The sequence below is a fragment of the Coenobita brevimanus genome, chromosome 6 (assembly GCF_032717465.1).
Source record: "Coenobita brevimanus isolate Jiangsu-jjx chromosome 6, ASM3271746v2, whole genome shotgun sequence".
Taxonomy (NCBI): Eukaryota; Metazoa; Arthropoda; class Malacostraca; order Decapoda; family Coenobitidae; genus Coenobita; species Coenobita brevimanus.
The window spans coordinates 63,086,679-63,230,857 of NC_136959.1; the positions used below are offsets into that span (position 1 = coordinate 63,086,679).

The 144,179-nt window shown below is 41.2% G+C and overlaps 3 protein-coding genes across 5 annotated transcripts in view; 2 read left to right on the forward strand and 1 right to left on the reverse strand.

Moving 5' to 3' along the window:
• Positions 1 to 33,748: 33,748 nt before the first annotated feature.
• Positions 33,749 to 97,310, reverse strand: TfIIEbeta (transcription factor IIEbeta). 3 transcript variants are annotated; one of them, XM_080274305.1, is made up of 8 exons: positions 97,136 to 97,246; positions 94,807 to 94,940; positions 92,994 to 93,083; positions 90,322 to 90,484; positions 80,743 to 80,940; positions 79,523 to 79,696; positions 70,769 to 70,931; positions 33,749 to 34,253 (listed from the first exon to the last, which is right to left on the reverse strand). In XM_080274305.1, the coding sequence occupies exons 2-7, from the start codon at positions 94,863 to 94,865 to the stop codon at positions 70,794 to 70,796; spliced, it is 822 nt and encodes a 273-aa protein (XP_080130431.1). In that variant the 5' UTR covers positions 94,866 to 94,940; positions 97,136 to 97,246; the 3' UTR covers positions 33,749 to 34,253; positions 70,769 to 70,793. The 3 variants fall into 3 exon arrangements, with proteins under 3 accessions (XP_080130431.1, XP_080130439.1, XP_080130424.1); XM_080274313.1 differs by lacking the exons at positions 33,749 to 34,253; positions 97,136 to 97,246 and adding an exon at positions 97,288 to 97,310 and having other exon boundaries at positions 70,486 to 70,931; XM_080274298.1 differs by lacking the exon at positions 33,749 to 34,253 and having other exon boundaries at positions 70,486 to 70,931.
• A 6,434-nt stretch (positions 97,311 to 103,744) lies between these two features.
• LOC145401605 (ATP-binding cassette sub-family C member 4-like) lies at positions 103,745 to 140,515 on the forward strand. The gene is made up of 32 exons (XM_080273800.1): positions 103,745 to 103,818; positions 111,284 to 111,394; positions 112,025 to 112,159; positions 112,803 to 113,010; positions 114,066 to 114,197; positions 116,559 to 116,649; positions 117,068 to 117,224; positions 118,118 to 118,256; positions 118,427 to 118,537; positions 119,705 to 119,776; positions 120,346 to 120,492; positions 121,336 to 121,510; positions 121,904 to 122,015; positions 122,323 to 122,506; positions 122,642 to 122,795; positions 123,728 to 123,894; positions 124,821 to 124,999; positions 125,402 to 125,550; positions 125,981 to 126,127; positions 126,400 to 126,479; positions 127,746 to 127,896; positions 128,306 to 128,412; positions 129,081 to 129,201; positions 129,824 to 129,994; positions 130,795 to 130,922; positions 131,242 to 131,397; positions 131,503 to 131,592; positions 132,652 to 132,824; positions 133,421 to 133,550; positions 134,108 to 134,218; positions 138,152 to 138,342; positions 140,386 to 140,515. Exons 1-32 carry the CDS (start codon positions 103,745 to 103,747, stop codon positions 140,513 to 140,515), a joined length of 4,383 nt encoding a protein of 1,460 aa, XP_080129926.1.
• A 232-nt stretch (positions 140,516 to 140,747) lies between these two features.
• The window catches only part of LOC145401614 (uncharacterized), a 100,576-nt gene continuing 97,144 nt past the window's right edge, over positions 140,748 to 144,179 (forward strand). The window contains exon 1 of the mRNA XM_080273810.1: positions 140,748 to 140,805. Coding sequence (XP_080129936.1) covers positions 140,748 to 140,805 — 58 coding nt within the window. The remainder of the gene's footprint in view (positions 140,806 to 144,179) is intronic.

Genomic DNA, 144,179 nt, shown 5'->3' on the forward strand with positions numbered 1-144,179 from the left:
CATGAAGAGTTACGTAAATAATTTAGAGCCGTAGGATTGTCTTGTTCTGCTGCAGTCCACCATCTTCCTTCCTGGGAATAAGGAAGTACATGAGGGACTCTAACTAGAGAAATAAGCCAGGCAGATGATGTAAAATGGATTTGTTCATCTTAGGTCATGTGTACTAGTAGTTATAGTAGTTGCAACCCCAGGCACATCAGAACATTAACTCAGTGGACTGCAGACTGAGTTACCCTTCTGTAGTCCACCATTCTCTTCTTGGGGGATAGGTGTGGGATTGAGAAAGGTAAATGTAATCAGGCAGCCCCCCTGCCATCCTATTAGTGCCACTCCATCACCAGTACACAAGGTGTTAATTAAGATCTGTATTGAACTCCTCCACAGACAAAGGATTAGATTATCAACAGACCTGAGATTATCTACTAAAAACTGTGGTAAACTGTGCCACTTGTACAGCTGTGGTTGATGCTGTTACTGCTGCTGCTGTTCCTGTCCCTGTTCCTGTTCCTGCAGCTGCTCTGTTGGTACTGCCACTGCCTGTGAGGTTGGTGGTGCTGGTTCAGTGTTTCGGTGTTATCTTATACAGTGGCATATAACCTCTGGGGCATACCTCAGACCATTGTGAAGGGGATTCCCAAGGCCATCAGTCCTCAGCTCTTCCTACGATGACTGCTACTGTAACTACAGCTACAGCAATTACCACCCTTCTGAAATGTGAGTTCAGAAATTTTTTGGTTCATCCACCTTGACTTGGCAGATAGTTTTGTCCTTTGGCAGCCTAACTCCCAAAGCGGAGTAAGACAAGGATAGCAATACTGTGGCTCTGCATCCTTTCCAGATCACTTTTAAGCCAAGTTGAGGTGGACAGAGTATAACAGTTGCTCCCCTACGTACAAAATTTTAATAGAGAATTCCTTACCCCATCGTTGGGTGGGAAAAGGAATTAGGACTGATGATGGTAATGCCTAATGATGATGATAAGTATGTTCAGTGGCAGTGCTAAGCTCCATAACTAGATTATTCCACCACTAAGTTATACAAGGACAGTTAACTTAATCTAGGTACTGTACTGATTTTACTTGCCAATGAATGATGACGAAGACAACGACGGTGATGATAGGATAGGATGAAGCAGTGCCAGGAGTCAATTCCTGGCATTATCAGGCTAGCAGCCACAAAGCCTAATGAAATCTCAGGCTGGTAAGTCTTCTCAATAACAAAAGTTTTTAGCTCAGATGTTCGTAAGTGGGAGAGCAACTGTCTTAACTCCAACTAACACCAGGGTTTTATTCAACTGAGAATGATGCATTGGGGTCTAAGGATAATACTGATCTTTATCTTTAACTTATTTATTTATTTCTATCAGTCTGTGCTCAATTATCATAGTTTTTACACCTTAACTTGGCCCAGGACTTGTCCATTCACCAGCTTTTTTCATATATCTCAGTGGTAGAATAACACAGTACTACTGGTGTACATCCATCCCATTGCACTTCTTCATGAGTAGCATTCTCCTTGATAAACTATTGCTGAGATGCTTATTTTATGCCAGGTTAGAGAAACAAGAGTACAATACGGTAAGTAAATTCCCCAGGTATACCAGTACCAGATAGTTTTGAAACTTTTCCATTGCACTTCTTCATGATTAGCATGTGTCCTTGCTAAGCTATTGCCTTAGCTCAGCATTATTTCAAGCTAATAGATAGGCAAGTACACAGATAGTTAAACATTACACAGAAACACATAGTAGATGGATTGCAGTAAGTGTTAGCTAGATAGATATACTACAAGAATTTTGTGATTAGAAAGGTTCCTCATGTTATTTTTTATGCCTTTGACTGCTAGTAGAGAGTTTCTCAGTTGAACAATGTCTGGTGTTAGTTCAGTGAAAGCGGCTTGTCTTCTTTGTGGCCGTGGTGATTTCCTAACATGATATCTTAGCAAGCCTCCTGAGCCACGTAAAAGACACCCCAGTGAATTATGCATATGATTATTGACTGATTTATTATTATGATGTTTGTATTATAGTTGATGCACAGTGGACATATTTTTATAGCCTGTGGTTTCCGTTTCAATCACCCACACCAATCGACCCTGCAATGTCGACATTACTCATTGTTTACGAACCTTGGTCCTATCGATTCCCCCATGTGGAAGTTAGAACGTTAAGTACTGGTACACTTGTAAAAAATATGCGCCAAATCAGACTGAGGAGATTAAAGTTTTGCGCCGGCAGTAAATGAATGAAAAGTCAACATCATAAAAATAAACTTTAAAAATCTGATTCTGAATTAGTTGCTATTTTACAGTTGTGTATCATGGCCCCAAGTCCCTTTGCTACTAGTGGGGTTTTGGGTGATTGGGGATTGACTGGGTGGTTGGGTAACTCACTTTTACAGCACACACAACCCACCATTGGGTGTCATGATATATATCGGTTCTGACATCGGTAATGGGGGCTGTCGGACATTGAGAAGGAGTCCATCATTGCATATGTTGGAAGGATAAGTGGCACACAGGTGGATGATTATATAGGTAAACATGCATTCAGCCCTTGCTTGCAATAACCACGTTTTGGCCGTACAGTAAGGGGGCGGAATGCTCTATGAGGGGGTTGTGTTCATGGCCAGTTTTTTTGTTTATTTTTTACGGCCTAGGCAGTGCTTCAAGGATTGGGCATACGTTCTTAAGTGGATATTGCAAGCCAGACGTTGCACACTTTGTTCACATCTATCAGATGCTGAATCACACATTCACAGCCACCCATTCATTCACCAATTTTTTGTTTCCCCTGTTTTGCAAGAGACCTGGGACTAGCTACTGACTGATGTAATACCATATAGTGCCACATCCAGCTGGAGTGCCGTAACTCTTGACACCACCACATGACTGTCTAGTTGTATGTTACCACCAAGTGTAGTAACTTATATCCTGGGTAGCAAGAAGCCACTTGGCTTGTCACTCATGGTAGTCACGAGATGTCCACTTTGATTAGTAACCGTATCAAACAACCAGTTTCTTTACCTGCTGCTGTCAGCTCTGAAAGAAGACGTCTTTGCCAGATTCGAGTAAAGCGACTAAGGTTATAGACAACTGGCCAGCTGTACACAGCCACAGGCTATGAAATGTTTTGCATAAATCCTGTCCTGAGCATGAGCAAAAGTATGTAGACACTTCTCTGCCGGCTGTAGGAATGGAAGGTGTTGTTTAAAATATTTTATGTGGGAAGGACTGCACATCAATGTTACTATTCTTTCTCAGTCCACCATTCTCTTTTAAGGGGATAGTAAAGGAACTGAAGTTTGTTAGTTTAACCTGACAGTTTCAATACCTGATCATTGTCATATGAATATGTCTGTTCCAGGCATCAGGAAAACAAGCAAGAGAAGGAATGTTACTCTTTAGTCATTTGGGGAAGAGTGGTAAATATGAAATACAAGTTAGTGCTGGCAGAGTATTGTTGGCATACATTTGCACATGCCTGTACATCACAAACAGATGCAGTAAGTCCTGGTTATATGCCACAGATGCTAAAAAGTACAGGGTGGTTCATATAATATATTATAACATGTCTGATCCCATGTGTTTTGTTGTTGCATTTAGAACCATACCTTACCCCATCCTTAGGTGGGAAGAAGAGGCTAGGATGGTGATGATGATGATTGCAGTGATGATTTTAATAATGAATGATGATTATTATACTGTATTGATTTTGATGATTATTTGATGATTGATATAGTGGAGGCTCAGTCAGCTTTACCATCTGTACCCTGCATCGTTTTCTGTTTCCTATAACCCTTTCTTACTTGACAGTGATTGCTTGTTTGCATCCATTGTTTGCATTTTTTTATCAGGTAATTTAATATCTCCTCTTGCATTTGCTTCAGTAATTGAATAAAGTTCACTCATTTTAGTAAGAAGAAATTTTTATCCTCCTCTGATTATCAATCTATTGCCAGACATCTCAATCCCATAAGGGGGGGCCACAAACACATTAACTCCATGTCATTCTGTTATCTGTTATTTGACTTCCCTCTTTCCAACTCACACCCCCCTCCCTCGTATCTCTCCACTGCATTCTTCCATCTCTGCCATTGTCTCCCCTCCTTCCCGTCCCCTCCACATCATACACATACCTTCTAGTCATTCTTTCATTCCCCATCCTCTACATGGCCAAACTGTCTCAAAGTATTTCTTCTAATAGCACCACAGCACTTTTTTACTTCCTCATTTGTATATCTGTCTGTCTATAAAACTCCATACACTTCTCAATTCATTTCCACTGCTCTCACTCTTGTGTCCTTCCAACAGGATCTAAGCCTCACTTCCCAACTTCTTATCACAGCTTTCAGTGATCCAGCAACCTTTCTACCCTGCTGTACCCATTCAAGCACATCCTTCCATCCTCACTCATCACTCTAAAGTACTTGGATACACCCTCATTATCTATTGCCTCACCATCCAGTCTCACTGTGTATGCTGTGATTTCCCTCAGGACCATAACTTTACCCATACTTATATTCTCTTTTGGATTCTTTTTCTTACATCCTCAGACTCATTCACCAAGCCTTGCAGTTCACATTCCTCACAATACAGTATCATCAGCAAGCAACAGCTCAGGAAGTTTCCACATCTTACCCTCCTTCACTAGACACCAATATATTCGTATTCCTTCCTATTACCTCTCTTATAGCTCCATCCATATACACGACACACACAGACATGACACACAAAAGCATGGGACAAGGTATGACATAAACATGACACAATTAGACGAGATTTTTGCCCTCATGCAGATTCATTTCCCTCACCTCACTGGCAGAATAAGATAGCACTGTGGCCCAACATTCTTTCCATAGCACTTCTTCATGACTAGCACCATATTAGTCATGTTTCAACTAGCATTTACAAAGGAAAGATGGTAATTTAATACCCAGTTAAACAGAGCATAATTAAGTTGTCAAAATACGTGCTTCCCCCATACCCACGACTGAGCCGACAACACCAGATATATATGGGCAAGCCTGTATTTTGGTTTAGTAAATTGTGGGCAGCTGTTGCTGTGGTCCTGTATTCCTGGCTAAGTAGGACAGTGGGAGGTGTTTGGGTATGCCTCTGTAGTAGTGCTGTAATCAAACCACTTCTCTGAACCAACATAGCATCAATTTCAGCATTTTTGCCAGTACAGTATTTGCTGCCAAAGTAAAACAATGTCAGTTGGTTGTAGCTTATCTGTGTGTGCTGATCATCTACCTTCTTGACTGAGATGTGGCTAAATGAGCTATGAAACTTTGCTAAGGATATATGCATGTCATTTTCCAGAGTAGACTCCTGAAAGATGCACACACGCGTCTGAAAAATATTAGAGGATAATCTTGGTTGTAAGAATTTTGGAGCTCCTATTGCCTCTTTTCTTTGATTAAATTCCAGTATTTAGTTTCTCCAGCATTGACTGATTGTTTGTAGTTAAAATGAGCCAGGGACCACCACAACAGCAGGTATTATCAGCCCAAAAGATCATAAATAACTGTGGCAAATAAAAGGACGCTGCAAAAAAGCCATAGTGCTTTTTTGCCCAACATTAAAAATAAGTCTTTTGTATATATTATCCCTCCTGAACTGTTGATGTTGGCTATTGTATTTGTACGCCAATTGTTATACCCATTTTCGTGTTATATTTGCATTATTATTATTACCATGTCATTGTGATGTACTGCACAGTTAGCCACAGGAAAAAATATGCTGAAAAAAATATGTACTCTTGTCCTTCTTTGGTTGATTGTAATTGCCAACAGGTCAACTTGAATTTATTTCCCTCAATCTCTATTTCCCTCTTCCTGTGACCTCCAGTCTTATAAGTGCAGTGTGTGCAGGAATTTCAGATATAAGAGATCTTGCATTTGGCTCTCTTTTGTGTATTATTTCTTGCACCCTTAAGTTTCTGCTTCTCTGCATTAAAAAGAAAAATGTATTGTCCTAAATAGCACTGAGATTTTAAAACTAACAAGCATCCTTAGTTAACGACCGTTTATGTCAAAGGTTGATGAACATCTTGAGTCGTTTCCCTTCATTTATATCCAGGAATAACAATCCTTCTGAGTTTATTCCCCTCATTAAACATAGCAGTTGATTTCCTTCATTTAGGTCAGATATTAATGAGATTTTTCCCTGCATATATACGAACATTTATCGTTAATACGGTTTATGTTTTTTATATTTTTTTGCCTGTGGCTGACTGTATGTTTTATATATTGATGTGTGTGTGTTTTTTTGGTGTCTGTTTATTTCTGTTGATTTATTCTGTAGTCAGTTTGCTTCACCTGACAGAGATTCATAACCGTTAGCTTTATGGCCAAGTGTAGTCAGACTGGCGAGTTAATTTGACTAGTAACCAAGGAGACTTATCCGTACCCCATCACTAAGGCCTACTGAATTTCATACACCAATGTTTTAGTACTGAAGTGATAAAAGTTCCCTTGTTTTGTCAGATGGAAATAAACTGACTATAGTTATATGTTGAATTGGAATATGTTATGTCTACTCTTATTTATATGTGGGAAAATGTGCCATACCAATGTCATCTTCAGATGTTTGAAATTTTATAACTATATGGATTAGGGCATCAGGCTATAGATGGGTTGATAGATAGATAGGGAGATATCCTAGGGTGCCCATAGACTAAACTATTTTGATGTATCTCTTCCTGTCACACAGTCATTTGCCATATTTTCATAAGCATAAGCAAAAACCAGTTTGCCTGTCCGGTCTCCATCGTCTTTCAACCCAGGGCATCTCAGAAATCAGCAGTATTATGTGTTGAGCAGATTATTTTGTGCAGTATGCCTAGCCCTGGCTTCCTACACTCATGGGGTAACATAGGATTGGATGATGGCAGACAATGTTGTACGAAGTTGCAAGGTCTCCAACATCACAGCCAATTGTTGATACGTTTTTAGAATTACTATCGTTATGCTGATTCTTAGGCTATGCTGTTGATATTTCTCCTTTATTGTTGCGTTTTCTTGGTCTATGTATTGTTTGGGTGTTTGTGATGGTGTTGATATCTGTTGGGTTGGGTTGTGGTGGTTTATGATTAGAGAGAGCAAGGATGTGTGATCTCCCCATGGTTTTTTGTGTGTGTGTGTAAGATACTAGGATTTGAATGGTAAGTGAATGAGTGTATGAGCCATTTCATTGGGCTTGCAGTTAGTTGCACTCTCTCTTGGGTTTCCTCTTTGCTTTATGGGCCCTATCCATTTTATCCATGTGTAAAAAAAATAAATAAACAGGATAGGAATGACTGCTTGAAAAAGAAAAAAAAATGGTCATGATGATTGAAAAATAATTGGTTACGAAGATGATGATGATTAGTCCACTTCACTAGGCATGGTACTGATAGTTCGCCCCCTTAATGTTTGTTTATTCTTTGTTCTTTGCTCCCACCTCAAACATTTCTGTCACGAGAGATAGAGAGACCCTGTTGTTGTAGTGCTAAAAATCATTACAGCCCTGTGACCCTCCCATCACCTGTATTGGCTGTCTACCCCCCCACCTTCCCTTCCAGCAAATTAATTCTCCTGATAAATTGAATTCCATTGTCAATAGATGATAAACCTGTTATATCAGAATTATGCTGTTTTGAAGAATATTTGCTGCGTATTAGTAAATCTTTCACTCTCATCTTAAATGTCGGGACCAACTGCCTTGCCCCGGGCTCCTACGCTCCTCATGGGGCAGTGTAGGATTGGATGATGGATGGATGGATAGTAAATCTTGGCTTGTAATCCCACTTGACTGACTACAGAAACCCTGGCAGCCCCAAAGATATATGTTGAAGGATTGTCTGTTGTGGTAGTGTGGTGTGGTGTGTGGGAGGAGGCCTTACACTGTGGTACATGTGGTGAGTGTTTGTGGTAGTGTTGTGGTGAGGAGGGGAGGCCTTACACTGTGGTAAATGTGAATGTGGTGTGGTATGGCAGGCGGCATTACACTGTGGGCTTAGTGCATTGTGTGTGAGTTGTATATTGTGTTGGCACTGAAGTAGAGAAAGATGATGATTGTGTTGAAGTCTGGGTATACTCATTTCACTCTAACTTGGCACAAATTTTCATGTTTTGGTATTTTTTTTTTAACGTGTCCCACTGGCAGAAACAAAATATTAGACCTGCATTCACTCCATAGCTTTTCATTGTGACAGGCATCATATTTTAATGCTTGTTTACCATATTCTTACAACTCAGCATTCATGAGAGAGCACAAGCCATTTTTAGACCAAGTTAGAGTTGTGTTTATGGGTATGGTTGTGCCTGAAGGGTGGGTGTCTTGTGATGGTTTTTGAAGGCTTGTGTTGTATATCTAGGTAGTAACTATGTACTGTCTGAAATAGTAGAAATAAAGTTCAAAAAGAAAGAAAGAAAGAAAAAAAAAAGTGGATGACGGCCACAGCCACTTGACGGACTGCACTTGGGCTACTGGACTGCACCTAGGCCATGGGTATTGCAGATGGTCGGAGCCAGTGACCAGTACTGTGATATTCCATATGCTTTTCACAGCACAGTTCCTTTGGACTGGGAGCCGTTTTAAGGGGGTAGGAAAAAATATGTATCTTTCTGAAATTTAGTGTTGGGTATAGGATGAGAATAGGTTTTAAGTACTCTTTGTAATGTAAGTTCTTATGCTTTCCATAGCTGTTCTTTATAACCAGCATCATATATTAGTGCTTATATACTGTATTCTTACAATTCAGCATCCATGAGAGAGAGCACAAGGCATTTTTAGACCAAGTTAGAGTAAAAAGAGAGAGAGAGAGTATAGGTTGTGTTTCTCTGGGTGTGTTTGTGTCTGAAGGGTGGGTGTCTCATGATGGTTTTTGAAGGCTTCTGTGTGGCTGTAGTGGCCATGTATATCTAGGTAGTAGCTGGTACTGTCTGAAGTAGTAGAAATAAAGTTAGAAAAGAAAAAAACAAAGTGGATGACGGCCACAGGCACTGGCGGATCTGCACTTGGGCTACAGGTATTGCAGATGGTTAGAGCCGGTGACCTGTACCGTGAAATTCCGTGTGTTTTTCACAGCACGGTTCTGTTGGAATTGGGGCCGTTTTAAGGGGGTAGGAAAAAAATATGTATCCTTGTGAATTTTAGTGTTGGGTATAGGATGAGAATATTTATCTATCTGTCTGTCTACTGCCAGATGCCATAATCCCGTAAGGGGTGGCCATTTGACTTTTATTTATGGGGAGGGGCACTAACCCTTCACCAACCCACTTGTTGACATATAGGGAGCACATATGGTTTGATTATATGGTTACCACCCAGCATTGTAAATGGTTTCTTGGCTTGTAGATTTTTTCTAAAGTACTTTTTGTAATGCAAGTTTTTATTACATGCCCTCCATAGCTCTTCTTCATAACCAGCATCGTATTTTAGTGTTTATATACTATGCTTACAACCCAGCATCCATGAGAGAGGCGATACGTTTGTGGCAATCCCGTACAGGATTAAGGCTTCTGGCAATAGATAGATAGATAGATCCATGAGAGAGAGCACAAGGCATTTTTAGACAAAGTTAGAGTAAGGAGAGGGTGAGAGAGAGTAGGTGTATTCATGTTTCTCTGGATAGGGTTGTTTGTGAAGGGTGGGTGTCTGGTGATGGTTTTTGAAGGGTCCTGTTTGGCTGCAGATTTGTGGATGTCTGTAGTGGCCTTGTGTGTATAGGTAGCTAGGTACAGCGTGAAATAATAAAAATAGAGTACTATATATATATATATATATATATATATATATATATATATATATATATATATTTTTTTATTTAAAAAAAATAGCTGTGTACACTCTGAAATAATAAAGTACTGGAAAAAAAAAAAAAAAAAAAAAAAAAAAAAAAAAAAAAAAAGAGAGAGATTGACGGCCACAGCCATCGGCAGACTGCGACAAGTGCAGGTGGTCGGAGCCGATGACCTGTACTGTGAAATTCCATGTATTTTCACAGCACAGTTCCCTCTGAATGGGGGCTGTTTTAGGGGCGAGAAAAAAAATATTGACTACATGTTGTGAAATTTAGTGCTGGCATGCAGTGTTATAGGCTTTGAATGACTGTAGTGGCTAGGTAGGCAGTATGAACAGGATAAATTATTAACAGGAAAAAAAGGAAATAAGAAAAAAAGGAGGAAAAATAAAAATGGTTGCACATTTTATTTGGATTTAGGTAACTTTCTAATTTGGGGCAGTGGTCAAGTACAACTTCTTTGGTGGTTTGAATGGCCGTAATGTTTTTATGTTCCTCTGACAAAGTGGGGCCAGACTGGAGGGTCAGTTGAACTAGTAATCAAGGAGACTCATTCCTGTCTCAGTACTAAAAATTTCACTGTTTCATGGGATTAGTTATTGTGAAGAGGTACATAGTGAGGCTGGGGGGAGGAGGCAGCCCTATAACTCTGTGTGGAGGTCTTGTTGGGTTGTGGTGGTGGTTTATGTGTTCGTGTTTTTCTGCATTGAGAGTCCCCTTGTTGTCCTGTGTCTGTGTGTTTAGCCACGAGTGATTTTTGGCACTGAGAACACCAGCTGGTATTGTAGTGGTGTCGGTCTGGAATAAGAAAGTCCTGGAGTTGATAATTTTGAAGCACTTATGTAGGGAGAAATATGTGAGGTAGTCAGGATTCCAGGGGCTTAAATGGTCAGTGAGTGAGCATCTGGCCCTTTTCACTGGACATGGCCTGGTTATGTCAGTGCCACCACCTGAAGGTGTCTGCCCTGCACCGCAATTTTATAACAATTGGGTGCGTAAGGTGAGAAGTGTGAATTTCAGAGGTAGGGTTGTGAGGCAGACTGGAAAAAAAATACAAGACAAGGTCATAGGGTGGCTGCCAGAGATTGAGCAGCATAGACAGCCACCATTAGGTGACTATGGCCATTGAATGCATGTTGGAGCCTTCAAGAATGGTACTGTACAAATGATATAAAAATACTGAACTGTTTCTACAGGCCCATCATGTACACCTCAGTATATATATTCATAGCTTTGAAATACTGTATATATAAACACATCATCTGAGATCTAGTGGCACATTTTCCACACAGTTTAAAACAGAATATGTGTAAATTGTGAGTTTTGTTTGTGTATGATGCCAGCAGTAAGTAATTCCTCATTTAATAATTGATATATATTCCCGTAAATTGCTGATTGCTTGAAGTTAGGGTCGGGTCCCAGCAAGAGGGACTTTTTCTCCAGCATTTAAGGATCATATGCAAGACAGAACTAACTAGCAAGATTTATTTGTGTTAAATTTTAAAAAATTATATTTTCAGATGAATTAACATTGATCTTTCACAGCACACCTTTGAGATTAATTAAGAAGTTTGTGAAAAGTGTATTTTTGAGTGACATTAAAAGAGAGACTGTGCTTAGTGAAAGTATCTAGAATGAGGAATTACTGATAGGGGTTTGCCAATAAATTATTATTATTATTATTTGACCCACAAGCAGTTTTTGAAGCATAAACTAATGATACCCCTTGCTGGCATTAATATTACAAAGGAAAACAAAGTTGAGTGTTTATTCTCTGTGTGTTTTAGTACTTCTTATAGTTAAGTTTTGTATTAGGCTTCCTCTTCTCCTCCTCGTTGTTCTTCTCTTCCTTCCTCTTCCTCCTCGTATTGTATTAGGCTTCCTCTTCTCCTCCTCCTTGTTCTTTTCCTCTTCTTCCTTCCTCTTCCCCTCCTCATTCTTCTCCTTTCTCTTCTTCCTTCCTCCTCCTCCTCATTCTTTTCTTCCTTCCTCCTCCTCCTCCTCATTCTTTTCTTCCTTCCTCCTCCTCCTCCTCATTCTTTTCTTCCTTCCTCCTCCTCCTCCTCATTCTTTTCTTCCTTCCTCCTCCTCCTCCTCATTCTTTTCTTCCTTCCTCCTCCTCCTCCTCATTCTTTTCTTCCTTCCTCCTCCTCCTCCTCATTCTTTTCTTCCTTCCTCCTCCTCCTCTTCATTCTTTTCTTCCTTCCTCCTCCTCCTCCTCATTCTTTTCTTCCTTCCTCCTCCTCCTCCTCATTCTTTTCTTCCTTCCTCCTCCTCCTCCTCCTCATTCTTTTCTTCCTTCCTCCTCCTCCTCCTCCTCATTCTTTTCTTCCTTCCTCCTCCTCCTCCTCCTCCTCCTCATTCTTTTCTTCCTTCCTCCTCCTCCTCCTCCTCATTCTTTTCTTCCTTCCTCCTCCTCCTCCTCATTCTTTTCTTCCTTCCTCCTCCTCCTCCTCATTCTTTTCTTCCTTCCTCCTCCTCCTCCTCATTCTTTTCTTCCTTCCTCCTCCTCCTCCTCATTCTTTTCTTCCTTCCTCCTCCTCCTCCTCATTCTTTTCTTCCTTCCTCCTCCTCCTCCTCATTCTTTTCTTCCTTCTTCCTCCTCCTCCTCATTCTTTTCTTCCTTCCTCCTCCTCCTCCTCATTCTTTTCTTCCTTCCTCCTCCTCCTCCTCATTCTTTTCTTCCTTCCTCCTCCTCCTCCTCATTCTTTTCTTCCTTCCTCCTCCTCCTCCTCATTCTTTTCTTCCTTCCTCCTCCTCCTCCTCATTCTTTTCTTCCTTCCTCCCTCCTCCTCCTCATTCTTTTCTTCCTTCCTCCTCCTCCTCCTCATTCTTTTCTTCCTTCCTCCTCCTCCTCCTCATTCTTTTCTTCCTTCCTCCTCCTCCTCCTCATTCTTTTCTTCCTTCCTCCTCCTCCTCCTCATTCTTTTCTTCCTTCCTCCTCCTCCTCCTCATTCTTTTCTTCCTTCCTCCTCCTCCTCCTCATTCTTTTCTTCCTTCCTCCTCCTCCTCCTCATTCTTTTCTTCCTTCCTCCTCCTCCTCCTCCTCATTCTTTTCTTCCTTCCTCCTCCTCCTCCTCCTCCTCATTCTTTTCTTCCTTCCTCCTCCTCCTCCTCATTCTTTTCTTCCTTCCTCCTCCTCCTCCTCCTCATTCTTTTCTTCCTTCCTCCTCCTCATCATCATTCTTTTCTTCCTTCCTCCTCCTCCTCATCATTCTTTTCTTCCTTCCTCCCCCTCCTCCTCATTCTTTTCTTCCTTCCTCCTCCTTCTCCTCATTCTTTTCTTCCTTCCTCCTCATTCTTTTCTTCCTTCCTCCTCCTCCTTTTCCTCATTCTTTTCTTCCTTCCTCCTCCTCCTCATTCTTTTCTTCCTTCCTCCTCCTCCTCATTCTTTTCTTCCTTCCTCCTCCTCCTCATTCTTTTCTTCCTTCCCCCTCCTCCTCCTCCTCCTCCTCATTCTTTTCTTCCTTCCTTCCTCCTCCACCTCATTCCTTTCTTCCTTCCTTCCTCCTCCCCCTCATTCTTTTCTTCCTTCCTCCTCCCCCTCATTCTTTTCTTCCTTCCTCCTCCTCCTCCTCATTCTTTTCTTCCTCCTCCTCATTCTTTTCTTCCTTCCTCCTCCTCATTCTTTTCTTCCTCCTCCTCCCCTTTTTGTATTAGGCTTCCAGTCCTCCTCGTATTGTATTAGGTCTCCTCTCCTCCTCGTATTGTATTAGGCCTCCTCTTCTCTCCCTTTTCTTCTTTCCTCTTCCTCCCCTCTTTCTTCCTCTTCCTAACCTTACCACCCTGCAACCCACCCTACCACCCCCACCCTTGCTTTTCCCTACCAGGTGTCCCTTGCTATTCCTGTCATCCTTGTCCTGTCGTTCCATCCCTGTTCTGTCAACCATGTCCTGTCCTTCCACCCCTGTCCTGCCATCACTTACCTGCCCTGCACCCTTGCACTTTCCTTCCCTCCCCTACACCCATGCAATACACTGTACAGCCATGCCCTCCCCTACACCCATGCACTGTCATCTGCACTCTTGGTGTGCCCTGCCATCCTTGGCCTGTCCTCCCCTCCTTGCTATTCTTACCCTGTGTCCTGCTGTTCTTGCCTAGGGTGTCCTGCCCTTCCATATCTGCTATTTTTTCCTTTGTGTGTCCTGCCCTTCCATGTCTTGCTATGACCTGCCCTGTTGTGCCCTTCCATCATCTGTGCTATGTCCTGCTTTGTGCCCTGCCACCCCTGTCCTGGCCTACACCCATGCACTGTCATCTGCGCTCTTGCTGTGCCCTGCCATCTTTGGCCTGTCCTCCCCTCCTTGCTATTCTTACCTTGTGTCCTGCCCTTCCATCTCTTGCTTTATCCTTCCATCATCTGTTTCATGTCCTGCTGTTCTTGCCCTGTCATCTGTGTTGTGTCCTTCCCTGTCATGTTCTATGTCCTGCTGTCCTTTCTCTGTCCTGCTCCATGTGTCTTGTTTTGTTTGTTTTTAATATATGTTTCTTTTATTCTGTAATGTCTTTGTATATTGTTCTTTTAAGTTCATAATATATGTTTCTTTTATGTCCTTTTATATTGTCCTTTTAAGTTCATAATTTTTTCTAAGTTACTTATATATGTATAGTACTTACATATGTATAGTACTTACATATGTATAGTACTTATATATGTATAGTACTTTGAAAAATATCAGAAAAAGAATACCAATAGACATGAATAGTACGAAGTGATGTCTCCTTCATACTATTCATGTCTGTTGGTATTCTCTTTCTGATATTTTTCAAAGTACTATACATATAGAAGTACTATACATATATAAGTATTGTACATATATAAGTACTATACAAAAAAGGTATACTGTATGTATATAATAAAGACATGGTAATAATACATTGGTTTTATTTCCACTAAGATACATTGAAGTGAAGAAGTTGAAAAAAAAAAAAAACAATCTCGATAAATCGGCCAGAGAAATAAGGACTGGCAACCCCAAAGGAGGGTTGCCAGTCCGTATTTTCGTGGCTGATTTATCGAGATAGGTTCTGCGCCCTACCCCAAGATGCTTCCAAGAGCGTGCCCTTCAAATCACTGTGTAGATGCCATGTCTTGTATTGCTCTGCCCAGCTAATGCCAGGCAGAGCTATATAAGAACACATGGCATACAACAGAGTGATCAAAAGGGCTACTTAACATGCATTGCTAAACACTGTGTGCACCACGCAACGTGTGTTTGCTAAGGCATGTTAAACAGGAAGCAATGCACCATTAGTCAACATGGCATACAGTATACCAAAGACATGAGCCAATTAACCCCTTCAGTATGAGGACATATTATTCCTGCTGATGCCACACGATTTTATTCAGCTTGGAGTGCGATCTCATACTGGAGGGGACATAGCCTCCCTTCAGTATGAGACCCCCTTCCTAAGCTGAGTAAAATCGTCTGGCAGCAGCAAGAATAAAATAATCTGGGACACAGCAACAATATACTGAGAAAAGATGTAACAGTACTGAAGAGATTCAAAAATACCAACATGGACTGGTTGTCATGCATGTTAAATATCAACAAAATCACATTCCACTGAACAATATTTACTCTTCACTAACTTGGCCCAATTTTTCAGTCTTTTCCAGCTGTGTAAAGCAGCTGAGTAACTCGAGGCACAGAAAGGCAATGCTATTACTCATAATCCTTTTCACACTGTGCCTACTATCCTGTTTTAAGAAAGTTACAACTCATAATTCAGGCTGGAAAGATTTAAAATTTTAGGCCAAGCTAAAGTTCAGAGTATAATCTCAAGCAAACAAATAAAACTAAAAATATAATGGCCATATTACTATAACAATGTGAAAGTGTGGACATGATATATCTACCTATAGCCAGACACCTTGATCCTGTGAGGGTACATATCTCCTCCCTGTCCACTGCCATCTACCTGCCCTCCCCCCAGATTACACCCCCTGCCCCTTCCCCCACCTCACTCACATACACCCTCCTGATTATGTTTCCTACTCTCCATTCCCCCAACTTACACCCCCCTCTCATATATCTCTCCACTCCATCCCTCAATCTCATCCTCAGTCTCCACCTCACTCACATACACTCTCAGAATTAATCTTCCTACACCCTCCTCTCTCATGCACCTCTCCACTCCATCCCTCCATCTCATCCTCAGTCTCCCCTTGCCACTTTCCCCACCTCCACCTCACACAAACCCCTACTTAGTCTCACTCCCCATCCTCCCCCACGTACACCTTCCTCTCATACCTCTACTCCATCCCTCCACCTCACTCTCATACTACACCCCCAACTTACACCCTCCACTCCTATATACCTCCACTCATCCCTCCATCTCATCCTCAGTCTCCCACATCCACCTTACTCACATACACTCCTAGTTAGTTTCCCTCTCCATCCCATTTCAATTTACAACATCCTCTACTCAATCCCTCAGTTTCCCTGCCCCCCCCCCTCCTCCACCTCACACATTAGGGCCGATTCACACTACATGGTTCGTCTCCGTACGGCTTTCGTACGTTAATTATTTTATCGAAATCAATGGGGCTGTTTACACTATATTTTCCGTTTATTGTTCATCTTTCGTGCGGCTTTCACTCGTACGGATCGCCTACGTTTGGAAGAAATCTCTAACGAACGGAACGTATACGTATGGAAATGCTCCGTACCTCCACCGATCAGTGTGAACATCGATGCGTATCAGTCACGGTGTGTTTACAGACGACAGAGGACAACTTTAGCCTGTCACTGCTTTTGGCCATGAACAGTACTATAAGCAATCATGAGTGACGAGAAGTTATCAGAACTGGTCAGAGGCTACGAGGAACTATATGACATGGGCAACAGAAAATACAACGATAACCATGTGAAAGAAAAAATATGGACATTAATAGGAGAGGGATTGGAAAAATTGGTTAAGATATTTAAATATTTCACTATTTTATTATAACAGTGTGACAAATAGCATTTTATCCTTCATCCTATTCATTACCATTCATTGGGTATCTCTTAACACCCTATCCATTACCATTCACAGGTTCCCCCAACATCCTGTTCATAACCATTGGTAGGTTCTCCCTCAACCCTCTTTACGCCCATGGAAGAAAACCAGTGGGACTTCAAGAATCTTTTAAATTTCTTTTACAAGGAATGCACCTTGTGGAGCATTTCCTCCCTGTCTAGTTATGTCTACTAAAGAGCTTGCATTGTTCGTGACATTCATGGTTGTAACATCAGTGGCATTGTCACCTCAGTAGTTGTGCAAAAATGAATGTTGCAGCAAGCTGCTTTACACTAATTTCTGAGGCTTCTTGTCGGAGCCACAGCTGCACGCAGACTGACGAGATCATGGACATACAGTGTGAACAGTGACATAGCAAATGAACCGTAACCCTACGAAGACGAACCGTATAGTGTGAATTGGTCGTTAGTCTCTCACTCCAGCCCTCCATCTCATCCTTGGCCTTCCCTCCTACCTCACTCACATACACTCCTAGTTAATTCTCTCCCACTCCACTCCATCCCTCAGTCTCCCAATTCTAATTTATGGAGCATAGACAACCAAATGACATATGATTTCATACTAAACTCGTGGAATGTTGCCATAACCTACCTACCAATAACAGATCTTTGAAAAAAAAAAAAAAAAAAGTGATATGGCCACCTTATTTTTAAGAGTATTTAAGTAATATTTCTCGCCTTTTAAGACTTCGTTCCCTTAAAAAAAACTTGGAATAGCACTTCTAAAAAATTACAAGGTTACTTATGAACTGGCTGTTACAGTTTTTTTTACCCCTTTTTAATTTCTTGGTCATAAACCAGACACACATCTTAACCAAGACTGGCTGAAGTTTAAATCTATTGCTCATAGTCTGGTGCAAGTAGGCAACTAATAAAGTACTGTATGTATAAAATCAGTAATGCTGTTCCTGGCCTACCAAGCCATACATACCCAGGCAACAGGTCTTCTAGTCCAACATGACAGATTAACACTGCAGCAGGTAATTTTTAGGCAATGTTGTTCCCACAACAATTTAAATCATTGTTTTATGCAAGGAAGAAGGAACCAAATGCTAGAAAACCTGAACGACTGTTCCCTCCAACAAAAAACTAAGTTAACGGCCAAATTCAAGATCGTTCAGCTTGAGATGCCTGGACACAGCATTAAAAAGACTGGAGGGTCATACGGAGTAGGAAGAGTGAAAAGCAGTTCCAGAGTTGACCTATTGCGTACATGAAGGTTAACTCTTGCATTTGATAGCTGGACAGAAAAGGGATGGGAGTTTGCTGCTAGACAGGTGCTACGCACCCGCCAGGGTGGTGGAGGGATGCAAGCAGACGTTTCGGAGGGGCAGTGACCATTGACACAGCAGTACAAATGAGATAAACATGCAACAGTTGTAGTCAGATGGAATAAAAATTGGCAAGCTGCATCACTATGTGCCACTGATGCAATATGTCGAGATGTTTCAAATAATTTTTGGCCTGCACCAGGAGCATGCATTTATTTTTTTTTTAGCTGCAGTTCTTTGGTTGTGTGTTTAGTATTTTTATTAAAAGTTGCAGCAATATTTCACTCATTGGCAAAGCAACTGACGTTAGATTTAAAAAGCACAATTAATTTTACTACCTCTCAAATATCGGAAATTATAAGACTGCCTTGTCAAAATCAAGCTGTTTTTCATTAGTCTTAAAAGGCGATAAACTCTACTCCACTAGATAAAATATTGAAACATTTATATTAAAGAAGCATTTACATTAAAGATGCATTTATTGGAATAAAGAAAATATGGTCAGCACATATAAATATATATGTAATGGATGTGGGATCATGAAGGGCCGCAATATATTAAAATCTACACGAGTGAAGTTCTGCTGAAAAGTCATATGGTCTGACTGACTGGCCAAGAGATGCTCCCACATCCACAAATACTGTACAGTGCATATACAGATGTCCTCGTTTAGCCACAGGTATGGCCTAAACTAACAGTATTCCCACCATACAACTGATAATGAAAAATTCTGCACCCTGACTAAGCTTTAAAAAAAAAAAAAAAAAAAAAAAAAAAAAAAAAAAAAGGAAGACACGGGAAGGAGAGGGGTTACATAAAAAAAAAAATGATAGGGGGGATAGGGGTTGCATTGTTTGAAAAAATAAATAGATAGATAGAGGGGTTGCACTGATTTTAAAAAAAATATGGAGAGGGGTGGGAGAGGGGTTGCATTGTTTGATGGTCCTTAACTATGAGGTATGACTGTCTCCTTGGTTACTTCGTTTATTTTCCTATCGCTTACAAAGGCTTCAACATGCCTGCATAAGTTAGCCTTGGTCACCTAATGGCATCTCTCCATACTACTTGATCTCTGGCAGTCTCCCTGTCCAGTCCCTTATCCCTGAGGTCTCACTCTGACTTCATCCCAGGTCTTTTTTTTAGTCTGCCTCTCACAACTCGACCCTAAACAATCACAGCTCTCACCCTCCATCCTCTCCACATGTCCATACCAACTCAACCTACCCCTACTTATCACTACATCAATACATTCAAGTCCCATTCTTCTTCTCAACTCTTCAACTGCAGTCCAAACACCCCTCCCAAGGCCTGTCATTCAAGGATGCACTACAAACAAATCTAATAATTGTCATTACTGTATGTTTAAGCCTATGAACATCCTCATCCTTCACTGCCCAGGTCTCACGAGCCACATACAAAGATCCCTTAGCACTGAGGGAGAGCCCTCTCAATGTCAGGAGGCAACAGCTCCCTGAACTTCCTCCAGCCACTCCTTATCCTAGCCACACAGCTAACACCAGCTCCACCTCCAGCACATAGCATGTCCTCAAAAAAAAAAAAAAAAAAAAAAAAAAAAAAAATCCTCTACACACAACAGCAAGACTAATCCTTTCATGCCTGAAATCTCCATATGCTCCCCCCCACACACAGCACACACCATGTCAGCATTTTTCACAGTCTACCTCTAACACCACATACACAGCCTGTCACCAACACTGAACAAGTTGTAATTCCTTCCCACACCCTAGTGGTAATCCACACATGGCCACACTCCCTCAGCTTTGACAGTACCACCACCAGCCCTAGATACCATCACCCTTGGTTACTAGTTGTATCGACCCTCCAATCACAGTACACACTGCCATCAACTGAGACAAAAGGGAACAGGGATCTGTCAGGTTTGATAACATGCTATAACAAATTTAACAGACAATGGAGAACGTTGCCTTCATGAGGTGGCGGTCTCCTTGGTTATGGCTACTAGTCATATCAATGTGCTATAGCAATACACTTTACAGGTACAGGAGGCTTGCTTTCATGTGTCTCCTTGGTTACTAGTCCTGCAGGTGGTAGGTGACTGATCATCCATTCACCTGATATATAGTACAACCTCTTAAATTCGAAGTTCTAGTGTCCTTTTGATACTTTTGAAAAATTTGAACTTTTAGTAAAGCATTTCTGTGGCTGTCTTAATTCTCATGGTTTAGACATGCTTTTAACACAAGGTTTGTTGTCTGGGCTAACTAGCTGGCTTCAGGCATCCTATTTTCCATTCTTAACACTACCATTTATCTCATCTCTTAACTCAAGGATCAGTACAATAATCGCTACAAACCATGAAGTGTTTCTTTCACATTTCCTTTCCTCATCTTGTGTATGTCCCCTTGTTCTAAAACACTTTGCAGTTCTATTCATATTTAACATCAATCAGTAAGTTGTAAGGGACAGTAATTATGCATTCATTTATTTACGTAAAAACTACAGTAGGCTACTGAACATGAATATTTACATCTTTCAGCAACCACCATCCACTGCCCACTATCTCCATCATTATTTTTTTTTCTGTCTCTTCTCCCTATTTCTCACATCTTTCCTGTTAATTTTTATTACGCCTTCCTTTTCAGGTGGCTTTACATTGAGTGAATGCCTAATGGTTTCCTGTAAGCCAGAAAACCATTTACAATGCTGGGTGGTAACCATATAACCAACCCAGACGTGATGCTACACTTCACATTGTGCACTGATTACACAGTTTATTTTATGACATTTTATGATATGTACAATTACTGCCAGTCTGCATTACTATAATCTTGCAGAAATATTGCAATCTCAGTGATGAAATACTTAAGTACATTGTGTGTGTGTGAAAAAAAAATGGATGGTGGTGGTGGTTTATATCTACTCAAAAATATATTGCACAGTGGGATGATGGTGGTGGTTTATATATACTCAAAAACATATTGCACAGTGGTTTAACTGTGATGCAAATGATCTATTAGAATTACACTAAGACTGCTGCCTACCAACAATCATGCTTCAGTCAAAAGTGAATAAAATCAGTTGACGTCTGACAAGTGGTGTTGCATGGTGTTGTGTGATAAAGGAATATTTACCATAATTCCACTCAAAAACTTAAAAACCTTGTCACACTGCTTTGTAATGTCATACACTGTCAGGTTTAACACCACCGCTATCTTTGACAACACCTGCAATGAGTTATTTACTCTAATTTCAGTTGGTACAGCACTGAGAACTGTCAAATTTGTCATACATGGTAGTTTCCATCACCAATCATTTCACAACACACACACTAAGTACTTGTGGCTGCTTTCTCATACTGCATCATTTTTGTTCCCAGCACTGCACTAATTGGTAAAGCCAGGACACCTGTTTGAAGCCACAATTATGGTCAAATTTGGATATGATAAAACTGACTCAAATAAGAAAGCGCTTACCCAAGAGGAGGAAAGGAAATTATTATTATTATGGGTGACCACACACTTTATGGTGAGGTCATCAGTACCAGATGGGTGTAGCTAAGAATTTTTTTTTTTTTACTAGTCTCTGGTTATTTCTGAGCTAAGTTTGGGAAATAAAAATGACATTTTTCATAAATTATGGCAATTGAACTTTAGAGGTTTGCAAACTTTTGAAGTTGCACTGTAGTACTACCTATTCTTCCTTCAACTTTATCATTCTGTTTGTCCTCACTCCCTACTTCTCCCTTTCCTTCCTGTCACTTTTTCTCTTCTTTCCACTTCATGTGGTTTTACACCAGGTGACAGGCCTAATGGTTTCCTGCAGCCCAGGAAACCATTTACAATGTTGGGTGGTAACCATATCACCAAATAATGGGGTGATGTGGGGCCTGCTATGGTGCTCACGTTAACTGGATTATGTAAATGCAGCATCCATCCAAGAACCAAACCTCCACACTGTTCAACGCACCTTGCCGTTGCAGGGCTCTGTCTGCCACAGAGGAACACTGGTTCGCTAAATGAGGTGGCAAGGCTGTTGCTTGCCAGTGGTTGATGGGTCTGCTTGGCCAGGCAGACTGGGGTTGATCAACAACGTACTTCAATTCACAATGCCATCAAACAAAACATGCCCCAATTCCCTCCCTTATCCTCCAAGGATGGTGGAGTACACGAGTCTCCTTGGTTACTAGTCTAATACCTCCCTATCATCCCATAAAGGAAAATGGTGGACTACAGGATACGGGCCAATGCAGCCAGCAGACCATCATGTTCCTGTTCAGATAAGCCTGGCCACAAAATACATCACTTCAGCACTACCATATAAACCAGCCAGGGAACACAATGACAATTACTGTACTTGGATTTAACGTACATGAAAACAGCACTTCATGACTAGCATAAACGAGGACTTTCTGTACACACAACTACAGTTCTTTCACTTAAACTTGGCCAAGACATATCCTTTGACAGCTGACTTAACTTAGTTCAGTAGCAAAGACACAATCACTGGCTCTGCAACCTTTCCACCGCACTGCATGACTAAGATCACTAATTTTGATCTAATACAGTATAGCTAAACACGATTCAAAGATGGTAATTTTAGGTCGTTGAAACCTTTCCACAGCACTTCTTCGTAACTTGCAAGGTATTTTAAGGCCAAGTTAAAGCAAAATGATTGAGATGCAGTTTTGACACATTACCAATCTTCAAACATACAGCATATTCCTCTACCCAGCTGGCTTCATCTTGCCATCTTGATATCTTCATAGATCTTGTTGGACGCCATCTGTTTCCTGCAAATACAACAACACATTAGCTGTGTTTTTATCTACACCAACACCCACTGACCTAACCTACAACACCCACTAACCTACTCTACACCTACACCCACTGACCTAATCTCACACACACACACACACACACCTAACCTTCAAACATCAGCCAACTGGATTACCTAAACTCAAGATCACAAGTTTAAATTCTGTACCTAAACAAGAGCCTATCTGCACAGACTGCAGTCAATAATTAAGTTTCTCTTTCAAACTCAGAATGTGAAACTTGTATTAAAATGCCTCCTTATGGCCAAAACTGACAACTGTTTAATAATCAGCTGATGCAACAGCTGACCTATCAAATCAAATCAAAATTTCAAGCTGAGCAACTTTGTATTTCATAAGCCACTACAATGCTTCCTTAAAGTCAAACTGAAATGCACCCAATAGTCAGCTTAGGCAATGGCTGACATGATAAATCAACAAAAGTTCAGGCTGAGCAGCTTTGTATTTCATAAAATCACTCAAAGCTCTCCAAGAGCAGATATTTACACTTTCCTTGGAGAGAGAGAAAAAAAAGTACCACTTCTAGACCAGTTAGCTTTGCCACAGGTGAACAGATCTATTAATATTCCAAAGTACATCTGGCTGGACCACCTTAACCCACTACACCACCAGGCACCTACAGTAAACACAGCAGCACAACCACCTGACACATTCAAAACATCAGCCAACACCACCTTAACCCACTACACCACCAGGCACCTACAGTAAACACAGCAGCAAAACCACCTGACACATTCAAAACATCAGACACCACCACCTTAACCCACTACACCACCAGGCACCTACAGTAAACACAGCAGCACAACCACCTGACACATTCAAAGCATCAGACACCACCACCTTAACCCACTACACCACCAGGCACCTACAGTAAACACAGCAGCACAACCACCTGACACATTCAAAGCATCAGACACCACCACCTTAACCCACTACACCACCAGGCACCTACAGTAAACACAGCAGCACAACCACCTGACACATTCAAAGCATCAGACACCACCTTCTTAACCCACTACACCACCAGGCACCTACAGTAAACACTGCAGCACAACCACCTGACACATTCAAAGCATCAGACACCACCACCTTAACCCACTGAACGACTTAGACGATGACCAGATTTAGAAAAATGGCAGAAACTGTAACCACTGCTAATACACCTAAAGATAATTCACCATACTCCCTGAGTGCTTTATCTGTCTATATCTATTTATCTGTATCTACTGAAGTAATTCTGGAGACTATTTCAAAGTCTGCATTACATGAAGCTACTACAGTTCAAAAAAATCTTCCCAAACAAGAAATGAACAAAGTAAGGGAACCATTCAGTGCAAGATGCCTGGCCACTGCATTTAAGAGCGTGTCACAAGAGGAAGCACCAATGAACCAGCACCAAGTCACACTGGCTACATGGCACCAAGACTGGCATGGGAGCAGCTTTGGCTATGAAGACGCTTGGTGATGAAACAGTTTGGTGTTAATGCACAATGAGGAAGGCAGGATAGGGAGGAAGGGGAGGGTAGGGAGGAAGGGGAGGATAGGGAGGAAGGAAGAATGGGGCAGTGTTAATGGCAGGGCCTTCAACTATCCATGGCATAATACCAAATGTCTAGCCTGATAGTAGGGGGGAAATGGTCTAGCCTGATAGCAGGGGGGAAATGTAGGGCCAAAAGAATTATGGAACTATCAAGAAAAGGTGGACCAGTAGAGAGAGGACAGGAAGGGGAGAGAAAGGAGATACAGTCACTGGTAAAAGGAAAAGAAGTCACAGGCAGAAGGAGAAAGACACAGGCAGGAGGAGAAAGACACAGGCAGAAGGAGAAAGACACAGGCAGAAGGAGAAAGACGCAGGCATTTTGTAAAAAAAAAAAAAAAAAAGTCAGATTAATTCAAACTTACAGTACACAGTACTTCCAGTTCCCTGACTCCCCCATCTCTTCCTTAGTGATATATTTTTGGTTTTATTCTTGCTACTACTTGGCAATTTTTACAACTCAGGGCCTGGTACTCTTGAAGCACCTCCCCTAACACCTCTTCCGTATTGATTTATTGTTTTATTCTTGCCACCACCAGGCATTTTAAAACTCAGTGAGGACTTACAGCTCTGATGGGGTTAATAAGGCTACATCTTCAGTTCAAAAAATACAGGATTAATAGACTCTGGAAATATTGCTATCTATCATTTATACAGACTCTGGAAATATTGCTATTGTATCGTTTATACAGACTCTGGAAATAAAGCTATCGTATCATTTATATAGACTATGGAAATATTGCTATCGTATCATTTATATAGACTCTGGAAATATTGCTATCGTATCATTTACATAGACTCTGGAAATATTGCTATTGTATCATTTATATAGACTCTGGAAATACAGCTATCGTATCGTTTATATAGACTGGAAATACAGCTATCTTATCGTTTATATACACTCTGGAAATACAGCTATCGTATCGTTTATATACACTCTGGAAATACAGCTATCGTATCGTTTTGGAAATACAGCTATCGTATCATTTATATAGACTCTGGAAATATTGCTATCTTATCATTTATACAGACTCTGAAAATATTGCTATCGTATCATTTATACAATAGACTCGGAAAATATTGCTATCGTATTGTTTATATAGACTAAAATATTGTTATCGTGTTGTTTATATACAGCAGACTCTGGAAATATTGCTATCGTATCGTTTATATTCACTCTAGAAATATTGCTCTCGTATCATTGACATAGACTGGAAATACAGCTATCGTATCGTTTATATAAACTCTGGAAATATTGCTATCGTATAGTTTACAGAGACTCTGGAAATACACCTATTGTATCGTTTATATAGACTGGAAATACAGTTATCGTATCATTCATATAGACTGGAAATACAGCTATCGTATCATTTATATAGACGAAATACAGCTATCGTATCATTTATATAGACTGGAAATACAGCTATCGTATCGTTTATATAGACTCTGGAAATACAGCTATCGTATCGTTTATATAGACTGGAAATATTGCTCTTGTATCGTTTATATAGACTCTGGAAATATTGCTCTCGTATCATTTATATAGACTCTGGAAATACTGCTATCATATCGTTTATAAAGGCTCCAGCATGCTTGAATGCGTCGGTTTTCATAACTTAATAGCAGCTCTCCACACTGCTCAATCTCTGGCAGCCTCCCTATTCAGTCCTAGCCCTGAGGTCACACCCTATGGCCTCTTCCCAGATCTTTTTCAGTCTGCCTCTCACCCCTACCCTCACCCTTGCCACTTATCACCTTCCGCACCCAACTGTTACTCTCCATTAAAAATAAAATCAAGGCATTTGAGAGAAGAACAAGTACCAAAGGAACTTAGAAATCTGCATATAAGACAAGGCTTTACTATCACACCACTGATTTCCCTAGATAAATAGCTAAGGAAGAGGTGTTAGGGAGCTTCCTTTTGAATGCAGGGGTCTCCAACTGACTTAAGTTTAACCCCTAAAATAAATCATTACAGAAGAGATGTCAGGAAGCTTCCTGTTGTGTGTTAATTCACTCCTGCCACAGCCAATGGTTTTATTTACTGATGGGGTAATAATGGCTATCTGTCTTCTGTTGCAAGTCTCCAAAGACTTAAAACTATTTGGAAAAGTTAAGAATGAAACCTAAGGCACAAGGGGTGGCAGTGATCATTTCCTGGGATATGGTTGTTAGCACTGCCAATTTAACTGCAGCACACTTACTGCAAATAATTCCACTTAGCAAAATTGAGTTTTTAATGTTCTGCATGATTCTTGCAACTTTAGCTTCCTCAGCTATTTAAGCACAAGTTGCAGTGCATTTTGACTAACACCTACTGAGGCCAGTTCTGCAACCAACTGGCAATTAACAAAAGCAGCACCACAGCAAGATTTATAGAAAACTATACGTTATGTATGAAACACTCCACTGGCCCATCAATGGTTATTTCAACAGACTGGCACCTAAGTGAGTATGTATAACATTTTTAAATGTACTCATCTTGTAGTATCCAGCCAAGTTGCTCCCCTTCATCACTGGTGGTGGTGGTGGTGGTGGATGTCTACCACTAGACACCCACCACAGCAGGGGTGGCCTCCTCTGCCATCAAGCTGCTCTCGTCATACTGCCCTAAAGTACAAACATGCTTTACAACTCCACCCTTGAACTACAATGCCAGTGCTACCTCAGCCATCAACACTAGTTAAATCTTAGGCTGAAGGACATACTGAAGGCTGTATCAAACCAGCCATTTCAAGGAGTCTATCAGTTAATATTCTTGACATACACATATGTACCTATCTCTCAGGAGGAGGATGGTGGACTGCAGAAGGGGAATTTTAGCATGAAGTCTCCTAGATTCATATCCAGATAAGCATGAACCCACAACTCCATTTCACACTCAGATTCCTCCCAAACTCTTTATCCACTTTCTTCTTACTCTCCTTCACCAGTCTCATCACCTCCCTTCTCCTGTTCACATATACCTCTCTCTTCTCGCTCTCATCTTCTCCCCTACCTCTACTCGCTAACCATTCACTATATGCCTTCTTTTGTTCCACAGCTCGTTTCACCTCATCATTTCACCATGCTGTCCCTTGCACATCCCTGCATGTCCTCCTCACTCCACAAACCACCTCACACGCTAAGCCTATCTCTTCCGTGAATATCTTACGTACATCTTCCACCCCTTCCATCTGCTCCAGCTCATACTTTCCCAATCTTTCTTCAACTGTGCTCTTATACTCTGCCATTTTCTCACTATCTTGCAAATTCTAAACTCTTCTCACTGCAAGAGCTGTTTCCTCCTGTCTTCCCCTTCGTCTCTTCACCAATTTCTTTGCAGCTTTACCTTGGCAATCACTAAGTGATGGTCAGAGACTCCATTCCCCCACCCTTTCCAAACTTTTGCATCCAACACTTGTCTTTTCATTCGCTCATCCACACACACGTAGTCTATCATTGCCTTTCGTTCAACAAGTTCACCATCCATCCTCCTCATTACTCTCCATGTATACCGGTGGATCATCTTATGCCGAAAGTAGGTGTTGGCTATTGCCAACCCCTTACCAGCACAGATCTCCACCAAAGCACTACCATTCCCATCTACTTCAGCTGGCACACCCCACTGACCAACCACTCCATCCACTCGTACATTCCCAACTTTGCCATTCATGTCTCCAATCAAAAGCACTCTCTCGCTTCTCTCAAATTTGTCCATACATGCTTCTACTCTCGCCCAAAACTCATCTTTCACTCTTGCCACTCGGTCCTCTGTCGGAGCATACGCACATACAATCGCCCACACTTGTATACCTACTTTCATCCTCACCCATACAATCCTTGCACCCACTGTTCCATACTCATATTCTCCTTCCAATTCTTGCTACTCATCAGACATACTCCCTCTCTTGCCCTCTCATTCTCGTTAACTCCCACACATGTACCTAAACCATATTGCCATTCTCTCACCCTTTCACCTCCCATTTAGTTTCAGTCAATCCACATATATCCACTCTTGCATCCTCAAGCACCTGAACAATCACTCTCTCTTTCACTTCATCATTCACTCCTCTCACATTCCACGTCCCCACCCTCAGAATGTCTGATCTACAACTACTAATATTTGAGTTTAGTCATGAACAAGTGCTATGAATGAGTCTCCTTGGTTAATATAATCCTTTTACTCTAGTTTGGCCTAAAATTACCATCTCTCCATCTTCAATGCTAAGCTGTAATACTAGATTAATACTAGAATATGAGGCTAGTCATTTGGAAGAGTTATGAGAATAATGCACATACCACTGTCTTTATTTCTTGTAGCTCATTGGTAGAATTTACCAAAGAATGGAAATCTGGGACAAATTACTGTGAATGAGTCCTTGGTTACTAGTCAAAAACTTCCCTCCCAATCTGACTACACTTGGCCATCAATTAACTGGGAAGGGGTTACTGGGGATCTTTACAGTTGTATGGAATTTTTGCCTTAGTTAATGTCGAGTCTCCATGGTTACTAGCCAAAATTACCCTCCAAATCTTACTGCACTTGGCCAGAAACTAACTGAAAGCGTATTAGGGATCTGTAAAAACTGGTCATGAGTATGGAATAAGTCCTTGCATGGTCACTAGGCAAAATTACCCTCCCAATCAGACTGCACTTGACCATCAAGTAACTGAAAATGTGCTTGGGATTTTTTGTCAAAGGGGAAACTTATAAATTCTAGAATTTAGTTGTGAAAGTTAATATACCTAACCCCACCGGAAAAGCTATGTGTTAGTAGCATTACATAATAAATCATATAATAATAAAAATTATATATATAATATAAAAAGGTAAATACGTTTTAACGTGAAGCAACAGAAAGGCCTTACTAATTCAATTCATATTCCTCCAGCTTGTTTTCCGAATTTTATTGCCACGGGGGTATCACGTTCCTAAAGACATAGCCGGGGAAAGTTCCGCGTTATACACTCGCTCACCACTTCGAAACAGTAGATGTGAGAAGTGTTAGCGAAGCAGTAGCCAATATTCATATGTCTGGTAACTATGTGAGAATGATGGGGATGGAAGAGGGAGGGGTAGGAACTATCAGCTCCCCCATGCCTTCCTCCTCCCTTAACCTCTCCCCTCCCACACAGTGGTGCCAGATATTCGAGTGTCTGGCTACTGCTTCACTAGTCGTTGTCTCACGCATAAAGGTCCGAACTGGCAGGCAGGTGTATAAGGCGGAACTTTCCCCGGTCGTACCTACTGTTGTTTTCGACGTAATGGAAGAATCTTAACGTACTCAAAGGTGGATTTCGTTTTCCAATTACAGCTGGAGGGTAAATTAGGTTAAGTCATTCGGAGCAGATAAGCTTGGTTAGGTTTAAACATTTAGGTTAGGATAGTCACTTCCGCCATTACAATGAATCAAACGAGCTGACAGAGCGGAACATACCTAAAACCATGGAAACAAAATTTAATTAAACAAGAAACGTTTATTTACCACCCTAGAAATAAAATAAACTATCTGGAAGAACTGATTTGGTAAGATGCTTCTGCTGCTTCAAGTGCTTATGTTACCCAATAATAAACTGAAAAGGCTCTGGCAGTCTCACCAAATTAGTATCCAGTTATGTCCCCTCCAAAGTACTGGTTATGGTTGTAGCGACTGTGGTGGATGATTGTGGTAGCCCTCAGCAGCTAAATGTCTTCGAACCAGAAAGGGTACTGCCCACAAATTCCCCTTCATGTCATACTCTTCGCCATCTTGCTGCCCTTTCTCCAACTCACACTCCTGAAAAAGACAATTTATATAAGACATCACGTTTAAAAACTTCATTAAAAAAAATATATCCATGAACATACTGAAAACCAAAATTCCATACCCAAACCCTAAGCTCCACACTGACTCATCTCCACGCCACCGAAAGTCCACACACAGCTCTATTATCCTATTTTATTACGATTTCAGTTATCTGAGTAAGCTTTAGAAATACTCAGGAGTGTTTAGAGTGCAAACTAAAATCAGTATCACCATAAAAAAATGGAAAAAAAAAATAATGTCTTACCAAAAGCGAAGAACCTCTGCGAGTCATTGCTCAAGGCAGACTGACCGGCAAATACTTCCACCTACCCCCACCTTCTCCCTCCACTCGTTCCCTCCTTCCCCCACTAGTTCTCCCCCCCTCCCTCCCTTCACAGTCCCTCTTTCCTCCATCGCTCTCTAACTTTCTTCCTTTTTCTCCTTTCTCTTCCTTGTCTTTGTACCTCTTGCCAAGTAGCCTAGCCGTAGGCTACCTCTTCCTTCCACCTTTTCCTCATTTTGAAAAGCACGTTCCCTCCTGCCTCCTTCCCCCTCCCCCACCACCTCCCTCCCTTCACAGTCCATCTTTCCTCCACCTCTCTCCTTTCTTCCTTTCTCCTCCTTGTCTATTCACCTCTTGTCATCATTCTTCCTTTCACATCTTCCCCCACCGTCAAAGGCACGCTTCCTTTTTCCTCCCTCCCTAATAGGCCTAAGGGGTCCGAATGGGTTTCCCCTGCAAGTTTGGGGTGGCCAGACATTATTTCAAGGGTTACATATAGTGAGAGAATATCGACCCTAACACCTGTTGCATTCTAAATTATTCGGGTACTATAAACAGAGGATAATGTAATTACAATAATTCCATCCCTACCTGCTAGCTAAGTCTACCTTCCCTTCTATGTGCTTAACCTTGACTGCTTACAGGTATTTTAGTTTAGTTGTTGACCATCGTGTTGAATTGGAATCAAGGAATGTGCATGTTATAAATTTTTAACGCTGTGCACTGATAAACAAGTACTGTACGCCATGAAGATGAGGTGGATAAACACTTTCAATCATTTATCTTTTTTTTTTCATGATTATCTGGGATGATTCCAGATGATTAACTAGACTGCAAGATACTGTACACCATTCAGTCTTCATTCACCTTTTTTTTGACCCAGTATGGACGATGAGTTCGCGTGCTACCTTTTTATCACTTCAGTTACCAGTGCCAAAGGTGTAGCCGTTGTGAATGAGTCGATTTCTGTGTAGGCTACATGTTTCTATGTAGCCTATATATGCATCTGTGTAAATAAATACCTCCAGTGTAAAATATTCCACTTGGATGAATACTGAGATATGTTTTGCGTAGAGCTTGTAAAAAGTTTATTTAAATGCAGATCGATCAGGGCAGAAGTTACAAGCTATGGTTTAAATTCAGAGTGCAGTATTGTCATGAATGCCTGATCTTATTTACCTCAAACTTGGCACATACCTGGTGTGTGGAAATGAGAAGTGATTCGATTTATCATTTTTTTTTTTTTAATCAGTTAGTTAAGCAACGTTGGGTCTGGTTAGTATTTGGATGGGTGACCGCCTGGGAACACCAGATGCGTTGGCATCCCTACATATCAAGTGGGGTTGGTGGAGGATTAGTGCCCCTCCCTGTAAAACAATTAACTCTAAGCCCTTGGCCACCCCGTCTGGGATACATGGCGTCTGGCAATGAATGAATGAATGAATGAAGTTATAGCTCAAGGTCAAACTATAGGCACGGTGTCCTTGGGCTACCTGGGAACTTATAGTCCAATTATTATCTGCATGTCTCAACCGTAATTCTCATCCTAAAAATGGGGTGAGCCTGGTGCCGGCAGTAGTGTTTAAAAGTTTTTCAGCAGCTTATTAATAACAACTACCAGTACTCCATTGTATTTTCCTACTTACTTTGCATCATAGTTTATTCGGCTGTTCATGCTGTAAAGCACTGTCATCTTTGATCAAATCTGTAGTTGTGACCAAGGCTCATATTTTTGTGCTCATATAGATGTACTGGAGAATGGCAGGCTGAACCTGCCATTCTCCAGCAGTTCATGATCCTCATCTTAGAGAAAGTGAGCGAGGTAAGAGATGTTTGTATAACCCAGTTATATCCAAGCAACCATAAGAAGGTATAAACACCTGATAAAATCTGAACAGGTATTTGATCTGGTTTCCTCTTCCGACATACTGAGAATAAGTAAATTTTCCATGTATATAGTACTCGTATGTATTCCATGTATATGGAATTCCATGTATATAGTACTTTAGGCAATTAGTGTAATTTTTTTTAACTCATCCGTTCACGTACTACAGTACTGTAGTTTGTAAATTTCATTATTAACCTCCTTTCAGTTACTACTATCACTTTCAGTGCTCTGTACCATGTAGGTATTATAGTCTGGTTAAATTTATTTCAGCTGAAGGAAATGCCTTCCAAAATTAGAGTTGTTGTAATTACAGACTGGAAAATAGTTAACTGCCAATCTCATATTAGCTCCATGAAGTTGAGGGACTTGAGAATATTTCCAATGGTTACAGAAACATTGCCTACCACTGGGAGTGTCAGACCCATCTGTGTGATAAAGATATCACTGAGTGGTACATCGGTGAGTATTACAGCCATGTAGCTACTGTACAGTAAACAGCATGATAAATACTAGCATTAATTACAGTGTGTTTAATGTATTATCGTTCTGAGATAACCATTTCACTGTGAGGTCTTGCAAACAAATTGTCTCATGGTGCTAAGAATAAGGTACAAGCATCATCACTGAAGTGAAGGGACTAATGGAGGTTGTTTCTGACCCTTTCACGATGAAAAATCCTTCTCAGTTTGGCAGTAATAAATTAAAATCTCATCAGAGTGAAGGAACCATACCATATCTCCAGTCTGGACGAGAAAGAAAACAACAGGATGCAGGAGGCAACGAGGAGGAAGGAGATGCAGAGCAATAAAAATTTCCGTTGTTTTCTTTCTCCTCTTACACCTTTCCCTCCTGCCTCCATCTTTCTCTCACATTCTTCTTTTCCTCTTCCCTTCCTTTTCTTCCTACATTTCTTCCTTCTTCCCTCATGCCCACTTACCTAATGAATGCAGCAGCAGTACACTATAGCCTACTGTTATTACTCTAACTTGGCCTAAAATTGCCATTTCTCCATCTTGAATGCTGAGCCATAACCAGAGATTAACACTAAAATATGCTGCTTATAGTGACGAAGCAGTGCCATGGAAACTGTAGAGCTGTAGCACTGTGTTGTTTTGTCACAGAGCGAAGGAAAAAAAGCTCCTATTAAAGGACAAAAATCTGGGGTAAGTTGAGATACAGGGGGGGTGGGGAGGATGCACCCTTCAGTCCTGTGACGTATTTTAAAGTTTATTCTGATCATTACCAATTTTGATTTCTTTTATAGACCTATGATAACATCTCTATCTCTCTATAGCTTACTACTAACACATTCTTGTGGTATTTCTCCTCTTTGCGTAAGGATGCATAAAAAGGCAGTACAATGATGTGTTCCTAATGTTTATTGTTTCTACCGTTCAGACGATAATTTTCAGTTTAGAAGAGACCCCCCATTACCTTACTTCTGATGACTTGTTTTCTGTTTCAACCACGCCACTAACATTTTCTTCTATTCCAGTCTAGGAGAGCCACCTTAGTGTAGGGGTTAATGAAGGCTCTTTCAAACCCCCCAAGTTCGAAAAGTCTCTACTAAGCAGAACAGGGTATGTAGGAAATGGCAAGAATTAAGTAAAAATTTTACACCCGGGTGCGCCTGCAAAGGTGTCTGCTTCACCAGTAGGACTCATGGCTGTCATCGTCCCAGTAGCCCCTCCGAAAGTAGCCTCTGAACCCTCCTCCCCTGTAGCCCCTTCTGTAGTAGCCCCCGTATCTCTCTCCGCTGTTGTCGTAGCCCCAATTTTCATAGCTGCCGTCGCGGGGGTCCGGTGCCGCCAGAGAGAGTGTCGCCAGGAGAACCACCGCCAGGACCCCCACCCACATGATGTACCGCACCGTCGCCACCTGTAAAGGGATGTCAAAACCCTCAGTACAATTTTTTTTTTTCCTTCTACGTGCACCGTCGTCAGAAGTGCCAACACCTGCTTCATGTATACGGAGAAATACATACCGTTATTACCATGTCTCAAAATATCTTTCTGTCTGTGCCTGGTCATTTTTTCTTTCTATCTGCGCCTGGTCATTTTTTTCTTTTTATCTATGCCTGGTCATTTTTTTCTTTCAATCTGCGCCGTCACCAGGAGTGCCATAAAAAAGTGCCGTCCACATTGTATTACATATTGCATCTTCCACACCCATTGACAGATAACACCCTCGGTACCACGTCCTTTTTCCTTTATCTGCATCGTTGCTCAGTGCCATCAACAGAAATGCATCCGGCATTATTATCGCATTATCGACACATACGATAGTGGGATATTAAGATGCTGTATTTTTTGTTTATTTACCTGCATCATCGCTACAGTGCAATCATCGTCGCCACCTGCATGTACTGTACATAGTAACTCCTTAAGTACTCTCTCTCTCTCTCTCTCTCTCTCTCTCTCTCTCTCTCTCTCTCTCTCTCTCTCTCTCTCTCTCTCTCTCTCCATTTATTAGTTATAACCAGGTGTCTATTTACTTTGTTGTTTTAAATTACTGTCACAGGGTGTGCCCATCCCGCTCTGCTCCTACAACCCAGCTACATCCCAGTCGGCTCTGCCCACTCTTGTCTCTCCATCCCAATCATTTTTCAACAGTATCCTATGAACCAATGATACTGCGATTTTCTACATGGCATCATTAGCCCCACGTTGTTGTTGTTGTTGATGATTCTCTCCTCATTTCCGAGGAGGCCGGGCCTTGCTGTAGCCCGGTTGGTGGTGGTTGTCTTGAGTAAGATAAGGGGGAAGACAGGGCCTGGGGAACGCCCAGCACACACGCCCTGTCTCCTGGCTGAGTTGCGGTGTGTGTGAGCCCCACGTGATGTTCTCCCTATTTATACTAGAACGTTACTCAAGAGGTGGGAAGGTGTGATGGAGAATGCCGGGGTAAGCACCATATGCTGCAAAGATGGATGATGTGCGTAGATAACCAAGGTACAAATCAAATATAGATGGGGCAGCTTGAGATGGTGCTGGGCGGTAGGGCAGGGAAAGAGTAATACAAAGACCGATGGGGACGGCGACCTCAAAGCTTTGGCCCCCCTCCCTTAAAGAGGCAACATCAATATAAGCACGCGTTATTCTCACAAATACAATACAGAACAGGTCAATAATAAACTCATTACTCAGACACATAAATATACTGAGGCAGCCCATCAAGTGAGTTAAGTTTAAAATATACCTTCATACCCTCTGTGTGATTACGTCTTGTATGTTTAACCCTTGTTGCTTGAGAGGGACGCCTTCATGCGGTGGCACAGATATAATCGGGGGACTTCACTGCCCCATTATTAAAGCGTCCCTGAATTCCCTCCCTATCAACTAAAAGGAGGATGGTGGACTGCAAGAAAGGGGTAACTTCAGCCTGCAATCCACTTAATTGGTACACATTTAAGATGAACTTTGGCCACAACATAGCTTCTTTCTTGCTACCACTAGATGATTTTTAGTGAAAGGGTTAATGACGATTGTTTTTAGGCCCTTTACTGTGAGCGTCTCCCTGAACGCATTACATTTGGCGACTTATTTTCTTAGTTTATTCCTGCTATTTCCATGCGATGTAATTCAGCCTAGGAAATATTGATCAAAGTGGAGCGGTTACATGTAGCTTTTACTGATTAATGGCAAAAATGGAAACGAAAATTACGTGCTCCAGCTGAAATGGCAAAGGAACTATGCACTGAGGCTAGAATCGGACATATTCTCACTCCCCGCGTAACTGGGCCACATTCTGGTCAAAACGTATATCGCTGTCACCTACATTATGTATGGCAGTGACAAATGGCTTCTCCAGAATGTGGCCCAGTGAAAATGGGTATTCTTCTAATATTAATTCCGACTTACACAATCGAAGCACGTAATTTTGACAATAATGTCTCAAGCCTGTGATATGAATACATGTCTATCCTCTACGTGTCGTTGCTGACTACACTTTGCAATGTGGTATGCAGCCTGATCAAATCTAGCACTTAGTGTTCCATAAACGACCGTCGAAAATAGGGACTTCTCTACACTTTCGCGTACTCAGTTTTCATGGTGAAGCTGTCAGTCTTAAAAGGAGTAGCAGAGCCAAGCAAGCTGTCTGACTCACCATCTTGACTGCCAAAGTGAGTGGGTGGGTGAATGCTATCGTTGTGAAGGCAAGGAGCAGAGTGTCCTTCCACCCATCCCGCTAGGCTTTATATACCCACGACCACGTCATCCAGACAACAGCAACGACAGCAACAACAGCAACTCAAGACAGCCGCATGCCGGGGAAATCCTATGCATTTAAAATTGATTGCCATAATAACCCTCTTGCGGTCAATAGGCGTAAATATGACTCATCTTCGTTCTCGCATTTCCTTTAGGTATTATTATTTTTAAAATCTATTTTTCATATGACCAGACTGTGTTCCTTGGTTGATGGGAGACCTCGTCGTGCACTGGATTTCTATCCAGATCACGACGACCCCCTCCGGGGCGGGAACGGGTAATGAATATATCGCCCACTTCGCTGTACACCCCCTTAAAGTTCGCAGACCTGATTTCTGGATATCCACTCTCTTATTAGTGTAAAGGTGTTAAGATAATGATGATGATGATGATTTACAGGAAAGGAGGATGTCATGCACGCCTGAACTGTCAAAACGGAAATGAAGTGAAGCGACCTTGAACTTGGGGCCCCTACCCCCCAGCAACCACCACCAGCGTTGTGGGTGGCAGTGGCAGTGGTGGTGATGGTTCCGGGGAAGTGCTAACCCACCGCAAACACGCAATAAAGATCCTCCTCCTTCTCTTCTACTTCTTCTTCAACCATCACACACATAATAATCATATCTATCTATCCATCTATCTATCTATCTATATTATTTTCTTGATTTGCTTAGGATTCTCAAGGATAGTTCTAGTTTTAGCGAGGGATTCTTGACCATTACTTACGATCGATTCCTTGTTGTTACTTGAGATCTGTTTTTGCGGGAAGAACGAGGGACGAGAAAATTACTCACTCTCCATTCTTTGTTCTCCCTGCAGTAAAGATTATAGCTTGTGATAATAATTTCCTCTCTCTCTCTCTCTCTCTCTCTCTCTCTCTCTCAACACACGTCAGGGAAAGACTACATTTTCCTTTCTTTATACTTCCCGAAAGAAAGAATAATGACGATCACGAGAGGCCGTTGGTAATTTCATCTGTGAATCCTCTTCAGACCAGATAGCATACTCTGTTCACTTTAACTAGGCGAACATTGCTATCTCTCCAACTTGAATGGTAAGCTGTAATATGAAATTAACACTAAACCACGCTACTAGTCACGAGGAAGTGCAATGGAAAGGACGTTGTACCTCAGTAATTATCTTATTCTGCCATAGGGGTACGAGAAATGAAGCTGAGAGAGGATGACACTCCCCACTGGATTAAAATGATGAAACTGTAGATCGGTTTCCCCAAGAAGGACAGGGAAAGGAGCGTTCATAATATTCCCTTGTGTTTAGTTCTTCCTCAAGACAAGTAGGCGACTTGCGACACGGTGATGGGAATATTGAGGTGCACCCTGAAGAATACATTGCTGATGAAAAGATGCTACGATATTTCCTGTGAGAATTTTGTCAAGGAATACTTCATTAAAAAGGGTCAATAATTCTTTACTGTGTGTGTGTGTGTGTGTGTGTGTGTGTGTGTGTGTGTGTGAGAGAGAGAGAGAGAGAGAGAGAGAGAGAGAGAGAGAGAGACAGAGACAGAGACAAAGACAGAGTAAATTATAACTGCACGTGAATATTCATATGTCTAGGAAATGTAAGACAGGAACCACTCTCTCTTCACCAAAACGGTACATACTTGTCTTAACTGTGTGTGTGTGTGTGTGTGTGTGTGTGTGTGTGTGTGTGAATTACAAGTGTACGCGATTATGCATGTGTACTGGAAATTTATTCCAGGATCCGCTCATACTTCCGGCATTGCGTCCCAGCGCCAGACGTCATCAATCCACCGCAAGTTTTTATGAAGGAAGCAGCCGGGTGAAACCAATCCAGTATATACGCCATTTTGAGCGGCAAAACCAAAAGTTTAGAATGTTTAGAGGCATGTTTGTTGTTACTTTAATGTGTATACGAATGTCTGCGCATACTCTTACATGTACAAGAATGTTTATGTAGGCTATAGTGTTTAAGAATGTTTATGTAGGCTATAGTTTTTAAAAATGTTTATGTAGGCTATAGTGTTTAATGTTTAGTGAGTATGATTGCTTGTATATAATGTCAACTTCACTCATACAGCTGCCAAACACTTCGCCAATAAATCAGGACGACCATTATAGTGGAAAAAAAAAATCTAAAATAATCAGTCATAGATCTTTATCATCTCAAAAACTTAACAAACACCTTATATGAATAATAATCCGAAATATTGTTTACGATCCATTGTGAGTACTTTAAATACTAGTTAGGATCCTTCATGAGCAGTTACAATTAGAAAAACACACAGACACAGGTTCCATCAATCTGGAGATAACCTAAGTTTTGGTGCTCACCCTGAAACCCATCATATCTTCGTGTTCTGAAGCGTGTTTTATCAGACACGTATTTTGCAGTGTATATGGGAAACAAACCCTTGAACACTGGGGCGTATTTTTTGCATTTTTTATTGAGTTTTATAACCAATAGATGATTATTTATTTTTCACAGCTTAGGGACGATCGCTAGTAGTTAAGTATATATGTAACCCCTCCAGTCTAAGCAGTTTCTTCTAGGTTTCATAAAGTTGTTTGGAAATAGCAAGAGTATTATAAGAAGTAGGTCAGATGACTGAAGTGGAGAGAGAGAGAGAGAGAGTTCTAATCCCGGAAGGGGTGGCCACTAACAAATCGCCTCCATGTCACCCAATCAGGCTGCCACCTCTCCAACTCACCCCTCCCAGTTTCTAAGAGCGAACCATCCAAGACACCAGTCCAGATATGACGTTAGTTATATTTCCCTACTTTTTACGCAACCTACAGGCAAAACCAGGAAGATATCAGACTCTCCAACTGTGCCATACGACAGGAAGAAATGGAGACAAGAAAGATGCAAGACAGAGACGCGTGGGCGACCCTGAATCTTTGCATTTCACGTCGGGTTGTTTTTCAAGGATGATTACGTGAGGGTGTCGTTTCGTGTGGAAATTCACTTACAGTCGCCCCGGACCAGCTGCCTGTGTGTGTGTGTGTGTGTGTGTGTGTGTGTGTGTGTGTGTGTGTGTGTGTGTTGTTACCTAACCTAATAGCATTTTTTTTTAACAGGACTGTCACATTCGGTAGATCACATATTCTTTTTGTGCTTCACCCCCCAAAAAATAATTATTATTAATGTTCTTGGTATATACAGCTTCATAACATCAGGCAGCTGGTTTCATATGACACTTGCTTTTACTGAAAACTAAATTTGGTGACGTGTAAATTTCTTCTTTTTCTATTAGTTTTATTTTCGGCAGTTCTGTTGACCTTCTCTTGAGAGAGAGAGAGAGAGAGAGAGAGACGGGGGGAAGGGGGAAGAGAGGTAGGGTATTTAAATTCCTTCAGAACTTGAGGCATCTAATCCCCTTCATTCTTCCTACCCACAGACGATTTCATCTCTGTTAGGACGTTAGAAAGCTGTCTATTTTTGCTACCTCCAGACGATTTTATTCAGATGATTTTTGTGATTTTAATAGCGATGCACGTTAAAGGAATGTCTGAGTTTGTCTTTCTTTTTACGAAGCCTTCAACAGAATATCTTAATTCGCTTAATTCACATCATCCCATACGCATTTTTTAAGGTCAGCATCTTCAGTAACTTTTTTGGCTGTACAATTATTTTTTTAGATTAATAATTAAGAATCTGTTTCAAGAAAGGCTTACATGAAAACGATATATAATATAAAAAAAAAACGTAATGAAGGAAATGATCAAGGGGATGCAATTTTCCGCGGACAAGAAAAAGACCACCCGTCTCCTCCGTAACACATGCCAAAACATCACGCCCGCCAGGAACTCACTACTGAGAAACGTATGATGCTCCAGTCCTGTCGTCGGCCGGGATCCAGGATGGGCAGGAGGAGGGCGTAGGGTGAGGGATTATACCAGGATACAAAAAAGATTAAAGGAAAGACTATAGTTGGCTTGTTTTCATCTGGCAGAACTGGGCCACTCCCACAAGTAACAAGCACAGTACAGTACGGGAAGAGGATGTGACGTGAGATATCATGGTAAAAATAATAGCAAAATTCGAAGCTGAAATTTAAAAGATTACAGGGTAACTTCCCTTTCGTTACTAATGTGTATCTGTAGGAAAAAACGAGACATGGAAATTACGAACTCCGTGCGCCTTCTTGGAAATTATAATACTAATAATAATAATCACCATCATCATCATCATCATCATCACCATCATGATAATTATTAGTTACAACTGGGAATGGATCGAGTATTTTGTAAATTAACGTCCATTTTAGATTAATAAAACTATACTCTTTTGCTCCAAGTTGGCCTGGATCTTCGTCATTTCGTTGCTTATTTAACGTGAATCAGTGGCAGAAAAAGACAGTACTACCATTCTACTTCCCTTAAATAACACTTCTTCGTGATTGACACCACATTCTAGTGATAATCTATTTATTGCTACAACTCAGTAATCAAGATCGAATTTCATTTTTGTCCCATCAGCGGCGGAGGGGCCCCGAGCTAGTCCCGTCATCGAAGGCGAGGGCGACCAGTCTCACCTTTTCCCTGAATGGTATTATGTGTGCAATAGCCCCAACTACTCTTTAGATGGATACCCCTCACCACACTTCAGATGGATACCCCTCACCACACTTCAGATGGATACCCCTCTCCACACTTCAGATGGATACCCCTCACCACACTTCAGATGGGTACCCCTCACCACACTTCAGATGGGTACCCCTCTCCACACTTCAGATGGATACCCCTCACCACACTTCAGATGGGTACCCCTCACCACACTTCAGATGGGTACCCCTCTCCACACTTCAGATGGATACCCCTCACCACACTTCAGATGGGTACCCCTCACCACACTTCAGATGGATACCCCTCTCCACACTTCAGATGGATACCCCTCACCACACTTCAGATGGCTATCCCTACTGGCCCTATCTGGATGAAGAGTCTTAACCCATAGGTGCTCAGGGGCCTTTTAAGAGGGCGGAATTAGGGCTGATCGGCGTCCAAATGAAGAACAAAAGCCGTAATCATAGTTATTGGAATAATGGAGATTTATTTCTGGACCTATCATCATAAAAGGCCTATCCTAACCTGCAAGAAAACTGTATAATGATAAAGAACATGGATGGAAGAGGTCGTAACAAAATGGAAATGCCATTATTATAGTGATGGATATTAAAGTATATTTCCCTCCTTGCATTCTGTTCCGAAATATTGTCATGGGTTCTGACTACCTAGCTGCCTCAAGATTGTTCACAGTTTCGGTGAAAGAGCAAATGCTGAAAATTTGTGTCCTCTCCTCCATTACCTCTTTCTTTCTGTCATATTTATATATTTAACTCTCTCTCTCTCTCCCTCCCTCTCTCTCTCTCTCTAACAACCGCGTCAGTACTATGACGCCTTTCGTATTTTATTCTTGCTGCCTTCAGACGATTTTTGTTTTGTTTTTTTCACTGGGCGGCACAACAATAATTTTTTTGCCCCGGATGACAGGAAGGTAGGCCAATGGGAGTTTGCATGAGCTGTGTGGCCTTGGTGGCGCGTGTACGCACGCACACAAGTGGACAAAATCGTCTGGTGGTTGTATGACACAGAGAGAGAGAGAAAAAAATCGTTGTTGCACCTAGGGTCACGCAGGAAAATATAACACGCCATTTCGACTGCATTTTTCTTGTTTAATGCCATTCGTAGGCTACACAGCGCTAAACTAATAATTCAGTTGGCGGTATCTTCGTGTTGTAGGGATGGCTCAGTATGCTGGTGTCGGCTTGGGTATGGGAGTACGGTAGGATGTGAACAAATAATGCAGGGCAGACATTGATAACGCTGACTGATCCGCCCCAAGAACAGTCGATAAGTCTCCCAGACGGGTGGTGGAGGGGTGCTGTATATGGACTGCCTTGTGTAATGCATAGTTTGATTAGGTCATATTCGGATCTGTTGTTAAGGCAGCCTTCTTGAATCCGATGACGTCTTTTTAATATATATATATGTTTTTCCTCCAGACGATTTTTACTTAGTTAAGGGGAGGTGTTTAGAAGTGGAAGGTTTAATGAAGGATATATCAACCCCTCCAGTTCCAAAAGCCTCTCCCGTACTGAGTGAAATTGTCTGAAGATAGCAAGGATGAAAAAAAAAAAGTAATCAAATAAAAGGGGTTCCTTGCTACCGCCAAACGAGTCTATCCAGCTATGGAGTGACCCTAGGGGTGCAAGTATGGCACAGAGGCAATCTCCCTAAACCACTTTCCGCACCATCACGGCTTTCTGCACATTTTTATTCTTTCCATCACCAAACGATATTACCTGCTATTTGATATCGTTGTGAAGGTGTTAATAGAATCCTTTTTAACCACCTAGGCCCCGGGAGGCTTCCGTGTGGAGGGTAATATAATCTGTCACGAGCAGAAGTATAACATGTTGTCAGCCTACTCCCTTCCTCGACCCCCACGCACGACCTGACCCTTCACACACACACACACACACACACACACACACACACACACACACACACACACACACACACACTAAACCAACTACGGGAATTCCACCTTCATCCTGTTTCCACCCACTCACATGGCGACTCAACCACGCGGACCCTTATGTTTGCTACAAGTCTCTCTCTCTCTCTCTCTCTCTCTCTCTCTCTCTCTTCGTCATGGACATCTTTTTGCTGTTTATTTTTGCTTGTCACTGATTCTTTTGTCAGTAGTTATTAGTTATATTCTCGATTGTTATACATCTCTTGCTTTTTTGTCAGTAGTTATATTCTCGATTGTTATACATCTCTTGCTTGCGCTTCATTTTTGCTTATCAAAATCTCTTGCTTGCAGTGTATTTTTGCTTGTATATCTCTTGCCTGCAGTTTATTATTGCTTGTACATCTCTTGCCTGCAGTTTATATTTGCTTGTACTGTATATCTCGTGCTTGCAATTTATATTTGTTTGTATATCTCTTGCTTGTAGTTTATAATTGCTTGTATATCTCTTGTTTGCAGTTTATATTTGCTTGTACAACTCTTGCTTGCATTTATATTTGCTTGTATATCTCTTCCCTGGAGTTTATATTTGCTTGTATATCTCCTGCTTGCGGTTCTTATTTGCTTGGTATAACCTCCTGCCCGTGTCAACGAGAACAAGACTCGGAGTGGATAAGATACTGAACCAAGAACTCAAAAGTGTCCATTGATTTTATACCCTCTTCACTTTAACTCGCCCTAACACTGCCATCTCTTCATCTTGAGTGCTGGGTAGTTACAAGAGACTAACGCTAGAATATAACGCAAGAAACTAAGAGGTGCTACGGAAAGGATGCTGAGCTGAGGTATTGTCTTATCCTGCCACTAAGCTAAGTGAAATAAGCTACAAAATGACAAAATTCTGGACCAAGTTAAAGTAAAATGAGCATACGTGAAGAGGAAATACACAGGAAGGGGAAACAAACGGTGGGACTGATCTAAAGACGTTACCATATTGTTGATTCGTTGCGCCGTCTTATTCTGGCACTGGGCTACGTGAATTCAGTTGCAAATGGACAAAAATCTAGGCCAAGTTAAGATAAAATGAGTATATGTGCAGGTGGAATACGCAGAAAGGGGAAGAAGACGGCGGGACAGATCTTAGGACAGGATGTGACCATGGGAACGACGTCGTGGGCGGGACGGAACCTAGGGAGCTGAAGCGTGACTGCCAGGGAGTATAAAAGACTGACAGATGAGAAAAAAAAAGAAAAAAAAAAAAATGGAACAGTCACCAGGAAATGTGTTGAAATCGATACATTTTTAACTCGAAATTAGCTAGGAAAAAAATTATGGAAACAAGAATAGGTTCAAACCAAGAAATATTTTGAAAAACATACACTGTAAACCAAGAAAAACATTAAACAATAATGATATAAAATTTTTATAAAATAATATTATAGTCATGAATTATTTTGAAATTTATATATTCTGTTAACAAAATCTGATGAAACAGCATAGAAAAAAATAAAACAAGACTAATAACCCAACAGTGTCAAAGATTATAATATTCTATTTTAAAAACTGCTAAAAGAGTGGAAAGACTGAATAAAAAATGTAATAAGGAAATATGCTAAAACTGATATGCTGATTTATTGTCATATTTTCTTTAAAAAAGATTAACTTGCGTCTTTATTAGATGAAAACAAAAACCAATGTTTTATATGTTATAACTAGTCCGACCATGAGAGGGATAATGGTAACAGCATTAACACTCGAGCTCCAATGACTCATCTGAATAAAATTGTCTAGCGCTAGCTGGAACGGAACAGAAAGCAGTGTTGTCGTTGCCCTACCCCAGTCTGTTTAGCTTAAGAAATCATCGCCCACAAGCATATAGCAACCTTCCTGTGGCAGACAGCCTCGGTATGCAGGGAAAATAGAAGATGCAGATGTTGTGTAGAATAGTAGTCTTCAACCCGAACTTTATATTTACTTGGTAAATGTGTTCAAGTTACTTGGCTGTGAGTGTTGTACAAGGCAAGTTACCTGGTCTTGGCCCCTCGTCGCTCCCAAGGTAGTTTATCTCGGTACGGTGGTAACCATCCACCTACTACCTTTCTGGTGGGCTAACGGATGGTACACATTGTTACATCTCCAGTAGTCATATAATTAACATAAATATAAATGCAGTATGAAAGTAAATGGAAACTCCGCTTCAATAGGGAGTAAGGTGGAGGGCGGGGATTCACCATCTTACCAAACGAGAAGGTGTCTGATGGTGGTTGTCTACTCGTCCTTAACTTCCACCTCCAAATACAGCACATCGAAATTAACGACTAAAATGCAATATCCAACTCTTCCGGTACACAGATTTTTTTCTTAAGCTGAATAAAAGTGTCTAGTAGACATCGCAGTACTGAAACGATTGGCGACCAAACCACCTTAGAAATGCTCGCCGAAAATGTTCTTCCAAATTTCTCTGATATATTCTTATTTTTTCTACAAAGTTCATCTAAAATGTTTTACTCATAAATGTTCAATCAAAAAGTTCTCTGAATATGTCTTGAAATGCTCTAAAAATATCTACAATTGTTCTGAAATCATGTTTTAAATGCGTTTTCTAAGTGTTCCCAGAAAACCTTTATAAAATCCCCTCTAAAAAGGTTTTCTAAAAATGCTCTCTAGATTCTCTAAAATGTTCCTCTAAAAAGTTCTCCGTAACCTTGCCTCTGCTGGTAAACAAAGCAGTAAACGGTGACGGGCCTGTATCGTCAACAATTTCGGTGATAATGGAGTTTTGTGTCCAGTGGTCGTAAGAATTCCTTAACATCCTAGGCTGGGATTCTCAAAGCATATTAATAATTTTACGATCCATTCCCAGTTGTAACTCAGATGTGTTTCTGCACGAAGGACAAAGAGAACATAAAATCTTCCCGTCTATTATTTTTCTTTTTTTCTCTTCTTTTTTAAAATTTTAGTTACGTGAGGAAATTATCATACCGATTTTTTGCTTAAGCTGGAAGGACAGAGATGGATTAAAAGTAATGAAGACCTTGGGGCACAGCATCTTGTGGAGGCTCCCTAACAGGCTGGGCACCCAAGACGTAAGGGATAAAGGGGACCTGCGGTATGCGGAACCTCCCTGCGTTTGGGACCAAGGCTCTGCTCCGTCCACTAATGAGTATGGTATTTCCGAGATAAACCTGGGGCCTTAGAGGACAAGTTCAGTAAAAAAAAAAATAATAACAATAATAATAATAATAATAATAATAATAATAATAATAATAATTTGTACACCTTTCTTTCCATCGACATCGCATTCTTAAGCTATACGTAGTCAGTAGTACCTATACCAGTGTCTGCTGTTTTCTGCTTTAGGGGCAAGGAGCTCTAAGACCAGTGTTCACTCTGTCTTGTGGGGCTTCTTTTCTGTGGAGCCCCAGAACTATAGCCCCAGTAGCCCCTTTTTAATTCGGCTGTGGGGCAAGGAAACATGAACAGGACTGCGTAAAATATTGCCGTGTTTCCAGTCTTTCCTGCGAGAGAGAGAGAGAGAGAAAGAGAGAGAGAGAGAGAGAGAGTCACCGAACTGAAAATTACGCCAGAATCAAGATAATACCCAAATCTGGCGGCTGACGAGAGGAGGGTTCGTCAGCGCCATAACTGTGCTCTTAATTCAAGGCCGACCAGGGTCATCTTCGGGTCATCTTCACTGCCACGCCGGGCCAGAGCAGGGTGGTGAGAGAGAGAGAGAGAGAGAGAGAGAGAGAGATACATGGACAAGTAGTACCTCAAAAGGTTTTACGACTTAAACCAAGGACGTAATATGAATGAAGTTGTGGGGTATATGCTACTGCTCTAACAGTGAGAAAAAAAACAGGGAAGATAAAGGCTCTCTCACTCACTCCTTCCACCCTCAGTAGTACCACGAAGGGGAAGTATACGTAACCCGAGGGAGAAAATGCCATGATGAGAGAGAGAGAGAGAGAGAGAGAGAGAGAGAGAGAGAGAGAGAGAGAGAGAGAGAGAGACTTATGAGAGGCCACAAAACGGAACAAAGATCATGGAACTTAAACTCGCCTGGTTTTTGTGGCAAAGTCGATACCGAAAATCCCGTTCACTCGTATACAATTAAGGGAAAGGTTGTCACGAGGAAGAGGATGGAGGAAGAGGAAGATGTATGAGGAAGAGGAAGAAGAAGGAGGAGAAAGAGGAGGAAGAGGACAAAGAAGGATGAGGATGTTGATGAGGAAGAGGAAGGAGGAGCAGGAAGGATAAGGAAAAGGAAGAAGGGAGAGGAGCAAGGATGAGGGAAACGAAGAAGGAAGAGGAGGAAGAATGGGGACAAGGAAGAAGAAAATGGCTTATATAAATCCCTATCAACTCCACGGCCTCTGAACAAGCTGTGTAAAAGTGTGGTGGTGGTAGCAAGAATGAAACATAAAAGACCTCAGTGTAATGAAACTCTTAATACATACTTCATCACTCCCTTCACCAGTTGCATTACCGTATCCCAGATAGATGGCTGGATAGATTGACAGACAAATAGACAGATATACAGATATAGATAGATGGATGGATAGATAGACAGGTAGACAGAGATAGATAGAAAAAGTTATTACAGGGTATCTTGTTTACAGGAGTTCATGATGGACTATGACTAATGTCTATCAACTACACGCAAAGACATTAAGATAGTGTTAATTTTAATAAGTTCCAATTTCCTCCCTAAGATACGACACTCAAATTTCCATCTAGAGCCTTAACTATACTGTAGGGCGAGCAGCGACAAGAGGAAATCAACTTCATACCCTAATAGATCAGCGAAAAGCTCCAGCTCTACATCCTCGGCATAGCACTTCTTTGTGATAAATACTATATTCTTGTGTTAATCTGCTGTTACAACTGGGAAAACTTTAAGATGAAGAGGGGGACACGGTGGCTCAGTGGTAGAGTGCCTGACTCGAGACCAAAGGGTCAAGAATTCGCGCTCCGTCAGAGTGGCTGCCCTACTCGGAGATGTAGCGTTCTCCCGTCACCTAGCGGGGCTATATGAACTATCAAGGTCTAGCTCGGAGAATTCATTTCCCCATATAAAAACTTCCCCCAGAAAATAATTAAGATAAGGAGACGGTAATTTCAGGCCAGTATAGAGGGAAAACGGTACTGCTCAGTGAAACTGCAAAACAACTGCGCAGTTTCACATTTTCTCTCACGTGTTCCTCTTCACGCTGTTGAAATTTACCAGCGGATGCGACTTCCTGCCTCCCTGATAACTCTCCTACTGTGAAGCTGACATTTTTAATTCGTGTGTGATATGATAATGAGGCGGAACTCGTATGTAAAACTGGGCCAGAATTCAGTACAGTCTTTTCATTTTAACGTGGCCTAAAACTGCCTTACCCCACTGTGAATGCTAGAGGCGGACCTGATATTCATTAAAAAGGAAAAACAGAAGAAGAAGAAAACAAAGAAAATAATGATGGCTGCCCTGTAGTCTGCGTCAGGAGTGTGAAGTAAACAAACTATACCCTTTTCGCTATAACTTAGACTAAAATTGCAATCTCTCCATCTTCAGTAATGAATTCAAACAACAGATTAACATTAGAATATGATGCAGGTCACGAAGAAGCGTAGTGGACAAGATGTACAGCCGTAGCGTTGTCCCATTATCGGGCACTGGGCTACAAGAAATAAACTGCAGAAGGACGGAAATCTAGACCACGTTAGAGTGAAAACAGTGTATACTCTTTACTTTAACTTGACCCAAATTTTCGTCCTTTTATACCTTTCTTCATGTAGCTCAGCGGCAGAAAAAAGGACAATACTAAGACTCTACATCCACTCCACAGCACTTTTGTGTCCGCGCTATGTTCTTCCGATAATTTCTTGTTGTAGCCGACGAATGAAGATGGAAAGATGGCAATTTTAGACCTAGGTGAAATATATCTGGAAAAAAAAGTAGGGTATATGAGACTACGGGAAGGAAAAAGTAAACCAGAAGCATTAAATACGAGCTGGGTGAGATGAAAACAAAGCTGTGTGAAAGTCTAGGAACTTAAGACACTGAAAACGGAATGATGGGAGCAAGACAAGGATGATAAGTAAACAAGAAAGGGATAGACAGAGGTTTGAGAGATGAACAAGTAAACAGAGGAGGAGAAAAAGCAAAAGGGAGAAAGAAATCCAGGGGTAACGTGGTGAGGGGGGAGGGGGTACAAGTGAAAGACAAAGACGTGAAGGCAAAAGGAGAGAGATTTGAGATAACAAGTGAACAGGAGAGAGAGAGAGAGAGAGAGAGAGAGAGAGAGAGAGCACGAGGGAAGGGGAGGGGTGGACAGGAAGTGGATGATCATAAACAGAGAGGGTGTGAGAGTATCAGTGTTATGCCAGAGGACAAGGAAGCTACTCCCGTTTTGAAAGGTCTTGCGAAGGTAAATAATTTTCGTTGTATTAACCCTTTTTAAATAGTGTGACGTCTCTCTCTCTCTCTCTCTGTTTATTCTTGCTGCTACCATACGATCTTACTAGAAGGACCTCTCGTATTGAAAGAGTTTGTAAAGACTAGACCTACCCACTCCAGTTCAAAAAATCTATCCTGAGCTGAATCAAATCGTCAGGAAATAGCAAGAAGGCACAAAAAAGGGGGTGCGGGGCGAGGGCCTATAAATTCATCATCTTTTGTCGTAAAATGTTTTCTTAATCACTCACTTATCCACAAGTTCCCTCTTGTTCAGCCAGAAAATAAAATAACGTATCAACTATATTCTGTTTACTTAAATGCCTTCTCTTCATCTTTAATGCTGACCTGTAACAAAGAGACCAACTAAAGAACACTGTGTTAGTCACGAAATTATATTAAAGAAAGGATAAGTCTACTAAATAATATCAACTACGCTGTTCATTTTAACATGGCCTATAACGGACATCTGACCCACCAGTGCTAGACACGAAGAAGTGCTACAGAGCCATAGCACTGTCTTACTGTCAGTAAGTTCGGGGAAATTAGCTGCTAGAGGACGAAAATCTCTGCCAATTTAATTCAGTCCTATCCTATTAAAACCTAACCTAACCTAATCTACCTTAACCTGCCCTAATCAATCTGGCCTAAACTAACTTAATTTAACTTAACCTGACCAAGCCTACTTCATCTCCTACTTCAACTTAACCTTAGCTAATCTACCTTAACCTGCCCTAACCAATCTAGCCTAAACTAACCTACTTAACTTGATCTAACCAAACCTACTTTATCTCCTACTTCAACTTAACCTAACCTAATCCAACTTAACCTCCTCTAACCAATCTAGCCCAACCTAACTTAACTTGACCCAACTTAAACTAATTCACTTCTTATCATTTACAGTGACGATGACTGCCCCAAGGATAATGCCGTGGTGCGCTCTGGTGTTGGTGATACTTATGTGTCAACACGCTGCCACAAGAAGTAAGTCTAAGTCTTGAATTATCCTAAACCCTTCCACTCGGATGACCTGGGTTTTTGTTTAATTCGTCCCGCTACCTAACAATTTTATTCCCCGCAAGTAAACATTCGAGAAGTAAAAGGGTTAATGAATCCTTTTAGTTCGATACTTCTCAATATAAACGTCTGAAGTTGGCAAAAAATTAATAATGATAATAATAATAATAATAAAAACAACAACAACAACAATAATAATAATAATAATAATAATAATAATAATACTAATACTAATAACCCCACATGTAAATAAACAATCCTAGGTATCCGCACGGGGCACACAAGGCGGATGAGTCCCATCTGGCAACGCATGTGGACGCCATGAGGGTCAAAAGCAGACACTTTAAAGCAGAAAAGCCTTACGGGGAGCAGAAAATAATGATAACGCTGAGGGAGTGACAAGCCAAATGGTCTCTTGTACCTCATTAAAAAAGAAAAAAATCAGTCAATAAATGAATACAAATACAAAATTAAAGCAGAGAAGATAAAAACTACGCTGGGTGGTAACCATATACCTGAATGGACGTTTGGTGATCTAGTGGGTTTAGGCGTTCCACCCGGTTGCGACCAAAATGAAATACATTCAAGGCGAGATTGGGGTTTACTGCTCACATAATACCCCCCAGGAGCAAGCGAATGACAATTCGTCATAAATGTCTGGACTACGTAGCCTAGCCCTGGTCCCCTAAGTTCCTCTTGGTGGACTGGATGATACGAAAAAAAAAAGGGGGGGGGGTGGCTTAGGTGTGACTTTGGTATGGCCGAGTTTAAAATTTCAGCAGTGACAGCAATCGGACTGTTCAGAACTATACTAATTTTACTCTAACCTGGCTTGAAATTGCCATCTTTCCATGCTGACAGCTAAACTGTAACAATAGATTATCGCTAGAATGTGATGCTAGCCACGAAGAAGGGCTATGAAAAAGACAGTACCACTGTATTGTTTCTGTCGCTTCGCTATGTGATATAAGCGTGAAAATGTAAAAAATCTGGGTCAAGTTGACTTGAAAAGACTATTGATGTGGGTCGTGTTGGTTGATAGGATGTCACTGAGCTCTATAATATAGAGCTCAGTGTAAGATATGGAATACACTGATTCATGAGAAATGGGGAATAAGAGGGAATACAAATCAAAGGCTTGAAGGACAGCGTGTATGCCGTGTATGATCATATAAAGAACAGATAAAACAGGGGAGGCTGAAAGTGTATTAGAGGATGACTTTGGAAGTGGAGAGAGTGCCAAGATGGCTGGATACAAAAAATGACAAGCAACAGAAAGAACGAAGCAGAAAAATGTTATATATAAATAAATGGAAGAAGTAGGTATTGCGGTTGACGGAATGACATTTCTCTCACGTGTGGAATATCTATCTATGCATCTAAACCTAACTGTCTGTCTATCTATCTATCTTAGGGTGGTGATTTAGAGATGGTTTTTATAGGTCTTACCCCTTAAAAAATGCTCCACCTCAGCTAAAAATGTTTGCAAAAAAGTTTGAATCTTCTAGTTTAATATTTACAGGTAGCTCAGTCATCACAAAGAATACAAAGATAACAAATTTATTAACAAAAACACAGAAACAAAATGTGTACAGTGTTCTTAGCGTGATGTGATTATGCTTAATTGCATAAGTTGATATTTGTGCTCATCAACACTTTGTCACATACATGCCGAAGAAGATGCAGAAAACGCAACAAAAGCAGTGTAGTCCAGAGAGTTCAGTGTCTGTCTTTTGCTGTCTGGATAAAGCTGCCGGTGCTGCTCAATGATTTGTAATAAGAACTGAAGTTGACTCGTCTTTTACCACTGTATTCTTGAATCAGAGCAACGCCACGTTCAGCATCATCATTTACCACTATGATGGCGTGGACAGTCTTTGCAGAGTCCTGGAAGTCTTCCCGTGTCTCCCACATGTCTGTATTAACTTCGAGAAATGTGTCTGGAAGCTCATTAATTTCAAACAGTCATACTCTTGATTGAGACGAAATCTTTGAGAGTCTGGTCCCTGAATGAATTTAAACTGACACTGATTTAATAGTTTCGTATGGCCCTGGTCAACATCAACATTCTTTTTCATGTTGCTCACCATCAGCCTCTTTGTTAAAGTACAGTACTTACTTGGCTGTCAAATAAGGCCAATCCAGAAGTGTATGGTATGTAGGAGGACTACTGGGCCTTGGGAGCAGGCTGTGAAGCCTATGCCCAGAGTCGGATACATTAAAAAAAAAAAAAAAAAAAAAAAATCCAACTGGTTCCGGTCGCAAAATTGTTCAGTATTGCAGGGTTGATTGTGGTGCAATTCAAAAGTGATTACTGCGGCAGGCAGTCGTTGTATGGAGCACTGGCTGCTAGGGGAGCCATTATCCAAGCCTTCAGATAAACACGTACTACAAAAACACACACTTCTTGGAGCCCCCTTTCTTCTTCCGGTATCGGGGTGAATTGGCAATGAAACATCCAGATCTTCATGGAATCTCTTGGCTGCTTCTCTTCCAGATTCTGGAAGAGAACCAGCCAAGAGATGACTATAGGGAACATCCAGAATTGGTCAGTGTCTTTCTTGGAGCTTTTCCAACAAAAGGAGTCTAATTCATGACACCTGGAGCCATGCACCATGCTCGATGGATGTCCAACGTTATTTATTCCTTGAAGATCTGGATGTCTCGTGGCCAATTCGCCCTGGTACCGAAAGAGGAAAAGGGACCCCAGTACGTGTGTTTTTGCAGTATGTGTTTTTTCAAGGCTTGGAGAATGGCTCCCCTAGCGACCCATTGCTCCATACAACGACTTCCTGCTGTTGTAATCACTTCTGAATTGCACCACAATCAACCTTGCAAAATCAAAGGCTGCAGCACAGAAGTTTTCTGATCACTTGCGGCACCTGTCACCGGAACTAGTTGGATTGGCCCTATTTGACAGCGAAGTTAGTGCCGTACTTCAACAAGGAGGCTGATGGTGAGCATCATGAAACAGAATGATGTTGACCAGAACATCTTTTATTCCCCGAACTGCATCTCTTTGGAACTAACTTCCCCAGAGTGGTTTCCCTCCAAACTTTAACCTACGGCTGTTCAAATTCATCTGTTACAGATTTTTTATGAATGGAGGACACCTGTAATATGGTGCATGAATTGTTTTTTAATTCATTTGTTTTTCTTTCCTCTGTCCTATTGGGAAAAAAAGAAAAAAAGGTCAAACAAATCAATATCAATTTAAACTCATTCAGGGACCAGACTCTCAAAGATTTCGTCTCAGTCAAGAGTATGACTGTTTGTAATGAAGGAGCTTCCAGACACATTTCTTGAAGTTAATACAGACATGAGGGAGACACGGGAAGACTTCCAGGAAGCTGCAAAGACTGTCCACGCCATCATAGTGGTAAATGATGATGCTGAACGTGGCGTTGCTCTGATTCAAGAATACAGTGGTCTTTGGACAAACGACGAGTTACAATTTCAGTTAATACAAATCACTGAGCACCACCGGCAGCTTTATCTAGACACCAAGAGACAGACACTGAACTCTCTGGACTCCAGTGATTTTGTTGCGTTATCTACATTCTTTTCGGCATGTATGTGACAAACTGTTGATAAGCGTATCACCTTAAGCAATTAAGCACATTACATAACACTAAGAATATTGTACACAATTTGTTTCTGCGTTTTTGTTAACAAATTTATTTTTGTATTCTTTATGATGACTGAGCTATCTGTAAATATTAAACTAGAAGGTTCAAACTTTTTTGCAAATGTTTTTAACTGAATTGGAACATTTTTTTTAGGTGTAAGACCTATGATAAAAGTTTCCCCTTTTAAGCACCACCCTTATATAATATATATATATATATATATATATATATATATATATATATATATATATATATATATATATATATATATATATATATATATATATATATATATATATATATATATATATATATATGTATATATATATATATATATATATATATATATATATATATATATATATATATATATATATAGCCTATACAGTATGTGTGTGTATGTGTAATCATGAAGTATGTGGTAATCATAGGAGCATTCGTCGTCTTAGTGTAATAGGAAAAGTACAGTATATGATTGGATACTTAATGACAGAGTTAGGGAAACACCGGTAACAGAGGAATCAGTTGGAGAAGAACAGGGAGGTTTTAGGAAGGGAAGAGGTTGTGTAGATCAGATATTCATGCTTAGATCTTTAGTGGAAAAGTTTCTAGGGAAGGGAAAGAAGTTGTATGCGGCCTTCATGGATCTGGAGAAAGCAAATGACAGGGTGGATAGACAAGGATTGTGGAAAGATTAAGAATACATGGAGTAGATAGGAAGTTCTTGAATGCTGTGAAGAATATGTATGACGGTGCTAAGGCTGCAGTGCGTGTAAATTGTGAAATGAGTGAATTTTTCTATCTGAAGGTTGGATTGAAACAGGGATGTGTCATGTCTTCATGGTCGTTCAATCTGTACATGGATGGGGTTATAAAAGAGATATAAGGTAGGGCAGTGGATGTTGGAGCGGCCCTAAAGAGAGAGGGCAGCGTTTGGAAACTCCCTGTAGTGTTGTTTGCAGATGATACTGTACTGTTAAATGATGACGAAGGGGAGCTGCAAGGCTTGTTGGATGACTTTGGGAGAGTGTTTAAGAAACAGAATCTAAAGGTGCCTGCAGGGAAGAGTAAAATTACGGTCTTCGAGAGATGTGAAGTCAGTGAATGTACAGTGAGACTGGATGAGAAGGAAATGGAACATGTGAGTGCGTTTAAGAGCTCGGGCAGTGTGATGAGTAAGGATGGAAGTTTAGAGGATGAAGTGCTTGAAAGGGTACAACAAGGAAGAAAGGTTGCTGGTTCCTTGACAGCAGTGACAGGAAACTGGGAAGTGAACATGGAAGTGAAAAAGTTACTGCATGACACTACAGTATTGTGATACCAACTCTAACGTACGGAAGTACCGGTAATGCTTGGACCTTGCTGGAGGGACAAACGTCAAGAGTGAGAGCAGTGGAAATTAGTTATTTGAGGAGCGTGTGGAGTCACATGGAGAGACGGACTGACAAATGAGGAAGTGAAGAAGCGTTGTGGTGTAGATGAGGATGTGATAGGAAGCGTTAGGAGAAACACACTGAGGTGGTTAGGCCATGTGGAGAGGATGGAGAGTGAGAGACTTACGAGGAGAGTGTGAGCGAGGTGGAGGGGGGTAGAGAAAGGAGGAGGCCAAGGATGAGATGGAGGGATGGAGTGGAGAGGGATATGGGTGAGGGAGCGTGAGCTGGGAGCAGGACAGTGAAATGGCAGGGTATAGGGCGACATGGAGGCGATTTGTTTGTGACCACCCCTTACGGTATTAAGGCGTCTGGCAATAGATAGATAGATACATCAGTCAGTCTCCCTGTCTGTAATGCGAAGTTTGCGCTGACCATCATCCAAAACGTTATATCAGTAAACTTAATGAGCAAAAGTTACGGACTCTTCCAAGTGTGGTCAGAAAAAAAAAAAAGGTAAAAAAGAAAAAAGAAATCCTAGTCCACCTCATTGCTATGAAAATAAAAATTATACGCAAAGCACAGGAAATTTCAGCGCTTCTAACAGCAGTCATCCACTGACGTAAGAACTGTGGAAAGTCACTGCGAGGCCGAGCAAAGGATACCCAGATTTTTTTTTTTTTTTTTTTGGGGGGGGGTTTATTTCCGCCGAAGCCAATGACCATCCGAAGGCTTAGTGTGTGTGTGTGTGTGTGTGTGTGTGTGTGTGTGTGTTATAAAAAAGCAGATAGCAAAACGAAAAGTTTCACAAGGCAGTGTATGATGTGGCCTACATGTAATGAGAGCGTAAAGCGTGAAGATCATGTAAAACTTACTGGAAAAATATATATATATATATATATATATATATATATATATATATATATATATATATATATATATATATATATATATATATATCGTATATTATTACTAGGAATGATGACGGCACTATTGTCAGTCTACGAAGACAGGAAACAATGCAAACCATTCAACTGTCTTACTTCCTCCCTCAGATTGCTCTGTCGTGCGATTGGATCAAGCTGAGCCTCAAGTACTGGAACTTTCAAGTATCAAGGAAAACAATACCAACAAGAACAAGGAGATGGTGCTGGAGAGTGAGCTCAACCACATTCTACCGTCCGGCAGCCAATTATGGAGACTCATACTCAGTCTGAGAAAGATGTCCACTGACTCCGAGGTGGCTAGAATAGAATTTATCCACACCCCAGAACAGCCCAATAAGCACAAAATGTACATCAGTTCTGATACCTGTGATCCATTCCCTCTGAACACCACCAGTACAACATTTCGTTCACTAAAGATCAAGGTTAGTTGTAATCTGCGTTCATGATTCTATAGTACACCCGGCAACAGTTCCGCCTGGGCCCCCCAATAGCGAAATATAGTAGATGTGGCAGAAGTGTGTGTGTTTGTTCGTCTGTACATGCTCGTAAAATGTTCGGATCGTCAACTATCTCACTCCATTGTGAACGTGATTCGGCCTTTGAGTTCACTCCATAGATGGCGGTGTGCGGTTATGGGGGAGAGACGGGAGGTCACGACGGTAGGTGGGTCGGAGTTGTGGGGGACGAACAGCTAGGTTGTTTGTATTGGACATGATAATAGTTTTCCCAGTCATTATTGTGGATCGTTTCAGGTTACTGACACTTTTGTATTCCTAACAATAAAAAAAAATGAAATATTGTTGCATTGCTACCCGTTACAATATATTCCACGATGATTGGATATCCTCCATAACTTATTCCCCCCCCCCTCTCTCTCTCTCTCTCTCTCTCAGGTCATTAAGTAATCAGTATATAGCATTATCAGCACAGATTAAAGTAGATTTGTCTTTTAATTAATACTGCTGACAAAGGATGATTCACGTTCACAATGGAGTGAGAGAGTTGACGATCCGAACATTTTTCGAGCATGTACAAACGAACAAACACACACACTGCTGCCACATCTACTATATCTCGGTACTGGGGGGCCCAGGCGGAACTGTTGCCGGGTGTACATAGGATATTATTGTAGAATATATATATATATATATATATATATATATATATATATAAAACAAGCATCAGTCAACAGTGTATGTTTTCTTTCCGGAAAGGAGAGTAGTCTAACTTCTATTACGTTTGATCTCTCAGGTGCCGACTACAGCAGCATGATTGTACTTGTGATCCTGACTGATTTTTTCCCTCTGAGATCTCGATGACACAGTTTTCTTTCACTGGGCGCTCTTATCTCTGAGTCATAACCGAAAATGTTAAACCCGTTTCTTCCCGGTATAAACTTGGATATGAACACTGTTGGATCCGGTTCACATCAACTGAACAGGCTGGAGGAAGAAATGGATACACAGTACAAACATGGCTGCAAAAAAGTCAGGTGGTCAAGTCACGTAACCTTAATCCCTTCGCTCCCATGACATTTATCACTTTAGTCCTACTTCCAGACGATTTTATTCAGTATCAGAAAGATGTCTACCTGTGAAATAATTATTGAAGACTTTATCTAATCCTTCCAGTTAAAAATGTATCTCATAAGGTGAGAAAAATTATTTGGTTATCACGAATGAAGTATATAAAACTGATCACCGAACTCAGGGGTTAATCAAGTTTTTGCAATGGTGCATTGGTGTACTGTTTTGTACTGTCCAATGGAATATGGCAACTACATTATACTTTTTTATCCAAAAATCGTCTAAAATTGCTGTCCATCTTGCAAGCCAAGTAGTAACAACTGATTAACACCAAAATGTTGCTGGTCATCATGGCGTGCTGCTGAAACGATGTAAAGCTGCAATATAATCTTTCTGACCATGGGCTAAGCGAAATGCTGCAAAAGGACAAAAATTTTGGACAAGTTTGTCTGAAAGAACTAACAGTAGAGAGGCTGATGAGTAAAAATTACGCAATGGCACAAATCACTGACCAATTACTAGACACTGATGAGACCATTATCAGAACACCGCTACGCTTTCAATGCTCTTTGAACCTTAGCTACTAATGCAGGGCTCACCCTGTGACCCCGCAGTCTTGCTTTTGTGAACAGATTACGTGGTGACTGTCGTCTCAACTTTGTGCTCTCTTCCGCTGTAGTTAGTTGCTGACTTTGTACGGGGGTCTTGTTCATCACCACATACATCTCTTTTAAACGGAGTGGAATCAAAGCCTTTTTGTCTCATCATCCCTTCATTTTATGAATTCCCTTCACCTGCTCCTTTTTACAGCAATAGTGCATCTTTAGCCTTCAATGGCCACTGCTCAACTGAACTGCCTGCTTGCATTCCTCCTTCATTACGGCAGGCGCATAGCACTTGCCTGGCAACACACTGACCTCTTTTGTCCAACTCTCCAATACAAAATTAATTTATATTGTCTTTATATATATGCAACAATTCAGCCCTGGAGCTCTTATTCAGTCTGTATTTTCCTCTGCTTATGTATGACCTCATCTTTTAAATGCAGTGTGTCCTGCTTTTGCTGAGGGAATGGATTTTGACTTTGGCACTTTTATGCAGTTTTTCCTGGAAAGAACAACTTCCTTCTATCTTTTTTCTGATAGCTTTACAGTGAGTGACATGCCTAATGGTTTCCTGAAAGGCAGCAAACCATTTACAAAGGTGGAAGGTAACTATATAAACAATCTGTGTTCCTTACGTGTCAACAACTGGGTTGGCGGAGGGTTAGTTTCCCTACCTGTAAAACAACTAACTCAAAGGCAAACAACTACCCCTTACAGGATTATGGTGGTTGCTACAGATAAATAGAACAACTTCTTTGCAGTCTTCCAACCTTTGGTTGTCTTCTTACACATGCGCGCGCGCGCACACACGCAAACACACACACACACACACACACACAGTACCCTTCATTGTCTACTTTCTTGGTTGTGAGTGTTAGCTGTTGTATGTGAGGGATGGAGTCCAGCATGAGAGGGCAGTGCTTAAGGGTTACAAAAGATCTCAGGCTGCTAAATTAAATGCTGTTATATTGCGGCCACAAGTCATGTAGGGATTAGGCTTCCATGTGCCCAACTGGCTACTGGGTCGCTTTGTTACACACAAAGGGGCTCTTTGGCCTGCTCATGTGTTTCTAAATTAAAAAATTTAAATGGTTCTCTTTCTGATTCCCCCAAAGGCACTGAGTGAGCTGAGTGTTGTGAGTATTAGTAAGGGATGGTAAAAGCTGGTCTGGTATAAGGGATAAGGTGCAGATGAGAGAAAGCACGATGATGGGAGGCTGACAAGGCTTGGAGGTGAGAGACATGTATGAGAGTAGGCTGAAAGGTATATTGCAGAGAGAGTAGGGAGATTTCACCTGAAGGTAATAAAACTAGGTCTGCTGTAGCAGCTGCTGCTAGTACATTATACACTAAGGCTCAGCAGGTAGGCACAAGCTTGCATACCTGGGATAGGTGGGGCAAAAAGTGAATCTTGCTACTAACTGGTTGATGGGCTTTCAAACATGTAACTGACAAAGAAAGCATCAAAATGTGGGGCTTGCTGCCAAGTTGGAGGGAGGGAGGTACACAGATGAAGAACTACGTGGTAAGGATATAAATTTCAGTAAAAGACAGATGTCATGGTTTAAGAAATATGCTTGGGCAGAATTTTGAGGGACACTGACAATCACTAAAAACATAATGTGTGTCTGCCAAAGAATGCATCCAAACACTCCCTCAGTTTACAACACAACTGTCACCTTTATTTCAACTTTAGGTGCAAACAAATTTGAGTGGAAACCCTGTCCAAGTCTCGTGATCAGCCCAGAAAATGAATCTAAGACCTCAGAGCCACAGGCATGTTTCTAATTACTGTACACCACTGCCACCACCAGTCTAGGAGCAGGAAGCTTTGCTTTTCATGCTACTGTCTAAGCCAGCTAGGTATACCATAACTGGACATTCTGGAGACAACATGGCTAGCTGTTTTGTTAGGTAGGGCTGAAAGAAAATATGGTCCACGCAAGTAATGTAATTTGCTGAACTTTACAAACCTTGCTGATGATGGTGATGGAAGATGCCAATTATGCTATGATAATAATGCTGATGCTGTGATGATGATGATGATAATATAATATGATGATAATGATGACATAACATTCCCATTGTTAACTTCAATCTCTTTGTAGTTTAAGCCATCGAGAATAATCGTTTTTGAGACGATAGCAGGACAGCTCGAGATAGCTAATTGCGGCACTTCTCCTCTTCTGACAAATATATCTGATCTAGAACTGAAAGCAACATGTGCGAACATCAACTGTGGTTCATTAACTTCCAAATGCTGGACAGCACTGGGTAAGTAAAGTATTATGGGTATGTAGTAGCACAGTACTATTAACTGATCAAAAGAATATTGGGCTCAAGTCCATAATTAACTTTTCAGTTTAGACATTAGATTCTACCATTTTACAGTTATATCAGCATATACTGTAGTGTGCACTATCAATATAAAACTATATTTTTCAATGCCATCACTGGTACTACATGTGACTACTTCCTCAAAATGATTCATCATGCTTTGATATTTTTTTTCTTTCATATACTGTACGAAAGTACTTTTCAATGTGTATTCTGTGGGGCCATGTGACTGTACTCTAGACAGATATGTCATGTTGCCCAGGCTCCAAAGAAATCCATGAGGCTGAAGGTGGCTCCAAAGAGACACCCAGAGGTACTGTAGCCTATGGGAAGTCCAGAAAGTCACACTGGCTATGATATAAGGTGCAAGAGTTTCTTGCCCGTGGACATTGCACAAACACTCTCAGTCCACACTCCCTCCAGTGAAGACAACCTATATATGCAACAGAGTACCCATCTCTTTTCTGCATAAAATATTCCAGTCCAGTATCTGAGTCCACTGCTCTGCTCTTCCTGTGACCTTCAACCCTTCCCACTACACTTTCTCAACACAGAAGCTAACAAATGAGTGGGGTTATTTGTCCTGTGCTTTCACTGTTACCTATCTTATTCAACAGATTCCTGACCAGATATTCCTCTAGTGATAATTTGACAATTTTTCCTCTACTGTATTTTACAACCCTTTCAATCATCTTTTACTTGGTGGTAGGTAGGGGCATCCACCATCCACTCATGATGTAATGCTGCCATTTCACCCACCTTTCCTGTCACTGTTTCCTTTTCTTTCCACTTCCAGTGGCTCTACACTGAGTGACACGCCAACCATATAGCCAAATAGCAGGGTGACATGGAGCCTACTAAGGTGCCTCTGTTAACTGGGTGGAGATGCAAATTCAGTGTCCACCCAGGAGCCAAACCTCCACTTTAATTCCCACACCTCGCTGTGCTGAGCTGCTGTTGGCTGCATGAGAACACTGGTTCACTGCACAGAGTGGCTCTGCAGTGGCAGCTGCTTGTCTGCAGTTGATGGGTCTGCTTGATCTAACAGACTGGGATAGCACAGTAACAACAACTTACAGTATATAGATGGCAGAAGGATTTGTTTGGCTTCTAGTCCCCCTTCTTCAAAGTACACTGCCTTTCGATGGAAATACGGAATAATCAACACTAAGGTGGTGCTATATTTGATGATAATTACCTAAAATTATTTAATACTGTACACTGGACAACACAGCACTGTACATTGCATGATTAACAGTATTATATTCTTGCTGATACACCCTAAAGCATTAAGCAGAGTTTCCATTGCAGATACGGAGTGTTTCGTTAGCAAGATGTCCGAAGAGATGCTGGTGAAACTAGCGATAAAGATGTTACTGATAACAACTTTCTGTGGTGTGGGTCTCTCTTGGTTATGGCTAAGCTGCTTCAACATCAGCCTCTTTGACTACATGTTACCACCACATCCATCCTCACTGAGTCATTCCGATGACAGTGACTATGATTTTCCTTATTCTCTGGAAGAAAGTGAGACAGAAATTCAGCAGCCTACTTTCTGAACTAACATCATGAAAACACCACCACCACCTTTACCACCTCAACCTGCATAAACAGGTTCATCAGCATTATTGCCAACATCTAGCACCACCACTGTCAACATCCATCAACATCAGATCTTCCATTATATCAACAATCACCAGAACAAGTGAAATCAAAACACCCAAACTCAGGGGTGCTGGAGAAGTTTGCACATGGTGGCCCTGTGACTCTGGGTGGAGCAGCTGTGGCATCCCTGAGGGCCAAACCTTCTCATATTTCCCTACACATCACTGAGGGAAGGACCCTGGTCCAACTCTTGTGAGGCTTTGTCTACTACAAGGAGGCACCAGTTCCCTGCACAGTATATGTACTGACCTGTACCTGTGGGACTGGACCATAGAAGCAGTTGCTTACCTGTGATCAATGGGGCTCCACAGCCAGACAGACTGGGGTTATGCAACAACAACAACCTCTTATGAGAACAGTTATGACCCCTTTCAAACCCTGGATGCAAAGATGATACACTTGGTTTGAGTGGGTGCAGTGAAAATAGATACAATACTTTGGATACCACCATCTGACTTCACAGCTTACACGTTGTTGCCCATCAGATACAGTAATCACTATACTGAAGCTGTTCTGGCCTGAGGCTTATCTAAAATTGTAGACTGCAGGCTGAAGTTACCATTCTCTTGCAGGGCACTATAACATTAATGAACTTCCAGTGCTTGAAAATAGTTCACAGAGTTGCTAATATCTCATTGTTAAATACAATATTTCACATTTAGTAACCCTGGGATTATTACATGAAACCCCAGTCATATAAATAGTGTACAATGCTACTAATTAACACATGACACACTGCTCTTATTGCCTCTGTACTCTCCAATGAATACTATACCAATAATGATTTGAATATATTACCAACGTACATTAAGATTCAGTAAGGCCAAGCCTGTGCAACTCTACCATCACCCCATCACTTGTTACGACTAAGATGGTCAAATGCTTACCAAATTTCTTTTGTGTACTGAAATACAAGTATGTATATATGTATATCTAAAACTGAATTACAGGCCTGTCGAGTGGGGTTGGTGGAGGATTAGTGCCCCTCCCTGTAAAACAATTAACTCTAAGCCCTTGGCCACCCCATTTGGGATACATGGCGTCTGGCAAAATGAATTACAGGCAAACCCAGATTTACAATACCTCTAGATGTGATACCCTGGAATAGTGATGGGGTAGAAATACCATCCTACCCCATCTATCGTAGGCCTACCCCTGGTTTTGCGATTTTTTTTTTAAATTGATTCTGATGATATTTTAGACAAATTTTGTGTTTAGATTGATTTATAAACTGTTTTTAAGTTTAGATTAATGTGTTTTAGTCATAGGTGGAGTGAACGGTCATCTGGGGTACGGATTCTTGCCCATCATACGAGGTACAAAACAGTGTGGACAACTAGGCGACTCAACAAAGAATATTTTGTGACTGACCGTTGAACTGTCATCTAACCTATCATGAAATATGTGTTTACATTCGGGCTGTTCAAGGAAAAACGCTTTGAAAATACAAAGGAATTTCTAAATAAATGTTGGAAAATAATAGAGAAGAAGCTCAGCAACCGGAACAGTAGCTAAAACAACATAAAGAGGGGCTGTTGAAAAGGCTATCCTGACTGCATCATTGATCGATAAATCATGTGTTTACATTTGGGTTGTTCAGGGGGAAATGCTTTGAAAATACAAAGGAATTTCTAAATAAATGTTGGAAAATAAGAGAGAAGAAAATAAAGGAGCTCAGCAACCAGAACAGTAGCTAAAATGACATAAAGAGGGGCCTTTGAACAGACTGTCCTGAGTGCATCAATAATCAATAAATCATGTACAGTATTTACATTCGGGCTGTTCAAGGGAAAACGCTTTGAAAATACAAAGGAATTTCTAAATAAATGTTGGAAAATAAGAGAGAAGAAAATAATGGAGCTCAGCAACCACAACAGTAACAAAAACGACATAAAGAGGGCCGTTGAAAAGGCTATCCCCATTGTGTCACTGATTGCATTCCTCAACACATCAACAATTCTCCATCACAATAATTTGCACCTTGGACGATTCTGCATCATTCATACATTATCATCATTATGCATAACAGATGTTTATTTAATTGTCACGGGACTGTCTGATGCTGGGACTGTATACAATTCTGCTGCTGCTTCTCTACTGAGTTTGAATATGAGTCGGAGATAGCATTCTCCAGTGACCTTGACTGGGTACAAGGGAGATGAGCACTGGTTTTAGGCTTAGGTTAGCATTACAACAGTTAGATCATTTAGATTGGTTTTAAACTTTTTTTGGGACTCATTTGGGTGGATTTTGGACTGGGCTGGGGAGTAAACCGAAGGATAAAAAATGCATCCCTATACAATATGTTACATGTTAAATTTATCCCAAGATACGATACCTTGCCCAGCAATGAGTTTTTACTTAACCAACTGCATTGTTAAACCAGGGTATGCCTGTATTTTTGATTGGGGTTAAAATATTGTACTTTCCACTGAGGACTCGAGATGACAAGTAAGTCAATTGTTTAATTACGAGTTTAAGTGCCTCTACTTTCTGTTGTCTGGGGGATTCGACACAACGAATCAGAGTCCTTTGTTTAAAAGACAGGTCAAGGTTTCAAAGGGAGTTGATTGTGAAAAGGAGGCTGGACGAGCCTGTGAGTAAATGGAATGCAGTGGGTGAACAGCAGGAAGAGAAGGAAGGTGGAAGGTGGACACCTGGGAACCAGAAGACTGGCCGACTGGGAGCATTTATGCTAAGCCTAATATAATTTGGATACTGGAGGACCTGCCAGAGACCCTGGGATTATTACATGGAACTAATGAGATAGCTGAGGTTATGAGAGGGACAAGGACTGCTAAAACGCAACTTGTCACCTAAAATTCCAACATGTGGATCAGTACATATTGTAAATAATAAGCATTTGCTTGAACCAAGTGTTGTTGAGTGAAGACGAAGGGGAGCTGCAAGGCTTGGTGGATGAGTTTGAGAGAGTGTGTAAGAAATGGAATCTAAAGGTGAATGTAGGGAAGAGTAAAGTGATGGTCTTTGAGAGAGGTGAAGTTAGTGAATGTACAGCGAGGTTGGATGGTGAGGAATTGGAAAATGTGAGTAAGTTTAAGCACTTGGGTAGTGTGATGAGTAAGGATGGAGGTTTGGAGGATGAAGTGCTTGAAAGGGTACAGCAGGGAAGAAAGGTTGCTGGTTCTTTGAAAGCAGTGATAAGAAACAGGGAAGTGAGCATGGAAGTGAAAAAGTTACTACACTACATGACAGTACAGTATTGTGATACCAACTCTAATGTACGGAAGTGAAGCTTGGACATTGTTGGAAGGACACAAGTCAAGAGTGAGAGCAGTAGAAATGAGTTATTTAAGAGGAGCCTGTGGAGTCACGTGGAGAGACAGGCTGACGAATGAGGATATAAAGGAGCGTTGTGGTGTTGATGTGGATGTGATAGGAAGCATTATGAGGAACACACTGAGGTGGTTTGGCCATGTGGAGAGGATGGAGGGTGAAAGACTGACGAAGAGAGTGTATGTGAGTGAGGTGGAGGGGGGAAGAGGGAGGGGGAGGCCGAGGATGAGATGGAGGGATGGGGTGGAGAGGTATATGAAAGAGGGGGGTGTGAGTTGGGAGCAGGGCAGTGAAATGGCGGGGGACAGGGCGACTTGGAGGCGATTTGTTTGTGGCCACCCCAAACGGGATTGAGGCGTCTGGCAATAGATAGATAGATAGATAGATTGAACCAAGTGCTTTGGTCACAATCCTTCCTTAATATGCCCATATTCTCCCATGACAATTTGCAATTCGGTCTTACTTTATATTCACAAGACACACTACACCAATCACACTTTCAGAAGACTGCCAAGCCAAGCAGCAACCAGAGTACAATCCCAGTTAACCTGGAAGCTTGGAGAATTTACCTTCCCGGTTGCTGATTTTCCCCTCACATCTGACATATACTTTTACATAGAATATTTCACTGCAAAATATATTGCACAGTACTGTACTAAACACTCATACCAGGAGCCACACTAACATATTCCATCTGAAAGCTTACCTCTTCTTAAACACACCCCATAGATGTAACACAAATGATTGCAGTGTCCTACTGTAATACAAAACACACAAGGTAAGACCCTTTTGTTAAATACTCTTCAGTATTTTTCTCATGCAAACTTGGAAAAAAAAAAAACTTTTAAAATAATTACTGAGAATTTACTATGAACTGATGATATGGAAAGAAATGTTGACTGTTTCGTTTTCGTTTTTAAAGGCTCCAACAAGCTTGCATGTGTCGGCCTTGGTCACCTAATGGCGGCTCTCCACATTGCACGATCCATTGCAGCCTCCCTGTTCAGTCCCTTAACCCTAAGGTCACACTTAATGACCTCGTCCCATGTCTTTCTCGGTCTACCCCTCATAACCCCACCCCCAATATTAACACTTCTCACCTTCCTCACCCAATTATCATCCCCCATCCTCTCGACATGTCCAAACCACCTCAATCTACCTCTCCTCATCACAACACCAATACACTCCAGTCCCATCCTACCTCTCAACTCTTCCATTGTAAACCCAGCCCCTCCAGGCCTTGGACGCAGGGACGCACTGCACATCCACCTAATCATTGTCATTTCTGTACGTCTGAGCCGGCGAATGTCTTCCTCCTTCACTGCCCAGGTCTCACTGCCATACACCATTACACTCCTAACACATGCTGCATACAAAGACCCCTTAGCACGTAGGGAGAGCCCTCTCAATGTCAGGAGAGGCAAGAGCTCCCTAAACTTCTTCCAACCACTTCTCACCCTAGCCACAGAGCCAGCTCCAGCCCCACCTCCACCACACAACATGTCTCCCAAATAACAAAACCCTTCCACACACTCAAGAGATTCACCAGCAAGTTCAATCCTTTTACGTCTGACGTGAATTACCATAACTACCATGCTCATACATCAGCTGTGTATGCAGCTGTGGCCCTTCTTTTTATTTCTTCCCCACCTGACAGCCATCAACCCACTCCTCACTCACAATTCGTCTGTTTTGCAGAAAATAAAATAAATACATGGGAACTGCAAGCACAGCAATTTTTTCTAACTAAACAAATGTTCATTCCTATCACCTAGCTTTTCTTTTCTTTGTCAGTGCAAATGTGTTCTAAGATGAGTTTATGTGGTACACAGAGACAGTTAGACTGCATTTGCACTGACAAAATGAGACAATCTAGATGATATGAATGAAGGTTTTCTTTGTTGCACGAAATTACTACGCTTGCAATTCCTACATATTAATTTTCTGCAAAACAGCTGAGTGGCAAGTGAAAAATGGAGTGACAATGGTCAGGTGGGGAAGAAATAGATGGAAGGGTCATGCCCGTATGCACAGCTGACGTGTGATGTAATAATTCTACTGTACAGTACATTTTTTTCATATCATCAGTTTACCAATTTATGTTCAAGATTTATTTCTTTATTTTCCCATGATTTTATTTGTAAAAATATTGGGTAACAAGTTAGCAGAATGGGCTTACAATGTTACAGTAAGACACTGGAAGCATGTAGTTAAGGGATGATTTGTTAGGCAGATAGAAAACTGTACCAGTAACACACATTTTCAGCCGATGAAGAACATGCCCTTTTGCAATGGATTTACTCATCTCGCTCTTCACAGAAAAATTTCTTGAGCTTAGGTCCTTGGGACTTTATACCATAAATTGTGGAATTTCCTACATTATATTCTGTCACCAGAGCCTTATAATGTTAACCTTTTTCAAGTCTATTGCATATGTCCAGCTTCTGTAACAAGGTGAGAACAACACACGTGTAGTTTGCGCTTTCGACATCGGGGCGTAGAAATCACCGTCAATCACAACACAACAGCAAGACAGTTTGTCTACTGTACTGTGGGGACAGTAAACAGACTGGCAATTTGTCACTGGAAGGTTTGGAATGTGACTGAGTTAGAGGGGGAGAAAGAGAGGCAAGACAAGGTTTGAGAAGGGGACTAACTAGGAAACAACCTTGGCCGGAAATGCCTTCACCTCACTTCACCCAGTCTCACATGGCACATAACTATTGTGCGGAGTGGTGCGTATTCAAAGTGGTGCACACTATTAAATTTTTACTGATACCTTTGCCAGACTGTGAATTTTCCTGGTTGTCTGATAACAGTGGTTATCTGGATATCTATCAGATAGGTATATGTGACGCTACGGAATGTGATGAAACTCTTTTGGCCGGTCTGATGGAGCCAGGATTCCAGGGGCTTGAATGATGAGTGAATGGAAGCATGGCCCATTGAACTGGGCAAACTTAGGCTGTCTGGACGTTGCTACTCCTCACCCAGCACTAGGGTGGGAAAGGAGGTCTGGATGATGATGATGATAAATCAGTAACATAATGTTACTCTTGAAACCTTCACTAAAAATAGACTAAAATGAATTTAATGTATATTTCACACAATCTTTGTGAAAAAATGTGAAAGAAAAGTACATTCAAAAGCATGGATTGGAATTCTATGTTGAGGCCACTGCCCAAGCCGGTGACTGAACAAGGTTTGACATATATAAACAAAGCAAAATATGAGAGCATTCTCATGTTAGTTCATACCTCTTACCTTCAAGATGAACAGTTAATTAACTTTTAAATATTTATTAACCCAACAGTGATATACAGGTCTTTTAAAAATAAGAAATAATGATAACTAAAAATCCTTCCCAATTTTTGTCATGTCAACATATAAGCTGATGTCTCAAAATCTTCTCCTTAAATATTCCCCTCTAAATCAGGTGTGCACATTCCTAGGCAGTTTATCTTCTACGGCAAGAACAGAAGACAGGACATTTCATGGTGAGGCAAATCAATGTAAGAATGAGGCTATGTAGGAGAGGATAAGGTACGGTACCATTATCATTATAATCATCCTGATGTCTGCTTCCCACATAATGGTAAGGTAAGTTACTTGCCAAACATTGTGAAGGAGGAAAGTGTGCATTAAGATGAACAGGACAGAGTACAGCAGTACTGTTTATATATAGGCAGTCCCCATTTTATGAATATTCAAACAACTTTTCGATTTTATGATCTTCTACAGTAAAGCCCCAAGTTTTGCGCCTAACTGGTTCCATGAAAGGTACCACAAACCATGAAACCATTAAACTTGGGGCATTGATCCTATGGGAAATAGGCCAATTGGTTCCATGTCTCATGCCAACTCCCCCAAAACCCTGTTTATGCAATGTAAAATTTACTGATCACACCTGAAAAGAAACTAGTATTAATACAAAGTATATAACAGGCAAGGAAACTTACTTGGAAGGCTGGAGTGAGGTGCTTAATGGAAGGGATAGGGGCATAATATCCGAGGCAGGTGGTGAGGCTAACTCGTCACGCTTCTTCCTCATGCTTCTCATTGCTGATTCAGGAATCTTAAACATTTTACAAATTCCTGAATTCTTAGCACCCTCCTCCAACTGCGCCACAATTTTACTCTTCAGATCATTATCATACACATGCTTCTTAACATCAACATGTTAGTCACATTTCACTTTCCCCTCACCTTTCTGACTTGTGGTTTTGACCTCTTACCGTCACTTCTCTCATCCCCAAGACCGCCTCCCAAACCTCCAAAGCAGCAGAAAGCCATAACATGAGAGTAAAACCAGGAACACGAGCAGCAAGGCACAGAAAAAAAAGGCACGGGGGTAGGTTCAAAAACACAGCGCGTGGAGCGTTGTGAGTCTGCAAAAATGGTGGCAAACAAGTGACAATGCTTTCCGTTCACACGATTTGTTCAAGTTTTCTCACCACGAAAGGAGGGGTTTTTGGCACCAAACCTGGAGTCTGGGAGTACTTGCAGGCCACCATTAACCATGAAACCATTAACAAAGTTGTTGCTAAACTTGGGGCTTTACTGTACTTTCAGTACAGTATTCAATAAATTACAAAGGGTATTCAACACTTTATTATAAAACAAGTTTTGTGTTAATGACTTTGCCCAACTGTAGGCTAATGTAAGTGTTCAAAGCATGTTTATAAGACTTGGCTAGGCTATGATGATCGGTTGGCTAGATGTATTAAATAAATATTTGACTTACAAAAAATTAAACTTAAGACCAGGTTCTCAGAACATAACCCAATCATAAGGAAGGGACCACCTGTGTATATGTGTGTGTGTGTATATATATATATATATATATATATATATATATATATATATATATATATATATATTGTACCTGTATAGATATGAGAGTGCAGGGTCTACGTAGTATCATAGGTCTGTAGGACATGCTGCATGTGTTCATTGTCAGATATCTTGGTGGCTCGTTGTCTTGGTTTCTTCACCCGCTTCCGGATTGGCTTCACCTTTGGTCCTGTGTCCTGCATACTCTTAATGCCCTGTGCAACAATTCATCATATTATTTCACATACTGTATCTCCTAAGACAGTATACTATACACTACAAGGTACTGAAGAATGAAGAGAAGAGGAAATTTACATGCAGGTATGCTGTGTGTACCAATAAAGAAAACATAGTTATCTTTCCACGATCAGATTTTTCTCAAACTGGTGAAATACCCTCTGCATCCCAGTAATCAGTGATGATATACTTTCTTGGAGTGCACATACTGGAAAGATTCACTGTTTGGGATCAGAGAAACAGCATTTGACATACAAAACCACCATTAGCTGGAAAAAGAAATACAGTATTTAGCCAAAACCTCTCTCTACTTTGAGATATCCAACTAATTAATGGCCCCCTTGTTCCCAAGGATACTGAAACAACTATCCACGGTGGCAGTCAGGTATGTTCCAATAAAAGCAGTGTCATGAATTTGTGCTTAACTTCATGCTAGCTTTAGGTAATGTTTCTTGGAATGCACAATTCCTGACTTTAATTACCGGGTAAATTTAGCTGTTCTTATGGAGCTGAGAGCCCTGAAATCGTTTCGTTTCGTTTCATTTCGTTTTTTAAAGGCTCCAACATGCTTGCATGTGTCGGCCTTGGTCACCTAAAGGCGGTTCTCCACGCTGCACGATCCATTGCAGCCTCCCTGTTCAGTCCCTTAACCCTAAGGTCACACTTAATGACCTTGTCCCATGTCTTTCTCGGTCTACCCCTCACAACCCCACCCCCAATATTAACACTTTTCACCTTCCTCACCCAATTATCATCCCCCATCCTCTCCACATGTCCAAACCACCTCAATCTACCTCTCCTCATCACAACACCAATACACTCCAGTCCCATCCTACCTCTCAACTCTTCCATTGTAAACCCAGCCCCTCCAGACCTTTGACGCAGGGACGCACTGCACATCCATCTAATCATTGTCATTTCTGTACGTCTGAGCCGGCGAATGTCTTCCTCCTTCACTGCCCAGGTCTCACTGCCATACAGCATTACACTCCTAACACATGCTGCATACAAAGACCCCTGAAACTGAGATATAAACAGGCCTTCTTGGGGCCAGACAGCCAAACAGTACATTCATAAAACTGCTTAATGGTCACATACTATGCAACAGAGGCAAAAAAGTAAAGAAGGAACATGCTAAAAAAAATTTTTTTTAATAATATGACAGGACTTCTGGTCACACAGTGCAACATGCCTCTCCTCTTCCATGAATGCTATCCCCACCTGTAAACACACAATGCTTGATTATCACAGCACCTGCTTGTTCATGAACCTATACCAAGTGTAATAGTACCAGTACTGTAAATGTTAAACTTCTTCAGTGCAATCGAGGAGATTGTCACAGCTGTCCCCTGTAAAAGGGCTTCCCAGGGAGGAACAAGGCACTGGAGGTAATGATGACTATGTGTTTATTATTATACACTTACTTCCAATTATATATTCTATTCAGCTATGGGAAGGCCTCTCACAGTAATGGGATTAGATGCCATCTCTGTTAGCTGCTTCATTACAATCCCCCCCCCCCCCTGCTACTGTTAAAGGTAAACCTCTGATATTTTTTGAATAGCATGATCTTCTGTTGCATTATATTCTTTAGGTCAGTACATCATCAGACATGGTGGGGGATGACACTGACCACTGAAATGTACATATATTATAGCATATACCAATGCTGCAACAATCCCAACAGTCCTGTTCAAACACCCACAGTATTTCTCATTCCTCCACGCATGATCCAGTTCTTCACTGCCTCATCAGGAGTGTACAGGCCTGGGACCAGGCTACTCAGTCCAGTAATTTAAGGTAGGGATGACCAGACACTTGCACCAAAAGTGGCACTATGTGAACAACTGACCCCAACCATCCCTAGTACGATCGCCCAAACAAGTGATGACTCAGTTTCTTTAAAATTTGTACAAAATGCACTGAATCAGGCAACCTTTCTGTAATGTTTCCATAACTGGCCTGCCCTCCAAACTCAATTTATGATGCTGATGAAATAAAAGATATTTGATCTTGTGAAAATATAACTTAAGGTGTGTCTTCAGTATTTTGGATTAATAACAATAATTAAATAGTAAGCGATATCTGGCATGCTTCCAGTTGCACCTGAGCGGCCCACTGCCCAGTGGCCCATATGTCAGTCATGACCATGTAATAAGGGGAAGTGTATCTCTACATCCTTCATTGTCATGGTCCCCCCCTCCCCCTTTTTTTTTTTCGACCAAATTAGTCTTTAGTTCTCTTCATTGTCACTCTTGCTTTTGACCACCACTCTTTCCATCTTCTTTCGTGAGACCTCCCTATAGATTCTATTATATGTTGAAATTTCATCATCAGCAGAAATTACTACCCTTTTTACTTGGTCTAAAACTGTTATATTGCCATCTTGAATGCCGAGTTGTAAGAATATATAAAACTAGATTACGATACTAGTAGAAAGAAGTGCCTTGGAAATATTGTGGAGCTGTAGTATTGTCTTGTCTCCACTGGACTACATGAGATTAGCTGCAAAATGATGAAAATCTGGGCCAGGTTACAGTAAAAGAGTATAATCTTTCTCCAATAATTTCACATTTTCACTATACTCAGTGGATAGCCTTCTTCTTTGCCTTTCATTACTCCACTGTTTGACCACAGTGCTGACGGTTTTGCACTTACAGCTTTGTTTTCCCACATGCATTTCATCCTAAGCAGAAATTCAAATGTGGATAAGAATATATTTCTTGATGTCTATTTTCATGATTTGATGACAATTGTGATTTGGACATTACTTTTCACTATACATTTCTTTTTATGCAACATTTCCCCCTCACTACTGTTGATTTAGGACGTAAAACAAACATTAGGAGAGTTTTTCTGCATTTTAACCCTGAAACCATTGAGCGATAGGCTGTACATTTCATATTCTTTTGTATGGCTAGAGCCTCAACCTTAGTACAGTATATTGTGGTTTCCTTTCACGTAATGCAAGATATACACATTAACAGCACTTATGTATTGATTTTTTGTGCTGTTAACCTAATTGCTGTTCTTTCCAGTGTGCAATAATGGAAATATAACTAGGATGTGACAGCTGCCAGATGTCACTTTCTGATGGAAAGGTACTGGGAATCGGGTCATCACTTCTTTGGGCATTTGTACTTAGACCTATAAGGGGCATTCGTTTTCGTTTCGTTTTCGTTTTTAAAGGCTCCAACATGCTTGCATGTGTCGGCCTTGGTCACCTAATGGCGGCTCTCCATGCTGCACGATCCATTGCAGCCTCCCTGTTCAGTCCCTTAACCCTAAGGTCACACTTAATGACCTCGTCCCATGTCTTTCTCGGTCTACCCCTCATAACCCCACCCCCAATATTAACACTTCTCACCTTCCTCACCCAACTATCATCCCCCATCCTCTCCACATGTCCAAACCACCTCAATCTACCTCTCCTCATCACAACACCAATACACTCCAGTCCCATCCTACCTCTCAACTCTTCCATTGTAAACCCAGCCCCTCCAGGCCTTGGACGCAGGGACGCACTGCACATCCACCTAATCATTGTCATTTCTGTACGTCTGAGCCGGCGAATGTCTTCCTCCTTCACTGCCCAGGTCTCACTGCCATACAGCATTACACTCCTAACACACGCTGCATACAAAGACCCCTTAGCACGTAGGGAGAGCCCCCTCAATGTCAGGAGAGGCAAGAGCTCCCTGAACTTCTTCCAACCACTTCTCACCCTAGCCACAGAGCTAGCTCCAGCCCCACCTCCAGCACACAACATGTCTCCTAAATAACAAAACTCTTCCACACACTCAAGAGATTCACCAGCAAGTTCAATTCTTTCACGTCTGACGATCTCCACCTGCTCACCCCGGCACGCCATACACATAAAACCAGCATTATCTCGCAGTCTACCTCTGATACCACTACATCTCTTATGCACCCATTTATCACACACACCGCACAAGATGGAATTACTTCCCACGCCCTTGTGGCAAACTGCACATGGCATTATCTGAAAGAATTGCCTTAACCCACAGAAAACAGACAGACATCTGTTTGTTGGTTAGACATGTACCACCTAATGTTGTACAAGGTTTCCTTGGTTAGGGGAAACCATTTGCCTTGTCAGATAGCGCGGTCAAATTTGACAGTAGCACTCCAGTGAGTGGATGGTGGATGTCCCCATATATACCATCTACCTTTCCTGCAATAAAAAATTCTTAGTCTGTGTTCTTTTCCCTTTCCCACCCTAAGGTGTGGTGAAGTATGTCCAAAGAGCAAGAAAAGGCTTGATAGAATGAGATACTAGCCAGAGTTTGCCTAATCGAAAGGGCCACACTCTCATTCACTCTCCACTCAAACACTTGGAATCCTCACCCCACCAGATAGGTACAACTTATTCCAACAGAGTCAATGTGATGACTGTCAAGTTAAAACCAGGTGCCAAACCCTTGTCATATACTCCTCCGAACAAAATTAATCAACTCAGCTTGATTGTTAGTTACCTAGTGTCATCATGTTCCATTGCCTTCTTCCTCACTTAATTATTTACCATAGCCACTCAACTTCTTCTTGATCTACCATGCCTTCTCCTACCTTCAAACTCACTCAGATACTGTACACCCTTTTCTTAGCTCTATTTGCACACACACACAAACACACACACACACACACACACACACACACACACACACACACACACACACACACACACACAAAATGTCCTCAGTATGCATAATAAAATTAATTGGAAAGGGTACAAACAAATTTAAAATTACACCAAAAACTAAGGTAAAAATATAAATCCAATAACTACAAAGGTAAAAGTACAAATGTATAAAAGTATAAAAATAGGTGGGTGGGGTACCCATCATCCCTCACTTAGTGTTGTGGTACTATATTTTAGGGTAGCTCTACACGAAGTGGCAGGCCAAATGATTTCCTGAAAAATAGGAATCATTTACAACACTGGGTGGTAACCTCATAACAAAACACATGTTCCCTATGTGACAACAAGTGGGTTGGCGGAGGGTTTGTGCCCCTCCCTGGAAAACAACTAAAAATACAAAGAAGATGCCTTGGACCAGGGCTGACAAACAGGTAACGACTAAGGACCAAACAAAGGACATGGTACGGATTGAGACATGGAATGTAAGGGATGCAAATGATGAGGTGAAACAGAGAGAGAGTGCTCCGCTGCTCGAGGGTGCAAAAGTGGATATACTGTATGTGGAATAACTGAAACTAAATGGCGAGGTGAGAGTGTGATAGAGCGGGAGTATGGATGGAGTATATATGCAGGAGTAGGTGAGAATGAGACTGCAAGAGAAGGAGTATGTATTGTTGTGTGCATGAGATGGAAGGGAAATATAAGAGAGCATGGAACAGTTGGTTCAAGGATTGTGTGGGTAAGACCTAAAGTAGGATTATACATGTGGGTGGTTGTGTGTGTGTATGCACCAATGCAAGATCATGTAAGCAGAGTGAAAGAAGAGTTCTGGACAAATGTGGAAGCATGCACGGAAAAGTCTGAGGAATGAGTGGGTGTTTTCTATTGGAGATATGAATGGAAAAGTAGGGAATGTGAAGGTGGATGGAGTAGTTGGTGAGTAGGGTGTGCCTGCAGAAGTGGATGAGAATAGCAGTGCTCTAGAGGACATTTGGGTGGGGCGGGGGTTGGTGATAGCCAATACCCTCTTCAGACACAAAATGATCCACAGTATACATGGCAAGTGATGTGAAGGGTGGGTAGTCAACTGAATGAATAGAAGGCAATGATTGATTATGTGCATGTGTGTGTGGATGACAAAATGAGAAAGTGTGTAATGGATGCTAAGGCATACACAGGTTGGGGGAGTGGACTTTCTGACCATCACGTGGTGGTGGTGAAAGTAAAGATTTAAATGCAATGGAGGAACAGGAGGGAAGGACAGGAAGTAGTAGTCCACACAAGAAGGGTTGAAAGGTTACAAAAGGATGGAAAAAAGACAGAACACAAGAGAGAAGTGGAGGAGCGACTGGGTAAATATGATTTGGAACAGATGGGGGATGTGGAAGGTGTGTGCAAGATATTCACAGAAGAAATCTGTGCAGCATGTGACGTGGTGTGTGGGGTGAAGAGAAGATGAAAAAGGGTGCAAGGAACAGCATGGTGGAAAGAAGAGGTGAGACAAGCTGTGGCACAAAAGAAAGCACAGAGTGAGTGCATGGAAAGCAGTGACATGGAGGAAGTTGAGCAATGGAAGAGTGTTATTTGTAGAGAGGAAGAGGGAGGTAAAAAGATTAGTAAGAGAGTAAAAAGGGAGTGGATGAGGAATTTGGAGGGAATTTGAGTGTAAAGTGGAGGGAATGTAAGAAAATGTTCTGGAAAGAGGTAAAGAAAGTTAGACAGGGTGATAAAGATGTCAGTCAGGGAGTGAAAGATAAAAATGGTAGACTGCTATTGGGGAAGAACGAAAAAGTAAGCAGATGGAGAGAACACTTTCAAGAACTGTTCAACATAGAGGATGAAAGTGATGTGAGGATAAGTGACTGGGGAAAGGCTGGGAGGAGGAGACAGGTGAGAAGAGAGCAAGAAATCAGTAGGATGGAAGCAGTGGAAGCAATGAAGAGAGTCAAAATGGGTGAAGCCCCAGGAACTGATGGAATGTGTGGTGAAATGCTGAAGCATGGGGATGAGACAGCAGTACAATCGATATAAAAGATGTGAAGATTGGTCTGGGAGGAAGACAGAGTCCCGGAGGATTGGAGGTCAGGTATAATTTTTCCCAGTACAAAGGAAAAGAGGGGAAGAAGAAGTGTGTAGTAATAATTGGGGCATTTGTCTTCTTAGTGTAATAGGAAAAGTGTATGGTAGGATCCTTATTGACAGAGTTAGGGATATAACAGAGGTATTAGTTGGTGAAGAACAGGGAGGTTTTAGGAAGGGAATGGTTGTGTAGATCAGATATTCATTCTTAGGTCATTAGTGGAAAAGTTTCTAGGGAAGGGAAAGAAATTGTATGCAGCCTTCATGAATTTGGAGAATGCATATTCCAGGGTGGATAGACAAGGAATGTGGAAAATGTTACGAATAAATGGAGCATATGGGAAGTCGATGAATGTTGTGAAGAGTACGTATGAGAGGGATAAGACTGCAGTGAGTGTGGGCAGTGAATTCTGTGAATTTTTCAATTTGAATGTTGGATTAAAACAGGGATGTGTCATGTCACCATGGTTGTTCAATTTGTGCATGGATGGGGTTATAAAAGATACAAGGTAAGGCAGTGGATGTTGGAGCGGTTTTAATGAAAGAGGGCAACGTTTGGAAACTCCCTGTACTGTTGTTTGCTGATGATACTGTATTGATAGGTGAAGATGAAGGGGAGCTGCAAGGCTTGGTGAATGAGTTTGGAGGAGTGTGTAAGAAATGGAATCTAAAGGTGAATGTTGGGAAGTGTAAAGTTATGGTCTTTGAGAGAAATGAAGTCACTGGATGTACAATGAGGTTGGATGATGAGGAAATGGAATATGTAAGTGCATTTAAGTAGTTGGGTAGTGTGATGAGTAAGGATGGAAGTTTGGAGGGTAAAGTGCTTGAAAGGGTACAACAGGGAAGAATGGTTGCTGGTTCTTTGAAAGCAGTGATAAGAAATAGGGAAGTGAGCATCTATCTATCTATCTATCTATTGCCTGACGCCATAATCCCGTTAGGGGTGGCCATTTGACTCTGAGTTATTTGTTTTACAGGAAGGGGCACTAACCCTCCACCAATCCACTTGATGACATGTAGGGAGCACGTAACTGTTTGGTTATATGGTTACCACCCAGCGTTGTAAATGGTTTCTTGGCTTACAGGAAACCATTAGGCTTGTCACTCAATGTAAAGCCACCTGTAAAGGAAAGAAAAGCAATAAGAAGTGACAGGAAAGATGGGAGAAACAGGAAGACAGGAGGGCAGGCACAGAAAAAGAATGATAAAGGCTGAGGAAGAAGTAGGCAGCACTACATCAAGTGAGTGGATGATGGTCGCCACCACCTACCACTAAGTGAGCATGGAAGTAAAAAAAAAAAAAAGTCGTTGTGACACCAACTCTAATGTATGGAAGTGAAATTTGGACCTTGTTGTAAGGACACAAGTCAAGAGTGACAGCAGTGAAAATGAGTTATTTGACAGGAGCATGTGGAGTTGCATGGAGAAACAGACTGGCATATGAAGAAGTGAACGAGCATTGTGGTGTGGATTTGGATGTGATAGAAAGCGTTAGTAGAAATACACTGAGGTGGTTTGGCCATGTAGAGAGGATGGAGAAGAGACTAACAAAGACAGTGTATATGAGTGAGGTGGAGAGGGGAGGAAGGGATAGGAAGGCCAAGGATGAGATGGAGGGATGGAAAGAGCTGGGAGCAAGGCAGCGAAATAGCAGGGGACCGGATGACAAGGAGGTGATTTGTTTGTGGCCACCCATTACGGGATTAAGGCGTCTGGAGATAGATAGACAGACAGAAAAATTCATTCAATTCAACATCATGCAACTGCCTTCTCTAATCCATATTAAATGTCAATGGAACAAAAGGAAATCTAATATGGTTCACATACCTGTTTGTTGAGGTACTCTTCTATGTTGTCATCTTGCAGCCCATCCACTGAGGTGTTTCTCCACAACTGCTGGAACTCTTTTTCCACTACAAAGTTGATGCCCTTATCATGGTAAAAGATGATCTGCTTCTTGTCAGTCTGCCGAGTGATCCTCAGTAGTTCTTTATCTAGTTGCTAAGCAAGAGGGAGGGTTAAAGTAAGCAAGGTGAAGAATGGGCAACAGGGCTGTAAAATAGTAGTTCTGGGCTACATGAATGCTGTTTAAAATCAAGGTAAGCAACCACAATCAATATTGGTTATAAGTATTAATAGATCTACAGTAATATAACAATGTACAATAAAACATGTCAGTATCCTAACCCTAGTTCTTACTATCATAAATAATGTGGGCAGGACCTAGAGAAAAGAAAAAAAATGAAAAATGAGTAAAAAATTATAATAATAACAGCCATACATTAAAATTACTCTATATTGAAGGACAAAATGTATAAATTTAAGGTAGTGACCTAAAGGCATTAAATGACACAATTTCTAACTTCTTTAGTACAAGTGGTCAATCTTGTACAAAATAAAATAATCAAGCAGCTAAAATAATATTATAAACATTATACAAACAGGGTGAATATGGATAATTTTTTGCTCCTCAGCTGACATCTTAGCTGGTGCACAGGGGAGAGGGGGAAGTGAACAGATAAGGTCAGGAAGGACAGACTGGGATGATGGTCAGGCATGGCAAGGGGATTGTATTCTGTGAAAATGGTCTCCATTTGGGCAACAATGGTAACATGAAAGTTAAACCAATATTTCCTCTGTGGAGGTGGGGGGGGGAAAAAAAAAAAAAAATGAATACACCACTGCACTGATCTTGTATACCATCCTGTGATGCTGGCAATAGTAAGGAACCAACTGCTCAGTATACTGGAAATTATAGATGTAAACAGATTATTCACTCTTATCTAAAATCACTCTTAAATAACAGGATCAACTTGCCTAGCCCAGGGCTCCTATGCTCCTCGTGGGGTGACATAGGATTGGATGATGGATGGATGGATGGAATAAACAGATTATGTCATTCATATTTTGATGGTGATTTCACCTTTGATTTTAGTTTGGAAAAAGTTCATTTTTACCACTGAACTACACCTCAAAATCTCAGTTCACCAGTACTCTATTGCATATACCAATCTGAATAAAAATATTGAAAGTACGATAGAACTCACCTTGAGAACTTTGTCACAGTGTGGGAGCGACTCTTGGATATCATCCAATAATACACCTCCATAGCCTTTCATATCATGCTGCCGCAGTAGTTTCAGCAGACTCTTCCTGTCCCTGACTGGCAATGCAGGTCTAAAGAGATATTTACCATCAACCTCCTGCACCTTTGGGTTGTTGGGTAGTGCTTCGGTCACCAGCCACTGTTGGTAAATGGGAATGATAGCACACTGTTCTATTGTGTATGTATTATAATTAACATTCACATAGGACACTCTCATGTATGCATAAACAGCAAACTCTCACTAAGTTAAAGTAACAGCAAAAACCCTATTCCCAAAAAGACAACAGACTTTCTTAATTACCATACTGTATACTGAGCAAAATATAGTCTTGTATACCAGAAAAGAAACTCGATGGCATTCTGTGAGTTGACATTACAAAATAAAGTATGCACACTCATCCTCATATAAGAGGTTGGAAACCCCCAAATAACATTAAAGTACTAAACTTTGGACTATATATATCTACTGTACTTTCTAATGAAAGAATGGAATACAGTTGTCAGGTTAAGGTAGTCATAAAACAACAGCAGAAGTTCATTCATTTTCATCGATCATCTAATCCAGTGCTGCCCCATGAGGAGCGTACGAGCCCAGGGCTAGGCAAGTTGGTCCTGACATTTAAGAAGAGAATGACCAGCCTCACTCATCCCTGAGTGGCATTAAGTGCAGGATATAAACCTGCACTGCCTCAATCTGATTGGAGTGCCTTTAATTACCCACTAAACCACCAGGCACCATAATATGGTTATATTGTTACCATCCACCATAGCAAATGGCTTCCTGGTGTAAAGGAAACCAATCAGCTTGTCACTTAGTGTAAAGTAACCGGCAGAAAGAAGGATGAAGAAAGAATGAAGAAAAGAAAGACAGAAGAGGAAGGAAGGAAAGAAGAGAGGAAAGGGCAGGCACCCGGGAGCAGCACTACATCAAGTGAGTTGATGGTGAGTGCCCCCACCTGCCATCTAACAGCAGATGAAAAGATAACTATTAAGACAAAGAAAGAATAAAGATATGTAAAACTTTTGCAAGAATAAAAATGCAACTATGAGAACTGGGAAGACTGACATCAATAATGGCATAGTTTAGCACATATATCAAATGATTACTTCAAAAAAGATGACTGTAGTTACAAACAAGAGAAATGAGGCAATCAAAATAGCCAAAAACTTTTATGTAAAGCTGTAACTACACTAGTAAAGTTACAACACAAATATCTCATGATGATGATGTTGATGATGATGATGATGACTGAATATGGTGCTGGAGAGGAATGCCTCCATTCAGTGGCAGTGATATACTGTACTCGGATGGTAGAGATGGACAGATAGGCAAATCCCCATCAACCCCCTCCTCTTCCCCAGAATAGAGGATGGTGAACTCCAGTGTTGGTGGCTTAGAGTCATGTTCTCACAGAAATTCAAAGGCCTGAATTGACATCGTACTGCACAATGTTGAGACTTGACATGATACACAACGTAATGAACTTGGGTCAAATGCGGGAAAAATACCAGAATGCAAGAGTCTTGAAAAGTGAGATAAAGCGTACTGTTAGATAAGAGACCTACTGTGTATACGGTATGAGCAAAATAAGTAACGGGTGAATTTTTAAAAACCTTTCTCCAGGGTAGGCACTGCTTGGCATTCACTCTTGCTGTATTGTTAAACCTTGGCTTATACAGCTCTGACGATGCGAGTATTTGAAAATAAGAAATGTCGGTTTTCGCTAACACTGGATGTTGCCTTGCCAGGCAATTGACAGCGTTGATGAACGTTTTAAAAATACGACCATAAGAGAGAATTAAGTGGATAATGAGTGACTAAGAGTGAGGGAAGCATTTAACAAAAACAAGGGTGAGAGGTGTGAAGGCAGACTGAAAAAAAAACTTGGAACTAGGCCAGGGCATGACCTCAGAGATAAGGGACTAAATGGAGGCTGCTAGACATCATGCAGCAGAGTACCATTAGGTGAACAAGATCAATGCATTCAAATATGTACAAGCCTTTATAAATGAATGATGATGAAGATGGAAGGACTTCTCTCATGGTCGTCCCTTACCAGGATCCTGGGAGGTGGCATTACAATGAACACAGTGATGATGATGAAAACTTTTTCCAAAAGCCTGTGTCCACAATTGCATTTATCATCATTAATCATTTTTTCTGGATCCTATCCTCCAGTCATAGGGATATGGGTCAGGATGAAGACGATTATACAAAAAAAAAAAAAAAAAAAGGTGGGTGGGGGGTTTGCTTCAAAAACTGAAACTTTTGTAAAGTTACAAAACCAGACATTTAACCCATAAACTGTGGCAGACTGGAAATCCAAAGAGCACCTCATAAAAAAAAATAAAATAAAATAAAAAAAATAAAAAAAGTTTCTCATAGTCGTATTAGTTTTCTTGTCTTGCTGATTGAGAGAAAATGTTATAAAGTCTAAGCATATACGTTTTCAGGTTGATATATACCATAACTTAGTTGCTATAGTGTTTTGATGTTTGGCAATCTCAACTGCTGAAAAAATACACATATACAGTATGCAGTACAGTGTACTGTATTATTTTTTCCAAGGATCAGTTATATGGAAATAATACTGAACAGACCATGCTGCAGTATGGGTTTGCAAATTTCAGGTCAATATCTACCCAGTTTAGCTGTAAAGAGCTTGGAAATTTTCACATTTTGAAGGTGGAACTTGGGCAAAAATGGAGAGGAGAAAGTGTGAGAGAATGAGAGTATGGATGGGGTATATGTGCAGGAGTAGGTGAGAATGAGAGGGCAAAGGAAGGAGTATGTATGGTTGTGAGTAAAAGATGGAAGAGGAGCATAAGACAGTATGGATCAGTTGGATCAAGGATTGTGTGGGTAAAGTTGAAAGTTGGAATACAAATGTGGGCGATTGTGTGTGTGTATGCGCCAACACAAGATCGTGCTAGAAGAGTGAGAGAAGAGTTCTGGACAAATGTAGAAGTGTGCATGGAAAAGTTTGGAAGGAATGATAGAGTGTTTTTGATTGGTGATATGAATGGTAAAGTTGGGAATGTGAAGGTGGATGGAATAGTTGGTGAGTGGGGTGTGCCTGCTGAGATAGATGAGAATGGGAGTGCGTTAGTGGACATTTGTGCTGGGAGGGGGTTAGTGATAGCCAATACCCTCTTCAGGCATAAAATGATCCACAGGTATACATGGCGAGTGATGAGAAGGGTGGGTGGTGAATTGAGTGAAAGGAAGGCAATGATTGATTATGTGTGTGTGGATGAAAGGATGCGAAGATGTATATTGGATGCAAGAGTTTATAGAGGTTGGGGGAGTGGACTTTCTGACCACTACTTGGTGGTGGCCAGAGTTAAAGTTCAAGTAAGATGGAGGAATAGAAGAAGGGAAAGACGAGAGGAAGGAGTAGTTGCAAGGAGAGTGGAAAGGTTACAAGAGGATGAGAAAAAGGCAGAGTATAAGAGAGAAGTGGAGGAACGATTGAGCAAATATGAGTTGGAGCAGATGGGGGATGTGGAAGGTGTGTGTAGAATATTTACAGAAGAAATATGTGCAGCATGTGATGTGGTGTGTGGAAGGAAGAGAAGACGGAGGGGGGTGCAAGGAACAGCGTGGTGGACTGAAGAGGTGAAACGGGCTGTGGCACAAAAGAAGAAAGCATACAATGAATGGATGAGAAATAGGGGCGTGGAAGAAGTTGAGAGGCGGAAGAGAGAGTTATATGTAGAAAGAAAGAAAGAGGTGAAAAGATTAGTAAGAGAGAGTAAGAAGAGAGTGGATGAGGAATTTGGAAGGAATTTGAGTGTAAAGTGGAGGGACTGTAAGAAAATGTTCTGGAAAGAGGTGAAAAGAGTAAGACAGGGTGGAAGTGAAGTTAGCAGGGGAGTGAATGATAAAAATGGTAGATTTCTAGTGGAGAAGGGAGAAAAAGTGAGCAGATGGAGAGAACACTTTAAGGAATTGTTGAACGTAGAGGATGGAAGTAATGCGAGTATAAGTGGCTGGAGAATGGCTGGAAGAAGGAGGGAGGTGAGAAGACAGGAAGAAATCAGTAGGATAGAAGTTGTGGAAGCAATGAAGAAAGTTAAATCAGGGAAAGCCCCAGGAACTGATGGTGTGTGGGGTGAAATGCTGAAGCATGGGGGAGAGATAGTAGTAGAATGGATGTGGAAGATGTGCAGATTGGCCTGGGAGGAAGGTAGAGTCCCAGAGGATTGGAAGGCAGGTATAATTATTCCCTTGTACAAAGGAAAAGGGGAAAAAGAAGTGTGTGGTAATCATAGGGGCATTTGTCTTCTTAGTATAATAGGAAAAGTATATGGTAGGATACTTATTGACAGAGTTAGAGAAAGAACAGAGAAATTAGTTGGAGAAGAACAGGGAGGCTTTAGGAAGGGAAGAGGTTGTGTAGATCAGATATTCATTCTCAGATCTTTAGTGGAAAAGTTTCTAGAGAAGGGAAAGAAGTTGTATGCGGCTTTCATGGATTTGGAGAAAGCATATGACAGGGTGGATAGACTAGGATTGTGGAAAGTGTTAAGAATATATGGAATAGATGGGAAGTTGTTGAATGCTGTGAAGAGTATGTACGACTGTGCGAAGGCTGCAGTGCGTGTGGATGGTGAACTAAGTGAATTTTTCTCTTTGAAAGTTGGGTTGAAACAGGGATGTGTCATGTCTCCATGGTTGTTCAATCTGTACATGGATGGGGTAATAAAAGAGGTACAAGGTAGGGTAGTGGATGTTGGAGTGGCCCTGGTGAGAGAGGATAGTGTTTGGAAACTCCCTGTACTGTTGTTTGCAGATGATACCGTGTTGTTGAGTGAAGACGAAGGGGAGCTGCAAGGCTTGGTGGATGAGTTTGAGAGAGTGTGTAAGAAACGGAATCTAAAGGTGAATGTAGGGAAGAGTAAAGTGATGGTCTTTGAGAGAGGTGAAGTCAGTGAATGTACAGCGAGGTTGGATGGTGAGGAATTGGAAAATGTGAGTACATTTAAGTACTTGGGTAGTGTGATGAGTAAGGATGGAGGTTTGGAGGGTGAAGTGCTTGAAAGGGTACAGCAGGGAAGAAAGGTTGCTGGTTCTTTGAAAGCAGTGATAAGAAACTGGGAAGTGAGCATGGAAGTGAAAAAGTTACTACATGACAGTATTGTGATACCAACTCTAACGTACAGAAGTGAAGCTTGGACGTTGTTGGAAGGACACAAGTCAAGAGTGAGAGCCGTGGAAATGAGTTATTTAAGAGGAGCCTGTGGAGTCACATGGAGAGACAGGCTGACGAATGAGGATATAAAGGAGCGTTGTGGTGTTGATGTGGATGTGATAGGAAGCGTTATGAGGAACACACTGAGATGGTTTGGCCATGTGGAGAGGATGGAGGGTCAAAGACTGACGAAGAGAGTGTATGTGAGTGAGGTGGAGGGGGAAAGAGGGAGGGGGAGGCCGAGGATGAGATGGAGAGATGGGGCGGAGAGGTATATGAGAGAGGGGGGTGTGAGTTGGGAGCAGGGGAGTGAAATGGCGGTGGACAGGGCGACTTGGAGGCGATTTGTTTGTGGCCACCCCAAACGGGATTGAGGCGTCTGGCAATAGATAGATAGATAGATAGGAATATTCATCATAAATAAATTTTGAGTACCGTAAACTGGGGTGAATTCGGACGATTTTTTCATTTTTTTGTGCCATGTAATCTAGTTTTTAATTCAGTCCAAGATCTTAAGTACTGTATGTTGAGCTGGTCCACTAGGGTATCGAATCATAGCAGTACAAAATTTAAAATGTTTCATATATAATTATAGCAAATATAGTAATGGGTGTCCGAAATTGTACTCAAACTTTGGTGAATTCGGACACACTGTATAAATTCGTACATAAATAGAAAATGAATGCATATGACTACCCTGGGTTCCCAGTTTAGTCTCGGACGTATGTGAGGCCATTTCGGACGCTCTGGGGCTTTTAAAAAAATGTTCTTCCAGTACAAAAATAATGTCACTCCCTGACAAAATAAGCTAATGACTATAATGAGATATGAACACAACAGCAATTTTATTTTATTCCTTGGTTTAAATAAAACATATTAGAACACATGTAGATAAGATAAATCTAGCTACAAACCTTAGTACTGTATATGGAACAATCATTTCTTGACTAATACTGTAATTTCAATTTTTGGAAGACTGATGGATTATAAGTTACAGGTGATATTTAACATGATTATTTGGCTTTACCAGTTTTTTGCTTGCCTTTTTCACTACGATAAGGACCTTGATCTCCACCAGTTCTTTTCTTAAATGTTCGAGTCATTGGGTGACCTTGTTTAACCCCTTAACCGCGGGGCGTCACTTTCGTGACGCTTGGGAGCAAGGGATCATACCGCGGGGCGTCGCTTTTGTGATTCTGTGTTATTTTGAATTCACCCGGGCTTCCAAGTGGGGGCTTGTATCATCTATCAGTACTGCCAATGTCCAACACTAGTCAGCACTCCTAATCTCATCTGTACTCCCATTGTTGACAATTTAGCCATTTCTCCCCGTTCTTGACTCCCTCCCTACCCCCACCATTACCCTATCCTCTCGCCTGTCTTTCGGCCGTGCTACGCTAAGTAAATCTTCCCTTGTATTTTTCACTGATTTCATCCATTGAAATAAGCCCTATGTCCTAATCTTATACCAAATAATATATACAAGAAAGAAATAAGGCAAGTGAGAGTGCCATACACCTGGAATTGGCTAATTATCACCTGACAACACCTCACGTGCACTCGTTCGCTAATTTTCGTTTTTTTTCCCCTTGAAATATGCCGTATAATCTATTTTCGTAATAAATATACATGTATGAGGGAAGGAGAAGCTTAAGTGATATTTACATTCACCTGGAACTACCTAATTTATAATGTATTGTCTAGATTTCCTGCCAATCATATCAGTGCTAGACAAAGTTGTTTCAAGATATAACATTGGTAGCTCTGAATATATATCTCCTAAGTAGGCCTCTAATCTATTTTCGTAATAAATATACATGTAAGGAGGGAAGGGAGAAGCCTAAGTGATATTTACATTCACCTGGAACTACCAAATTTATAATGTATTGTCTAGATTTCCTGCCAATCATATCAGTGCTAGACTTAGCTGTTTCAAGAAGTAATATTAGTAACTCTGAATAACCCCTAGCAGGCCTCCACGCTGGCCCTCCGTTATCAGTTCACTCTCATCTTCCGAAGCGAGAGTACGTATGTTTCTTCTTGCTGACTTCAAGGCCTTTTTTCACCCGCATGCAAATGGCCCTGTGACCTTTACCCCCTACTAAACCTCGTGTGGAAAGAGGTAAAGGGCTGACAATTGATAAAAGAGTGACTACGATCTTTCTATTGAGTAAAACAGTGCAAGTGGAATTGTAAATAATGTGTAAACAGCAAGTGAAAGTAATGAATGTAAATATACGTGAACAATGGAAAATAGTTTTATAAGTTATTTCAAGTGACAGTGCACAACACAGTGTAAATAAAATAGAAATGTAAATATCATTCATTCATTCATTGCCAGACGCCATGTATCCCAGACGGGGTGGCCAATGGCTTAGAGTTAATTGTTTTACAGGGAGGGGCACTAATCCTCCACCAACCCCACTTGACACGTAGGGATGCCAACAGCATCTGGTGTTCCCAGGCGGTCACCCATCCAAGTACCAACCAGACCCAACGTTGCTTAAATAACGTAAATAAAATAGAGAACGTAAATAGAAATGTAAATGAGTAGTATTATAAGAATACGAGTATATACCCTAGGAGTAATGAAAGTGAAAGTTTCACTCTAGCATGTCTGAATGCTATGAGTTATGAGAGTGAAGATGAAAGTGACATTCACTCTCAATGCCAGTATACAGGACGAGAAAGTGAATGCTACGTATTTTACTGAAAGAAATTGAATCCCTACAGTGACAATAAACTAATACTACTGAAGGAAACTTATGGATAAAGACTGTAGATATATATAAGTGTTATATAGTAACAGAAATATAAAGTGTGAGGGGTTTTATGAATAATAAATGACAGACTACCAAGAGCGAACTAGTGCAAGTGCGACGATCAGACGCGCTCGTAATTTCCATTTCTTTCAACGTGTTTTTTTTTTGAGTATGGATCCCAAACTACTTGAAAATTGTAGAATAGTGTTTATAGTGTTTGTATCTGGCTGTGGTAATCATATTACGAGGTTGTCGGGAAGGGTACCAAAGTGGAGACTTCATTTACCCTACTTCAGAGGTCTCCACAAGTCCTACAGTAACCGACGAAGGCTCAACAATCATTCCAGGAGAAAGCTGAAGGTATGTGCCATAAGCATATGTAATTTTATTATTCTAGGACTAATAACTGATTTTTGGCAAATATTTTTTGAGAGTCTGTCGGAGCCCAAATAACCCCACGGCACACGCAAGTCATTGGTAAACAAGCCCGCGGTGTAGGGGTTAAAAAGGTAGTACCATAAAAGCTCAAGAGTATACCTGTAAATGATACATATGAACCCAATTACACATAGTATCCACATCTGGCAAATTATAAGCAATTGTACATTGTAAAAAGTGTTACTTTTTCATTCATACTCCCCCTGTCCGAATTTACCCCATGTCCGAACTGACTCCAATTTGCATTAAAATTTTAAAAATTTCATTAAATGCCCAGTTAAGAGATTAATTGAGAAGATAACGCCGATTACTCACTTTGCACTTTCACACTACGCATGAAAGTACATCCGGGCACCGAAGATTTTCCTGCATCTATTCATTAACATTTCTGCCAAAGAAAGTTTGCCAATGTTACAAATTTTATTCTTTTTACATATGTTTGCTTTTTAGTATATATTTGGTATGTGTCAAGTGATATATTAAGTACATTATCTTTAAACACGAAAGTACAGTAAAAAATTACAAACAATTGGGAGCAAACAGATTTCTAATATGTTTATTCATTAATTATTAATCAATTTAAACAACTTTTTATTGCAATAATATCCGAATTCGCCCCAAGTCCGAATTCACCCCAGTTTACAGTACCACATGAAAGAAAACAAGCATAAATATGATGGAAAAAAAATCAGCCCAGTATCTACCTTGTTGCAACCACTGTGAATTTCTGAAGCTTGGTGGGCTGGACTTTGACCTTCCATCGTACCAAACAATGACTAATGAGGCATACATGAAGTAGGCTGTGAGTGGCTGAAAAGGCTCCAGATGCCTCCATATGACAGTTTTCAAGCCACTCAGCAACATTCTGCCTCAGAACAACATCCGGAAAATTAAATTATTAACCTGACACTGGAACTGTATGTTACATGAACCTTGGAATGGCTGTGGCTGCACATCACAGTTAACGGGTTAAAGATTACAAAGTCAAAACTTTCGCCTTAACTACAAAGCCTGGCTTCCTGAAGCCAAAACTAACTTCTGCCCCTATCTGTCTCCAAGTAAACTCCAGTACAGTGTCCACTCTATGATACAGGGGGATCAGCTGTACAAACTTGAACCACGGACCTGCTTAACTTTGGGTCCTGCATTAAGCTGATTGGTCTCATCCAAGATTTCATCTATAGAAAGGGGGTGGGTGTCACCATCCTGATGCCGGGTCTTCATGTGCCGCACAATCCTTGCCAGTACACCAAATTTGTAATTGCTCCCACCACTCATGGACTTATACCTGCATAGGGTAAACATATTGAAACCACTGAATAAAATGTGCAAGAAAAGTTTGTTTACAGATAAACAGATAAAATTATGGTAAATAACATAAATTACTGAGTGTATGCAGCAGATGAGAGGTGGGGTAGGCGGCTGACAGAGAATTTTCAGCAGAATAAGAAAATGTTTTGGAAGGAGGTGAAAAGGGTGCGAAAGGGAGAGTCTGGGAAGGAAGAACGAATAAAAGCAGAGGATGGAAGGATGTTAATTGAGATGGATGCAGTAAGGAAGAGATGGGCAGAGTATTTTGAAAGATTGTTAAATGTAGAGGAGGAAAGGGTGGCTGAGATTGTGGCGGATGGAAGGGTGCAAGGAATAAATGTGTTGGGAGAGTTGAATGATTCTTTGATCACGAAGGAGGAAGTGGAGAAGGCAGTAAAGGAGATGAAAGCAGGGAAAGCTGCAGGTATGGATGGGTGTGCTGTGGAATGCCTGAAGGGTGGTGGAGTGACTATTGTTGACTGGTTAGTAAGATTGTTGAATGTGTGCTTTGAGAAAGGTATGGTGCCAATTGACTGGGCAAGTGCTTGTGTGGTCCCATTGTATAAAGGCAAGGGTGATAAGTATGAATGTACAGTACTAGCTTTAGGGGTATAAGTCTGTTGAGTGTTGTAGGTAAGGTGTATGGTAGAGTGTTAATTATGAGAGTTAGAGAGGGTACAGAGGGAGTAATTAGTGATGAGCAGTGTGGCTTTAGGAGAGGGAGGGGATGCGTTGATCAGGTGTTTGCTGTGAGACAAGTGTGTGAAAAGTATTTAGCGAAAGGCAAGGATGTGTTTTGGGCATTTATGGATTTAGAGAAAGTGTATGATAGAATTGATAGGGAGGCTTTGTGGACTGTTTTAAGATTGTATGGACTTGATGGTAGGTTACTAAAAGGGGTGAAAAGTTTTTATGTAAATAGTAGAGCGTGTGTAAGAGTGGGAAATGCTGTGAGTGATTGGTTTCCCGTGAGAGGTGGGGCTGCGACAGGGATGTGTGATGTCGCCTTGGTTGTTTAATATTTACATGGATGGTGTTGTAAGGGAGGTGAATGCAAGAGTTTTAGGTGGTCTGAGTCTGGTAAATGTTGATGGAGGAGAGTGGAATCTGAAGTAGCTGCTGTTTGCAGATGATACTGCACTGGTGACTGATTCAGAGGAGAGATTGAGAGAGTTGGTAGAGGAGTTTGGAAGGGTGTGAAAGGAGGAAATTGAAAGAAAATGAGAATAAGAGTAAAGTGATGAAGTGTACGAGGTTGATAGATGGTAGGGGGATGAATATAGTTTTGAATGGTGAGTTGCTTGAGGAGGTAGATTGTTTTAAATATCTAGGGTCACATGTTGCTGTGGATGGAAGAATAGATGCAGAAGTGAAGTTTAGAATAAATGAAGTAGGAAAGGTGCTGGGAGGAATGAAAAAAGTGTTTAAATGTCATTCGCTTAGAATGGATGTAAAGAGAAGGCTGTATGAGGGTGTTGTGGTACCGACTGCATTATATGGGTCTGAAACATGGAATATGGGTGTAGCAGAGAGGAAAAGTTTGAATGTAATGGAGATGAGATGTCTGAGGAGTATGTGTTGAGTGACGCGTATGGATCGGGTGCGAAATGATGAAGTGCGAAGGAGAACTGGAGTTGTTCGGGAGATGGCTGGTAGAGTTGAGCAGAGGGTGTTGCAATGGTTTGGGCATATGGAGAGAATGGATAATGAGCGATTGGTGAAAAAAGATAACTAGATCTGATGTGAGAGGTGTAAGGGGGCTGAGAGGAAGACCACGAATAGGATGGATGGACAGTGTGAAGAGAGCTGGATGCGAGAGGGATGTCTGTTGAGCAAGGAAGAGTGGCTGTGCGTGACAGAAATAAATGGAGAGAAATTGTGAATGAATAAGTGATGACGCAGCCCTGAGGGGATATTCTCCCGCATTTGGTCTGATCAGCTAGTCAGGTCAGGTGCGGGTAAGGGGATGGGTCTGTTATGATGTGGCAGGGGTAAACCAGTTCTGCTGTCGGGCCCTGCTGCAGATGTCACTGATTGCATTGCCCAGTTGACCCTTGTGCGGTGTGGTGCGGTGAGGATCTGTCCGTTCTCCCCTTTGGGGCTAAGATGCGAATGAATGTGCTTGAATGGATGAGTAAATGGAGAGTGAGTCGTCCTGTCTCGGCTACCTCCCTTTCCTTGGGGGAAGCAGCCTAGGTATATAGATAGATAGATAGATGATGCTTATTATGGTGCTAAAGAGTATAAACTGCAACAAAATAGGTAACAACCCTGCCAATCGAGTGTTTAAACCTTTGAGCTCTAACCCATCAGACAACAGCTGTTACTGATTCAGTCTTCATTAATTTCTTCTCTACTACAGACCTCTCCTAAACTGAGTATAATAATCAGGATGAGAAAGAGAGTGAGAGAATTAGAAAAAAAATACTGAGGGGATGAATTTTAATGATTCACACTATGGGTGTCACCAAGTGTGAGTAACTTACGAGGAATGCTCCGTGGGAGTACTCTTGGTGACCTTCTTTTTGGGGGGCTCAGTCGGGGCCGGTGCCTGAGTCCTCTTCTTCACTTCAAGTCTGGTAGGGTTATATTAATATAAGATGAAAACATAAAGTGTACAATCAATACATAGGGTAATATGTAGTATTAGCAATTAAATAGTCTTGGCTGAAGTGATGTTGAAGCCACTGTGTTGTAAGAGAGAGGGGCATGATGAGGGCCAGTTGTGGCATGAAAGACTATATTACTCTGTGATGGTGACAGCACTGATCGACAATCCTGATTCCTATAACCCATGATACAATTCACAACTTGAAAGCACTCAAAGAGTTTATACCTGTGCCAATAAAAAGGATTCAGGACCACTGTTCCACAAAATTTTATTGAAATTAACTGAGAACTTTTGGAGATATTGTGCAAGATAAATGGATCCACCCCAAAATTCAATCAATTCTTTCTTGGCCCATGGCACACCCTTCCACAAAATTTCATTGAAATTCATTGAGAACTTTTGGAGATACTGTGCAAGATACTCAGGATCTGGATCTGCCCAAAAATTTAATTAATTCTTTCTTGACCCATGGCCCACCCTTCCAAAATATTTAATTGAAATTCATTGAGAACATTGAGAACTATAGGAGATATTGTGCAGGATACTCCAGACCCAGATCTTCCCCCAAATTTAATCATTTCTTTCTTGGCCCCATAACCAAGCAATTACCATGGTCAAGCAGACCCAGCAACCATGGACAAGCAATCACCACTGCAGGACTATTCCCTCCAGTGACCAAAAAAAAAAAGAGGGGGTGCAAAAATGTTTACTTGACCATAATTTTCATCCTGATGCAAGCATGCTGTCCGGATAAAATGGAAAAACATGTGAATTAGGGTTTCGAATAGCCAGATCACATCATCTGGATAATGGATTGTTCGGATAATTGAGAGATTACTGTGCACTATTACTGTATTGTTTATTATGCTTAATTTTCATCTTTTACTCATGGGAAAGTTTTTAGGACAGAGGTTCAAGATCGACAGTAATGCAATATCCAGGTCGATGCTGAATATTATGCCGATGGGGGTACTATGCAATATCTGGCATTTTACTTTAAACAGCGTAGGCCTTGGCTGAATTAAGCTGGAAATGAAGAGTTTACTGTGCGTTACTTAAAAAAAGGATGATGGCCTGGGGAGCTTGTGTATACTGTAGATAAGTGTAGCTACTGGGAAAACAAAAATGAGATAAAACATCTGAATGCAAGGTGAAGGATGAGAGGATGTGCTTGACAACTACCGGTATCTGATGAGGAGATGGGATTATTTACACTGTAGGCTATATGTAATGTGCTTAATGTAGTCTTGATCAACTGGTCAGCATTCTGGCCATGAAATGCTCCCCTGAACAGTGTGTTTCATCCACTACAGTATTCTGATGTTGCAGCCATCAAGAGGAGCATGGATGGTCTGGTCTCTTTAAGGAGGAATGCAACCACCAAACAAGAGTCATCCTCATTAATTTGTATGTCAGCTACCAAGATAAAAGTGAAGGTATTTCTCATTAAAAATAACAGCTGCATTGCAAAATACAACATACACACAACAGCCATTTTAAAGTGAGTGGAAAAGGCAGAGTAACTTCACTGATAGCAAGAGTGATTTAGCAGACAAGTTTTCTTTCATTTAAAGAGGAGCTTATGAAACATTCAACTACCAGTACCACACTTTTAAAAAGGGCTGCATGTACTGCACAGGCAAAAAGCTAAGACCACGGATGATGACAGAGAAGGATGCTGTACTAACGGGGTGGCAAAGGCCCTCTTCATGAACGCATCACGTTCCTTCCACAGTGCCTTGTCCATGATGTTACTCTGACACCAGTACCGATACCAATAACAGTGTCCGAAGATTAAGGGAGGTCTTTACTCTCTGGAATTCTGAAAGACAAAATAAAGTTGTCAGTATCATGCAGTATGAGGGTTTGACATAGAAATAACATAGCCTACTGTATAATTAAAGTATGAGGGGAAGGGTAAAATGCATGATGTGTGGACAAAAGCAACACCTAGTGGAAAGCATAATGCCACTTCATATGCCATATAATTCTGGAATATCTTTACAACCTTCTCACTCTGTCATGAGGCAATACTGATAGGGAAAAAAAGAAATCTTTTGGGAAACATAGGACCACCTTACTTTGCAATTTTCTTTTTTCTTTACATTAGCTCTTCATGGGATCCTTTGATTATTTTATGGGTGCATTCAAGTTTTGATATTTTTTAATTTCTTTAAAAAGTTGTGTTTGTTACAATCCCTAATGGCACTGGGCAGTGTAAATAAAAATGACAGGGATGCAGCAACTCAAGCAAAAATAATCCTATTTTACTGATGGATCCTCATCTACTACAAAATACACTTTTGTACACCATCACGAAGTCAATGAATCAATCAATGGAAGGTAAAAATCTGTGCTTATTTTTAAGAGGTGGTCCCAAGCCAGGTCAGTAAATATGAACGACAGTGAAGCTGAGAGTCGAGCTATTTTCTTACATATCTACATTCTCAAGTACTAGATACATCTCATGTGATTAACATTTGATTTCTGATCAAAAAATATTGGAGAAGAAACAAAATTTACTTACTTAGCGATATTACAGAAAGCTGCCTAAACGCCCCCGACAGCATGTTACTGCTGATCCCACCGACTGGACATGACGTCAACACACCAAAACAAACTCAAATGTTTACAATTTACAACCATAAAGAGCAGTGGAAGCCTAACTGGAAGCACCAAAACCTAACTGGCGGCTTTGCCCCCAGACCCCCCACTGATTATAAACTACCGTATCTAACGGCATGCAAACTAAAATGTGCATTAAGTAGCTAAAACCTGCACCAAAACAGTACCATGTGTTAAAAGTGTTCATAAATCATGGTGAAATCATCACACAACTATGTGATGGTGAAGGTACGTGCAATCATAAAGCAAATCTTTATATAGGCTATATACATCACACAGGAAACATCCATTAATATATGGCAAAAGTTAGCAAAATGGCACTTGGTGATTAAGCTAAATCACTTCATATTCCGTAAAATATTAGATACACGAAGTATTACCTTGCTACAATAATGGAACCTGTATTTTATAAACATTTTTAAAAACCAACATTCTTAAATAGGTCGTGGTTAGGATTATGGCAGCCGCAAGTACACACTAACGGACAATGATTACGGCAACCGTAATCTACACTCATGGTCTACAATTACAGCAGCTGTAACCTAACCTAACCTGTTTCTAAGCTAAATGAACCACCAAACATAACTGCTACATTCCAGGAGTTTGAGCTGAATTGTAGCAGTATTAACCTAACCTACCTAACAACTCTAGCAATCACTATATGTATAAAAGCCCTGTAAGTGCTGTAATCGTACTCCATGAGTGAATGTGTATAATTACGGCTGCTGCAATCCTAACCACTTCCTATTTAAATGGAAGTGGTTAAGATTGTGACAGCCATAATTACACTCACAGATTATGATTAAGGCACTTATTGTGTTTTAATACATATAATGAATGCCAGAGTTGTTAGGTTGGGTTAGGTTAATACTGCTAAAATTCAGCTAAAACTGCTAGAATTTAGCAGGTATGTTTGGTGGTTGTTAGGTTAGGTTATGGCTACTGTAATCATAGTCCGTAAGTGAAGGTTATGGCTACCATAATTGTAGTCCGCGAGTGTATACTTACAGCTACTGTAATCCTAACCACAGCCTTTTAAATAATCCAATATATACGCTAATCTATAAAAAATAACAAAGGATTGTCAATATTTTTTTTCCAATAGGAAATTTGGAAATACCACATCACTGTCGTACATAATTAATCCCATGTATCCTTAAAGATTACTGGAAAGTACTTGAAACGAACCCAATGCAACTGCAACAGATATTACACAAAATAAATTTGAATACTGACTACCGTACAACCACCGAGCCAATCAAAGGTCCAGGGACAGCTTATGCGTGAGCAAAATTTCCAAGACTCAGGAATGAAGGAATACTGGTGAAAGGATTGAGAAAGCTGGAGGGAAGGTAACACTGAAGTCAGTGGTACCACGGGATATATCTTTACCCTGTTCCTGTTTGGGCGAGCAAATTCTTGGCTGAGCAGATTCGACAATTGTATGCACATTATAGCATCTTGTTACAGTCTATTAGCAGCAAAACTGACTCCCAATTCACACCGAATCTAATTAACATGTGGTAAACCATGAAACCACACACCAACAGCAGGAACCTTGTTGTTGTCACAAAACCATGGAGCATTCGCAACTTCGCTGGTTATCCCATTTCGCCAAGCCATTGTCTAACTATGTATTAATTAAAGAGTTAGAATTTAGATTACATCACTTCATCATAAATACGTAGCAAAGGCATACAATTACTTGATCTGGTCCAGCCTAGTACTACTAAATTGTAATTTACAAGAATGACGAAACCGTTGAAGTGACCAAACTTATATTATTCACAACCCATCTCGTGTTCAACACAAGTCGACCCAAATGTACTCAATGATTTCATTTGCATCCCAACTTAGTTTTTGATTAAAGCCAAAAAAATCCCCTTCTTTCGATAGAAATAAGGCGACTTTTACACCAAAATACTGTTGTTACCAAATATATATTTAAGTACCTCTAATTTACTCTTTGTCAACAGAATATATTCAGTCAGACTGTCAGCAGCCCATCACAGCTTCCCAAACAGATCATCTCGTTCTCAGTTCATAGCTCCAAAACATTTTTAAACAGCAAACGTTACTCATTTAACGAAGAGAAAGGGGTGCCGAACGTACATTAGTCTGAAAATTGATGGACAAAAGCTCAAAAATTTTCCAAGACACATTCCATTTCCTTATCTTACCGTTTTGAGCTCTGCCACGCCGTCTTCTGTATCTTCATTTCGCGGATATATAATCAGTAGTTATCAAGAAGTGTGTGTAATTAATTCACCAGGTCGGTCAGGATCACTTGATGGTCGTGATGGTCAGCTTTTACCCTCCCGGAAGGGAGCTGAGAGCTCATATAGTCCGATCTAAGGGCAAGGCTGTGACCTTCACACACGCACAGACCCGTCCCCTTGCTCAAGAGGGACAGTAACCACCCACTTCGTCAGTGAAACTTTTCGCAACCTGAGCGAGGCGCGAACTTCCGTCCACCAGTTGGCAAACGGGAACGTTACCACTGCACCAGCGAGCGGTGTGTGTGTGTGTGTGTGTGTGTGTGTGTGTGTTTTCACATTGGAGGGGGGAGAGACATCTCCCTACCCCCCCCACCCTTTTCCAACTAATTCCAGGGATTTGTCACAGAGGTCACAGATGATAACAGCTAAAAAAAAAATAATAATAAAATAAAAAAAATACGCATTTCATTAAAAACAAAGGCACTGGACACAATGCCACATGGCACATACATTATAAAAAACTGCTACACTACATATGCATGTCCTACCACCTCGGACTCACACGCTTTACTCGTCAACACTTTCATCCATGCTATTAGAGTAAGTTTCGCTTTGCAATTTGTTAGCAAAATAGTATGTTAACTGATGCTACTTTGTTACTGGTACTAAGAGGCTATGACCCATAAGAGAGCAGGGTAGGAAGAGATAATGTGTTATTGGTAAACATGCACTCATTATGTACTCCTTCGATCGGTTGTTCAATATACTTTTCCACACAAACATATCGGTACACACTTTTCCCTGTCCTTTGCACAATTGAACTCATTACTCTTAAAAAAGAATCTGATCCTGTCTGTGCTATGGAGTCCATATCCCTCGAAATATCCTTTTCTTCTTCTGCCACTCGATTTTCCACACTCTTGTCACATCAGTTTCTCAGATATGGATACTGTCACCAATGTTCCTGTCATACAATCCATTTGCAGCTTCTCAATACCCATATTAATACTTGTGCATAATAGCGCGGGGATGTATTTTTAGGTCGTGTGTGTAATTCATCGGGTCGGTCAGGATCACTTTGATGGTCGTGATCGTCAGCTTTTACCCTCCCGGAAGGGAGCTGAGAGCTCATATAGTCCGATCTAAGGGCAAGGCTGTGACCTTCACACACGCACACACCCGTCCCCTTGCTCAAGGGGGACAGTAACCACCCACTTCGTCAGTGAAACTTTTCGCAACCTGAGCGAGGCGCGAACTCCCGTCCACCAGTTGGCAAGCGAGAGCGTTACCACTGCACCAGTGTGTGTGTGTGTGTGTGTGTGTGTGTGTGTGTGTGTGTGTGTGTGTAAAAAGTATATAACTCAGTTTTGATCCGATTTGGACCAATCTTGGGGAAAGTATGTTTCGTCTCACAGGGATTAAGTGATTTGATTTTGAAAACAACAGGCCAAAGATCAACGTCATAAGGCAGTACCAGACAGTTTTGATCCGAACTGGACAAAACTTGATGGGACTGCTGTGAATCGGGCAGGAAGAAGTGATTCAACTTTGAGAACAAACGGAAAAAGATCAATGCCACAGAGCGAGGTCCACGGTTTGGCTCACTGATCGATTGTAAGGGCGCGGGGGATGCACTAGGAGCACATCTTGTTCTTCTAGTCATGGATTTCTTAGCATTAGTTACCAGTATTCTTCTTCCTTAGATTACTCTGTTTTCCAAGTTCATTGAATATTTTTTTTTTAATCACGGCTTCCAAGACACTTAATACTTTGCACGAATTAAGGTGCTTCTGTAGCCCGTGACTGACAAGCACCACACAGCTATTGTGTTTGCAATAAAACCTGAAGGAAAGGGAGTACGGAGTAAAAATTAAACGGTGAAGAACTGATCTTCAGAGAAAATCATCCCCCTTTTATTTTGATTATGAGAAATATAATACTATACCACACCATGCATTTCCCCTTCCCCCATTTTCATTTTCTTCTCTCTTTTTGTTTAGCAGTGAAACACGATGTGGTTCCCATTTAACTCTAATTTTATTCCCTTTTTGTGCCTAGGCTCTAAAGATGGTGAGTTTACCGAAATGTTAGCTTGTAAATAAGTTCAAAATGTCGTGTTTGTACAAGACCTGGTGTCCTTTTTACTGCAAGACTGATCTTTCCACGTAACTGATCCATAATTCAATTTTACCTCTTCGAGGTGTATGGATCCCGATGCTAGGCTAGTTAAACATCTAAGGGCAAAGATAACTGTAAGAATGCGGGGTATTAAAGATGAGTAAAAGAACGGACAGAAGGGCGAGTCTTCTGTCTTAACCTTGCTTTGCCATGTACGCTTTTGTCACGCTCTTTCTTACTTCTGGGATTAGCAGGGTGTCATCCATTTATTTTTTCTTACGCCAGTTTGCTTGCCATGGTATGGAGCACACTGACTTACAGCTCCTAATATCCCTTACAAAAACTGACCATTTATCATGTACATCACTGTATTCTAATAAGTCATCCCCACAGACTTCTACAAGCAAAAATTAATCATCACACATTTAGTTTTACAATAGCTACAGGGTGACGATACTCCGTTCACCTGATTTCATTGCTTTCCTGACTAATAAATACTTCAATTTATCCATGGGGCTATGGGGGCGTAATTTTCAAAGGGAACGTATTTCAATCATTTCCTGTGGCACCCTCGGGGATGCATAGGGCCTCGATGAACTCACACCACCACATCCTATCTTGTGCTAACTCCTCAAGATCTCCCCAACACTCATCTCCAGCTTCCCGTCTCATTGTCCTCACCCACGTCTCTTTTGGCCTTCCTCTACCTCTCCTACCAAGTGCCATACACCCTGGTGTACCTCGTACTATTCCCTGTCTCCTATACACATGTCCTAGCCACTTCCATCGTGAGAACCTAACATATTCATCGACCGGCTGCACTCCCGTTATTTCTCTAATTCTACTATTTGGTATCCTTTCCCACCACTTAACTCCTAATATTCTTCTAAGTGCTTTGTTTTCAAACACCAAGAATTTATTTTCCATAGTCACTGTGCTGTACCAAGACTCGTGTCCATAAATTAATATACTCCTAACCATTACCTTATAAAGTTTGATTTTTGTATGCACAGAAAAACTGTTATTATTCCAAATATTTTTAAGCATTCCCATTGCCTGATTAGCCTTCTTTAACCTTTCCTCGAATTCAAAGTTCAAAGAACCATCCTTGGCTAAATAAGTACCTAAATATTTAAACCTATCAACTTGCTTTACAACCATACCTCCAATTACACATTCCTGCGCATTTTCCATATTCATATTGATTATTTCAGTTTTTCCACAATTAATAACCAAACCCACCTTGCGACCTTCACTCACCAAACAGTCCAACACTCTCTGCATCTCTTCTGGCCCATCACAAATCAAAACTATATCATCTGCATAATCTAAATCCAAAAGTTTCCTGTTCTCTCCCCAAAGTATACCTGCACCGGTTTCTGTTCCAACGCGTTTCATAATGTAATCAATGACCAATATAAATAGTAAAGGCGACAGAACACCACCTTGAATTACTCCGGACTTGACTTCAAACGAATCACTCAGACAACCATCAACCATCACTTTACAAAATGTGTCCTCATGCATGTTCATAATGACCCTCACAAACTCCTCTGGTATTCCATAATGTCTCATGATCTTCCCCATAGTCTCTCTCGAAACACTATCAAAAGCCTTTTCAAAATCAACAAAACAAAGACTTAACGGTACTCTCATTTCATTAACTTGCTGCATCAAATGCCTAACTATAAAGATCTGATCATTGCAACCACGTCCCTTTCTAAAACCAGCCTGTTCATCCCTCAGAATACCCTCAACCACCGGCTCCAACCTATTTAACAACACTCTACTGAAAACTTTCAAAGCTATCGGTGACAAAGAGATTCCCTCCAACTACCACATATTTACTGTGTTTACTGTATGTCAAATGATTGTCGGAAAACTACATCCATGTCGGACTGCGTTGTAAAAATACACGTCAAACTGCGTCGTTAAATACATTTATTTCAGACTGGGTCGTAAAAAACATTTCACTACGCTATTAACCACTTCATTCCGATGACGTATACTTAATCATATTCTTGCTGCGGTCAGACGCTTACCTTCAGCCCAGGGGAGACCTTCCAGACTTTAAGTAGTCAGATTTAGCCCAAATTAACCCACTGACCTCCTAACATCTCATCTCTCTCTCTCTCTCTCTCTCTCTCTCAATTATAATCTTGCCATCCCCTGACGATTTAATTCAGCTTAGGACAGGGTTTTCGAATTGTGGAGGTTAGGTTGTAGCCTTGACTTATCCTTTTAGTACGAAAGACCTTGTCCCGGCTGAATGAAATCGTCAGGAGGAAGCAAGAATAATCTAAGAAAAAAGGACGAAATTCGGGTTAACCTCCTACACTTCCACAGATTCTTCCTCAGCTGAATAAAATCGTCTGGAGGCAGCAAGAATGAAACAGCAAATACGCCACTGGACTGAAAGGGTTGAAAAAATGGTAAGATACGTGTTCTCTCTCTCTCTCTCTCTGGCAATTTTTACATTAGTGTTTCATAGTCATCACTGCTGGTTAATATTATGCAGTTGCTGTTTGTGTTGCTGTGGTGGTTCAAGGCTCATCAGGAAGTGAACTCAGTGAATTGCAGGCTGAAGCTGTCATTTTCCTGCAATTCCCTACCCTCTTTTCGCGGGGAACAGGGAGGGAGATGAGGGGCGTTTGTATAACCTGGCAGTGGATCCACTCAGTATATCGGTGCCACCACGTGATGGCGTTCCTCTACAGCACTCCAAATCAGAGCGAAAGGGGGTATATACAAACCAGCATAGAAGATGGCGGGACGGCGACTGTAGGCCAAGTTAATGTAGAAGGAACAGAGTGACTGTATCCAATCTCCCCAGTTCGAAAAATCTCTTGTATACTGAATAAAATTAAGCTGACTGGTGAAAGCAAAAAACAATTACAATATATATCACTTATCTAAGGAAGCATTAGCAACAGCGGCGTGTCGAGGACTGTGGTCGAGGAGCATTTTTTTAGCCACATGCCTGACATTTTAGCACTTTTTCTCATCTTTTCTGAGCATTTAAGAGTATTTTTCTTTATATGCCTGAAATTTTAGTATCACTTTTTATCTGTCTTTTCTTTCTTTTGGCAGCAATATTCAGGTATATGTTGCGCCTCGCGACATTTAAATGCATTTTGTATTTACCGACTTTCAGAAGAGCAATTTGTTTTATATGCCTGAAATTTTAGGACGTCTTCTTAGCACCATTTAAGAATATGTTGTTTCTAGCAATATTAAGGAGCATTTTACACCTCACCACATTTCGAAAAAAAATTTTTTTTTTTTTATTTTTTTATAGCAACGCTTGTCAAAATTTTGCTCTTTTTTAAATGAAAAATTTAAAACATTGTGTCTTGCAGCATTTAGGAAACACTTTTGTATCTATAAACATTCAAGGAGCATTTTTTTATCTTGTGACATTCAGAGGAGCATTATTGGCAATATTCCACATAATTTAGCATTCTTAGCAAAAATCAGCAGTATTTTGTGTCAACTAAGTTTCTTAGAAATCAAAGAAGTCTTTTAATAGTTTCTCGGGTTTTTTGAGCATATCAGCACTCTCACGTCTTGTGAATTTGGCAACCCTGCGGTGCCTTCCCGCTCACTCCACCGGCACTGTCTCATTTCCTTGCGGGCAGTGCTTTTGGTGGTGAAGGTGGGCGAGATGGATCAGACAAGGAAATCGCAGATCCCAAATCCTAGAGACTCGGCGAGATTTTTTAGTAAGCTCGTTTTCTGGTAAGTAAATTGACCCATTTGCGCCCAGTGTCTCCAGTATAGGACGGAAATGGGCATTTTCAAAAGTTAATAAAGGAACCCCAGGGTAGGGACCTATGAGTTTCGCGACTATAAGCCGATAGGCGGAGGGCAGTACGCTTACCCTTCCAGCAGTCCCTCACACAGAAACCCTGGAGGCTTATGGGTTAAGAAAAAACAATATAGTTGATTCAGGCTTTTGGTCAGACGTGGAAATCACAGCCTTGAAATCAAAGAGAATTGAGATTTATGGCTCAAGTCGTTTTCTGGTGAGTTGTTTGTTGCTGTTGAGTAACCCCGGTCTGTCAAGCCAAGCACACCGAACAACCGGAGGCACGCAAGCGCCCCTGCAGGGCCGTCCCGTGCAGTGAGCCGCTTCTCTCTTGCGGCAGAGGCAGGACTTATATCTCTCCACCTGCTAACACGGGCATCATAGCAGGGTTGACATCACTCCGTTATCCGGTTATATGGTTACCACCTGGCGTTGTACATGGTTTCCTGGGTTACAGGAAACCATTAGGCTTGTCACTCAGTGCACAGTAGAGTCACCTGAACTGGTAAGGAGCAGAAGAAAAAAAAAAAGGAACAGGAAGGACTCCTGGTAAGTCATGAAGAGAAATATCATCGGGTGTGGATCTCCAGTGATCCCTTCACCGTGGGGCTCTCCTACCTGCATAAAATTGTCTGGGAGAAGCAGGAACATAGTGTATAAAGACGTCATCGAACTGAAAAGGCTAGACCAACAAGTGCCAGGACCTAAAAAAAACAAAAAAAAAACGAAAACCTCCCGCTTCTAACTCAGATTTTGATTTACAGGAAGAACAGAGACATGAAAAGTTTCTGCAACAACTTTCCCGTCCCTTTCCTGCACACACACACACACACACACACACACACACACACACACACACACACACACACACACACACACTTGGGAAAGAAACACTTGGGCAAAGGGTGAATATGAAGACCTGGCAGAGAACAATTCAGAGTTTAAGAGCATTACTACATAGAAAGGATGAGAAATTTGAAAGAACTACATTAACTGGAAATTTAAATAGAAATAGAAATTGCAATACTCTAGATGTAAGAAGCCATGAAAGCTGTTGGGACCAAAAGCTCCTGGGTCTTGTGCAGTTTATCCTAACTCAACATGTAAAGGAAAACACCAGAAAAAGAGGATTTGATGATCCATCAGTACTAGATCTTATATTTACTAGGCAAGAAAATGATATTGACAATATGATGTATCACCCTTTATTAGGCAAAAGCGACCATGCCGACATGTTGTAAAAATAACCCCGCTAATACCAATACACCAGTCCTGTATGAGACAGCCCTAGCATGTATTCAATATGGACGGTGGGTGTTAGCGCCGAAGTGGTGACATACAGAGGTGTATGGTATGTAGGAGGACTACTGGGCCTTGGAAGCAGGCTGCAAAGCCTATGTCCAGAGTCGGACGCATAAAAAAAAGATACAGTATTAAATTGCAACTTCAGGATTGCAAATGACAGAGATAACAGTAATGAGCTACAAAACGAGCCTAAACTACACAAAGAGCAACTACCATGACCTGAAAAAGTAGTTCTTAAAAACAAATTGGGAAAAGGAGCTTAAGGGAAAAAGATATAAATGTTATATATAGAAAATTCTGTCAGTTTTATGAAATAGGAGTCCAAAATTACATCCCACAGCACAAAGAAACGGGAGGATTACTGCCCCTCCCTGTAAAACAATTAACTCTAAGCCCTTGGTCACCCCGTTTGGGATACATGGCGTCTGGCAATGAATGAAAAAAAACAAAATGTAAAAAATCAAAAGAAAAAAGAGACTTGCTGTGGAATAAATAAGGAAGACACAATAGTGCGATGGCATATAAAAACTATAAACAGGCAAGAAATAATTATACAAGGATAAGGAGAGAAACTCAAAGACAGTTTGAGAAAGACATTTTAAATAAAAGTAGTGATCAACCGAAGCTATTTCACAGCTACATCCGAAGCAAAACCAAAGTTAAAGATAAAATACTGTCCACTGCGGACAAGGGGATCATCTATACACAAGAGAAAGGTACCTGTGTAGCACTAAATAAAAACTTCCAATCAGTTTTTACAAAAGAAAATAAGTTTGAAAGAGATGATATGGAACATGCATGCCCACACATATTATCAGATATACAAATATCAGAAAAAGAAGTACAGGAAGAGTTAAGTAAATTAGACAAAGGTAAAGCAAATGGTCCTGACGATATTTCAGGTTGGGTGCTACATGAATGTGCAAAAGAGTTAAGCAGATCATTATATTTAATATTCAAGGAATCTTTAGGTCATGGTAAAGCACCTGATATTTGGAAGATGCAAACATGTTCCCCTGTTCAAGAAAGGGAATAAACGGAATTCACTCAACTACCGACTAGTATCACTGACCAGTGTTGTAACCAACATACTAGAAAAGCTGATAAGAAAAGTTTGGATAAACCATGTAGAAGCACACAGTATGATAACAGAGAGGCAGTTCGGATTTAGAAAGGAAGAAATCGTGTGTTACTAATGTATCAAGCTACTATGGTAGAGCTGCAGAAACATTACAGGAAAGAGAAGGATGGGTGGACAGTACCTATTTAGATTTCGAGAAAGCATTTGACAGAGTACCGCACCAAAGACTTTTATGGAAACTGAACCATCAAGGAGGAATCCAAGGCAACCTGTACTGGTGGATGCAAGGTTCTCTCAGAAAAAGAGAAATGAGAACAGTTCTAAGAGAAAATTACTCCTCATGGGGGGAAGTGACTATCGGAGTTCCACAGAGCTCAATGTTGGCACCAATTATGTTTCAGTAAATATAAATGACATAGTAACACTGGAAATGGAAGCTATATAAATATGTTTGCTGATGATGCAAAAATACAAAGAAAAAATACTAACACAGACTCTTTCACCGCGCTACAAGAATTAAATAAACTTCATGAATGGAGCAGTAAATGCCAAATGGAATTTAATATGGACAAGTGTCATGTAAATAAGTTTGGTAAAAGTGGAAAAAGACCAGACTGGGATTATAAGTTTGGAAGTTCAACCCTTCACATATCAGAATGAGGACCTAGGAGTGATTATCAATAACAGACTCTCCGGCTGACCACATCAGTGAGAAGGTACGGAACATGTATACACTGCTTGCTAATATGAGAATAGCATTCATATTCATAAAAATGAAGACATGATGAGAAGATAATAACATCATTTATCAGACCAACTCTGGAGTACGCATCAGTAGTCTGGAATCCTCATCTAAAAAAAAAAACACATAGATAAGAATGAAAAAGTACAAAAGCTACAAGGTGGGTTCTAAGCTTGAGGGATCTAAGCTACGAAGAAAGACTAGAAAAAACTGAGTCTACCACCTCTACAGGAGAGAAGGAAAAGAGGAAACATTATTATGCTCTCTAAATGCGTCTCAAGGAAAGAGAAAATAGACATAAATGAGTATACAGTAATTATAACCTATGGGGACGCATCAGCAAGAGGACACTGCAAAAATCTACACAAAAAGAGAGGTGATAAAGACGTAAGGAAATTCAGTTTCCCATATAGGGCAATTGATCAATGGAATGCACGAGTGAAAGAGTGTGTGCCAAAACTATTCATAATTTTAAGGATATGTATGATAAAAGTGATTTACTACACGGGACTGTACGAGCTTGACTCATTCCTATTAAGATATAATTAGATAAGAACAATTAAGAACACACACACACACACACACACTAATAAAGTCTCTCCTAAGCTAAAGCAAAACGATGAACCACTTCCCAACGATGACGTATTATGATCTTGTTATCACCGGAAGGAAGTTGGGAAGCAGATCGATATTAGCGTCCAGAATAGCAAAAATCGCTACACACTCAGGATATCCACAACATGATAAAAAAAAAAAAAAAGAAGAAGATATAACGAGGCATGACTCCCATAGCAGCATATTATATCAACCACTGATTTTCAAAAATAACTTTTCTTTGTTTCGTTATTATTCGTAAGGAAGTGGATCTATGATACAGTTCGCAATAGTACAAATCGCACCACACTCAGATAGCCATAACATGATAAAAATACAATGGTAATGAGGCACAGATAAAACTCTCATAACCATTAATGTACACCACAGATGTTCCCCTGTTTTTACTATTTTTAGAATGGTCCGTCGTGCAGCTGCAGCGTCCACACATCTGCAACGACGCTAATCATGAATAAGTGTGGCAGTAAATATATCGCGAAGGTCAGCTTTAATCGACAATAAATTTCACCAACATGAACGATCAGCAGATACAAATAAGATCACACTGGTATGCAGGCAAAATGCATCCGAAACAAAAATGGTTTAACTTCAGTAAGTTTGGGTCACTGAGAACAAAAATGATGCTTAAAATGTCTGATTGGCTCTAGTTTTAAGATACTGTATTCTTGCTCAGTATCTAAGACCACTGATTTTTGAACAGATAGAGTAATTAATATTTGAATATGGTTCTTGTTTCAAACCAGAAATGATCGAAACACGGGCAGATATTTGACTAAGCAGCTATTTGGCTAAATATTTAAATATTTCACTGAGACTGGAGAGTTTTAGCTGTTTTGCCAAAACATGCATAATGAAACCTGAAGGTGATGGTGTGGCATTTCATCATATTCTGAAACGTCACTGGTGATTCGGTCATTAACTGGGTTATATCACTGAACATTCTGCAGTATGAAACCAAGCAAATCATATGGTGTCTTTCTCATTTGTATATTAGTTTGATTTTGCAAAGGAACAAATTTCCATCTAGCCAAAGTGAGCAGTGATGTCTCGTACTTGTGTGAACAAAGCAGATAATTTTTGCTATATTTAAGGCGAAGTGACATTTGCAAGCGCAAAAGATCGTAACAGCAATTGCTACTACTGTATGGTGCCCCCAGCTGGGAAGGGTTTGTCAAAAAATAAAGAATGGACTGTACAATATCCAAACATTCCATCAGTTATTCGCCCGGTAGGCTACCCCATGGGGATGGTCTGCCTGTTCCTGAAGCACCGGAATCCATCTCATTTGAATTAGACGACCAAGAGGGGAACTGCGAAACATCTAATTCTTGACCATCTTGACCCGGATTTTGTCACATCCTCTTCCACTGAACCACACCTCTTAACAACGTGAACTGAATGATCTCTTGAGGGATTTGTAACTGCCCAAGAGTAAGGAAGAGTTGCTGTGCAATGGAATCTCCTGGCTGATGATGATAAGGGTTTCCATGTTCCGTGACCGTCAGAAGATTCTTGTTCACTTCATCTTCATGGAGGGTGATCTTGTAGCCTGCAACATGGTCTGATGGCTGCACTCCACATCGTTCAAAATTCTGTTGCGTGGAGACTTTTCACTGATTCATCTATGACGAGTCTTAAAGCTGTCTTGCTGCACATGCAGTGACAGTGTTTTGCCATCCATTTCATTTGGCCATGCAGTCCATATGAAGGAAATTTACAACATAAAACAACTTTAGTGGTACCTTACATAAACTACGACCATCAGTGGTAGCTTTGCGATGGCTTGCATGCTATTGTCATTTTGCTTGGTCTGCAGTGTGGATATACAAAGTACTGCTGTGTTCTCAGTGAATGAGATAGTCTTGCAAGTTAATCTTACCACATCAAGAGAGATTGGCCGCTTCGACAGTCACTGGAGCCAGGGAGGAAAAATGTTCACCACTTGTGGAATTAAGATTTTGTTACCACCCTTACACGTCAAGCTATGTCTGATGAAGAACTTTGTCAAAACAATGGACAAAACCCAAGATGCCTTCCAGCTATGTCTGATGGATTTTGTCAAAGCAATGTACAGAACCCAACAAGCATTCAAGTATCTCTGAAATACCCCATGGTAGCTCAAGCAAAAATAAATGAAGGTGTTTTTGTTGGTCCTGAGATTCGTGAACTTCGAGATTGCATTTGACAATGCACTGTGTGGCAGGGAAATGGATGCTTGGCAAGCCTTCAGGCTAGTAGCAACATGATTTCCTGGAAACATGGGATACAATTACAGGGAATTGGTGGAAAACCATACGGCATACAATAAGCTTGGGTGCAGTATGTCACTTAAGTTACATATTTGTTTCGCAATCATGCAGCTTTCTTTCCACAAAACTTTGGAGCAGTGAGTGACGAGCATGGCGAGCGACTTAACCAGGACTTTGCAGCAATGGAGAAAAGGTATCGGCAAATGGAACCCATCAGAGCTTGCGAGCTATTGCTGGGCATTGACTACGGGTGCCCCATTTCATGAATACAAGAGACATGCCCATAAGCGCAGTGCAGAAGCTGAGTAATGACTGAACGATGTACTGTTACATAATGTATACTTGGCACGTCAAATATATTCACATAAAACTATCACACACAGATGGAAATACACTGGTTTGTAAATCATGATAAACTCTGAACTGTCGGCATTATGTAGCCTACATAAGTAAAGTATAAAAAAAAAAAACTTACATATCTTAGAAACAGCAGCCAATCAGCTGTTTATATTGTCATATGTTAATTCAGTGGATTAAAATCCATAAGGGACAGCGAAGGAACAGACAACTTTTAAAATTTTGCAGACGGGTGAAATTATATGTGTTCGTGGACTGCACAGAATACATGTTAATCAGTTATGAAATATTATGAAGAAAGTGCGTTCATTAACCGCGTACCTGTTAACAAATGGACAACCAGTAGTACTGACGGTGTTGAACGGGTATAGTAAATGTTATGAACGATCAGCAGTGAAATGTTGTGAAAATCTGCGTTCGTCGACCTCACACCTGCATGGGGTCGGCGTAATGGAATAACTATTCAAAATGCTCCATCATTTTCTCTGCATGAATTAATTACGGCCAAATTTGTTCAGCAGTAACTTTCGGCTGATTATATACAGTTACATCAATACTTTTAGGTCATATCAGCTACAGTTTAGAGCCAGTCCCAGCAGTCAAGGTCTCTTGTCAATTAACCTCTTTCAATTCAATGATGTATTGTTCAGTTTAATTTTGTTCGTCAGATGATTTTATTTCCATTACAATGATTCTCCTAAATAGTGTATGGGTTAAAGAAGGCTGTATCCAACCCCGACAGTCTGAAAAGCCTCTCCTAAGCTGAAAAATATCGTCTGTGAACAGCATGACTACAAAGAAGAAAGACGCCACCGGACTGAATGGGCTAGGGTCGTCAGGTAAGTTTTGGTCAGGCAGGGTCAATTCAAGAGATTTTATATCAAATTTAATTCAGGACCTTCATATTTAATAGGGCCCAGTCAAATTTACGTAGCTTACAGTCTTATCTGCGTGAGAAATAATGAGCCTTGGTTGTGTTGTACTACTGCGCCTCCTTGGTTACTAGTCAAATCTAACCTCCACGTCAATGCCCGTCATTGTTGCAGGTGGCTGGTACCGTTACTGAGGCTTGGGTACCGTCAGCAGCTGACTGAAGAAGACCTGTACCGTAACCAGGACTGGGACGCCTCAGCCACCCTAGCACTCAGGATGCAGAGGTCAGCACTAGCCTCTGGAAAGGTATTTAAAAAAAAAAAAAAAAAAAAAAAAAAAAAAAAATCTGCATGAAATCCTAGGTACAATTATTTCTAATCCGACTCTTCACCATACATTAACACTTTTCTCCTAAATATTCAACAGTCCCTGTACGTGCCGCAGATGACAAGACAAACACACATCCCCTGTCACCACTTGGATGCTAAAACGCATCGTCCATAGTGACTACATGCTTTGGCTGTCATTAAGGACTGGGGTGAAGGTATCAGTAGGGGGTAGGGAAGTGTTGCAGGAAGACTACTTTATCAGACTGCAAAACTGTTCTTGGCCCCAGGCTGGGATTGATCTAGGATCATTCTGGTCAGGAATCCGTTTCTTTACCACCTGACTGCCATTTCCTCCCACATCTGGGAAGGTAAAACTAAAAAGTGGAAAAGTTGGTGTCCTTCATCTCACATTCCTATACTGACAAACATATCTGAGTTAAGAGAGACTTGACATGAGTCTCTGCTCGCAGGTGATTCTTTGATGTGGAGTGTAAAGGAAGAAAGTAACAAAGTGTCTTATGTGCGAAGTCGACGCTGTGGGGAAAGTAAGCGAATTTCTGACCCCAACTGTAACTTCTTTTGCAGAGACTGGAGTGAGGAAGTAGAGGAAAGCATGGCAGTGGGAAGGAGGCCCTACTATGTGAAGGGTCTGGTGCGCTGTTTTGGGTGGACCTTCGCCCAATATGGCATCCTGGGGGTCATACAGGAGTGTTTCCTGAGGTGCTGTACTACATTTCACATGCATCCTAGTGAATTTTATACGATATGGCCGTGAATTAGTCAGAAAATACGATTTTTTTTTTTTTTTACTTTCCACCTCATTAGTCACTCACCCTTTGTTATAAAGTATCTTGTAGCAATATAAGAGACAAAAATATATAGAAACAATCTTATCTTCACCGTAAACTTATACGTTCCCTGGGGAGGTATTTATAAATTCTCCGAAGCTTAAGCTATACCGTATATAAGAATGCTTGTACATACATTTGCCTTCATTCATACAACTGCTAAACACTTCAAAATCAAATTAAAACGAATATTCAAGAGAAAAATACGAGAAAACAAGCTCTAATAAGAGCTAACTTATGGGGACTTGTTCTTCATAAAAACTGGATACGAGCTTTTAATAATGTTGGTCTCCCCGCTTTACATCTTAACCAACACCCCTACTTCTTTTTTTTTTTCCTTGGGAGCGGCCTCTTACCATCTGAGGGTAAAACTGTTTCCAATATCTCTCTAATAACAACAATTTTACGAGTAACTATATTTACGTTCTTTTGCCAGATAACTGTACTCATCTTGGAAGTGGCTTTACATCATCTAAGGAACTAAAGCACCTTTGTCAGGTCCATTTTTCTCACAGGGTGGTACAGCCGCTGTGTCTGGGCGGTGTGCTGCGGTACTTCAGCGGCGAAGGTGGGTACAACACAGTGTGGTATGGGTGGCTCAGTGCAACAGGGGTGGTGCTGGCCTCACTTCTCTTCATCTTCACTCACCACTCTTACTTCTGGGGCACAGCGCACATTGGCATGCAGCTCCGAGTCGCCAGCTGTGCTCTCATCTATCGGAAGGTTGTGCAGTTGTGTGTGATTTTAGAGTATTTGTTAGTTGTGTGTGAAATTTACTGTGTAGGGCTTGAGGCTTTATTTTTGTTTTAATTATAATTTTGTCATGAACATCAGATTTAGGAATCTCTAAAAATGAGTGGAAAGGGTAATTTTATATATCATATGGAAGGACAAGAACAGAGCTACTTGTCTAAGGGAACTGACGACAGTGAGGATAGAATATCTGTATTTAAAAGAACAGAAATGAATGTGGATAGGACACATCTTTCGTAGACATAACGGAGGGTCAACCTAGAGATGGAATGAGAGAAATGGGCAGAGATTAGAAAGCATAAGTGAAATTTGCTGCTTTGGTGGGATAGGTTGGAACGTGTTAATAACCAACAGGAAAGAGTAGAAAGGCACTTGTCCAGCAGAGAAATGTCTTACATTGTTGATGATGATATAATATTGCAATTTTTATAGTTAAATAGTATAATGCAATGGTTCTCAACCTTAAAAAAAAAACTTACTGGTAGCAAAGAAACAAGGTCAACCATCTCAATAAACTTAGAAACTTAACGTACTCTTCATACACCAACCTCCTCATATTAGTGAGTGTACTGTCATGGTGACAATTGAAACGGAAACCTTAATATGCAGTTTAAAATAAGGTTAGTATGCTAATTTTTTTTTTCCTCAGTCTGGATGAGGGCTACGTGGCCACTGCGGAAAAATTCAAGGTGTAAATAGGAAGAAAAAGGTTGAAGCTCACTGGTATAATGCATGGGATTCTATATGTTATCTGTTTATTACATTCGATGACGACGACATTATGTTACAGTGCCAGAATCGCTCCCTTAACTCTGTAAAGCCAACAACATATTTTTATGTTATCTGCAAAACTGTCGATTTTATTCAGCCTAATACTGAAGGGTTTAATGAAAGCTGTATCCATCACCTCCACAAATGGCCTCTCAAAGCTGAGTAAGCCATTTAGAGGTAACAAAAACAGAAACAAGTACGTTCTCAGGTTAAATGGGTTAATTAATCAGCCAATCAATCAATCCTACAACCAGGCACTGCGATTGAGCCACACAGCGCTGGCCAAGACGACTATAGGCCAGATGGTGAACTTGCTGTCAAATGATGTAAGCAGGTTTGACTCCACTTCCGTGCTCATTCACTACCTCTGGATTGGACCCCTTCAGGTGAGCCTTGAATACGTGAAAAATATTGTTCCATTTTGCTTACCCCTTTAGTGCCAGTCGATTTAGTGCCACTTAATTTGGTGCCAGTCGATTTAGTGTTAGACCATTTAATGTCACTCAATTTAATGCCAGTCGATTTAGTGCCATGACATTTAGCGCCAGCCGATTTAGTGCCAGTCGATTTTGCGCCAGTCGATTTTGCGTCAGTCGATTTAACGCCAGTCGATTTAATGCCAGTCGATCTAGTGTCAGTCGATTTCTTTCAGCTAACGTATTGTATTGATGAGGTGAGTCTTCATTAACCTTGCCAGTTGGATGCTATTTTTTTAAATTTCTTGAAGTTTTTATATTCGTTCTTTTCGATGCTGGAGTTCTCGTTCTTCTTTCCAGCGCTTATTGCCCCGGCTTCATGAATTTATTTTGGGGCTGACTGGTATGGAAACTGCTATATTTATATCTTGGACTTGCATCCCAATATTCCTCTCTCATATTTTCAATAAAGAATTCTGAAATGACTTTATACAGTAGTTCCAAGTGAAAAAATGAAGGGCGAGTACGAAAAAAAAAAAGACAGACACAGAGCCACCAGACACCTAACAACCGTCCCAGTAGGGATAATAACTCTACATGGCATCAGATGTGGTTACAGTACATAGTGAGTTCGATTTGAACGTGCCCTCAAGCCTGTTTTTTCTGTGATTCATTAATATGATAATTATGAGTTACATATACATTTAAATGTATGTATTAATGTATGAGAAACAAACTTCGAGAAATGCCTTCGTTTGTTAGCAAACGTTACCTCTCTAGGTATATTTTCTTTCTTCTGTTGCCATATGACTTCATTTATGAAATGTCTGGGAGAAGGTTAAAGAAATATCATTCTACTGAATGAGCTGACAGTGACTTTAACCCGCTGTTTCTTTAATATCTTTTGACAGCAAGCCATATTCCGGATATGAGGCAATCTTGGTGCTCCACGGCGTAGCATGGATAAATTTAATTGGTAATAATTATATGCACGTTAACACAGGTGGTAACAAAAAAAATTCCCGGTAATATAACACGCTTACCTTATACTTACTTTAATACCATGCCAGCCCGAAAAATTATGATATTATCACCTGATACTACATTATTATTTCCTGGTTGTTTATAACCATACGTTCAGATAACGTTAAAAATAAGTACAGATATTTTTCTGGTTTATGCTTTCTGTTTACATGTGTGTACCACACACACACACACACACACACACACACACACACACACACACACACACACACCACCGTGTTCAGACATTACCCAATGTCTTACAGCTTAGCTTGACATGCAGGTAGTTGTTGACTTGGAAGTTACTGATAATTACTGCTTTCACTCACACGTAGATACACTAAAGCAGAATAAGAATACATTCACTGAATGGCAAATTAACTATTGATACCAGTGAAATTATTTTGTTACTTCATATGTGTGTGTGTGTGTGTATTTATATACAGGGGTACACACACACACACACACACACACACACACACACACACACACACACACATATATATATATATATATATATATATATATATATATATATATATATATATACCGGTATATATATTATTTTCAAGAAAGAAGGAACCAAAGGCCAGGAATCACCAAGCTTGTTCCGTCCAAGAAAAAAAACAGAACAAAACAACAAAAGCAAATACAAGATCCGTTCATTTCGAGATGACTGGACACACACACACACACACACACACACATCTATCTATCTGTCTACCTATCTATCTCGACTGCTCACTGGTCACTACGGTAGACAGCAACTCCAAGAGTTTACCAACTGATTAGAGAAGGTTCTATTATCTCAACCTCCTTCTTCCCAGTAAAGCCTAATTTGAATTTCAACACACTGTGGACATCTCGGATCCTTGGTGCAGTCATTTATAGACTAAACACAAGATTTGGCCTGGTGACCCAATTTTGGGTCGCGACCGTCGGGTTAAGAACCACTGTTTTAACCCCTTTACCACGATAAGTTAATTTAATTAAATCGACTGGCACTGTCAAGAATAAAATAATATAACACAGTAGGTGTATAATGACAGCTTGCCTAAGGCGACTTTATATACTGAGATATATATATATATATATATATATATATATATATATATATATATATATATATATATATATATATATATATATATATATATATATATATTATACATAAATATAAATATGAGAGAGAGAGAGAGAGAGAGAGAGAGAGAGAGAGAGTTATGGATGCTAGGTGCATGAATATCAATTAGAACTCGATTTTTTCATAACTTTCTCTAGTACTGACGGAAACACGTCCGCCTACAGACTGTGATTGTGGTTGGTGTCCTTTGGCACGTGGTGGGGCCGTCCTGTCTGGCCGGCATACTACTGCTCATTGTTCTTGCTCCTCTGCAAGGTAACCCACATGTTTATTAACTCATTCGATACGGTGCAGTGGGAAAGCTAAAAATATTATAATAATAATAATGATATTACAAATAATAACAGTAGTAGTAGTAGTAGTAGTAGTAGTAGTAGTAGCAGCAGCAGCAGCAGCAGTAATAATAGTAGTAGTAGTAGTAGTAGTAGTGGTAGTAGCAGCAGCAGCAGCAGAAGCAGCAGTAGTAGTAATAGTAGTAGTAGTAGTAGGAGTAGTAGTAGCAGCAGTAGTAGTAGTAGTAGTAGTAGTAGTAATAGTAGCACCAGCAGCAGCAGCAGGAGCAGCAGTAATAGTAATAGTAATAGTAGTAGTAGCAGTAGTAGTAACAGTAGTAGTAGTAGTAGTAGTAGCAGTAGTAGTAGTAACAATAATAATAACATCAATGCTGCTCCAGGTGCTATGGGGAAAGTGTTCTCCCGACTTCGCCTGGAAACAGCTCATCAAACTGACAAGCGGGTTCGCATCATGAACGAGATAATCAACGCCATGAGGGTGATCAAGATGTACACGTGGGAGAAGCCGTTCACAGTTCTCATCGAGGGTGTCAGGAAGTAAGTGATGTTTGGCAGCAGACAGTAATATCTATCCAATTTTTAATGGAATAATTTTGAAACTTACTGAAAATTCTGAGGAGTTTGTTGGGCTCCTATGATTACATCTCTTGGTTTCGAATCAGTGTTCACTATATCGTTTTATATCGTAAGGAAGTACAGTTGCCGTAGAAAATCCTGTCACTCTTCTGCTTTTCTCTCCAAGGACTTTGAAAATGAGTGTGGTAAATCCGCAGCAATTAACACTGATGACATTATTTAGCTGTAGCTCAGTGTCATCAGTGTCGGTTATTGCACCTTCACCATACTGATGATCATGGTCAATGGAGAGAAAAACAGGAGAGGCGACAGAATTTTCGATGCCGACTGTACATCTGTATTAATGTTCCTAATAGTAAAGCCACACTCAACAATCCTTTTATAAGACTGGGGCTCCGAAGCTCCTCATGAAGCGACATTGCAGCCCTCTCATTCCGCCTGAACTTTATTAGATGACATGAAAAAAACTTCATCAGATCTTGACACAATTCTGAGGCACTGTAAAAGAACTACTGACGATAGCTATACACTTGGGGATTTAAATACTTCTCTATAGTTTTTCACTGTTTAAACAAGCTAATATACTTCACGGTCATACTAATAACTTTCTCCGCTGTTATATCTTGGTAATATGCCTGATTGTTTCACGTTGTAAGCTTCTTTTGTTCAGCTGCTCCTGATCTCCTTCACAGTTTCACCGTAATATATATATATATTTTTTTTTAACGTATTGATGTAAGCTGTTAAGTGTTGCTTAATCTTCTTCACTGTAACATCCTACTATAATACACGGTTAAATCCTAGTCCTCCTCTTTTACTGTTTAATCCTCGTTGTCTTTCTAACCATATCTCAGGGCTGAGGTTGCGGTGATAATGAAAACCAGCTGCTATCACGCCGTCAACATGTCGCTTTTCTTCATCGCCGCCAAAATTGTCGTCTTCGTCATCCTTCTCACTTACGTCCTCACAGGAAATGTTATATCAGCAGAGAAGGTATCAGATGAGTGCAGTATGAATCTACAGAGTGCATGAAGAATCTGTTTGTGTCGATACCTCATTACTATTATCATCCTCATCAGTATCGGACAGGGGAGATGCACAGTTATATCGATGCCACCGCATGAAGAAGTCCCTCTCCTGCACTTAACGCGTCTTCTCCACAGGTGTTCGTGACAAGTTCTCTGATCAACAACATTATGCGGGTGATGACCCTCTACTTCCCGTCCAGCATCGCCGTGTGCTCAGAGATGCTGGTTACCTGCAACAGACTACAGGTGGGTCTTTCCGGGTGTATATAATTGTCCGTCGGTAGTAAGAACTTTCAGCAGTGAAAACAAAGTGATTTAAGAGATACCCTGGTATAGGGATTAATTCCAGAGCTAGACCTCATCAGATCATATAGCCCTGCTAGGGTTACAGGAGGGCGCTACCCCTCCCAGCACAGCAGCCACCGGGCGGGGCGCGAACTCGCAACCTCACGATTACGAGCCCGACACCCATGCCGACACCCTACCACCGAGCTACCGCGCTCCCCTACCCTGGCATAAACTTGTAATCACAACAGAGAGGGAGTTGCAAAAACCCGTGATGTCTCGTTTCACAGTATCCTTAGTGCCCTTCAATTGTTTTTTTTTTTTTTTTTTTTTTTCCATTGTAATCATGCTACCATGAAACGATTTTATTCAACCTTGGACGGCCCTCTAGCTGTGTAGGGGCTAAGGGCTAACGAAGACTGCATCTAGCCTCTCCAGTTCCATAAGTCTCTCCAAAGTTGAATAAAATCGTCTGAAGATGGAAGAAAACTATTGGGGTAAATTGGGGAAAATATGCCCATATTGAGATTGTTTATTGTGCCCTAATTGGACCCACGAAATCCTCACAAATACAGTTTAAGTAGCTATGGAAAGGGACGCCTTCACGTGGTGACACCCATATGATGGGTATCTGAGGCCTCGTTATACAAACGTTTCTCAGTTCCCTACCTATCCTCACAAAATGAGGATGGTGGACTGCAGGAGAACGTGAAGTTCAGCCAGGAGTCCACCGGATTCACGTTCAGATGAGCCTGGGGTTGCCACTACTACTACTACTGAGTCTGTGCAGGTCTGGCCCGACGTGGACCTGTGTATCTGAAGCTGGTTCAAATCGATTCAAGGTAATGCTACGGTTCTGCATCCTTTTCATTGCACTTCGTGACGAACAACATGTTCTAGTCCATCCAACATAATCATTACCATCATGCCACAAATCGAACCCGAGTCCACGGTTAGATTCCCGGCATAATAGTAATATGTTGGATCATTTTTCTGTGTAAAGGACAGGTTTATCTCTTCAACATGTTCTAGTATTGCTACATAGCAATTTTTGGCCAAGTTAGAGTAACAAGAGTATAGACACACATCGTTTAAATTCTCACCTTCCAATGGTTTTTCTTTACGTAGGAGTTTCTGGAGATGGAGGAAGGAGATGAACTCAGCTATGTAACGAGGACTGACGAGCGACCTTCTCTAAAGGTGGGTGCTGTGTTCCGGCTACTCTCACACGATTTTATTCGACTTGATCCTTGCACTACGATTATGTCCTTAGTATCGTACTCTTGCAATCTCCAGACGATTGTATTTAGCTTAGAAGAGGCTTTTCAAACTGGAGTGTGTAGATGTAGCTGTCATTTGCCACTTCCGTATGGGCAAAGAGGTCTTCCCTAAGTTAATAAACATCGACTGGAGATACTAAGACAAGAAGTACAGCAGCCTCACTCCACAGCAGGAGACTCCATGAAACCTAGGGGCTCCCAGCAAATGCAAATAATACTTTGGTTAGCCCTAAAATGAATTCCTTAATACCACCGTCAGCCCCAAACATCGTTTTCAGTAACACTATTAAAAATTCCTTCTCCTCCTCCTGGATAAGGCTGGGTCTTGCCCACCGTCCGCGAGCCAAGAAGTGGAAATAAAGATGATGACGATGAGGATGACGATAATAATACGAATTCTGATTCCCATGACAATAACGATAACTAACAATAATTCTGATGACGACGACGATGATGTTGATGAGATAATGAACCCTTACCATGCCGCAGGATTGCTGTGTGACGGTGACCAAGCTAACGGCGAGGTGGGGTGGAGAACTGTCGTCGTCGTTGTCATCGGCTACGCTAACAGACCTGTCGTTCTCGGTGAGGCCAGGGGAGCTCCTGGCGGTCGTCGGTCCTGTCGGCGCTGGCAAGGTAGGTAGACAGGGGTCATAGCTTGTCCCATGGGCAGATCATACGTTGTCTTTAGTGGAAGCTCCAGTAATTCTATACTCTTTTCACTTTAACTTGGTTTGAAATTGACCTCTCTCAATCTTGAATGCTTAACCGTAACGAGATACAAATAAGGGGAAGTACCATGGAAAGAATGTTGAGCCGATGTAATGTGTGATTCTGTCTTCGAGCTACGTGAAAGAAGCCACAAAAGGACATAATCAGGCCAGGCTGAGGTGAAAGAACTGTAGCAGGAATCCCCCCCACCCCCTTTTCCACATTTACAGGCATGCTTCAAATTTCAAGTGTCGTTAAATGCAGGAACTATATATTTTTCTGTATTTACCTTAGGCTGTGCAGTATGTCTCCCATTAAAAGGTCAATCCAGCCAAATAAAAACAAATACAGCCCCGCCACTTGACTCGAAACTTGATCCCTGCCTGTAAATGTAGTACAGCGGGGATTGTGCATGTATCTTTCCCACTTCACCTGCTTATGTGCACTCGCTGTAAGAAACTAAACCAACGGACATATCCCGCCGAGTGTTCTGGTTCTCGTCCGGACAGCCAAGTTAAGCAAGGCTGGATCTACTGCCCGAATGGCTGACCGTCTGGGAGCATCAAACATTTCCTCACTCCGTCTCTTGGTGGGAAAAGTGGTCTGGATGATGATGATGGTGATGGTGTAAAAAACTTGTAAGAGTACATTACAGTATCAATATCCGAACTCCACCACACCATATTATAATAAAAATGATTGCTAAACTAAAAATGATGATGATGTTGATGATGATAACAATGATGATGATGATGATGATGATGGCAGGGGTCGCTTCTATCCGCCATCCTGGGAGAACTACGAGCGACAGGAGGATCTGTTGAGGTGCGGGGAAAGGTGGGCTATGTGGGTCAACAGCCTTGGGTCTTCTCAGGCACTCTAAGGCAGAACATACTCTTTGGAACGACCTATCAGCGAGACAAGTACCTCCACGTTATCAGAGGTAGTGTGTGTGTGTGTGTGTGTGTGTGTGTGTGTGTGTGTGTGTGTGTGTGTGTGTGTGTGTGTGTGTGTGTGTGTGTGTGCTCCTGTAAATGCCTTGCCAACAATTTAAGCACCTTACCTGTACTGAAAGTAAAATTGTTGCCAATAGGACCTTTTTTTATTTCTTAAAACTGCATAAAACACACACACACACACACACACACACACACACACACACACACACACACACACACACAAGGTGGTCTGTAATTAGTGCTCCACTAGAAACTCGCCTTGCGGTTTATTTGTTGTGGGGACGGCTCAGTTTGCTGGTCTGGGCGTGAGTGTGGCAGTGAGAGTATGAGAGGATAAATGATGCAGGGTAGACACTGATATGATTCTCCTTCCGCAGTATGTGCCCTTGAACGTGACCTGGAGCAACTACCTCAGCGTGACCTGACCTGGGTGGGGGAACGCGGGGTCACACTCAGCGGCGGACAGAAGGCTCGACTCTGTCTGGCCAGGTGATTTCATCTAACTAAACTTCGCATTTCTGTTCTGCGTAACTGACAAGGAAAGCACTCTGACATTACCACAAAACACGATATGCAACCGCTGGATTTACGCTACCCGTCCCTTTGCCTTCTATGAGGAAACGTTCCGGAAAATTTATCCTGGATCTGCTTAGCCTGCACAATCTTTACTGTGTGTGTGTGTGTGTGTGTGTGTGTGTGTGTGTGTGTGTGTGTGTGTGTGTGTGTGTGTGTGTGTGTGTGTGTGTGTGTGTGTGTGTGTGTCAGGCCTCACTCTCCTCCTTGTCTGTGTTATCAGGGCGGTGTACAGTGACGCTGACGTGTACCTGCTGGACGACCCCCTCAGCGCCGTGGACAGTCGCGTGGGTCGTCACCTGTTCCACCACTGCATCCTGGAGCACCTCAAACACACCGCCAGGATCCTCGTCACACACCAGCTGCACTACCTTCCAGCGGCATCACGCATCATTGTACTCGCCCAGGTACCACTCTTACTACTTCTAACAAAACCACCATTACCGCCCCCATCACCACCATTACTGCTACTACTGATAATAATAATAATAATAATAATAATAATAATAAAAATAATAAATGGACCCATTTTTTCTATTCAGGGACGCATCACAGCCACAGGGACCTACAGCCAACTGCTCAAACAGGGGGTGGAATTTGCCTCCCTCATGGGCGAGAGGAAGGAGAAAGAAAGGCCGACTGTGTCTTCTTCATCGCCTGGAGGAAACCCAAGCCAGAGAATCAATACTGAAGACGGTAAGATTAATTCCCTTGGGTAACATGAAGCCATGGTTGTGGAGAGGGATGCCTTCACGCGGTGGCACTGACATGGCTGGGCGGTGGAGGGACAGACACACCCTTCATTTACGATTTACCCGTTCACTGCATTAGGTCTCCCCCTCCCCCCTTCAAAAAATAAATAAATAAAATCGTCTAGAGGTAGCAAAAATAAACTAATAAAAAAAGTCACTAAACTCCAGAGGCTAAAACGAAACTGATGAAATTAAGATGAAATCCATTAAGATGACGCAGTGTTTTATCTAATTCTCACTGCTTCTGGACGATTTGCTTCAGCTTAAGAATACGGAGGTTTATAACAAAACAGGATTTTAAAGAAAGTTCATTAACCTCTCCGCTACAACTGTGATTTTCCTGCTTCATTCATGCTACGGCAAGACGATTTTATTCAGCCTCCGGGACACCTCTTAGTAGTGGAAGAGTTAAACATTTGCGATTAATAACGAGACGAAATAAACGAATCGTGCACAGTAACTACAAAAAGAAGCTGGTCTCTGGTGTTGATATAAACGTTTGTGTTCCCTGAATACTTCCCTTTTTCTTCCACTAACTTAAACTCACCCAACCCTAGCAAAATAGTGGAAATAGGGTGATGATGATGATGGTGGTGGTGGTGATGATGTTGGTGGTGGTGGTAGTGTTGGTGATGGCGATGATGAACCATTTCACTCCGACGATGTCTATATTCAAATGATCCTTGTTATCTCCAGAAGATTTCATTTAGCTCAGAGGACTGCAGGAGGGGTTAGAAATACGAGTAGCCTTTACAGAGCCCCCTTTACTACCAGAGAGTCATCCACAGCTGAATAAAATCGTTTGGCTGTTCTCTGATTTAAATAAAAACAATAGTCAAGAGTTAAAATTGTACTCAATAAAGTTTCCTTTTGCAGATTATCCTTCGTCAACTCAGTCAAGAAACTATTGTAAAGGGCAGAGCTCAGATTTTGCCTTACTCAGCTGGGACACAAACCACGCACCAAGTTCAGGAACCGATTTGAAGCGACCATTACTTAGGTCGTCCGGCTGTGTAAAGGGCGCCGTCCTTAAGTACATGAAGGTATTCAGCTTCTTGGTTTATTATATATATATATATATATATATATATATATATATGAGAATATGAGAGAGAGATGCATTTTGAAATCAAATTTTGCAGTGACAGTGACTGCAATGGCAGGAGTCGGTGAAGATAATGATAGTTATAATTACTGCAATGTCATACCTATACTGACTGAATGATTGCGGAGACGAGGAATCAAAAGACCCCACTTCCTTTAGCAGTTGTTCACTTGCAATATCTTTAACCTGAAGGTGGTGGTTGGCCTGTGTAGGGTTCGACTGCAGGGGCAGTTGAGCTGGTTCACAAATACCAGGGATAAATGAGGTAAGGCTAGGTCTTGTGTCGTAACATTTAGTGATCTCCAACAAGTAACTGAGTTGACATGGTAATACTGTGTAAAGACACTGAAAATGTAACGTGGGACAAACCTTCACGTTGTTGAGTGGTAAAAAAAAACGTCATTGGAGCTGGCTCGAACTCTGAGGTAGTACCGTATATCACAGTAACTAGAAATCACTCTGAGGTCGCATACCTTCGCCAATGCCAGTAAAATTTGCGGTTTACTTCTGTAATTCATCTTCCCTACCAGATGAATACTTTTACAGTCTCATAGTCAATTAATTCTACGGTTTTAGCCTACCCTGTTACACATCTCAAAGAGCGTATCCCTCCGCCAAAGCCAATAAAATATATGAATACTCCGATATCGGGCTCCAAATCCACCTCAAAATTTAGTAAACTCTTCTTTGACCCACTGCCCACTTATGAACCAGATTTCACTGCAACCCAGTAACAACTTTTTGAGATATTTTGTACACAAATAGACAAACAGACCCGGGTGATTATATAACTTCTGTCCAAGCCCGTTGGAGGAGTTGACAGTTATGGATAACATTTACGATAATAACATATTAAACACACAGGCGAGACACCACAATGACAGCCAGTACGGCGAGGTGCAGTGCCAGGGGTCTGTGGGCGTGGCAGTGTACCTGGCCTACCTACGCTGCGGGGGTCACTGCTGGATACTGCTCTTCCTCGCCTTCCTCATCCTTGCCGCTCAAGTCCTCTTCACGGGCATCGACTACTGGCTCTCCTATTGGCGAGTCTATATATTTTTATTTTTTACCTCTAGTCAACAGAATATTTCTTGAAAATTACTTGAATGGTTTCGTATTTAACCTCTGGTCTATTGAATATACATATATATATTTTGAAATTTAATGGTTCGTCTTATACCAAGTTTATTAAATATTTTATCTTTATTATTATTTTGCTGTTTTTCGTTTTTAGTTACTTCAGTTATAGTACATGTTTTTAATTTTGATGTTAGTTACGCCAAATGCTTTTTTTCCCTTAAGCTTCTGCTCAGAGTTGAAGAAAAAGAAGCTTTCCATTAATCCTTTTCAAGACGATGACGCCTTTCTTTTGTCGCTGGTATCACAAGACGGTTTTGCTTAATTTACGAGAGACCTCTTGCTAAATAACGGAATACTGATTGCAGGGTGAACGGTGAACAGATGAAGGGTGAGCTGAGGGTAGGATGCAACGGGACGGAGGGCTGGACGGAAAACGACACTGGTATCTGGTGTAATGAGACAAGGCTACCTGAGGGATACCTGGATACCACCACCAACGTGTATGTTTATTCCGGTGAGGATGACTCTCTCTCTCTCTCTCTCTCTCTCCCCGAATCCCACCACCAGTGTGTATGTTTATTCTGGCAAAGATAACTCTCATGAACTAAATGCAGACTCCTGAACTGACTGGTGTGTGATCAGGCATTCTGTTGTTTTAAGTGGTGAAAACACACCAGTTGATGCATCGGGTTCAACTGTGTTCATGGCAGATCTGGACTGCGTAAATAAACAAATAAATAAAAAAGGAAATATATCAACACTACAACAACTACTACTACAATGGTCATGATGATGAACACCACCATCTTCAGCACCATCACCACCACCATCATCATTCTACCACCATCACCACCACCACCACCATCACCACCACCACCATCATCATTGTAACCCTCATCATCCCTACCTAATAACAATAGCTTACCTGGAGCCTTTATGTGCAGGTTTGACTGTTGCTTTGTTCGTGGTATCGCTGGCCAGATCAGTGGTATTCTTCAGCGTGTGCATGACCTCCTCAAGAATACTGCACAATCGCATGTTCTATGCTGTTATCCGCCTTCCCATGCAGTTCTTCGACACGCATTCTGTTGGTAAGTGTGATGTTCTTTGATACTCATTCTGTTGGATCCGGTAGGTGTACTGTTGTTTGACACCCATTCAGTTTGTGAGGACATTCTGAAATTCAACTTTTGGACCGTATTCTCTTCAAATGATGAGTTTTTTCCTTTTGCTTTTACCTCTTCGTTGCCAATCTCTTTTGTATACTACCATTACCATTCTCCCGTGTTATTTATAGCTGATGATGATTGATGATGATGATGATGATGAATGTTTGGTGATTCATGTTTGTCTATTACATCAGGTCAGATCCTTAACCGATTTGCGAAGGACATTGGCCAAATAGACGAACTGCTTCCCTCAACTTTTTATGAAGTCGTATGGGTAAGAAATTTTAACTTTTTATAGATTTTGTATTTCTAAAATCTACTTTATTGGTTTTGTAATATTTTAGTGGCTCATTTTTCCTTATATTGTTCTGTTATTGTCTTATTTTGTGTTTGCAATGTTTTGCTTACATTGCCTTTTTTTTTTATTTTGTTATTGTTCAGTGCTATCTTTTCATATTTTTCTTGTCATCATGACATTTTAAAAAATTTCTTATTGCCTGTTATTTACTTTATTACTTTATTTTTTAATGTTTTGTCTTTTATTAATGCGTTATATTATAATGTTATTGTATTGAATTTTTGTGACTGTTATTCTTTTTTTCTCCGTTCTCTCTACCACCACATGATTCAGTTCTTATGAAGGGCATTCAGTAGTGAGGCTGTCAGAAACAGTCTACATTAACCTGACAAGCAACATGACGCCTATAATTCATGTTGATCTTGTCAGCTGAATGGTCAACACTGCAAGCTAGGATGCTGCTGGCACGATAGCGCCAGCTTTCAGCCTGGTGTGGTCAACTTTCGCCATTTGACTCAGATTTTCATTCACACGTTGTGGATTGGTAGACAATGAGCACTTGAGGTAAAGCTTTGGGAAGGTAAATATGGTCACGTGGGTGATGCAATGGCCTTGTATTCCAGGACAGTGGGTGAGTAATCTGCCACAAGTTCAAGGGCCAAATTTATGAAGCTAAACACCTCAGGTATGATCATCATGGCGTCTGTCCCCACCTTTATATTTTACATCCTCATTGCCACCAGTCGATTTTACATATCTTGGGAGGGATCTCTTGCAGTGATGGGGATAATGAAAGGGGAAGTGAAAATAAACTGCTTCTGTCTCCTTCACCACAGGAGGTTTCCCCTTAGCTGAAGAAAGTCGTATGAAAGTAGCATGAACATCAGAAAAATATAAATGACGGTGCCTGTGATTCGCTATCACAATGCCGTAGCTTGGTGACATGGAAAAATTAGCCTTACATTTGGCGAGTTGTTATTACTTTCGCCCGATTTGATTTTCCTCAGGTATGAACACGGTCCAAGTTGGGCCAAAACGGTTGTAGCTCCACGTTAACAACACCTTCCAAATCTGGGCATAATTGTTCAAATGACGGTCCCTATATCGGTGATCGAACGGTGGTGATTATAAGAGAGTCTGAAGGCAGCAAGAAAAACATAGCAACCCCCTTTTCGTGGTTAGTGGTAGCTATAAAATCGTTCGACGTTAGCAGGAATTATTGTCTCCTGTTTTCGTGGGCAGACAATGGTGAAACTGGTGGGCGTCGTAGTGGTGACGTGCTTGGTGAACCCGTGGCTGCTGCTGCCCTCCATCCTACTCTTTGGTGTCTTCCTAGCCTTGCACTGCTTCTACATACGCACCGCCAGGGACCTCAAGCGACTGGAGGCCATCAGTGAGCTCATGCATACTCTCAAACTTAACACTACTATAATTCATACACACCTCACCTCATACGGCCAAAGCCCACAAACTCCTGACACTGCCACACCAGTCATATCTCACACACTACATTCATATTTTTCACTGCCACACCTCAGACTACACCCACACAACACTCTATAACTGAAAAATGATATAACATAGACTTTATAATGACAATGCTAAATTTACTGAATAAAAATAAAAAAAAAGATTAGGACAGCCAATTTAACAGCCCCAATGGTCAAGTGCTTTTGAACCTAAGAGGTCATGAAATAACTTAATGACTGAATTTCTGTTGGTCAAATATGGTCTAGTGGTTAGCAGTCTTTGTTATATGGTGTGTTCAAACTGTGACCTGAATGGTATCTGCACGTGTTCAGCCCGCAGCCCCGTGTTCGGCCACCTGAGCACCTCCCTCCAGGGCCTCACCACCATCAGGGCGTTTCGGGTGCAGGACAAGTTTATCAGAGACTTTGATGTTCATCAGGTGGGATGTATTGCCCTTATATTTAATCACTTCAGCCCGAGGATGTCTTTTTCATTGTGTTCTAGATTACATTAGCCTTTTTTTGGGGGGGTATACTGTCTGTAATGTGATCAAAATCCATAGGTCCATAGATGTGCGAGGGAATGTGGGAGGCCCTAAAAATCTGCTAGGAAAGATGTTTAAATGCTATGGCGTAGTAACAGTGATACTTAGACGATTTCGTTATATGTGCTTTTTCCAATAATTCCTTTTTTTTTTTTTTTTTTTTTTTTGGCTCCCCTCATCTTTCTACTTTTACGATTAAATCTTGATAGTTTGAATTCAGTCACCATAAGGTTCTTAGTAAAGGTAAACGATGTAAAATATCAGGAAACCACGACTTTTCAACAGGGACTGACACATTAAAGTGAGAAAGATTACTGGTCTACCAAATAGCAGACGCCTTAGTTAACTGATCCACGAAACATCAGACGCCTTTGTTTACTGATCCACGATATACCAGACGCCTAGGTTTACTGATCCACGAAACACCAGACGCCACGTTAGTTTACTGATCCACGAAATACGACACGAGTTGTTAATGATCCACACACCAGACGCCGCCTTAGTCTACTGATCCACGAAATACGACACTACGTAGTTTACTGATCCACACGCGTATTGCTCAGGACCTACACTCGTCCGCGTGGTTCCTGTTGCTATGCTCAGCGCAGTGGTACGGGATGTGTATAGACGGTATATGCTGCTTCTACATCGCAATCATCACGTACAGCTTTATGGCCATGACTAGTGAGTATATTGGCATTTCTTGGTTGTCTCACTGTTGCAAGCTTACAATTGTCTTTTCCTGTCTCACTGTTCCTGTTGCAAGCTTACATTTGTCTTTTCTTGTCTCGCTGTTACTGGTGCAAGCTTACATTCGTCCTTTCTTGTCTCACCGTTACTGTTGCAAGCTTACCTTTGTCCTTTCCTGTCTCACTGTTACTGTTGCAAGCTTACATTTGTCTTTTCTTGTCTCACTGTTACTGTTGCAAGCTTACATTTGTCTTTTCTTGTCTCGCTGCTACTGTTGCAAGCTTACATTTGTCTTTTCTTGCCTCACTGTTACTGTTGCAAGCTTACATTTGTCTTTTCTCGTCTCACTGCTCCTGTTGTCAGCTTATACTTATCTTGTCTTTCTGGTTTGTTCCACTACTACTCTTACAAACTTATAATTATCTGTGTCTTCTTACTGAGTCTCTGATACTGTTACAGGCTAATATATGTCTTTCTTTAAGGACTGTCTCACTGATCATGTTGCAGGCTTATATCATTATCAGACAGACAGACGAATAGATGGACAGATTAAGAGACAGACTGAACAACAAGGGCAAAAGGTTATTAATATCAGCTGCAATGGCCATCACCCCAGCTACCATCGGCGGCAACATCGGCCTCGTAATCTCTTCGGTGATGAGCCTGTTCGGATTGTTTCAGTGGAGCATCAGGCAATTAGGCGAGGTGGAGAATCACATGACGTCTGTGGAGCGAGTTCTGCAATACTCTACCATGCCTCCTGAAGCTCCTCTTAACACGGCAAATGGTGAGCATTGATTTGAAACCCAAACTGATTCATAAATTCGAATCCCTAACTGTCTCATAGGTTCGAATTCCTACGTGTTCCTTAATTCGAAATCCCTGATGTTTCATAAATTTTGAGTACATTACATCTCTAACATGACGTCTGTGGAGCGCGTTCTGCAGTACTCTACCATGTCTCCTGAAGCTCCTCTCAACACGGCAAATGGTGAGCATTGATTTGAATCCCTAACTGATTCATAAATTCGAATCCCTAACTCTCATAGATTCGAATCCCTATGTGCTCCTTAATTTGAAATCTTTGATGTTTCATAAATTCTGAGTACAGGACATCTCTAACTGTTTCATAAATTCCAATTCATAACTACGTGTTAAATCTGAATCCCTAACTGATGCACAAGTTAGAATCCCGACTACTATAAAAACACGAATGTCTGCTCCATTGACTTGAATCCACAGCTGTTCAAGGCATTCCAGACCCTCATTGCTCCTGTTGTGGTTATTATAATTACTGGTCTTTATTATTATTATTATTATTATTATTATTATTATTATTGTTGTTGTTCCGGCCCCAGGCTCATCTAAAATGTGAACCCAGTGGCCTGCAGGCTTAAATTACCCTCCTCTTTCAGTCCACCATCCACACTTCAGGAGACAAGGAGGTAGCTGACGGCCATTTCTGTAACTAGGCAACGGAGCCGCCTGGTTATATCGATGCCAACACATGAAGGCGTCCCTCTCCAGCACCTGTCACTGTACACGTAAAGTCCCCGTCAATAATTCGTTCCATGATAACTCCCCCAGATGACAAGGTGGCAAGGGAGTGGCCGGAGCGTGGGACTATAACCTTCCAAGACGTCTCCCTTCGTTACAGTACAACCGATCCTCCAGTGCTGAGGAATCTAAACTTCTGCATTAAGGCTAAGGAAAAGGTAATATGTGCGTGGTAGACCACTTGTAATTTTAGAGAGAATAAGTGTATTATATAGTCAAATGATGATACAGAAAATTTTAGATAACTGTATAGCTAGGCAGGTGGGTAAGTAGAAAGGAAAGGTAAGTAAGCTGTGTTATGGGAAGGACGAATGAATAATATAGAGAGAGACTAACTTTGGATGGATAGATAAATAGACAGATAGATGGATAGCTTTAGATATAATGGCAGATAAACTTTAGACAGATATATAAATAAACTTGTGCTTGTCTTAATATAAACATAGTGTGGTGTCTTTTTGGGTCTCGGGTCTTCAGGTAGGGGTGGTGGGCAGGACGGGGGCGGGGAAGTCGTCTCTCCTCACCGCAATGTTCCGTCTCGCTGAACCCACGGGCGTCATCTCCATCGACGGCATGAACATCCAACACCTGGGTCTCCACCGCGTCAGGGGCAACATCTCAATCATCCCACAGGTAACAATTCAACTAAAGTTCATGGTAAAGATCTGTAGTAAATGTGGCTAAATGGAAACAGATCTAGAGCTTGGGTGAAGATCGCTAAATGGTGACTCTGCACAGGACCCGACTATCTTCTCTGGCACCATCAGGAAGAACTTGGACCCGTTTGATCAGTGTTCCAACCCCCAGCTCTGGACAGCACTGGAGGAGGTAAATGGAACTATGAACGTAACTGCAGGGAAAAGGTTTTGTTACGCCCCCCTCTTTCAGCTCTGTTGTCGATGTTTTTCAGTTGTTTTAGTGCTACGTTTCCTTTTCAGTTGGGTTTTCAGTGTTTTTGCAGCTGTCTTGTGCTAGCGCTATGCTTCACTTTCCATAGGGTTTTCTGTTTTTCAGATGTCCTTTGTGTTTTTCAGGTGTCCTTTGTTAGAGTTATGTCTCCCTTTATACTGGGTTTTCGATTATTTTAATTTGTCCTGTGTTAATGCTACGCCTTTATTTCAGCTGGTTTTACAGTGTTTTAGCCTTTTAGTTGTTTTCTTTTCCATGTTTTTCCGCAATGTTTTTAAGATTTTTTCCTTCATCTTGTGATAGGCGCTGCAACAGCGACCTTATTGTAGACAGAGACATACTGCCTACATATTTACTTTCATGAATCTTCTTTTCTTCAATGTACATGGATAATAGTCCAATATTTGTGTGGATCATTTAGCCTATGACGTGAAGCCGTGTATGGGGCTGAGGGTGAGGGTGTGAGGGTGAGTGTGTGGGTGAGGTTTTCAGCGTGAGGCTACGTTGGAAGAATATAATCTGGAGCAGGTGAAACTGAAGGAGGTGGTGTGAGTAAGAGTGAGGGTGAGGATGTGTCAGTGTAAGGCTAGGCTCTAAGTGTGAGGTTAGAGTGCAAATGTGAGGACAGGATGTAAGTGTGAGGCATGGGTGTACGAGTATGGTCTGGCACAGGTGCAGCTGAAAGAAGTGACGAGAGTAAGAGTGACGGAGAGGGTGATCGAGAGTAAGGGTAAGACTATAGTGTAAAGGTGAGGCCAAGGTGTAATAATGAGGCTAGGGTGTAGGCGAGTAGCTAGAGTGCAAGTATGCGTGTAGGTATAAAGGTGTACTGTGGTGTAAGTGCAGATGACGGAGGTGGTGGAAGCAAGAGTGAGGAAGAGGGTGATGGTGAGTTCGAGGCTAGGCTAGGGTGTGCGAGTAAGTTTGAGGCGAAGATTAAAGTACAAGTGTTGGAAGTAAAGGTGTCTTGTGGGGCAGGTGCAACTGAGGGAGGTAGTGGAAGGGTTAACGGATGGACTGGAGGCTGAGGTGGGTGAGGGCGGGAGCAACCTGAGTGTGGGGCAGAGGCAGCTACTGTGTTTGGCCAGGGTCATCCTCAAGCACAACACCATTATCGTCCTGGATGAGGCCACCGCTAATGTTGACTCAAGGTAACCTGTTTTATTTCACGTCTGTCGCCACTATCTTTATTATTACTAATACCAATAAAACTAGTTATTTTTTACTTCGATACTACAGGAATTTTTCTCTCACACACGTAGCCACTCCAACAAAAAATTTCCAAACGCACTTTTCACTTCAAACAGTATTAAAAAAAAAAAAGTCAGCACCCAGAGCCTACATATATAAATTAAATATGGTAGGGCGAGGGGGGAGGGGGTTCATTTCTCCTGTGACAGAAAATGGTGTTACTCGGTTCTTGAAAAAAGTTGCCATTTATGACTCATAAGACGCAGCCTCAACGTGGATAGTGAAGTTGTTCACGTATTTAAAAGTGCATGCCAATCGTTTCAGTAAAATTCTATGAGAGGTCTTTCCTAAAATGTTAAAAATCGGACTGAGAGATTTTTCGAACTGGACATATCAAAATAGCCTTCATTAACCATATTATTAAGACTGGGCTCCTATTGATAATTATTATGGTCTGAAGGCTCAAAAAAAAAAATGCTGCAGAGTTAAAGAATGTTCCTCTAGCACTATCAACGTGACAGACTTAATCTCTCTCTCTCTCTCTCTTCCATTCCAGGACCGACGAACTGATCCAGCAAACCATCCGACGCAAGCTTGGCGGGTGTACAGTGCTGACCATCGCCCACCGCCTGCACACCATCATGGACAGCGACAGGGTTATGGTGCTTCACGAGGGACGCCTTCAGGTTACACTATACCTTCACTTTGGAGAGAAGGCTTCATGCGTGACACTATAACTGCATTTTAGGATCACTTTGAAAAGAAGACTTCATGCTTTCAACTTAAGGATTCAAAATTTGGGTGTCACTTTATATAGAAGGCTTCACGCTTGATGGGTATGGCATTAGTTAAGAGAGGAGGTTTCATGTTTGATAAACAAGACATCAACTACGAGAGGAAAGGACTTCATGCTTGTTAAAAAGGGCATCATTTAAGAGAGGAAACATCACACTTAATAAATTTACACGACTTAAGGACAAGCTTTGTGTGTGAAACATTATGCAACCAAATTCCAAGTACTTATTACTGACTGCATAACTTTGTGATCCTTTGTTGCAGACGTTTGTTATATTATTTGGTAGAGGTTTGTGTCTTATGTTGTCGTAGGGGCTCGTGGTTTTATTCAGTGCAAGAGTTTGTGGTGTCTTAGCTGCAAGAGTTTGTGATTTTGTAACAGAAGTCTGTGATCGTACTTTTTTTTTGTTTTTTTACTATATCCTGACGATCGGTGGCCATATTTCAGGAGTTTGACGAGCCCCACATCCTTCTCAACAAATCAGCTTCCATGTTTTCAGCGCTGGTGCGGGAGACAGGCACAGAAACCTCAGAAATATTGCGTCACATTGCTAGACAGGTAAGTATAAAAAAATCCAGAAAAAAGCAAAATATAGAGAGACAAAATAATGAAGAAAATTTCTAGATTGAATTTAAACAAGGCTTTCACTCCGACTCGGGTGTTTTAATAATTACACTGCCAGGCACCTTTCATTACTTTATATTCATTTATTTTTTAGCAATAAATAAATAAATAAATACCTCCTTTAATATGCATGGGCCCCACTTGTCAGAAAAAAAAAGTTACTGTAATTTCTGAGGTCGTCCTTCCGCAACTCACCAACATCCTTTAAGGAGAGAGGGAAGGAGTATAATAATGCTTAACGTGTAATATTTCGCCCGATATATTTGATTACGATTATTCAATTATTAACAACGTTGTTTTATTAAATTGTTAAACTTTTCTGACATTTCACATGGGTAGTGATTTTTATTTATATATTATTCTTATTCTTATCATTATTACAGTATTATCATTATTATTATTATTATTATTATTAGCTGCAGCCCCAACCTAACTGAAACCAGACAGTGATGCTACTTTGAGGCTTTTTCTTCCTTCTAGGCGTATTATCAACGGCGGCACAACATCGACGTGGAAGCTGATCACAAGCAGAGGCAAGTCCAGGAACCCTGAGAGAAGAACCAGCATCACCTCAAGCGTGGAAGTTCATCATCGTCATTATCATCATCATCATCCACTAATGTGACAGGAAGGGGAGCAATTATCTGACATTTGTACTGCACCATCATTATCGTCATCACCATCCGTGATTCTGATACGATGAGGAACGGTTATCCCACGTTTATGGTGCAAGTTCATCATCATCATCAACATCATCATCATCATCATCCATAATTGTCACAGGATAAGGAACAATTACCCCATGTTTATGATTAGACACTACGTTTAGCTCAATTAATCCCTCCACTTGGATTACCCTTCTCTTTATTAACTCTTACTACCAACTGGTGAACCGATTCAGCCTGGAAGGACTACCCCCTCTTCTTCTTCTTCTTCTTTTTCAGCTTTCATATTTCCCACCATTCTCAGAGTGATGTATACTGAGCTCTGTGTGGAGGAAAAGTGTGTTGTGATGGCCTTCGTTCACGGAGAGCTCAAGGTCGTGAAAATGTAAGAAAACTGGAAATTATAAAATTCCTTTCCACGAATAAAGATGACCGACAGAACATAACTTGTATATTGAATAAGCTATCTGGCAGCATGTCTCATCCTATACCAGCAACATTGAAAGCCCAGGATAAGTACTAATGGTCAGACATTACAATCAAAACTGCAATACTTGTTTCATTCTCCTTCCATAAATAATATAGTGTATGCTTTTCCTGGTGCAGGGGACAGGCCGGAGATGCTGAAGATAATGACTAATAGACTGTACATCAGTTGCAACAGCTGCAGGACAACATCGATCTGTATATGTGTACACTGTATACAACACATTAGTACTACTGAAATAAGTTAGCAGTTATTGTTTCAACCCCCTTTCCTCCGTTTCCACTGCAGAGCGTCCTCTCTTTTGGATGTTCCGATCTAGTAGACCCATGTTATACTGCGATGAACTTCTTATACCTGACAAAGTCAAAGGAGGATATTGTTATCACTGGAATCAATAGGTGTCCGTCCGTAGAGTTGGACGGCAGGGCGGCTGGCTGGGCATTGACATTTCGTTTTCAGGCCAGAACTCAGAAAGTATTCACTACAGTCATGAAATTACACATAGTTACGTGTCTTACAGTGAACTGGTGCCTTTTGATAGGTAGAATGCTGTTTCTTTGGTAGTTTCTTCGAAAAAATGACAAAGTATTTTTTTTTTTTTTTTTAAGATTTCAATGCGACCTGCACAAGGAATCTGAACGGCTCAGGTTATGTGTCCTAAGGCGTTCTCCTTACGCCCACCTTTACAAGAAAAGATGAGGGAGGAGGTGAGGGCCGTTATGCCCTTGGTTAGGTGTGCAGCGAGGTGGGGGGGGGAGATGTGCTTGGTCAGATGGAGAGTTGCAACAGCGTAGCGCTGCCTATGTTTGAAGATGCAGTTCAGGATTGATGGTAGATTTTTATACTATAATGTGTGAGAGTTGTTGCTGCCGAGTTACTAGACAACACTGGTTAGTTTCTTATAATACTGCAACACAGTTTTTGCAGTGTGTAGCGAAGGAGCAATTGAAGATATTTTTGATGTCTCCAGTTCGAAAGATCTCTCCTGGTTTGAATTAAATCGTCTGGCGGCGGCAAGAATAAATCGAAAAATACGTCAACGGGCTGAAGGAGTTAACAAGTGTAAGTCTTTTAAAGGAAGGAATGTTTTTCTCATCTACGTGAAAGCGCGTGACTGTAACCAGAATAATATACTACAGTGTTTCAGCCATCCTTGTGTGTGTGTGTGTGTGTGTGTGTGTGTGTGTGTGTGTGTGTGTGTGTGTGTGTGTGTGTGTGTGTGTGTGTGTGTGTGTGTGTGTGTGTGTGTGTGTTCAATAATAACGACCAATCCCATCTTACCCCTTTCCAGACTTTAAGGTCCTAGAGTAGGCTGCCGAAGTCTGAACATCTATGGGTGGATGACTGCGCTACTTCCCTTGGTGGCATTACGTAGGTCGACACAGCCTCCAGTCACCTTTTGGGGATCGAACCAACGCGCGTGTCACTGGGACTTTCTAACCACTACACCACCCCTGTAAGAGAGCGACCTTTATTTGTAGTATAACCTGGAGCCATAAGACTTTTGGGTGGTTCTTCTTTACTGAATGCGTTCGCTGACAAGAGCTAAAAATAGAGTTGTAAATTGACGGCTGCGTGTTGCACTCTGGGGTAGCGTTTGCATGCCTTCCCTTGGACCGTATTTCATATTGGGTTTGGAGATTTCGTAACAGTTTTTCCTATGCGATTCATCTCACACACTACACGTTAATAATCCTCTTATATGTCACTGATGCAAACTTTGTCGGTATTAAGGAGGTATAAATAACATACAGGAAAATATTAAAGGGAAATACGCAAAATTTATTATTTATTATTAATTTTTAAGGAAATGCGAAGAATGGAGGTTTCAGAATTTTCCTGTCCCTTGATCATCCTTCAAAAGCCAAAGTCCAAATCCCATCTTTAAAGCTTAAAAAAAAAAAAGAGAAACAATAAAAATCTTAGGTACAAGAGGACAACAATTGTAAGGTTTGTTTGTGCATCCAGTGCCTTGTTAATTCCGCTACACACGCGGGCCACACCACGGCATCCTTTGTACAAGAGTATTTGTCTCTCCATGAAGGAACGCAGATCAAAGCTCAAAGAGTCATGGAGCGTGTGCAAGGCAGGTGTAGCTCTAGGTCTGTTACGCTGCCAGCCTCTTCATTTGCTGTTCCTGAATCCTGGTCCAAGATGCGCATTTTCGTTCTGTTACCCATTTCAACACCTGGCGCTTAATCTTCTCTTCCAAGTATGGTATGATCGTGTTTAACTATATTTGCTAGGAACCCTAATGTAACCAGCCTAGCCCAGCCTAACAAACTTACGTAACCTAACCTAACCTATCCCCAACAAAGTAATCTAGCCAGGCAACTTTATCTATAGACCCTCCTGGACAAGAAAATGCGCCCCAAACAGATACAGTTCGGAAATCTGCGTCCTGCCATTTGGGTACTGACCACACATGATTAAAAAATAAGGTACCAGTGTAAAAAGAAAAAAAAATGTAGTACGTGTGTTCGGCTTAACGAGTTCTGAACGTTTTTATTATAAAAAAAAAAAAAAAACGAAAACAGGTTAGATTAGGTCAGATTGGGTTAGATTAAGCCACGAATATTCGGTGTAAGTCAAGTCACACGTCCACAATGCGTTGTCACTTTTCAGTCTTTAAACTGAAGATATTTACTTGGTTCGTGGAAAAGGACGATGAAAATACAGATGGGCTTATACTCGGTTTGGGTATCCCTGCTGCAGGAGTTAACCATATGCAGTAGTTTTTACCTGAAGGTGAGGGAAAAGGAGGTAAATGAGGAATCTATTCTTAAGAAGCTGCTGTGCCTCCCCTCCCTCCCTCCTTCTCTTCCTGCACTCTTGGAAGTTATCCTGCTGGTGGAGCTCGGTGATCAGGTGGATAGTTTGGTAGACCGATGGGCGGGGTGGGCAGGGTGAGGTGGGTAAGTGGGTGGGGCGGGCAGGGTGAGTGGGAAAGGCAAGGTGGTTAGGGTGGGTCGGCAGGGTGTGCTGGTTGGGTGAGTGGGGGTGAGCAGATGGGTGGGTAGGTGGGTGGCTAGTGGAAAAATAGGTCCACGAGGATTAGGCAAGCAAGTCCATGGTAGGAACAGATCCATGTGGGGAAATTAGGTCCATGAGAAATAATTCCCTGAAGAAATGGGCCCAAGTAGGCACATAGCTTCACCTGGGTCAATACAGGTCCACAGCGGAAATAAGCCACATGGGAGCAAATAGATCCATGGCTAATTTGGTGTTACCACATGGGGAAAGCATATGTCCAGGCAGAAAACCGATCCATGGAGAGAAAATAATACGTTAATGGGAAAAATGATTCTGTTGTGGAGATGAGACCCATGAGAACAAACACGGCCATTGGAAAGATGTGTCTATGGGAAAATTGGTCCATGGGAAAACAGATCCATGAGGAACTTAGGTCCACATAGACAGCATGTTGATAGGGGAAGAGGTCCGTGAATAAGACAGGTTTCGGAGGAAAAACAGGTCCAGGGGAAAAAACAAAGTCCATGGGGGAAAACAGATGCAAAGAAAAACAGTTTGGTAGGCGGTTGATGCGTGGAGGGTTAGCCGGAGATGGGATGATATGCTAGGAGGAGGAGGAGGAGGAACAAAAGGAGATAAAGGTGAGGAGGAGGGGGAGGGGAACGGGAGGCAAAAGAGAGGTGAAAGAGAAGAAACGATGGAGAAGGAGGGGGAGGAGGAGAAACCGAGGTAAAATGAGTAGAAACCAGTGGGGAGAGAAGGGGGAATAAGAGGAGACGAGAAAACTAATGGAGAAAGAGGAGGAGGTGGAGGGGGAAGAGGAGGAGGAGGTGGCGGGAGTAAGAAGAGATAAGAGAGAGGCAAATCTGGAGGAAGGGAAGGAGAAAAGGAGATAATTGAGAGGAAAAGGTGGAGGAAGGGAGCCGGTAGGGCCGCCAGAACCCTCACTTCCAGCTAGGTGTGCAGTCTGGCCGGGACCTTGGGAGCGTGAACACTGCCACTCCCGCTCCCACTCGCTCACTCTCTCAAAACTCCCTCGTGCACTCCAGGGAAATTTATACCCTAGGGAATACGCAGGAAAACTGAATAGTTTGAGACGCCCATTTGTCTAGTTAAGACTTTGGAACTGAACAGTCTAAGTCGTGCATTTTACCAGTTAGTCTTGGGTCGCTCGTTTTTAATACTCTTTGTTAAACTCGGAGTCAAGCTATTATCCTTGCGAATACATAGCAGAAAAGTTGACCAGTCTGAGACAAGAATTTGACCAGTTAAGACTCTAGTTATGTTTCGCTAATATTTAAAACTCTTCGGACAAAACCAGGAAGAGAATAATCTACTGTAATGCCCTGACTTGTACAAACGAGTAGAACAAATTAACCTGACATAGAAAACTGGAAAAAAGCAAGAAGCCTTTGGAAGGGTTAGGAAGTGTGAACGTGATTGGCAGAGAGAGCAGACGTGGAAAATTACAGATGAATCAAAACACCCACCTACAGAAGTTTTACCAGAAACAAGGAAACAGAACTTAGAAGACGTAAGCTGAGCACACATCAAAGCAAAACAACGTCCTGGGCTCTCCTTATTAAACAACTTCTTCAGGATCTGTTATCTCGATTTTTTTTTTCTTGAGTGGAAAAACTGAAATAAGTTGTGGATTGCCACGTGGAAGCCGAGCGATAGATATATACAGGTCTGAGGGTAAGTCTGGAAAGTCGACACATGGAACTGTTTCACATCCCCATGCTGATGACCGATTTCTATTTTAATCTTGTTAACTTTAGACATTTTTTTTGCTACTCTGGAAGGACTTGGTTAATCGCTTCGCTACTAGGAAGCCTTCGTAAATTAAATAAAATCCTCTGATGGCAGACTGAGTAAAACAAGATAAATCGCCGGACTGAATGGGATTAATAACACTGAATATTGCAAGTCTTAATCCTCTGTGTACACTCCTGAATATTTAATTAAGGTTAAAGCGCCTTCACGTGGTGGCATCGACATAACCGGGTGACAGAATTGCCCCTGAACCCCCTCCTCATCAACCAAAAGGAGGATGGTGGGAAGTGCGAGGGCAACTTCAGCCTGATGTCCACTGGGTTCGAGTGAACATTACCCTGGGGCCACAACAATAACAAGAGTATCAACCAGACAATTTTGTTTAGCTGAGAGAGAGAGAGAGAGAGAGAGAGAGAGAGAGAGAGAGAGAGAGAAGGAGTGGGGGACCGAGAGTGGAGTTAGGTAAAGGAAGGAGAGGGGAGAGGAGGTGAGTGGAGGAGGGAGAGGATGTATGAGAGCAAGGTGAATAAAAGAGAAGGACAGGGAGACCGATACTGAGGTGATGGGGGAGGAAGATGACTGGAGTGTGGAGGAGAGGAAGATCGAGAACGAGACGGGATGTACATGAGGCGGGATGGCGTGAGTTGGAAGTCCTGGTGGAGTAGCGATAGAAATGTCCGGCTAACCTCACAAGAAGCAGCGTAAGGCGACAGGTCCAAAGTTGGAAAGACAGACGCATACCGGTACGTTATTTAGATTAAACCTGGTGAGCCTGGTGACAGACAAAACGATAGATATTCAGTAAGATAGACAGATAGATAGACAGATAAATGGACAGACAGATATATTACTGACAGCTGAGACGATGAGGTTGATATTCGGTTATATTAGATTAAACAAGTTAGGTCGAGGCGCTAGGTTAAGCCGAGTTAGGTGTTTAGGTTAGGTTTGGTAATATTCAGGAGAGTTAAGTCCAGTTAAGTCAGGTTATGTACAACTAGACTGGGTTAGGGCAGGACTTGTTAGGGTAAGAAGACTTGGGTTAGGTTCGGTTTAAGTAGAGCTAAGAGACGTAAAGTTAGGTAGCAAAAGTTTAAAAGTCAGGTTTGGGATTTACAATAGATCAGGTTGGGTTAAACAGGAAAGACCAAGTTATATTAGGTAAGATCAGGCAGAGTTAGCCTCAGTTAGACTAGGTTAGGCTTGGTTACACAGCTTTCTGGATATTTACATTGGATAATGACATCGGCCCAGGTCAAATGTGTGGCTTTAAACACCGTGAATTATATACGATGACATTTCAGCCTTCATGCATATTTAAACAGTACCAATTACGAGATGTGATGACGCCAGGGTTTCTGATATTCCCTGCCATGATTCAGGCTTAGATTAACTCACTTTGGTCACTAATCTAACCTAACCTAATCCTCTAACTTAATCTAGCCAAACTTAAGTAACCGGCACCTGTTATGAGAAGTGATGATGCCAGCGTTTCAACTATTCCCTGTAACGATTCAAGCCTGGATTACCTCACTTTCGTCTCCCACCTAACCTAATCAATTTAACCCAGTCTAACTTAACCTACCCAAACAAACCTAATCTCAACAAATCTAACCTAACTGAACCTAATCCTGAACAGTCGAACGCTAATCTAACCTAACCCAAACTAACTTAACAACCCAATCTAATCCTAATCAACCGAATACTAATCAGCCAAACTCAATCTAACCTAACCCAAACTAACCTAACCCGACCTAATTACCTCCAATTACGATATGAAATGAGTCCAGGGTTAAAAATACTCCCTTTCTTTGGGCTAATGCAATCTGGTCACTTGATACAATCGAATCATTTGATATTAAGCACAGAAGTATTAGTTTCTAGTGTACTGGACAGTCTTTTGATCTTAGACTTTCCTGCATTTAGTCTCTCTCTCTCTCTCTCTCTCTCTCTCTCTCTCTCTCTCTCGCGTGGGCAAATGTAGTAAATGTAGCTATATTTAAACTGGCTAATTTTCATCATCTTCACCATGACGTCTCCCTATACATGACTAAACAACCCTCTGAATACACTGAATCATATTATTATCGCCAGAAGATTTTCCACAGTTTATAGGTGCCTTTTCGAACTGGAGAGGGTTATAAATAGCTTTTGTGAAACCCTTCGCTGCCAGACATAATTCCGAAGGTTGCTAAAATCGTCCGGAAGTGGCAGTAATAATAAGAAATACGTCATTGGTGTGACAAGCCAAATGATTTCCTGTGGCCCATGAAGCAATATGTATGCTACGCTGATTAGTAAACATATAAATAAAGAAACTCCTGGAGGACTTGTGGGTTTAGGTGCTCCAACCGGACGTGGTCCATAAGGGTTTACACCAGACGGTTGACGGAGATTTGTTGTTCATACGATAACATCTGCGACGGGCTATTGGCCAGTCTTGCCTAACACCTGGCCCCTACGTTCCCACTAGGGCTATAGGGGATTGGATGACAGTCTCTGTGGTCTTAGAAATATAAGACTTCAACCCCCCCCACACACACACATCTCTCTCTCTCTCTCTCTCTATATATATATATATATATATATATATATATATATATATATATATATCCGTCAGGGATAAGGGACTCAGTAGGGAAACTGCCAAAGATCGCGCAGCATGGAAAGCCGCCTTTAGGTGACCGAGGCCGACGCATGCAATCATGTCGGAGCCTTTCAAAACGAAGAACACGAATATATATATATATATATATATATATATATATATATATATATATATATATATATATATATACATATATATATATATATATATATATATATATATATATATATATATATGATGAAGGGAAACTCATAATTGTGAAGCGAGCGATTTTTTCCAGCTCATTAACGAACGGTGGACTCCGGTAATTGCGTTTAGTCTGGACGGTGAGGACAGAGCCTGGCTTGTTTATTACCTGTCACTTCTGTCTAGTCCTTCATTTGTTTATCTTTATTGTCCTTCATTTGTTTATCTTTATTATCTGAGCTCACCGTTTTAATAAGTTTTCTCCATTTTTTATAATTCTTTATTGTCCGTCTTAATGTGAATATTTTTATTTCCTAGGTAATTTTTCTGTATCACCCACTCGCGTGTTTACCTGTCTCTAAATCGATCCATCTGATCCAGTTACTGTCTGTACATTAGGTTTGCCTTAGCTGTCCACTGCACCCATTCACGCATTTGTTTACCTGTCTTTTTTATCTCATGCTATTTTCTTCGTTGTCACTTATCTCTCTCAGTCCATCTGTCAGCAAGAGAGAGTAAGAAGAGAGTGGATGAGGAATTTGGAAGGAATTTGAGTGTAAAGTGGAGGGACTGTAAGAAAATGTTCTGGAGAGAAGTGAAAAGAGTAAGACAGGGTGGAAGTGAAGTTAGCAGGGGAGTGAAAGATTAAAATGGTAGATTACTAGTGGAGAAGGGAGAAAAAGTGAGCAGATGGAGAGAATACTTTAAGGAATTGTTGAACGTAGAGGATGGAAGTAATGCGAGTATAAGTGGCTGGGGAATGGCTGGGAGAAGGAGGGAGGTGAGAAGACAGGAAGAAATCAGTAGGATAGAAGTTGTGGAAGCAATGAAGAAAGTTAAATCGGGGAAAGCCCCAGGAATTGATGGAGTATGTGGTGAAATGCTGAAGCATGGGGGAGGGATAGTAGTAGAATGGATGTGGAAGATGTGCAGAGTGGCCTGGGAGGAAGGTAGAGTCCCAGAGGATTGGAAGTCAGGTATAATTATTCCCTTGCACAAAGGAAAAGGGGAAAAAGAAGTGTGTGGTAATCATAGGGGCATTTGTCTTCTTAGTATAATAGGAAAAGTGTATGGTAGGATACTTATAGACAGAGTTAGAGAAAGAACAGAGAAATTAGTTGGAGAAGAACAGGGAGGCTTTAGGAAGGGAAGAGGTTGTGTAGATCAAATATTCATTCTTAGATCTTTAGTGGAAAAGTT

What these genes read in the sequence shown, in the direction of transcription:
- TfIIEbeta (XM_080274305.1), bottom strand. Translation starts at nt 94,865, where the DNA reads ATGGACAAGGCACTGTGGAAGGAACGTGATGCGTTCATGAAGAGGGCC. An exon ending in CAGGACCCAAAGTTAAGCAG is followed by an intron (nt 80,941 to 90,321) that starts GTCCGTGGTTCA and finishes ATTTACCAACAG; the next exon opens with TGGCTGGTGACCGAAGCACT. An exon ending in ACTGTGACAAAGTTCTCAAG is followed by an intron (nt 79,697 to 80,742) that starts GTGAGTTCTATC and finishes CCTCTTGCTTAG; the next exon opens with CAACTAGATAAAGAACTACT.
- LOC145401605 (XM_080273800.1), top strand. Translation starts at nt 103,745, where the DNA reads ATGGATCAGACAAGGAAATCGCAGATCCCAAATCCTAGAGACTCGGCG. An exon ending in CTCATCGAGGGTGTCAGGAA is followed by an intron (nt 117,225 to 118,117) that starts GTAAGTGATGTT and finishes ACCATATCTCAG; the next exon opens with GGCTGAGGTTGCGGTGATAA. An exon ending in GAGACTTTGATGTTCATCAG is followed by an intron (nt 128,413 to 129,080) that starts GTGGGATGTATT and finishes CGTATTGCTCAG; the next exon opens with GACCTACACTCGTCCGCGTG.